Source organism: Oncorhynchus mykiss, chromosome 9 (assembly GCF_013265735.2).
Source record: "Oncorhynchus mykiss isolate Arlee chromosome 9, USDA_OmykA_1.1, whole genome shotgun sequence".
Classification (NCBI taxonomy): domain Eukaryota; kingdom Metazoa; phylum Chordata; class Actinopteri; order Salmoniformes; family Salmonidae; genus Oncorhynchus; species Oncorhynchus mykiss.
In genome coordinates, this window is record NC_048573.1 from 37,082,095 (window position 1) to 37,226,273 (window position 144,179).

At 41.7% G+C, this 144,179-nt stretch overlaps 2 protein-coding genes across 3 annotated transcripts in view; both read left to right on the forward strand.

Moving 5' to 3' along the window:
* The first annotated feature begins 20,544 nt into the window (after positions 1–20,544).
* nup210 (nucleoporin 210) lies at positions 20,545–83,911 on the forward strand. Its single transcript, XM_021615545.2, has 39 exons — positions 20,545–21,207; positions 22,205–22,344; positions 27,642–27,773; positions 28,664–28,760; positions 29,100–29,250; positions 29,876–30,008; positions 30,187–30,345; positions 33,535–33,603; positions 33,701–33,807; positions 34,148–34,288; positions 34,435–34,572; positions 41,385–41,540; positions 41,636–41,846; positions 45,038–45,183; positions 47,018–47,236; positions 47,398–47,571; positions 48,801–48,993; positions 49,145–49,251; positions 51,519–51,623; positions 52,407–52,508; positions 52,814–52,942; positions 53,158–53,285; positions 55,130–55,265; positions 55,362–55,424; positions 55,901–56,080; positions 56,169–56,249; positions 56,382–56,513; positions 56,831–56,989; positions 61,348–61,439; positions 63,251–63,425; positions 63,761–63,936; positions 75,976–76,196; positions 76,763–76,899; positions 78,293–78,554; positions 79,345–79,595; positions 79,782–79,986; positions 80,413–80,532; positions 80,736–80,810; positions 81,128–83,911. The coding sequence occupies exons 1-39, from the start codon at positions 21,041–21,043 to the stop codon at positions 81,232–81,234; spliced, it is 5,676 nt and encodes a 1,891-aa protein (XP_021471220.2). The 5' UTR covers positions 20,545–21,040; the 3' UTR covers positions 81,235–83,911.
* Positions 83,912–97,795: 13,884 nt separating this feature from the next.
* iqsec1a (IQ motif and Sec7 domain ArfGEF 1a) overlaps positions 97,796–144,179 on the forward strand; it is a 180,127-nt gene continuing 133,743 nt past the window's right edge. For both annotated transcript variants that reach the window (XM_021615546.2, XM_021615553.2), the window contains exon 1: positions 97,796–98,854. In XM_021615546.2, the coding sequence (XP_021471221.2) occupies positions 98,595–98,854 (260 nt within the window). In that variant the 5' untranslated portion in view covers positions 97,796–98,594. The remainder of the gene's footprint in view (positions 98,855–144,179) is intronic.

A 144,179-nucleotide genomic window follows, 5' to 3' on the forward strand; every position in this document is an offset into this window, starting at 1 on the left:
GAAAAGGACAAAGGCTAAAAAGCCTACACACAATAATCAAACTCTCCTGCAAATCTTCTCACTCAAGAAGAAAATATCACATGATCTCTGCGGCTCTTTGTCACGTTCGTTATAACGATGAGACCAAGGCGCAGCGTGATGTGAATACATCTTCTTTAATAACAACGAAGAAACACTAAACAAACTTACAAAACGAACGTGACGCTATAAATATAACAAGTGCAGACACAGGCAACTACACATAGACAATAACCCACAAATTACCCAAGGAATATGGCTGCCTAAATATGGTTCCAAATCAGAGACAACAATAACCAGCTGCCTTGAGAACCAATCTAGGCAACCATAGACATAAAAACACAACCCCATAAACATACAAAAACCCTAGACAGGTCAAAACACATATCACCCTCGTCACACCCTGACCTAACCAAAATAATAAAGAAAACAAAGAACACTAAGGTCAGGGTGTGACAGTACCCCCCCCCAAAGGTGCGGACTCCCGGCCGCAAACCTAAAGCTATATGGGAGGGTCTGGGTGGGCATCTAACCTTTGTGGCGTCTTAGGTTCTGGACGCCGCCCCACTTCTTTATACTGAGGGCTGGGGATGCTCGATGGACACCCCGGTCCGGGGACCGTCACTGGAGACCCCGGGCCCGTCGCTGGGGTCCGTCGCTGGAGACCCCGGGCTGGGGACCGTCGCTGGAAGGTTCCGGACTGTGGCCCGTCGTGGTAGGTTCCGGACTGTGGCCCGTCGTGGTAGGTTCCGGACTGTGGCCCGTCGTGGTAGGTTCCGGACTGTGGCCCGTCGTGGTAGGTTCCGGACTGTGGCCCGTCGTGGTAGGTTCCGGACTGTGGCCCGTCTTGGTAGGTTCCAGACTGTGGCCCGTCGTGGTAGGTTCAGGACTGTGGCCCGTCGTGGGAGGTTCCGGTCTGTGGCCCGTCGTGGTAGGTTCCGGTCTGTGGCCCGTTGTGGTAGGTTCCGGTCTGTGGCCCGTCGTTAGAGGTTCCGGTCTGTAAACTGTCGCCGGACGCTCTGGACTGGACACTGTCGCCGATCACTGCTGTGCTGTCTGCTAACTTGATGATTGATTTGGAGATGTGCGTGGCCACGCAGTCATGGGTGAACAGGGAGTACATGAGGGGACTGAGCATGCACCCATGTGGGGTTGTGGATCAGCATAGTGGAAATGTTGTTGCCTACCTTCCCCACCTAGGGGCGGCCTGTCAGAAAGTCTAGGACCCAGTTGCACAGGGCGAGGTACAAACCCAGTGCCCCTTGCTTAACACGCTTAAATGTCTTACTTACTTCGGCCAAAGAGAACGAGAGCTCACAGTCCTGGGAAGCGACGGTGGCCCGCATTGGCGGCGCTGTGTTTTCCTCGAAGCGGGCGAAGAAAGTGTTTAGGCTGTCCGCGAAGTAGCTAGTTTTCCCTTCATAATCTGTGATTGTCTGGAGTCCCTGCCATAAACATTTTGTGTCTGAGTTGTTGAATTGCGACTCCACTTTGTCTCTGTACTGACATTTTGCCTGCTTGATTGCCTTAGAGGGAATAACTGGACTGTTTGTATTCAACCATATTCCCAGTCACCTTGTCGTGGTTAAATGACAGACAAGGGGATATGGTGCCATTCGTGGCTTTGTTTTAGGGACACTCCCACGACAAATCGATGACATGGATGGCTCCAGCATTTGTTTTTGTGTGCACATTGTTGAAAACTTCCTCTATACTATTGATCTGTTGTAGTATGCAAAATCTCTGCATAATTTATTGCAGCAAATTGGCAAAGGATTTGCCACAACTTTTGCCAGAAGCCTGTTTTTTCTGTAAGGTTATAGAGACGAAATTAATATGGCAAGATTTTTCATTTTCAGAAATCCCCTTAGTCAGGCTTCACTGGATTAAGAAACTGTGTTATAGACACATCTGTACAAATCTATACAAGTGTTGTATGTGTTGTTCAGTGCTATTTTGTAACTGGATAAAACATTTGCCCCCACTGTCCACTTGCCAGCATCCATGGATATTGTCCAGTGCAGGTCAAGTCTATCCACCCACAGTTTGTTCATGTGTATCGTGACTGACTACATACTATAATAGTGACCGCATCGGAGACAAGCACATAGATTTTTCTCTTGTCTAGAGCAGGACTGTGATCTCAGCCTGGGCTGTGCTGTGCCTGGCAGACAGGCCGTCTCTGGTTCTTTAATAACCTGAGCCCATGAGCTAACTGGCTGTGAAGGTCCATTCAGTTCACTAATGCCCAGAGGAACCTGCATGGTGTACCTCTGCTCCTTGCTCCAGACTGCCTCTCAAATACCTTGCATTTCCCAATATAGTCCATTAATTTTGACCAGGGCCCTAAATTAAGTTCTGGTCAAAATCAGTACACTACTGTATGGAGAATAGAGTCAGATGTGACTTGAGACACAAAGGGAGTGACTTGAGAAGTAGGAGCTGTTTTAAAGTGGCAGTGCAGTTTCACCTCATTTAACACGTGATTGACTTAACAAAAGGCACATGACATAGTATAAGTGGGGGAGGGGGGGGCGGGGCTTTCCTCTCTTGTTCTTTATTGCTCATCTATTGTTCCTCAATTAAGGGGAAGGCCGATGACATCACAGATTCCCATCAGACCAACTCCTTGAATGCCCTACTCCATGAAGTTTGCAGTTGGGCTTAAAACACATTTTCTTACCATTTAGTGTGTGGACTATACTGTATTTACACATTGAATATCGCTTTACAAAAGTTAAAGTAAAAAAAATAGCTGGAGGATGTCTTTAAGGCCAGGCACCAAAGGCTGATATGACATTTCTGCATCTACCTGTCAATTTGAATATTTGTTGGTATTTTGGTCCATTAATATTAATATTTTCAAAAAGTTAACATAAACTTTTAGGAAAAAAAAGTAAGTTACTTGAGGTAATATGTACATGTAGGTAGAGGTAAAGTGACTATGCATGGATAATAAACAGAGAGTAGCAGCAGCAAACAGTCTGGGTAGCCAGTTGATTAACTGTTCAAGAGTCTTATGACTTGGGGGTAGAAGCTGTGAAGAAGCCTTTTTGACCTCGACTTGGTACTCCGGTACCGCTTGGCGTAGCAGAGAGGACAGTCTATGACTAGGGTGGCTGGTGTCCTTGGCCATTTGTTGTGACTTCCTCTGACACCACCTGGTATAGAGGTCCGGGATGGCAGGAAGCTTGGCCACAGTGATATACTGGGCCGTACGCACTACCCTCTGTAGTGCCTTGCGGTCGGAGGCCGAGTAGTTGCCATACCAGACGGTGATGCTCCCGATGGTGCAGCTGTAGAAGGATCTGAGGACCCATGCCAAATCTTTTCAGTATCCTGAGGGGGAATAAGTGTTGTTGTGTCCTCTTCACGACTGTCTTGGTGTATTTGGACCATGATAGTTTTTTGGTGATGTGGACACCAAGGAACTTGAAGCTCTCAACCTGCTCCACTACAGACCTGTTGATGAGAATTGGGGCATGCTCAGTACTTATTTTTCTGTAGTCCACAATCATCTCCTTGTCTTTAACACATTGAAGGAGAGGTTGTTATCCTGGCATCACACTACCAGGTCTTTGACCTCCTCCCTATAGGCTATCTCATCGTGGTCAGTGATTAGGCCTACCACTATTGTGTCGTCTGCAAACTTGATGATGGAGGAGTCATGCTTGGCCATGCAGTCATGGGTGAACAGGGAGTACAGGAGGGAACTGAGCACGAACGAGTCGGCTCTAAGAGCCGGCTCTTGTAGGTGAACGTTGGGAGCCGGCTCGCATATCAGAAAATCCTAATTCAATTTATTTTTAAAATTAAGATATTAATAGAATTAACTAATTTTAAAGAATAAAAAAATAAAAATAATATAGGCCTAAATGCTCAAGCACACACATTCGTTCTGACTTTCTGCTCAGACTAACAGCCTCACCTGTTGTTCCTGTCAATCAGACACGCAGTGTCAACCAATGAACCAAAGATGCGTGAGGGAGGGCCGAGCCAACTCACTCACAGTCACACACTTAGCAGCAGAGGAGAGAGAGGAAGGACAGCTATGAAAACAGCTGGAAAATGAGTCGGAAACAAAGTAGCATTTGGATGCATTTTAATAATGTAGACAATGTTAGAGTACAGTGTAGAATTTGCCAAAACAATATCTCATATAAAGCCAGTTCTACGCACAACCTACACCGGCATATGGGAACTGTGCACCCAACTGTGAAGCTAGCTGTAGTGGAGCTTTGAGAAACTAGCAGGCCTGCTAGTGATAACGTGGAGATGTATCCATTCAGTCAAGTAGGCGTACTCCGCAACCCACAGCAACACAGTCTTCTATGGAACAGTTTATGCCGAAGTCTATGTCTGTAGCAAAACAAGGCCAAATTGATATTGCATTGGCTAAAATTGCCACAGATTTCCAGACATTTTCGATCATGGAGGACAGAGGTTTTAGAAATTATAGCAATAGCCCATGTTAATCAATGGACAGAAAGTTCCACAGAATGGAATATAATCACATGCTATCAGAAACCGCTGCACTTGACCCCAGGTTTAAGAAGTTAGCCTTCAGTGATGCCAGAGCGATTGATGAGGCTCTTCAAAGAATAACCTCAGCAGCAGGGAAGGACAGCCCCAGCAGTCAGCTGGCTCAGGCACCAGGAAGAAGTGATCAGATGGAGCAGAAGCACCAGCAGTAGTGCCACAAATGTCTGGGGTTTGGATGCTGTTTGACAAGAGAGCAACTGGGGATGCAGCACGAAGGAATCTCTCAGCAGATGCCATAATGGAGGTCCATCTTATTTGGAGGAGCCCTTCCAAATACAGATCTGCAGATCCTCTGAACTGGTGGAAGAACAAGGCCTCTGTCTACCCACGGCTTACTAAAGTCATGACGGGGAGACTCTGCATAGTGGCAGGTATTCTCAAAAGCAGAACAAATAATTGAGAGAAGAATCCACATCAGCCCCTAAAAAGGTGAGGCAGCTTGCATTTCTGAATGCAAAGCTCAAAAGCAAAATATGGTCAGCATTGCTATGTGCTGCTGCTTATAACATGGCAATAAAGAGAAAAGAGGGACCAGTTTAATGTTAAGTGGGATGCTGCATTTTTCTTTGATATTGTCACGTTAGTCATATTGATGAGACCAAGGCGCAGCGTGGTAAGCATACATTCTTTTAATGAAGGAAAAACACTAAACAAACGAACAAAGAAACAAAACTAACGTGAAGCTGACATGCAACTCCACATAGACAATAACACAAAACCAAATTGAAAAATGGCAACCTAAATAGGATCCCCAATCAGAGACAACGATAAACAGCTGCTTCTGATTGGAAACCAATGCAGGCCACCATAGACCTACATTACCTAGACATACAAAACCCCCATAGGTATACGAAAACCCTCGACAGCACAAAAACACACATACCCACCCTCGTCACACCCTGACCTGGCCAAAATAAGACATAAAACATAGATAACTAAGGTCAGGGCGTGACAGTACCACCCCCTCCAAAGGTGCGGACTCTCGACCGCAAACCTGAACTTGTAGGGGAGGGTCTGGGTGGGCATCTAACCTCGGTGGCGGCTCTGGATGCCCCCCCCCCCCCCCCCCCCCCAAGGCGCAGCGTGATATGAATACATTCTTCTTTTAATAAAGAAAGACCAATAAATAAACAAACTAACAAACAAAAAACAACCGTGCCGCTATATCGACCGAGTGCTGACATGCAACTACACATAAACAATAACCCACAAAACCAAAATGGAAAATGGCAACCCTAAATAGGATCCCCAATCAGAGACAACGATAAACAGCTGCCTCTGATTGGGAACCAATTCAGGCCACCATAGACCTACATTACCTAGACATACAAAAACCCCATAGATATACAAAAACTCTTGACAGTGATAAACACACATACCCTCCCTCGTCACACCCTGACCTGACCAAAATAATACATAAAACTAAGGTCAGGGTGTGACAGATATGGTGCAAAATTCTATTATGCTCTTCAGACTGTATTTGTTTTGAATGGTTAGATTTATATGCACTTTGTTTATATACATTAAAAGGTTACTTTACTTTAAATGCAAATGTTTAATAGCATCCTTTTTCATAACAAACCAATGCATTTTTAAATACATTGTGGTTAAGGTAGAGTATGATTTCATTTAATAATTTAATTTGAATTGCTTTAACACCAATCATATTTTACTATAGTTTGACTATCGCAAACATATTTTTTTTAAAGAATCGTTTGGCAGCCAAAAGAGCCAGAATGCCCTACACTAGCACGCACCCCTGAGGGGCCCCTGTGTTGAGGATCAGCGTGGCGGATGTGTTCTTACCTACCCTTACCACCTGGGGGCGGCCCATCAGGAAGTCCAGGATCCAGTTGCAGAGGGAACTGTTTAGTCCCAGGGTCCTTAGCTTAGTGATGAGCTTTGAGGACACTATGGTGTTGAACGCTGAGTTGTAGTCAATGAATAACATTCTCACATAGGTGTTCCTTTTGTCCAGGTGGGAAAGGGCAGTGTGGAGTGCAATAGAGATAATCTGTGGATCTGTTGGTGCGGTATGCAAATTGGAGTGGGTCTAGGGTTTCTGGGATAATGGTGTTGATGTGAGCCATGACCCGCCTTTCAAAGCACTTCATGGCTACAGACGTTCTTGGGCACAGGGACTATGGTGGTCTGCTTGAAACATGTTGGTATTACAGACTCAGTCACTGACAGGTTGAAAATGTCAGTGAAGACACTTGCCAGTTTTACTCACATCGGCTACAGAGAGCGTGGTCACACAGTTGTCCGGAACAGCTAATGCTCTCATGTATGCTTCAGTGTTGCTTGCCTCGAAGCGAGTATGGAAGTTATTTAGCTCTTCTGGTAGGCTGTGTCACTGGGCAGCTCTCGGCTGTGCTTCCCTTTGTGGTCCGTAATAGTTTGCAAGCCCTGCCACATCCGACGAGGTGTAGTGCAATTCAATCTTAGTTCTGTACTGACGCTTTGCTTGTTTGATGGTTCGCCGGAGGGCTTAGCGCGATTTCTTAAGCGTCCAGGTTAGAGTCCCACTCTTTGAAAGCGGAAACTCTGCCCTTTAGCTCAGTGCGGATGTTGCCTGTAATCCATGGCTTCTGGTTGGGTACGTATGTACGGTCACTGTGGGGATGATGTCATCGATGCACTTATTGATGAAGCCAGTGACTGATGTGGTGTACTCCTCAATGCCATCGGAAGAATCCCAGAACATATTCCAATCTGTGCTAGCAAAACAGTTCTGTAGTTTAGCATCTGAGTCCTCTGAGCACTTCCTTATTGAGCGAGTCACTGTTACTTCTGCTTTAGTTTTTGCTTGTAAGCAGGAATCAGGAGGATAGAGTTATGGTCAGATTTGCCAAATGGACGGCGAGGGAGAGCTGTGTACGCATCTCTGTGTGTGGAGTAGAGTCTAGTGTTTATTTTCTTCTGGTTGCACATTTAACATGCTGGTAGAAATTAGGCAAAACGTATTTAAGTTTCCCTGCATGAAAGTCCCCGGCCACTAGGAACGGCTCCTCTGGATGAGCATTTTCCTATTTGCTTATGGCCCTATACAGCTCGTTGAGCTCTGTCTTAGTGCCTACATGACTTGTGAAAGACGTCATCATGTAACAGGCAGTGGCCAGAGAGGCCGGCTGCTCCACATTAGTTGGCCTGTGAGTGCTTGTCTGAGGCTCCTAGTGGGTGACCTGACTGTGGTAATGCCTCTCAGCGCAGGGTAACCTGATATGACTCAGAGCTGATCCGGGAAAGGTAATTGCACCCCACTCTGTTGTTATTTCCCAGTCATGCATGTCTGAATGGTGACTTCTGCCAATACTAATTCACCCACCCTACCGCCCGCAGTCCTGCCTCTTAATAATCCACCTAATGGGGCCCACTTACTGAGGGGTCCCTCCAGAAACTCTCCAGCACTTTCCACCATTACACATTTCTCAAAGAACTTTGTGAGTGGTTTATTACCAGTTTATAACATCTCTTTCTTCTGACCAGAGTTGGTTCATTCTCACCGCGTACAGGGCAGAGCCGGGTTGTAGATAACTGTACATCCACATTCTTCTCATTGAAGTAGACATCATTGTCTAGTACTACTAGGGACCCCTTGAGTGCAGCAGGTGTTTATTCATGTTATCTTCCTGTTGCGTGACACAGTGTGCTGACCGCCCATCTGTTTGAACAGGTGGGGAGGGATTCCCAAGCTGCAAGTCTACAATAGTCACATAGTGTAGGGTTGTAAGATGTCGTCGATTGCCTCATCCTTAGTGTTGTCCATTATTACCTCATTGTGTGTCTATTGCCACTACCACCAGGGCCTGAACCGACATCTTTTGTACTTCTTTTTATTTTGACCGGTAGTCTTTTCTTTTTCTTTTTTTTGGTCGGGACCGGCCTTGATTTCAACATCCACAGACGTAGATTATTGGTCCGATTTTTGATCCAGTTTGGACCAGCCTTGATTTGGCCCGAACATAGGCGTCTATGATTGGTTCATATTTGGTCCGGTCCGGAAAATGAAAGCATAGTTCAGTACAGTAAAGTACAGTACAGCACAGTACAGGTATTCTACTCTACTGTACTCTACTAAAGTAAACTCTACTGTACTCTACTGAATAAAACTCTACTCTCCTGTACTGTGCCATACTGAACTGCACTCTGCTGTGCTCAACTGTGCACTACTGTACTGAACTGTGCTGTACTGTATTGTGCTGTTGAAACTTGTGAAACATAGCCTAGACGTCTATGATTCATTCAGATTTGGTCTGGTCCGGACTGACCAAATTTGTACTTGTTTGGGGGCGAAGCTCATTAGAATAATACCAGTAAGCCTTGCAAGTGTTTGTTTTACATTTACATTTTGGTCATTCAGCAGACGTTCTAGTCCAGAGCAATTTTACAGTCAGTGCATTCAACTAAAGTAGATAAACAACAACATATCACAGTCATAGCAAGATTGTTATTTCTGTAACCGTTACTGAGAATGTTGTTGTAGTTTTAACTGTTCTGTTGGTTTACTCTGTACGTTAGACTACTTTTAACATCATTGCTGACAGTTTTAAAGCTTTTTAAAAAGCTAACATAAGTGCATGTGACAGACGGGAACAATAACTAATATTCCGTTGCAATCGTCCGTTGGCTCCTCTTTCCTATATTAAATGGATTAAATAATAATAACATTGACCAAAAATACACATTTTCTTTGAGTTATGTCTTTTCAACTTTAATTCAGAACAGAAAATGAACCTCATTTCAATGTCAGGAAAATACATATTCTCAAAGTCTGGAAAATACGTATTTTCAACGTCCGGAAAATATGTATTTTCACCTCCCATTCAGTACCTAAAATGAACCTAACTTCGTCTTTTCAATGTCATTTGCTTACTGGGTAGGCACTATTGAGTGTGCAGAGATGCATAGAAACTGTTTACACTGTACTATTTTGGAAAAGCATCCATGAAACATTACAAATCATGAACATTAACAGAAGTAAATGATATAGAAGCATAAATCATAATACTAATGGGCAACTTACACCGAGTGTACGAAACATTAAGAGCACCCGCTCTTTCCATAGCATAGTCTGACCAGGTGAATCCAGGTGAAAGCTATGATCCCTTATTGATGTCACTTGTTAAAGCCACTTCAAATCAGTGTAGATGAAGGGGAGGAGACAAGTTAAAGGATTTGTAAGCCTTGAGACATGGATTGTGTGTGTGTGCCATTCAGAGGGTGACTGGGCAAGACAAAAGATCATTTTGAACGGGGTATGGTAGTAGGTGCCAAGCACACCGGTTTGTGTCAAGAACTGCAACACTGCTGGGTGTTTCCCGCGCAACAGTTTCACGTGTGTATCAAGAATGGTCCACCACCCAAAGGGCATCCTGCTAACTTACCACAACTGGGAAGCATTGGAGTCAACATGAGCCAGCATACCCAGTTCATGCTCTGACGAATTGAGGCTGTTCTGAGGGCAACTCAATATTAGGAGGTGTTCCTAATATTTGGTGTGTATAATCCCATTCAAGGTCCAACTGAAACATCACTTCCACTTTTATCCCAACCCACCTGAATCAGAGAGGTACAGAGGGCTATCATCTTGGGCACCCGGGGAGTTGTTGCTTAAGGGCAGAACAACAGATTTTTCACCTTATCAGCTCAGGGATTCAAACTGGCAACCTTTCAGTTAATGGCCTGATGTTCTAACCGCTAGGCCACCTGCCACAACACGTGGCTTTAGCTGTAGGCTATTGGTCAATAAAAAGTTTGAGTCCCTCTGTTCTAAAAGCCAGCCCTCCTCCCTAGCTGCAGCCCAATGTGTTTCCTATCAGAGAGAGGTCAATGATGAAGTGAGGGAAGGAAGTCTTTAATACAGCCCAGTAAAGACAGAGCATTGTGGCACTGCAGGGGTGTACACAATGGGAATTAAGGGTGAATATAATGAAAGTGAGAGCACACCTGCGTCTTGTAAAGAGTTTCCAGGCCCTACGGGGTGTTATAGTTTTAACCAGTGGTGAAAAATGTACCCAATTGTCATACTTGAGTAATAGAAAGTTACTCAAGTAAAAGTGAGTCACCCAGTAAAATACTAGTTGAGTAAAAGTCAAGAATCAAAAGTAAATGTATTTGCTGAAATTTAAGTATTAAAAGTAAAAGTATAAATCATTTCAAAATCCATATATTAAGCAAAGCAGACGGCACCATTGTCTTGTTTTAAAAGGTATGGATAGCCAGGCGTACACTCCAACACTCCAACACTCAGACATACAAACAATATATTTTGTGAGTCTGCTAGATCAGAAGCAGTAGGGATGACCACGTGTTCTCTTGATAAGTGCATGAATTGGACCATTTTCATATCCTGCAAAAGGACATTTATCATGTAAAGAGTACTTTTGGGTGTCAGGGAAAATGTATGGAGTAGAAAGTACATTATTTTCTTTAGGAATGTAGTGAAGTAAAAGTAAAAGTTGTCAAAAATATAAATAGTAAAGTAAAATACAGATACCCCAAAAAACTACTTAAGTAGTACTTTAAAGTATTTTTACCTAAGTACGTTACACCACTGGTTTTACCAAAGTTAAAATCTTTGAACTTAGTCCTTATTAGTCAGTCTATTTCTTTCGAAAGTGAAGGAAATATAAAGTGTGGTATTTCATCCAGTCATAAAAGTAACAATGAATATATTTGACTGTATGTCATGAACAGAATGAAAACATATAGGGTTGTCACGCCCGGACCTTAGTTATCTTTGTTTTCTTTATTATTTTGGTTAGGTCGGGGTGTAACGAGGGTGGTATGTGTTTTTTTGTCTTGTCTAGGTTTTTTTTGTATGTCTCTGGGGTTTTGGTATTGTCTAGGTAAATGTAGGTCTATCGTGGTTCCCAATCAGAGACAGCTGTTTAACATTGTCTCTGATTGGGGATCCTATTTGGTTGCCATTTTCCATTTTGGTTTTTGTGGGTTATTGTTGATGTGTAGTTGCATGTCAGCACTAGTTGGTGATAGTTTGTTTACGTGGTCTTCATTTATTAAAAGAAGAATGTATTCCAGTCACGTGGCGCCTTGGTCTCCTCGTTATGACGAACGTGACAAGGGTAAAATACATAGAGACATGCAAATGTAGGTCTGTATTCTACATTGAATATAATATGAATCGCAATACTTTTTCAGTCAAGTGTTTACATCTGATGCCCATATGTGAACTACTTATTGATGAAGAAATGCATCTCCTGGGTTTTAAATATGTTAAATGAACAAAAGTCATGCATTAGACTGGGAACACATGGAAATGTTTTAGTGAGATTATCTGCTATTGTCCATGATTAGGAGTGCATGGAGCTGCAAAACACAAAGCTTTTCAGCTCTTTCCACTTAATGCCTGGAAATAGCGAGGGGAATTTAAAGCATGGAACTAAGTACATGTAAAGGGTTTTAACACCTTGCATGCAGCTCTCTAAATCTATTTAACACCCTGAATCCAGGTCTCCAAAGCCTAGTTAACACCTTGAATGCAGGTCTCTAAAGCCACCTTTCTGCAAAGTGCCTCTTCAACCTCAGGAGGCTGAAGAAATGTCTTTGTCACCTAAAACCCTCAAACTTTTACAGCTGCACAATTGAGAGCATCCTGTCGGGCTGTATTACTGCCTGGTACGGCACCTGCAAGGCTCTCCAGAGGGTGGTGAGGTCTGCACAACACATCACCGGGGGCAATCTACCTGCCCTCCAGGACACCTACAGCACCCAATGTCACAGGAAGGCCAAAAAGATAATCAAGGACAACAACCACCCGAGCCACTAACTGTTCACCCTGCTACTATCTAGAAGGCGAGGTCAGTACAGGTACATCAAAGCTGGGACCGAGAGACTGAAAAACAGCTTCTATCTGAAGGCCATCAGACTGTTAAACAGCCATCACGAACACCGAGCGGCTGCTGCCTACATACAGAATTTTAAAATGGGCACTTTAATAAATGGATTACTTGTCACTTTAATAATGCCACTTCAATAATGTTTACATATCTTGCATTACTCATCTCATATGTATATACTGTATTTATACCATCTATTGCATCTTGCCTATGCCGCTCAGTCATTGCTCATCCATATATGTATATATTCCTTTACTTAGATTTGTGTGTATTTGCTAGTTGTTGTGGAATTGTTAGATTACTTGTTAGATATTGCTGCACTGTCAGAACTAGATGCACAAGCATTTCACTACACTCGCAATGACATCTGCTAACCATGTGTCTGTGACTAAAACGATTTGATTTGATTTGACCCAGAGACTCCAGCTCCACATAACAGCATGTTCAGGGGTTTTGAGCCAATCAAGATGTAAACAGAGAAATATATGGTTCTGCATTTTTGTTACTACCAGCGGTTTGAAGGATGTGATGAAAAAAAATACTGACCAAACTTCTGGCATATTTTAGAACTCTTCCGTTGGTTGGTGATAACCCCTGCTACTGTAGTCACCCCTTTCGCCTCTTTAGTTTTTCCTGGAACACACAGAATGCCTCTGAGGCAAGGCCTGCTTTCAAAGGACACCTTTTATGATGTCTACCTACAGCACACTCTTCACTGCGTCTCACAGCTAGAGGACACTCCAAAACAATTTGGTTTTGCGACCCATCTAAAGCCTTTACCATTTTCCTTTAACCCACTAAGGAATGTCCCTCGGCCCTCCAGTTGAATCCTAAACTATCATTGTGTAAGTGTCAGTTTTTCCTCTCTTATAACCTCCTGTCTTGGGAATGCCTTCTCAAAGTAAACAAAGCAAGACACGCAATGACATTTCCCTGTTAACACCAGGAAGTGGCCAGTTAGGCATTCCAGAGGGGAGAGACTATAAGGACAATGCTGACCTGCAAAATTACTAATCTGAAACTGGCCTTACCTTAACCCTAACCTAAACCTAATTTGAATCAATTTGGCTAATTAAACATCGGTTTGCAAGTCAGGAGTATCCTCATAGCCTTTTCCATTCCTGAGGATGAAATGACACAGAAGTACAGTGCAGCTGTTGTGATAGTGGGATATGGGAAACAATTGGATTTGATTAAGACTCTCCACAGTGCCCTGTTGGTGTTTTCTCTCATGGACTGCCAAAGTCCTATAGGCCCTCCAGCTACAAATGCCAGAAAGAGCAAAATAATCTATGTACTTACAGTATCAATATGTCTAATATCAGGGTGGGTGGCCCTGAGGCTGTATTTGAGAATTTCTGCGGTGCATGTTATTTAAAATCAAATATAAAATATATAATCACAGTGCTCCCAACCCACTCTCCTTTGCCTCTGTGAGAGACAACCTCTCAGAGTGTACAAGACCAGCCTACATACATTTCACAGAAACTAGGAACCATGCCATTTGTAGAAGTTAGACCACAAAACACAGGGAACTCAGTGCTAAAAAGGTTTTAGTGTTTTTTTCTTGACATTTGAGACCTCCCCCCTTATAGAAGGCGGCTTATGGTAGAAAAAAACAACATTAAATTCTCTGGCAACAGCTCTGTTGGACTTTCCTGCAGTCAGCATTTCAATTGTACTCTCCCTCAAAACTGCGGCATTGTGTTGTGAAAAAACTGCACATTTTAGAGTGTTGCACCTGTGTAATGATCATGCTGTTTAATCAGCTTCTTGATATACCACACCTGTCCAGGTGGATGGATTATCTTGGCAAAGGATACATGCTCACTAACAGGGATGCAAACAAATTTGTGCAGAACATTTGAGATAAATAGACTTTTTGTGTGTATGGAACATTTCTGGGATATTTTATTTCAGCTCATGAAAAAATGGGACCAACACTTTACATTTTGCATTTATATTTTTGTTCAATATAGTTCATGGCAGTTTAGTTGTGACCACTGCCAACCAGACTGGGACTGAGGAGATCATAGGCCGATCTCTCCAAGGCAAAGAACCAGCCCCACATTACAGGCCTTCTTTGCATGAGGTCATTCTGGTACTCAGCCCTTTTGTTGTCTGGGTGTGAGAGGCAGTCCCTTGCTTACAGACATACTGCATGTATTGTTTCCCATCCTCTTGCTACGCCATTACATCAGCTGCACTGTACCAGACTTCTGTACCTACACTGCCGACACATACCCCAAAAGAGTGCAAACAAAGAAATATGTTTTACCACTCTCAGGTGTCATCATACCTCTATCAACTCTTGCTATACTGTCTGGAGACCATTCCAAGCCATACCAAGACCAGTATTTTTTTCTTCAGTTGAACAAAGATTTAGAACTCAAGTCTGGTCAAGTTCCAGAGGGTACCGTACCCCAGCTGTGCTTGATCGGTACAGTTCTCCCCTTATAGACTTAACACTTAAGCATGTTTTGAACTTAAAGATTACCATCTCACCAACCATTCTGAATGCAGATCTCACTGGTAATGCTCTCTGACTAATATGGCAAGACATGATCTAAAACACATTAAAAACAAATGTTTCTGTGAATCACGCTGTGCATCTCCCAGTGTCCAGGAAACCAGCAACACAATCTGGGCTGAACGTGGTGGTAACAGGATCAAAGGGAAAGGGGATACACTTTGGAATCAGAGGAGACATAGAGAGGTGAATTCAGACTGTGGGAATTACAATTGGAAATCAGTCCATGAGTGTTAACTCATGAACCTGCATGAGCTCATAAGCTGCAATGCCAACAAATAATTTCACATACACAAAAAGCTGAAGGATAAATCACTTGTCGATCTATCTGGTTATTGTTTATTCCCTAATTCAAGACATTTCCTAACATGTCATTTTACTAAACCAGCTCTGTCCTGTTTTCATCTTCTCTGCCATGCTTGAGGGTTGATTTGTGTATGTAGGCAGCAGCCTCTGTGTTCGTGATGGCTGTTTAACAGTCTGATGGCCTTGAGATAGAAGCTGATTTCACCCCATGCTTCCTGAAGCACATCCCACAAGTTGGATTGGCTCGATGAGCACTTCTTACGTACCATACGGTCAAGCTGCTCCCACAACAGCTCAATAGGGTTGAGATTAGAGGTCGACCGATTAATTGGAATGGCCGATTAATTAGGGACGATTTCAAGTCTTCATAACAATCGGTAATCAGCATTTTTGGACACCGATCATGGCCGATTACATTGCACTCCACGAGGAGACTGCGTGGCAGGCTGACTACCTGCTATGTGAGTGTAGCAAGGAGCCAAGGTAAGGTGCTAGCTAGCATTAAACGTATCTATTAAAAACAATCAATCTTAACATAATCACTAGTTAACTACACATGGTTGATGATATTACTAGTTTATCTAGCATGTCCTGCGTTGCATATAATCGATGCGGTGCACTTCAAAATAATCAGATACTGTCCCCTCATTTGAACTGTACCACCATCTCCTCCAATGTCTTATATTCGACTGATAGTCCATGGAGAAAGCAGGTGCTGTGCATACATGATAGACCTTTCTTGTAAAATAACTCTGACTTGATTATAGCTATCACTGCTTGACTGCAAATTATTGTCTCTCTCTTTTGCACAGGTGACAATTAAGAGACTGTGATCATGTCTCTGTTTTTGACTCTATAGCATTTCATTTTGAAGCACTCCCATGGCCACTGTCTATCATGATACAGTTGAAGTCGGAAGTTTATTTAAGTGACAAGTGAGCCATTTATTAAGGTGGCCATTTTTAATATAATGTGGATATATTAAAGCAACATCTCAAGACATCAGTCACATCAGTCAGGAAGTTAAAACTTGGTCGCAAATGGGTCTTCCAAACGGACAACGACCCCAAGCATACTTCCAAAGTTGTGGCAAAATGGTTTAAGGTCAACAAAAAAAGTCAAGGTATTGTAGTGGCCATCACAAAGCCCTGACCTCAATCCTATAGAACATTTGTGGGCAGAACCGAAAAAGCGTGTGCGAGCAAGGAGGCCTACAAACCTGACTCAGTTACAACAGCTCTGTCAGGAGGAATGGGCCAAAATTCACCCAACTAATTGTGGGAAGCTTGTGGAAGGCTACCCAAAATGTTTGACCCAAGTTTAAATATTTAAAGGCAATGCTACCAAATACTAATTTAGTGTATGTGAACTTCTGACCTACTGGGAATGTGATGAAATAAATAAAAGCTGAAATAAATAATTCCCTCTAATATTATTCTGACATTTCACATTCTTAAAATAAAGTGGTGATCCTAATTGACCTAAAACAGGGAATTTTTACTAGGATTAAATGTCAGGAATTGTGAAAAACTGAGTTTAAATATATTTGGCTAAGGTGTATGTAAACTTCCGACTTCAACTGTATGAGCTTGATTTTTGCATTCCCATGATTTAGCTACTGTCTATTTAAAGACATAAATCGCAAACATTTCTGCATTTTACTTTATGCACATTCTCTGTCTGATGTCTGTATTAATCTTGTTTTTATCCCTAGCATTGCTAATCTCCTGCCTCTCCAGCGTATAGCCCTTGGCCAGATTTGCATAAACAATTTGATCTCTTAATTATGACCCCCAAGTAAAATAGAAATAAGTTAGCAAATCCATAATTATTGTTACCATACAGATGAATGTTGCCCGTGATTAGTAAATCTGTTTTTTTTTCCTGAACATTTTGTATTTTCTCTCTTAGGGGGGTGCAAATGAACTGTCTCTATTAGAGATATACACTGATATAGACATTAAGAACACTTGTTCTTTCCATGACATAGACTGACCAGGTGAATCCAGGTGAAAGCTATGATCCCTTATTGATGTCACTTGTTAAATCCACTCCAATCCGTGTAGATAAAAGGGAAGAGACAGGTTAAATAACTTTTTTAAAAGTCTTGAGACAACTGAGACGTGGACTGTGTACAGTATGTGTGCCATTCAGAGGGTGAATGGGCAAGACAAAATATGAGAGTGCCTTTGAACAGGGTATGTAGGTGCCAGGCACACCGGTTTGTATCAAGACCTGGAACGCGGCAGGGTTTTTTCATGCTCAACAGTTTCAAGTGTGTGCCAAGAATGGTCAACCACCCAAAGGACATCCAGCCAATTTAACACAACTGGGGGAAGCATTGGAGTCAACATGAGCCAGCATCCCTGCGAAATGCAGTCCATGCCCTGACGAATTGAGGCTGTTCTTAGGGCAAAAGGGGGCGAGGGGTACAGCTCAATATTAGGAAGGTGTTCCTAATGTTTGGTATACTCAGTGTAGAAAATATTAAGAACACCTTCCCCCACCACCTGCTTTTGCCCTCAGAACAGCCTCAACTCGTCAGGGCATGGACTCTGTCGAAGGCGTTCCACAGGGAATTGAATTTACAAGCGCTCAACACCTGTTGAATATGGCTGTTGCCAGCAGCACAGTTACAGTCACCACTCTGGCTAGAGCGCAAGTGCCAAGACCAGAGCAAGGCACATTTGATATTTAATGCAGCAGTTTTTGTGTCAAAATAATCGGTAGAGTAGAAAATGCGATGGGAACACATTGAACATTAGATTTGTATTGGTACATGAAAATGTAAGCGAAACAGTACATTGTGTGTGCATACCTCATCACGCAATGAATTTGATCTGCAAGTGGTGTTTGGCGGAAACACCACTGGTGGGGAAATGCGCATATTTTCGTTATGCGGATTTTAGAATATTCGTGTGAAAATCTGTCACCAATTGGATGGAAATCTAGCTAGTGACACCCAGGGGTGGAAAGGGGTGCACTGCATGCAGTTAGATGAATCACCTGGTAAAAATATAGATGGCAAAGTTAGTGATAATATCATACACAAGGTACTTACTTATGACTTGAATCATTTGCTTGACCTTTCCCCAGTAATGAACAGAAAATAATTAGACTTTTTGTTATACCGTTATCATAGGCTGCATCACATTCGGCTGTGATTGGGAGTCCCACAGGGCGGTGCACAATTGGCCCAGCATCATCCGGGTTTGGCCAGGGTAGGACATCATTGTAAGTAAGAATTTGTTCTTAATTAACTGACTTTCCTAGTTAAATAAATATAACAATTACTATGCAGAGGCAAAAGCTGATTAAGATAGCTCAGTGATTGTACAAAGTGACAAGACCCTAGCAAACATGACCCAATTGGCCCCATGTGGGTATTCGGTGGGCACATGCCTACACCAAGCACATAAAAGCCCAACAAAGGCTAGCTTACACCAGCCCAATATGGGCTAGCCCACACCAGCCCAACACAGGCTAGCCCACACCAGCCCAACTTGGGCTAGCCTACACCAAGCCCCACCAGCCCAACATAGGCTAGCCTTAGGGTAGGACTACCACATTTGGGACCCCGACAATTTGTGTTGAAAAACATAGTCGTTTTTTATTGCTATTCTACACATTTTGTAATGAGGCTATGAGAATATGTTGCAGTTTTAAAGTGAATTTCCTGCAATTAATCACCCCCAACCATTGTGTGCCCATTCAGTATTCCGGCCCTCGCTAGCCTACAACAGCCCAATGCAGATAAGCCACAGCCAGCCCAATACAATGAAAGTGCATGTGACATATAAGACACTCAACAGTTTATCTTGTGTATGATAGTAACAACTTGGTTGTATTTCTGATACAATGTATCACATTCCCTAAATACCTTTAAGGGCTTGAAAAAAAATGCATTTTATGTGTTGAATAAAAATTGGCATAAATAAATACATTCCTATTCCTATTAAATAGCAACGGCACATCGACCCAATGTATTTTAGCCCACATTGGGCCAATGTATGCATATTTGTTGGGAAAAGACGGGCATTTTTCAAGTGAGGGCTGCCTTCAACAGATATGGACTGCCCACACTGGCCACATTCTTTCAGTTGAGGAAAGAAGATCTACTTTTACAGTGCTCAGTGCACCTTAAAAATACTATGCCATACATCTGACAGAGCAGCGGCTTGCTTTAAACCCGGGAGCACTAAAAGCTCTGTGTTTGATCCTGAAGTGCATGCTCCCAGCTGATTTACTCAACTCCTCTACTTGTAAATGGTTGGGGCCAAACATCAAAAAAATTTAAATCTAATTGTATTTGTCACATGCTTCGTAAACAACAGCTGTGGACTAACAGTGAAATGCTTAAGTTTGGGACCCTTCCAAACAATGCAGAGAGAAAGAAAATACAGAAATAATAGAAAAGTAAAACACATAATAATAAAAGTAATAATTGATACATAATGTGTAACTGTTATTACTGCTCTTGTAATATTGTATTGTCATTGCCTTTCATTTCCTTCTACACTACCATTCCACTACGTTTGTCACTTTTCATCCCGATGTACATCCCATATTCATCTTCCTCAGTGTGTTTAATTAAAGTTCCCGGTGTGTGTGTTAACTCCTGAGCTGATTTATTCCCCTCTCACCGGGGGCAGTGTCAGTGGGTCATATAGTCTCTTTCAGACAGAGCGGCTGGAAGTTAAAGGAAGAATTGGTGTTGCTGAGAGTTGTTTAGACCTGCTGACCTCCTGAACAACAATCACATTGAGGAATGGTGCAGTACTCACTAACTAATGCTATACAGTGATCCTCATCAGTCTAGGGTCAAAGCAAAGACCAAGGCAGCGTTTCCTCTCCCCAGAGAAACACAGACATTACAATCAGTGTTTTGAAACCACACTATAATTGCTTTTATCAGTAGGACTCTATGTATCAGACTACCAGGAGTTTCATATCTTGAGATAGGCTATACAAGGGATATAGTAACCTGTCCCGATCACACCTGGACATATTTGTCCCTGTTATAAGGAGCATGCATAATTCACCTCATGATCAAATGCACTGACTGAGTTGTCTTTCACAATAGGTGACTGAATAGTAGGTTGTTAGTATGTGAGTGGTATGTAAGTGGTGCTAAGACATAGGCTGCCTACTGTATGTTGCTGGAATGCTGGTGAGATAACGCAAAGGTCCTCATGTACATGAAAATATTTAGGCATAAATGGCTCCGGCAAAAAGCGGAACTCTGCATCTTTAAGACAAAGCGTCATCATAGACTCACATTTCGACTTTGTAAATGACGTCAACTGACTCCCAGCATGCACGCTGCAGCTCCAATTATTTGTAATGGCGGGTATTTCTGCATGTCATGTGAATTATATTTTTTGTGTGAATTAATTGAATCGTTCATTTAGACGTTAGGGGAAAGTCTACTGTGTATTTTATCTAAGAGCTTTGTAGGTAACTTGAATTGAACGTGTACATTTAGGGGAAGAAGCGAAATTATCATAGTCATGCTGTCGCGGCGCACGGTTAGTGTAAGGAATTGAAACTAAGTAGCCTATCAATGGTTCGAATATTTGCTGAAATACATGGTTACAGTAGCAATGTTAGTTTAATCTAACGCTTACCTCTTGGTGATCACTCACTGTCGGAAATGTTAATTGAGGATCAAAGAATGATACAGTTATTGAACTGTATTAGGCTATAACCTCTAACAATTTGAATGGTATTTTTTTTAATCTTTTTTTTATTATAGTATATTCTATCTATCTGGCTGTCAGAAATGGCGGTTTTTGTGTTGAGCTCACTGTCAGTGTTTTTGTTATTGATATTAAGTTCAATTCACAACACGTGTGCCTCAAAGTTGAATATCCCCAAAGTTTTATTACCACTTGCCCGAAGCACTAGAATAAACTTCACACTGGAGGCAACTGAAGGCTGTTACAGATGGTAAGTGAATATCTTTCAAAAGATGGGTACCTTTCCTAGAATATTACCCGCCATGGAAACGTGTTGCATGGTCCACGCATGTATCATCTTACAAACTAGGTCATTACTATGCACTGTGGCATATAACTAGATATGACATCAGAATAATGCTTTTAGTTGATAGAAAGTTAATGTCTTTATGGAATAAATAGTTTTGGCTTGGGTATTATCTAACAGGCATGACCCTGTCTGGAAAGTACCGGTGGTCATGCACATGGATATGAGCCCAGGCCCTGCCAAATTCCCCCCATAAACTGTCCAGTGTATGATAAAAAGAGTAGCAGCAGCATAATACATGTAGATTGTGTGTGTAGAGTCAGTATACATGTGTGTGCACGTTAAGTGTGTTGGAGTGTGAGTGTGCATAGAGACAGTGCAAAATGAAATAAACTTTGTGCTTTTCATTTTAGGACCATCAATCAGAGACATTTCCTGTCAAAACCTTTAATTTGATAGATAACAGCTCCCAACATGTCCTTGGGCAAAATATAATCTCTGGTAGACAGACTACGTAAACAAATGGTACCATAGATCTGTCCTCATACATTGGGAAATGTGAGATAAGGAGTAGCATTATTTCCGGTGCTTTGGACAAATCATGATTTGGCATTAGCATCTTTTGAATTCAGTAACAGAATGTGACATTTGGCACAGATTTGCCTGTAACTTCAGAGATCTGGTGGAGCTCTTCGTTTCGGATCCTTGCTCAATCAATCTCTATTCCTAACACTTATGGACCCAAAACTTAATCGAGCGTCTGACCAATTACGCAAGACTTCAGTTCTGTGTTAACCGAGATTAGGCAAAATGTGAGTTATGAGACCGATTTTATATTCATCAGGTTATGCTGAATAGCACCCTGATGAAAGCAAAACACTTCTGTTTTTAATAAATAAGAGATTATTTATCTATCTTCAATTGTCCCCAGAGAGTGTCTGAATACCTTTCGTACCGACAGGTCTTCCACCAGACCGGAGGTGGCCAGCATCGAGGCTGTGGAAGTTGACGTCAGCAGACTGTGTTCCCAGAGAGCCGTCCTCCAGGCCCGCTCCACCCAGCCTTCCAGACTCACCAGCATCATACTGGCTGAGGATGTCGGTGAGTACAGTACCTGTTGGATGAAGAGAGAGAGGTGTCTTTATTGTGGCTAAGCTTTTGGTCAAACAGCCATGGAGGGCCTTTTCATCCAGCATAAAACGTGAACAGGTGAAATGGGCCTACCTGCTAATCCGGAAGTTCATGAGAGTAGTATTGAAATAGCATATTCTCACATAGGCTATTCTTGAGTCTCTCCCATAGATGTGTTTCCATCCAATTGGTGACAGATTTTCATGTGAATATTCTCTGACTTGTTGCAGATAAGTCTGTGCTTGATGACATAGTGCACATAAAAACGAGTTTGCGGTTAAATTCCCAAATACCAAATATTTTTTTTACTAGTTAACCTTTTCACATGTAGCAACGATGGGTGTGATCATTCTACGCAGAATACGCTCAAACTGGTGTGATTAGAACTAGAGGTCAACAGATTAATCGGCATGGCCGATTAATTAGGGCCGATTTCAAGTTTTCATACCAATTAGTAATTTGCCTTTTTGGATGCCGATTATAGCCGATTACATTGCAATCCACAAGGAAACTGCGTGGCAGGCTTGACCACCTGTTACGCGAGTGCAGCATCAAAATAACCTTGTGGCTGCAAGGAGCCAAGGTAAGTTGCTAGCTAGCATTAAACTTATCTTATAAAAAAAACAATCTTCACAATCAGTAGTTAAATACACATGGTTGATGATATTACTAGGTTAACTAGCTTGTCCTGCGTTGCATATAATCAATATATTTATCATCGAATCACAGCCTACTGTTAATTTATCATCGAATCACAGCCTACTTCAACTTCGCCAAACGGGTGATGATTTAACAAAAGCACATTCGCGAAAAAAGCAGATAAGCGAATAAAGCACAAACGTTTCACAAATGTACCTGACAATTAACGTCAATGCCGTTCTTAAAATTATGATTTGATATTTGATAGAGCAGTCTGACTGAGCGGTGGTAGGCAGCAGCAGGCTCGTAAGCATTCATTCAAACAGCAGTTTACTGCGTTATGCCAGCAGCTCTTAGCAATGCTTGAAGCACAGCGCTGTTTGACTTCAAACCTATCAACTCCCAAGATTAGCCTGGCAATACTAAAGTGCCTATAAGAACATCCAATAGTCAAAGGTATATGAAATACAAATAGTATAGAGAGAAATAGTTGACGTGTCATAATTCCTATAAGAACTACAACCTAAAACTTTTTAACTGGGAATATTGAAGAACTGGGGATATTGAACCATCAGCTTTATATGTTCTCATGTTCTGAGCAAGGAACTTAAACGTTATCTTTTTTTACATGGCACATATTGCACTTTTACTTCCTTCTCCAACACTGTTTTTGCATTATTTAAACCATATTGAACATGTTTCATTATTTATTTGAGACTAAATAGATTTTATTTATGTATTATATTAAGTTAATAAGTGTTCATTCAGTATTGTTGTAATTGTCATTATTACAAATACGAACAATCGGACGATTTAATAGGTATCGGCTTTTTTTCGTCCTCCAACAATCTGTATCGGCGTTGAGAAATCATAATCGGTCAACATCTAATTAGAACGCTTATTTAGAACATCCAGGTTCGATTGACTCAACAATCCACATTTGAGCATTGGATGCAATGTTCAAACATTCACAGAAGTAGCTACAGCATAACACAATCATCCAAACTGGAAAATGTAGGCTACATTTGTTCTAGAGCTAACTGAGGAAAGATTGATGTAACACAAGCGGTCATATTTTTATAACTCTGTTGACAGAAACTACAATATGAATTAGCTAATATCAATTACTCTTTATAATTAATCACATCACGAGTGAGCTCACCATTGATCAAAATAATTGAGTTACACACTTTCTAGAAATCGAAAGTAATCCGAGGAGGTGTAGTTTATGCATGCCGGCATGTTTTTTTTCCCGCATCAAGACGCAAGACTGCTCAAATATCTGCATACTTGATCTGCGCAAACATTAGTGAAGAGAGAAGTTTGTCAGGCCCAGTAAAGCCTCAAACACAAATTGCCCGTAACGCTAAAATGGGCTACTTCTATGTGAATTAATGAGGAGGTGGAACACACCTCAATTCAAACTGTTAGAAAATACAACTTAATTACAATAATTATAAATTGACAAGTTCAAATATAGCCTATAGATAATTAGCAGACAGCTCGTGTTAACTGTTCTGTTGCGTAATAATCACATTTTGGAGCAGTGAGTGCATTCTGACATTGTGTGCATAAAACAACTCACGCTGGGGCGACCGTTAGAGATATTTGGAACTTGGCCTACCGTGTGGCGCAGTGGTCTAAGGCACTGCATCACAGTGCTAGCTGTGCCACTAGAGATTTTGGGTGAGAGTCCAGGCTCTGTTGCAGCCGGCTACGACCACGGGACCCATGGAGCGGCGCACAATTGGCTCAGCATCGTCCGGGTTAGCGGAAAGCTTGGTCGGCAGGAATGTCCTTGTCCCATTGCTCACTAGCGACTCCTGTGGCGGGCCGGGCGCAGTGCACACTGTCACGGTCACCAGGTGTAGGGTGTTTCAAGAAAGGGCATTGTGTCAAGAAGCATTGCGGCTTGGTTAGGTTGTGTTTCAGAGGACGCACGGCTCTCGACCTTCGCCTCTCCCGAGTCCGTACGGGAGTTACAGCGATGAGACAAGACTGTAACTACCAATTGGATACCACAAAATTTGGGAGAAAAAAATAGAATAGAGATATCTGGAACTCGTGTATGAAAAGGTTAAATGGGTTTTCATCCCATTTTCAACTCGACTGACGGTTTGCGTTATATAGCGAATGTGCCCTTTCTGGTATTGGCATGTGCGCTCAAGCCAACTGCTCACAGATACAGTGCGGGTATAGCCTACATGATGAAATAATTATGGACAAAAGAGCGAGATTATAAAACTGTGTCAAATGGCAGCCAAGCATCGATCATCATGTCACCAGAATAACACCCTCGATATTTATTGGAAAGAAGCATCAAGCTCATCACCTTGAACTTTCACCACCTTGTGAAGTACATCATTATTTATTTTATCTGTAATCTAATAAACTGCATCAATTCCCTTGTCATAGGGGGAAGAGCACACGTGTCATCATGTGACTCAGTTTACTTCGATATAATGGTTATTATATCAATATTTTAGCACGAAAGCATTTCAACTGCCATTTCTTGCATAATTCATTTTACACAGATGAAAAGATCCCACCATGTCTAGCGTATTTTTTTTGTCAACATTTGGAAAGTTTACCGACAAATTTGCTGTTTCCATTAGGTCTGTCATAACATTTTGTATCCGACATGTGCTTTACTTGCATGAAAAGGTTGTATGGAAACTTGGTTCAAGGTAAGGACTTGTTATACTTCGGTCCATGGATGTTGAGGTGATTTAGCCTATAGGCTATCGCCAGATAATCTACTCAGTGTATTGCTTCGGCCCTATGAACTACAGTACCAGTCAAAAGTTTGGACACACCTACTCATTCAAGGGTTTTTCTTTATTTGGACTATTTTGTACATTGTAGAATAATAGTGAAGACTTTAAAACTATGAAATAACACATGGAATCATGTAGTAACCAAAATAAGTGATAAACAAATCTAAATACATGTTAGATTCTTCAAATAGCAACCCTTGCCTTGATGACAGCTTTGTGCACTCTTGGCATTATCTCAACTAGCTTCATGAGGAATGCTTTTCCAACAGTCTTGAAGGAGTTCCCACATATGCTGAGCACTTGTTGGCTGCTCTCTCTTCACTCTGCTGTCCAACTCATCCCAAACCATCTCAATTGGGTTGAGGTCAAGTGATTGTGAACGCCAGGTCATCTGATGCAGGACCCCATCGCTCTCCTTGGTCAAATAGCCCTTACACAGCGTGGAGGTGAGGTTTGGGTTATTGTCCTGTTGAAAAACAAATGATAGTCCCACTCAGCGTAAACCAGATGGGATGGCATATCGCTGCAGAAAGTTGTGGTAGCCATGCTGGTTAAGTGTTCCTTGAATTCTAAATAAATCACAGACACTGTCACCAGCAAAGTAAATCACACCACCTCCTCCATGCTACACGGTGGGAACCACACATACGGAGATCATCCGTTCACCTACTCGGCGTCTCACAAAGACAAGGCGGTTAGAACCAAAAATCTCAAATTTGTAATCATCAGACCAAAGGACAGATTTCCATCGGTCTAATGTCCATTACTCGTGTTTCTTGGCCCAAGCAAGTCTCTTCTTATTGGTGTCCTTTAGTAGTGGTTTCTTTGCAGCAATTCAACCATGAACGCCTGATTTATGCAGTCTCTGAACAGTTGATATTGAGATGTCTGTTACTTGAGCTCTGTGAAGAATTTATTTGGGCTGCAATCTGAGGTGCATTTAACTCTAATGAACAGTTTCATCTTAGCGCTTGATGGTTTTTGCGACTGCACTTAAAGAAACATTCTGTTCTTTAAATTTTCTGCATTAAAGCAATGATGGATTGTTGTTTCTCTTTGCTTACTTGTCACAACACAACTGATTGGCTCAAAGGAGAAGGAAGAAGGAAAGAAATTCCATAAATTAACTTTTAACATTCCAGGTGACTACCTCATGACTGGTTGAGAGACTGCCAATAGTGTGCAAGTCTGTCATCAAGGCAAAGGGTGGCTACTTTGAAGAGTAAAATATATTTGGATTTGTTTAACACTTTTGTTTTGGTTACAACATGATTCCACATGTGTTATTTCATAGTTTCGATGTCTTCACTATTATTCTACAATGTAGAAAATAGTAAAAATAAAGATAAAACCCTTCAATGAGTAGGTGTGTCCAAACTTTTGACTGGTATTGTATATGTTGAAACATTTCCCTTTTATTAGCTTAATCCGGTTTGTAAGTGCTTGGCTAGATGTAAAAAGTGCATCCCTGTGGGGCTCAGTAAAAGGAATGAAAACTGCTGCTTTACCACATTGTGCAATAGTACTGCAAGCCAGATGTTTACTCCAGCGCTATTGGCTTGTCATGGGGCAGTCATTCGTGATACAGACTAATTAGAGGTGCCTAACTCATAGGCCCTTTCAGATGCCTTTCTTATAAACTTCCTTAACAACAATCATGTTGAAACTGTACAGAACGGTGCCGTAATACCGAATGTAGCCCATCGCTAATCACAGCAGGACCTCTGAGATGTTTCCTTTCTTGAGTTGATTACACCTCGTACCGTATCACTCATTGTTAAGGCTTGGTGCGTTTGATGATAACTGGCTGCATTACCTGTGTGTGTGGCTGTCCCCTTCTCCTGTACTCAGTAACGGGACAGGTACTGCGCTGCGATGCCATCGTGGACATCATCAGTGAGATCCAGATAGTGTCCACCACCAGAGAGCTGCACCTGGAGGACTCACCACTGGAACTGAAGATCCACGCACTGGACTCTGAGGGTGAGGAGTGTTCAAGGATACACTGTTATGCGTTATTGGACAGCTTGTAGCATTGGTTCTCTTTTGCTCAGAGAGATTTACGTCACGGTATGCTGTCATCACAACACTTGACATTAAGTTGCTCTATACCTACCTCTGTATTAACGGTGTACTTACAATGTTACTAGAGTATCACCATTGTTGCAACAAAGTCCTGATATTCCAATTGTGTAAACTTTTTACAATGTAATTGCTCTGCAACATGTTAATGCAATGTTCTTAGTAGAGTAATTAGAGCTTTACTACAGATATAAGAACAACTTAAAAGTGCTATCCGCTTCAGTTTAATGCATCGAGAGATCCACAGTATTGTTGTGTGGACTAGCCAGTATAATGACTTTTCCAGTAGTGATGATTGTGATCCCCCATGGCAGGCCTTCCCTGTCCTCAGGCAGTGGTTAAATGTCTCTTTGTTCTGTCTCACTGGTTCCATTTGGGCCAGGCACAGACAAACTCTGTTAAATGAGCTGGAGCCACAACCTGATTCCGTTTGATGACGGCCCCTAAGGCGCGCTGCATTTTGTTGTTTGTTTTAGCCTTTATGTGTATTACTCTCAGATCTATCAAATGGAATAGCTGAAATACCGTGTTGAAAGAGGATTATTGGTGTTTGGGCTTATAGGACTGCAACCTTTAGGGACTAGTCAAAGTGATGTGCTGTATTTGCCGTCTTGTCCACAGGGATTTAAGTCCTTTCAACACAAATTCACAGGACAATGTTTTGCCTGTAGCAGTGTAAAATATATTTGAAAGTTGAAACTTAAATTGCACAATGTACGTTAAATCTAATCCCAAGCAATGGGTGCATGTACTTGGCCACGTCTCTCACCCCCAAATTGTTGATTGTGCAGGAAACACCTTCAGCACTCTAGCAAGCCTGGTGTTTGACTGGACCATTGTGAAAGATGCAGACATGGATGGATTCCTTGACTCCTACAACTCATTAAGGTGCGTTTCCATGCACTCAATCATGGAGAAAACAACCTGCCTGTGAGCGTGAATGTAAAGTAGATGGTCAACAACATCATTATAACAACTGGTTTAAGGATGGCAATTCAATGCAAATTCAATCTTACCTGTGGCTTATCAAGTTATTTAAATACATTTGGTTATGATTTGCCTTGTGCCAGAATTGACCTCAACCTGAGGCCTATCCTATACTGAAGTAATCTTATCACAAGTCTAAAATATTATCCTCTGTATGTAGAGGTTAATTGTAAGATGTCCATTTGTCACTGTCGATAATAGGCATGTAATGTGTTTTCCAATCCCTTTCCCTCCCTCAAGGGTTCTTAAATTCTCTGAGTCTACGTACACCCCCCCTGGTTACATCTCTGAGATGGAGAGAGTGGGGAAACAGGGAGATATCATCTTGGTGTCAGGACTGAAAACGGGCCACGCTAAGCTCAAGGCCAAAATCCAAGAATCTCTCTATAAGGTTTAAAAATGTCCTGAATTTCTTACCTTGTTTTTTTGAAGTAGACTGTATCATACTGTATAGTTAATAATTAAATACTGGCTCAAGGACCTCAAATCAGAAGTATTTTTTTTTTGTAGAAGCGAGGGAAGGGAACATCAGAGGGGTATAAAAACTTCTTAGTTGAAGTAGTTTCCTACTATCGTCTCGGCTCGTGGCATGCAGCAGCCCTCCGGGGGCATTGACGGCTATAAATAACAATCTGACTTGCGTAAAAGTGATGTCTCCTCTCCAGTCTTATCTGTGATGTCACAGCTAGTAGAGCCTGTCTAACCCGTCTGAAATGAGACTCCACAGTCATAGGGTAGGCGTAATATTTGATTACACAGAGCGATAACAGTACCACTGAGGGGTGTATTTACAACAGTCAATTATATACCAAAAATGTAAAGTAGTTTATGTGATGATATGAAATATGATTATAAAGTTGATACAATTAGATGAATGACATGCCTTGGAGTGTTGGGAGCTATTGCTAGCGTGTGAATCATACTGTAACTGATTTGGTCTGGATTTGGTTTCTCGGCATGTCAAACGGCATGTGTAGTTTGCTGTGCCGTAACTACGGTATCTACCCTTCACACAGGATGTGGGTGCAGCAGAGGTGAAACTGCTGATTCTGGAGAACATCCTACTGAGCCCTGCACATGATGTCTACCTGCTGGTGGGCACATCCATCCAATACAAGGTCCAGAAGATTAGACAGGGAAAGATCACAGGTAGGTCTGAATTTGAATCAAGTAAATTAACAATACATTTCGTATTGAATCACGTGTGCCAAGAATGGTTAGATGGTATTCATATCACAGCTCAGGGTGGCATGTTACACGTTTATGAAGTAAATATTGGCGATGTTATGATAAAGAACTAACCCAGGTTAGTTCTGTTGATTTCCAGAGTTATCCATGCCCTGTGACCAGTATGAGCTGCACCTCCAGAACAGTGTGGCTGGGCCTGATGGAAACCAAGAGCTGGCCGTGGCTAGTCTGGACCAGAGCACCTCCACGGTCAATGGCCTGCATCTGGGACATATCAACGTGGTGCTGGACCATAAGAGTATCCTTTAAGACGTATCACACTTTACATTATCTTGATTAGTTCTGGACTCCTCTACTGTGCTATGACATTATTTGGGAACTATGCAGCAACATTTAGGCCTGTGGCAGTCATGAAATTTTGTCAGCCGGTGATTGTCAAAGAAATAACTGCCTGTCTCATGATAATCGACCATTAACACAAACACGTTTAGCGTCTCCGGCTTCCACGCATAGCCTACAAGCCATTGATGTGAACCTTTGGAACATGTACATTTAAAAAAAAAAAATCGAATAAATCCATTTAATATAGACTACACCATCACAATAAATCCATTATTTATTTTAGGCAGGTCTAAAGAAACATGATATGAAGAAAATGTAGCCTATTTCAGAAGAACAGAATTGCATATTCTGAGTCATCCTTATGTTACGTCCTGATCTGGCTATGTCATATGGCTGTGGGCTACACTAGTTAATTTAGCAGACAATATTTGCTTAATTCCAGTGGTGTTATTTTATTTTATAGTAGGAACAATACAATTGAACATAGCTGAATAAAATAGAAAGGATATTTTCCCCTAATGATTTCTGAGGGAGTGTGCACATGCGGCTATTCTGTGTTGAGCTGTTAAACAAAGAAACAGGTACTCCTATATGCTTCATTTAATTATTTATGCAACTTTAGTTGAGATACAAACTTCAGGCTATATGTTTTGATTTTTAATACATTCGAAGGCTGCGTGATGCGACTGATGCTGATTTGAAAAAAGTTCCATGAAAGATGAGCACTTAATTTTTTTATATGCCAGGTAAGCTACACTGGTTGTAAAGCGGATGAATGTACTTCATTTGAAGAATTGAGCAATAAATATAGCCGCATGAGAAAGCTGGGATCCTGTTTTAAATAGTGGCCAGTCAAAACTCTGTTTTCATACATGATTGCGCAATGACGGGCTTATAAGAGCACGTTTCACTAGGCTTTGTAGGCTTATGGGCTCTCAAACCGTGTTCCAGGGGTCTTGGGCCTATAGGCATTGTGATTACAAACCTTTTCAAAACATGTAGGCCTATGGGCTCGGCTACATGGTGCATGGGACTGATTTGGAAAAAGTGACAAAAGTATCTTAGACTGCACACACTGGCCATCGTTTACCAGTGATATTGTCATCCATCAGACAATTCTCAAATGTAATCTCGTCTTTAAATTGACCAAATAATAAGTGTGATATTAGTTTAGATTTAGAATGTTCTATTATCATGCATGCACCTGTCATATACACTAGCATTTGCATTGATGTCAGAGTGATTAGAGGGACAATAAAAGGCAGAGTACTGACCATTAGCAAGTTAGGCTACTAATGACAATTAGCAAGTTAGGCTACTAATGACCATCAGTGGCATCAGAGCACAGTTTTGGAGAAGCCTAGTTACTGTGACTCAACGGTCATGTGGAATTTGACTGCGGTCATGATTTGCGACTGCCGGTGTGTCGTTAATACGGTCACCGTAACAGCCCTAATCATGTCACAACATTTGTCACATCAACAGGGTTGCGTAATGGTTATTGTAATGACATGCAATGGTGTGTAACATGAATGGTGCACTGTGTAGGAAGGGAGTAATGGTGAAGTTTAGTGTTCCATTCTATCTTATAATCTGTATGGTTTGAGCCCTGAATACTGATTGGCTGACAGCTGTGGTATATCAGACCGTATACCACAGGTATGATTAAACATGTATTTTTACTGTTCTAATTACTTTGGTAACCAGTTTATAATAGCAATAAGGCACCTCATGGGTTTGTGGTATATGGCCAATATACCACAGCTAAGGGCTGTATCCAGGCACTCTGCATCGCGTCTTGCCTATGAACAGCCCATAGCCGTGATGTATTGGCCATATACCACACCCCCTTGGGCCTAAATATATCCTCCTCAGTGGATTGCAGTGCTTTATCTGTATATATAGAGGAGGTGAGTGTGCCTAGTGGAGTAGAGACGGGCAGTAATATAACAGGACTTGACAGACTGACAAGCTAAACCTCTACTTAACTTCATATGGCTGCAGGGGCAGTATTGAGTAGCTTGGATGAAAAGGTGCCCATTGTAAACGGCCAGCTCCTCAGTCTCAGTTGCTAATATATGCATATTATTATTAGTATTGGATAGAAAACACTAAAGTTTCCAAAACTGTCAAAATATTGTCTATGAGTATAACAGAACTGATATTGCAGGCGAAACCCTGAGGAAAATCAAAACAGGAAGTGGCTTCTATTTTGAGAACTGCATATTCCATAGCCTCCCTTTGCTGGATTTAAAGGGATATGAACCAGATTCCTTTTCCTATCGCTTCCTCAAGGTGTCAACAGTCTTCAGACATAGTTTCAGGCTTTTATTTTGAAAAATGAGCCAGAACGATAACATCGCGTCAAGTGGTCACATGAGTTTTGCTCGCGCAACAGAGTTTGGATAGGTATTACTTTTCCCTCCTACTGTGAAAGACATTTGCGGTTGATATATTATCGATTATATATTTTAAAAACAACCTGAGGATTGATTCTAAAAAATGTTTGACATGTTTCTGTGGACATTATGGAAACTATTTGGAATTTTCATCTGCGTTGTCGTGACCGCTCTTTCCTCTGGATTTCTGAACATAACGCGACAAACAAACGGAGGTATTTTGGATATAAAAATAATCTTTATGGAACAAAAGGAACATTTGTTGTGTAACTGGGAGTCTCGTGAGTGAAGATCATTAAAGGTGAACGATTAATTTGATTGCTTTTCTGATTTTTGTGACCGAGCTGCCTGATGCTAAGTGTACTTAATGTTTTGTTGTGCGATCGATAACTTACACAAACGCTTGGATTGCTTTCGCTGTAAAGCATCATTTCAAAATCTGACACGACAGGTGGATTAACAAAAGGCTAAACTGTGTTTTCCTGTATTGCACTTGTGATTTCATGAATATAAATATTTGTAGTAATATTTATTGAATGTATCGCTATGCTATTCAGCGGTTGTTGATGACACTTATCCCGTTAGTGGGATTGCAGCCATAATAAGTTAAGACCCTACCCCAGCGAGTTGTATTGTGCACTTGACAAACACGAGACATGAACCGTGTTGTCAGTATAACTAAAAACGGTCCCAGAATGCCACTCTTTGTGTACCTAACGTTATTGTCCTTAATAACAATTGCTCAGGCCTTCGCATGCAAGGGGTGTCTCGTCTGCCCAACGGGACTCTGTATGTGGTGGAACCAGGATACTTGGGTATGTTTGCATGCTTTCATCCTTGTGTATTAGCGATTTAATTTTAAAGTAAACCATTCCAGTTCAAATTTAAACTCGTATTGTCTTTTTCTCCCAGGATTTAAGATTAATCCTGGAGAGAGCTGGGTCCTGGAAACAGGACGAGTGTATAATATCCTCATTGAAGTGTTTGACAAGTCAAGCAATAGGATTTACCTATCTGATGTAAGTAAGCTCTGCCTAAGTTGTCTTAATTCTATACCGTCATTGATGGATCTGTTTGTTAAATCTGTAACACTGTCACTCTTCTCACTCTTATAAAATGGAAAAGCTAATTTATTGTCAGTATAATTCTGCATCTTCCTCTTGATGTTTAATCAACTGCAGACTGAAATACAGCTGGGAGACATAAAAATACTGGAAAGGAAGATTTAGGACATTTTTGGCCTACATCATTTGTCCTATTTGATGGTTGTTTTTTTTTCCACACATTAAAACAGTTCTTCTCTGTCTTATTTCCTTCTGTATTTTTAAGTGCTACTCTCTTGATTGTTTCTGTCTGCAGAACATTCGGATCGAAGCTGCCTTCCCAGAGGAGTACTTTGAGATTCTGGAATCCTCCCTGAATGGGTCCTACCACCGTGTCAAGGCTTTGAAAAACGGGCTAACACTAATTGAAGCTGTGCTCAAATCTGTGGTGGATCAAGTGAGTTTTGGCATAACCTTGAATTAGTTTCTTCGCAGATATTTTGAGTGTGTTATCTTATATCCAACTGTGGGAGATCATTATCATTAGTTAGAAATAGCTTGGTTATGTCTTAAGTTAACAAGGTTGTTGTTTTTCTGTTCTAGAATGGAGGAGTCCATGAGCTGGCCAACACAGTCCATAATGAACAGGATGTAGAAATGTACAATCCCATAGTCCTCAGTCCCAGTATCCTCACGTTTCCATGGCAGCCTAAGGTTGGAGCCTACCAGTACACAATACAGGTAGTTGTCAATTTTTAATACAAGCCAGTCTAGAATCATTCAGTATATGTTCACTGATATCCTTCTTTTGGAACCCATGTTGCTGAAGAATCTCTCAAGTCAGCCACTAGACTTGCATCAAGTTGTGTGTTTATGAATATATTTAGTAGGGTTGACCCCATGTAGTCGACTGGTCTATTGTTTGGTCGATAGGCTGTTGGTCAACAGAGATTTCTTTAGTCAAGCAGTAGCAAAAAATTATAATAATTGAATGGTGTACCTGTCTGATTCGCAGCAGTCTGAGTGGACTAATCCATTGTGGAGGCCGTGGGGATGACACAGTCCATCACTGACATGTGCTACTAAAATTGTATATGGTTATATTACGTAAGAACAATGGTACAACACCAATACAAATTATGTTCGTTTTTTTTAACCAATGCGCTTCAGTTTTGGATAGCGGTTGCTATCTGCGGCTCTGAAACATCAGTGCTCTATTGAATTGGCTTCTTTTGTTAGACCATGTTGCTCTGTGCATAATAGCACATTTAACCAGCATATTGATGTTGAGAACAATGTGGCCGAGGCAGCAGCGGCATTAGGAGATGAGAAAACAGCACTAAGAAAAGTGAGGAGAGAGGAAACATCAATCAATCATTCAACATCCTAACTGGCTTTATAGATCATCCATATATGTATGCAGAAGTAAGACAGATCCTGCTTCTGTTTGAGTATTTAAGACCTACTGATTCCGTGAGTACCAAACCTAACGCAACCACATGTCGGATAAACAAATTCGGCTGTTTTTAATATTTGCTATACTGTAATAAAGGCTTTATCAATTTTTTCTTAGAACAGCCTCTCTGGTATTTATTTATTTAGTGTTTACGTTGTTCCAAATTGTCAGGAAAAAATGTATTTCTAATAATAACCCTCCTTTTTCTTGATCTCGTTGATGTTAATAATAATAAGTAATGTTGTTATCATTAGTAAGCTTTGCATAACCACTCTAGAGTTGTATGCCAAAGAGGGCATCCTGTTTAGTCTTAATACCGTAACTTAGTTAATAAGCCTATATTTCAATACTTATAAACAGTACCAGTCAAAAGTTTGGACACCTACTCATTATTATTATTATTTTTTTTAAACTATTTTCTACATTGTAGAATATTAGTGAAGACATCACAACTATGAAATAACACATATGGAATCATGTAGTAACCAATAAAGTGTTAAACATATCAAAATATTTGAGATTCTTAAAAGTAGCCACCCTTTGCCTTGATGACAGCTTTGCATACTCTTGGCATTCTCTTAACCAGCTTCATGAGGTAGTCACCTGGAATGCATTTCAGTTAACGTCTTATGGCTGCAGGGGCAGCATTGAGTAGCTTGGATGAAAAGGTGCCCATTGTAAACGGCCAGCTCCTCAGTCTCAGTTGCTAATATATGCATATTATTAGTAGTATTGGATAGAAAACACTCTAAAGTTTCCAAAACTGTCAATATTGTCTGTGAGTATAACAGAACTGATATTGCAGGCGAAACCCTGAGGAATATCAAACCAGGAAGTGGCTTCTATTTTGGGAACTCTATGTTCCATAGCCTCTCTTTGCTCCATTTAAAGGGATATCAACCAGATTCCTTTTCCTATCGCTTCCTCAAGATGTCAGTCTTCAGACAGTTTCAGGCTTTTATTTTGAAAAACGAGCCAGAAAGATGACATCGCGCCAAGTGGTCGCATGAGTTTTGCTCGCGCAACATAGTTTGGACAGCCATTGCTTTCCCCTCTCCTACTGATAGACATTTGCGGTTGATATACACTGCTCAAAAAAATCAAGGGAACACTTAAACAACACAATGTAACTCCAAGTCAATCACACTTCTGTGAAATCAAACTGTCCACTTAGGAAGCAACACTGATTGACAATACATTTCACATGCTGTTGTGCAAATGGAATAGACAACAGGTGGAAATTATAGGCATTTAGCAAGACACCCCCAATAAAAGAGTTGTTCTGCAGGTGGGGACCACAGACCACTTATCAGTTCCTATGCTTCCTGGATGATGTTTTGGTCACTTTTGAATGCTGGCGGTGTTTTCACTCTAGTGGTAGCATGAGACGGAGTCTACAACCCACACAAGTGGCTCAGGTAGTGCAGCTCATCCAGGATGGCACATCAATGCGAGCTGTGGCAAGAAGGTTTGCTGTGTCTGTCAGCGTAGTGTCCAGAGCGTGGAGGCGCTACCAGGAGACAGGCCAGTACATCAGGAGACGTGGAGGAGGCCGTAGGAGGGCAACAACCCAGCAGCAGGACCGCTACCTCCGCCTTTGTGCAAGGAGGAACAGGAGGAGCACTGCCAGAGCCCTGCAAAAGGACCTCCGGCAGGCCACAAATGTGCATGTGTCTGCTCAAACGGTCAGAAACAGAATCCATGAGGGTGGTATGAAGGCCTGACATCCACAGGTGGGGGTTGTGCTTACAGCCCAACACCGTGCAGGACGTTTGGCATTTGCCAGAGAACACCAAGATTGGCAAATTCGCCACTGGCGCCCTGTGCTCTTCACAGATGTGCTCAGTGTGAACCTGCTTTCATGTGACAGACGTGACAGTCTGGAGAACGTTCTGCTGCCTGCAACATCCTCCAGCATGACCGGTTTGGCGATGGGTCAGTCATGGTGTGGGGTGGCATTTATTTGGGGGGCCGCACAGCCCTCCATGTGCTCGCCAGAGGTAGCCTGACTGCCATTAGGTACCGAGATACGATCCTCAGACCCCTTGTGAGACCATATGCTGGTGCGGTTGGCCCTGGGTTCCTCCTAATGCAAGACAATGCTAGACCTCATGTGGCTGGAGTGTGTCAGCAGTTCCTGCAAGAGGAAGGCATTGATGCTATGGACTGGCCCGCCTGTTCCCCAGACCTGAATCCAATTGAGCACATCTGGGGACATCATGTCTCGCTCCATCCACCAACGCCACGTTGCACCACAGACTGTCCAGGAGTTGGCGGATGCTTTAGTCCAGGTCTGGGAGGAGATCCCTCAGAAGACCGTCCGCCACCTCATCATGGGCATGCCCAGGCATTGTAGGGAGGTCATACAGGCACGTGGAGGCCACACAAACCACTGAGCCTCATTTTGACTTGTTTTAAGGACATTACATCAAAGTTGGATCAGCCTGTAGTGTGGTTTTCCACTTTAATTTTGAGTGTGACTCCAAATCCAGACCTCCATGGGTTGATAAATTTGATTTCCATTGATCATTTTTGTGTGATTTTGTTGTCAGCACATTCAACTATGTAAAGAAAAGTATTTAATAACAATATTTCATTCATTCAGATCTAGGATGTGTTATTTTAGTGTTCCCTTTATTTTTTTGAGCAGTGTATTATCGATTATATATTTTAAAAACAACCTGAGGATTGATTATAAAAAAAAATTGACATGTTTCTGTGGACATTACGGAAACTATTCGGAATTTGTCTGCGTTGTCGTGACAGCTCTTTCCTGTGGATTTCTGAACATAACGCACCAAACAAACAGAGGTATTTTGGATATAAAAATAATCTTTATCGAACAAAAGGAACATTTGTTGTGTAACTGGGAGTCTCGTGAGTGAAGATCATCAAAGGTAAACTATTAATTTGATTGCTTTTCTGATTTTCGTGACCAAGCTACTTGATGCTAAGTGTACTTATTGTTTTGTCATGCGATCGATACATTTACACAAATGCTTGGATTGCTTTCGCTGTAAAGCATAATTTCAAAATCTGACACGACTGGTGGATTAACAAAAGGCTAAACTGTGTTTTCCTATATTGCACTTGTGATTTCATGAATATAAATATTTGTAGTAATATTCATTGAATGTAGCGCAATTCAATTCAGCGGTTGTTGATGACAATTATCCCGTTAACTTGTTATGGCTGCAATCCCGTTAACAGGTGTGCCTTACATTTAATTTATAGAATTTCTTTCCTTCTTGCATTTGAGCCAATCGGTTGTCTTGTGAGAAGGTAGGGGATGGTATACAGGAGATGGCCCCATTTGGTAAAAGACCAAGTCCATATTATGGCAAGAAGAGCTCAAATAAGCAAAGAGAAATGACACTCCATTACTTTAAGACATGAAGGTCAGTCAATCTGGAACATTTCAACTTTGAAAGTTTCTTCAAGTGCGGTCAGAGAAATCATATTGTAATCTGACAGCACACACAATATGTATGCAGCGCATGTTCCTTACCTTCTTTTTCTTCATCTCCAGTTTTATCCACAACTAGTCAAATGTTTTCCAAGCATCTGACTTCTCCTTTACCTCGAGCAACCAGTGAAGTTCTCCTATTGGTCAAGTGCATGTGATGCATACATGCGTCACATAAAGGGTTGAGGGAATAGGGAATGTTTTTCCAAAATGAATGAGGGATTTCAGTAACAGAACTTTTCCGTCAGAAATGGCTATAATTGCAGTGCTTTCGGGAAAGTATTCAGAGCCTTTGACTTTTTCCAGATTTTTTTTACGGTACAGCCTTATTCTAAAATGTATTGTTTTTTCCCCCTCATCTACACACAATACCCCATAATGACAAAGCAAAAACTTAGAGATAAAAAAACGGAAATGTCACATTTACATAAGTATTCAGACCCTTTACTCAGTACTTTGTTGAAGGACCTTTGGCAGCAATTACAGTCTCGAGTCCTCTTGGGTATGACGCTACAAACTTGGCACACCTGTATTTAGGGAGTTTCTCCCATCCTCTCAAGCTCTGTCAGGTTAGATGGGGAGTGTCGCTGCACATCTATTTTCAAGTTTCTCCAGAGATGTTCAAGTCTGGGCCATTAGATCATTCGGAGACTTGTCCCGAAGCAAGTCCTGCATTGTCTTGGCTGTGTGTTTAGGGTCGTTGTCCTGTTGGAAGGTGAACCTTTTCCCCAGTCTGAAGCCCTGAGCGCTCTGTAGCAGGTTTTCATCAAGGATCTCTCTGCTTTGCTCCGTTCATCTTTCCCTCAATCCTGATTAGTCTCCCATTCCTTGCCGCTGTAAAACAACCCCACAGCATGATGCTGCCACTACCCCGTTTCATCGTAGGGATGGTGGCAGGTTTCCTTCAGACATGACGCTTGGCATTCAGGCCAAAGAGTTCAATCTTGGTTTCATCAGACCAGAGAATCTTTAGGTGCCTTTTGGCAAACTTTTACTGAGGAGTGTCTACCGTCTGCACACACTACCATAAAGGCCTGATTGGTGGAGTGCTGCAGAGATGGTTGTCCTTCTGGAAGGTTCTCCCATCTCGACAGAGGAACTCTGGAACTCTGTCAGAGTGACCATCGGGTTCTTGGTCACCTTCCCGACCAAGGTCCTTCTCCCCCGATTGCTCAGTTTGGCCTGGCGGCTAGATCTAGAAAGAGTATTAGTGATTCCAAACTACTTGCATTTAAGAATGATGGAGGCCACTGTGTTCTTGGGGATCTTCAATGCTGCATAAATGTTTTGGTACCTTTCCCCAGATCTGTGCCTCAGCACAATCCTATATTGGAGCTCTACGGACAATTCCTTCGACCTTATGGCTTGGTTTTCCCCCTGACATGCACTGTCAACTTTGGGACCAAAATAGACAGGTGTGTGCCTTTCCAAATCTTGTCCAATCAATTGAATTTACCACAGGTGGACTTACAGATAAAGATACAGTTACAGATAAACATTTCAGGGATGATCATTGGAAGCAACCTTAGCTCAATTTCGAGTCTCATAGCAAAGGGTCTGAATATTTTCTTTATTTTTGTAAAAACCTGTTTTGTCATTATGAGGTATTATTGTATGTAGATTTTAGAATAAGCCAGTAACATAACAAAATGTGGAGAAAGAGTCTGAATACTTTCCGAATGCACTATATGCTAATTAGCCAGTTTTACTAGTTGACAAGTATGTACTGTATAGATGTAGTGGAGAAAGAGGCCACAAAGAGTGCGAGGAGTGTCCATTATGCATCAACAGATTACTTATGTTGCTTGTGTAGCTCTGAAACGTGGTCTTGATGGCTCAGTTGGTTGAAATAAAATACTGGGAACACCAAACTGCTGTGTGACTGTCTACATGAATTAATTTGAAATGCAACCATAATAGAATGATCATAGGAGACACAAAGCTATGTGAATCTGAGTATGATCCTCTTAAAAAAAATAAACTCTTCCCTTCAATTTCTAGCACGACCTCCTAAGAACAATGTGATACAAAGCCACACTGAGCAGCACAGCAGGCCAATTTGATAAATCCCCAACTAATAAAAATTTCTAAAATCCTGTTTTTGCTTTGTCATTATGGAGTATTGTGTGTAGATTGAGGGCATTTATTTTATTTAATCCTTTAGAATAAGTCTAACGTTATAAAAGGGAAGGAGTGTAAATACTTTCTGATTGCACTGTATGTTGCAGTTTCAGCAACATGGATGATAAACTGTGCCGCAAGTCTGAGCACAGTCAAATCAATTACGGTCAGACTCCCTCTAATAATTTGTGTCTTAATTATTTCATCAAAACGTGCGCTTTATGATGACAAAGAGCATTGTGTTGAACACTGCGATTTTTACAGTCAGAATCGCAGAATGGTGAACTTACTAAATGACGAGTTGACTGTGATATTAGGTTGCTTCTTGTGTAAATATTTTCAGTCTGGATTTTAATGATTTGTATTTGGTCTACCTATATTTTTTATTTTGGGTTGGGGACAGCGCTAATATTTAGACATTTATTTTCTGGCCAGACACTGGCTCAAAATGACAAAAGTTGAAGTGTCTCTTGATGTTGGTGTATTTACCCATGTTGCATTGTGTACCAGGCAGCAGGAGGCAGTGGGAATTTCAGCTGGTCCTCCTCTAACCTAGCCGTTGCCACAGTGACAGTCAAAGGAGTGATGACGACCGTCAGTGACATCGGCGTCAGTGTGGTGTACGCCCATGATGTACGCAACCCAATGCACTATGGCGCGATGAAGGTGAGACCGTGTGTGTGTATATATCGATAGCCCCCCACTCTTCATTTTACAGAATAACCTCTTTACATGTCTTTACATGTCTTACATGTCCCCAGGTGTATGTGGTAGAGCCGGTGGGGATGGACTTCTCTCCCTGCCCGGTGGAGGCCCGTGTGGGGCTGGTCCTGGAGCTGCCCCTCCGGATCTTTGGCTTGCTAGGGGAGGGGGGAAAGTGGGGAGTGGAGCAGCGGGTGATGCTGAGTGACTGCAGTCACTTTGACCTGCAGGTGGAGGAGGAGACCCAGGGAGTGTTCCAGCTGCTGGAGGGTGAGGCATTCCCCCATACTCTGCTCATAAAAACCTGCAGTTTAAAACCCTGACAATACTTTACCTAGCTTGGGGGCAGAGCCTTCAAAAAGACCCTCTGTAGTGTTCAACTTTTATGTCCTTCTCAGATTGGCAATACGGTTTTAATTTCCCTTGATCCACAGAGGAGCATAAGATCTACCACTTAGATTTGATTACTAGCCTTGGATTTGAAGCATCTTATTGTTGTGTGTCTGTGTTGAGTAAGATGTGTATGAAAACAGGTAGACTTTGTTGTCCTCTAGGGCCAGGATTGCAGCCGTATGTCTCTGTCTGTCTCTCTCCCTTCCTACAGGTGTTAGACTTCAGTGCAGCTTTTGACATTATTGATTATGGTCTACTGCTGGAAAAACGTATGTGTTATGGCGTTACACCCCTTGCTATAATGTGGATAAAGAGTTAATGGAAGCCTATCAAATATAATTCAGTTAGAATCAGGAATTCCCCAGGGTAGATGTTTTGGCCCCTTGCTTTTACTTATTTTTTATTAATGACATGCCACTGACTTTGAGTAAAGCCAGAGTTTCTATGCATACGGATGACTCAACACTATACACGTCAGCTAATATAGCGACTGAAATGACTGCAACACTCAACAAAGAGCTGCAGTTAGTTTCGGAGTGGATGGCAAGGAGTAAGTTTTCCCTAAATATTTCTAAAACTAAAAGTATTGTTTGAGGAACAAAACACTCACTAAACCCTAAACCTCAACTAAATCTTGTAATAAATAATACATAACTGTCATGGTCAAAACATATTGATGCAGTAGTAGCTAAAATGGGAAGAATAAATAAATAAAACAATGCTCTGCCTTAACAAAACTATCAACAAGACAGGTCCTGCAGGCCCTAGTTTTGTCGCACCTTGACTACTGTTCAGTCATGTGGTCAGGTGCCACAATAAAGGACTCATTACAATAAAGGAATATTGCAATTGACTCAGAACAGGGCAGCACGGCTGGCTCTTGAATGTACATGGAGAGCTAACATTAATATTATGTATGTCAATCTTCTGGCTGAAAGTGGAGGAGAGATTGACATCACTACTTTTATTCAATGCACCGAGCTGTCTGTCTAAACTACTGGCACACAGCTCGGACACCCATGCATACCCCATAATACATGCCACAAGAGGTCTCTTCACAGTCCCCAAGTCCAGAACAGACTATGGGAGGCACACAGTACTACATTGAACTCTATTCCACATCAAGTAGCTGACGCAAACAGTCAAATTAGATTTAAAAATCAGATAAAAAAATACCTTATGGGACAGCAGGGACTGTGCAGCAACACAAACATTGGCACAGACACATGCATGCATACGCACACACTTACGCAATAACATACACACTATACATACACATGGATTTAGTCATGTACAGTGCCTTGCGAAAGTATTCGCCCCCCTTGAACTTTGCGACCTTTTGCCACATTTCAGGCTTCAAACATAAAGATATAAAACTGTATTTTTTTGTGAAGAATCAACAACAAGTGGGACACAATCATGAAGTGGAACGACATTTATTGGATATTTCAAACTTTTTTAACAAATCAAAAACTGAAAAATTGGGCGTGCAAAATTATTCAGCCCCTTTACTTTCAGTGCAGCAAACTCTCTCCAGAAGTTCAGTGAGGATCTCTGAATGATCCAATGTTGACCTAAATGACTAATGATGATAAATACAATCCACCTGTGTGTAATCAAGTCTCCGTATAAATGCACCTGCACTGTGATAGTCTCAGAGGTCCGTTAAAAGCGCAGAGAGCATCATGAAGAACAAGGAACACACCAGGCAGGTCCGAGATACTGTTGTGAAGAAGTTTAAAGCCGGATTTTGATACAAAAAGATTTCCCAAGCTTTAAACATCCCAAGGAGCACTGTGCACGCGATAATATTGAAATGGAAGGAGTATCAGACCACTGCAAATCTACCAAGACCTGGCCGTCCCTCTAAACTTTCAGCTCATACAAGGAGAAGACTGATCAGAGATGCAGCCAAGAGGCCCATGATCACTCTGGATGAACTGCAGAGATCTACAGCTGAGGTGGGAGACTCTGTCCATAGGACAACAATCAGTCGTATATTGCACAAATCTGGCCTTTATGGAAGAGTGGCAAGAAGAAAGCCATTTCTTAAAGATATCCATAAAAAGTGTTGTTCAAAGTTTGCCACAAGCTATTGGGAGACACACCAAACATGTGGAAGAAGGTGCTCTGGTCAGATGAAACCAAAATTGAACTTTTTGGCAACAATGCAAAACGTTATGTTTGGCGTAAAAGCAACACAGCTCATCACCTTCAACACACCATCCCCACTGTCAAACATGGTGGTGGCAGCATCATGGTTTGGGCCTGCTTTTCTTCAGCAGGGACAGGGAAGATGGTTAAAATTAATGGGAAGATGGATGGAGCCAAATACAGGACCATTCTGGAAGAACCTGATGGAGTCTGCAAAAGACCTGAGACTGGGATGGAGATTTGTCTTCCAACAAGACAATGATCCAAAACATAAAGCAACATCTACAATGGAATGGTTCAAAAATAAACAATACCAGGTGTTAGAATGGTCAAGTCAAAGTCCAGACCTGAATCCAATCGAGAATCTGTGGAAAGAACTGAAAACTGCTGTTCACAAATGCTCCCCATCCAACCTCACTGAGCTCGAGCTGTTTTGCAAGGAGGAATGGGAAAAATTTTCTGTCTCTCGATGTGCAAAACTGATAGAGACATACCCCAAGCGACTTACAGCTGTAATCTGTAAGTAAAAGTATTAAAAGTATTAACTTAAGGGGGAATGAATAATTTTGCTCGCCCAATTTTTCAGTTTTTTGATTTGTTAAAAAAGTTTGAAATATCCAATAAATGTCGTTCCACTTCATGATTGTGTCCCACTAGTTGTTGATTCTTCACAAAAAATACAGTTTTATATCTTTATGTTTGAAGCCTGAAATGTGGCAAAAGGTCGCAAAGTTCAAGGGGGCCGAATACTTTCGCAAGGCACTGTAGGGGCCTGAGGGCACACTGTGCTGTGAATGTATTGTAATGTTTTAAAATGGTATAAATTGCCTTAATTTTGCTGGACCCCAGGAAGAGTAGCTGCTGCCTCTGCAGCAGCTAATGAGGATCTGTAATAAATACAAATCCAAATACAGGTAGGCTGGCTCCAGGGCAGGACCACTGCAGTGGGGTACGGGCCCAGGCTCTTGCCCCAGGATACACAACCCTGACGGTCAGCTACACCCACGGCAACGTCCACCTCAGCACCAAGATCACCATTGCTGCCTACCCACCACTCAGAGTGAGTCCATGCCCCCCCCTACCTGTACCTTAAGGCATGACCTATTCACACACGTTCATTTCATATTGGTTTACTTCAACCTCTTCCCTGGGTAAAGCACAAAAAGAGACTTGAGATTGAAGTTGTTTTGTATCTTTGTGTTGTTTTGTAAAGCTTGTTTTTAACCCCTGAACCTACCCCTGTACCTACACACACTGATGAGTTGTCCTTTACCTGTGCTCTTTGTTGTGATGATCTCAAATCTGCTCAGTGATCTTCAGTCACTACTCTCCCAGCCAACTCTCACCAGAGCAGAAAAGCCAACCTCTTAATTAGCAGAAGATTGGGACACGCACACACTTGCGCTAAAGCCTGTCGCATGCTTCCCAGTCGGAACAGTTTGCCGAAATGTTGTGATTTTTTGGGGTTCATTTTGGTGTTAGGCAGGATTGTTTTTTTTAGCTGTTTGCACACCCAACATTTTCTTAAGGGAAGTCTAAGTTCAGTAGCAGCGTATGTGATGAGTCAAAACGTTTGTGCAAAAAGGGTCAATTGCAGATAGTCCGGGTAGCTATTTGGTTAACTATTTAACTAACTATTTAGCAGTCATGGGTTGGGGGTTGGGGCTGTTCAGAGTCCTGTTGGTTCCAAACTTGGCGTATCGGTACCGTTTGCCATGTAGAGAGAGCAGTCTATGGCTGGAGTCTGACAATTTTTAGTGTCTTCCTCTCGGCCCCAGTGATGTAAGCCCCTTCGTCGGTGATTGGTCAACGGTACTACTCATAGTAGGAGTGGGAACTATGGATGGGATTCTTCAATGAAGTGTTTGTCATTCACTTACTGCACCAAACATCTTAGTAAGATGTAAAATTATGAGACTATGACCTCCTCTGCAAAAACACTACAGATTTTGTTTATTTATCTTAGATGAATTCTGACTAATTTGAGGAAGTGTATGTTGTTGCTATGGCGTCTCAAGATGGACAAACAGTAATATTACCGTAATATCTCATTTTTCAAGCGAATGTCTTTTAAGGGATTATGCGAGGCACAGACGTACGCTTAGCTGCTTGGAGCAAACCGAACCAGTATGCAGGCGCCTTTCAACACCCAGACACACACACACACTTTTTTCTCTGCGATCAGGGCAGAAGTGCAAGGATCAGCTAGTGTTCAATTACCTCCTGGGTTTCGTCAGTGTTTTGTGCATTTTAATTATGCCCTCATGCACTCAATACACTGATTTGTTTTCTCTCTTGCTGCTTTGGCTCAAGTACTTCACTGTAATGGAATTGATGTCAACTCGGCCCATAGAATGGACAATTTATGTAAAGCAGAGAGGCATCTCCATTCCCATGCATGGATCATTTTGTCATGCATCCTCTCTTCCATGACCATGGGTTTTCATCCCATTAACCCAAGTGCATGGTAAGACGGTGCTCTTTGGTACATTACCAGGACATTTTTATTTTAGGAGGTTAAGATAAGCTTCTAATGAGTGAGCCAGATTTGTCGTTTCTCTTACTCTGAGAAGGAATCTGGGAGTTTACGCTCCCTTCAAATAGCTACTGTAGCATTTACCTTACCAACCTATTACCACGTTGTCTGTCTGTCTTCCTGCTTGACCTAGTTTGGCTGTCTGACTTGAACTCAGTCATGTGTTATTTACTCATTGAAAAACCTCCTGAAGTTGAACCATTTAGGATTAGCAGTCAAACCTGAGAGCTTTATCCAGAAAACATCTAACAAAAAATAAGCAGTAAATGTTCATCAAATATAATTTTACTCTACAAAATATAGTATGCCACTTCTCCATTCACTAACCTGTACATGCTCTACATGTTGTCATGTGCAGGCTGTGGACCCTGCCTCTGTTGCCTTGGTGACCCTGGGCTCCTCTAAGGACATGCTTTTTGAGGGCGGACCCAAGCCCTGGGTCCTAGAACCCTCCAAGTTCTTCCGGAACCTAAAGGCTGAGGATGAGAACAGTGTTAGCCTGGCTCTGACCGGGCCCACCTCCCGCAGCTACCTCCGACACTGGGTCAGAGCAACCTGTAGAGCCCTGGGAGAACAGGTGAGGAAATTGGCTTTTCCTTGTTTGGCACTTACTGAATATGGCCCTAGGCTTTGAAAAACGTTCTAGCTCCTTAAGATACACTGTAGATGAAATGCTTTGTTACAAACGGTAATACGTCTTATGAACAGGTAATAAGCGTGTTATAACTACCTCTCCAGGTATTGGCACTTACTGTGGGGAACCAGCCTAGTTTGACCAATCCCTATCCTGCGGTGGAGCCAGCAGTGGTGATGTTCGTGTGTGCCCCTCCCTCTCGCCTCACCTTGGTCCCTGTGTACACAAGTCCCCAACTGGACCTTACCTGCCCTCTGCTGCAGCAGAACAAACAACTGGTGAGAAAAATAAAAGGGCAGTGTTTACACAGCACACATTCAAACACACTTGGCACAGGAGCTGGCTACACAAAAAAAGGCGGCTGGCAACAGTAAACATGTCGTCGTCCCTCACGAATGATGCATTAAGTGATCTATGGCAAGACGCATCATTCACCCAAGTGGAGTAAAAATTGGGCCAGTGGTTGCTCAGATATCGTGTGGGTTAGCCGGACTCATATCCCTGAGTCAAATGGATCAAGTGATCTAAACATGTGCCTGTTAGAGCACCACATGAGGCCGATATGAATATTCTTGCATATGTTGAGTCTTGACAGTGTTTGCAACATGTGTACCAAAAGTGGTTACAATACAAATATTCTTGACAGATTTTTATATGCATTTTTGTTCCAGACCACGTAAATGTTTTATTGGTCAATAGTGGACATGTTGTTTTAGGTACTAGTCTGGAAAATGTTGACCTTTGTCCATAGATGCCACACATCAAATGTAGTGCAGATCGGTCATTCGGTGTCAGAAGAGTAGCGTGTTTTTCACAAAATTCTAAATGGTGGAAAATCCATCATGGCAACCTTATGGGTCCCTGAGGCAAATTTTGTTCCTTGTAAGGAGAGACTTGCGTACCAAATTACTTGACTTAGGTCATGGGCGGCAGGTAGCCTCGTGGTTAGAGCGTTGGACTAGTAACCGGAAGGTTGCAAGATCAAATCCCCAAGCTGACAACATCTGTCGTTCTGCCTCTGAACAAGGCAGTTAACCCACTGTTCCTAGGTCGTCATTGAAAATAAGAATTCGTTCTTAACTGACTTGCCTAGTTAAATAAAGGTAAAATAAATTAAAATTAAGACTGGGTGAGGGGCGTGACCTCTCAAAGTTTGCTTTTTCAGCGCCACCATCTGGCCAATCAGTGTCCTTTTGTAAATTCCTGATCACCATGGCAAGACGCATCATTCACGATGTTTCTTCAAAATCGGGCTAGTGCTGTTTTGAGCGATCGCGTGTGAGAACAAACATACTAACGGATGGAGACAGATCCACATTCCCCTCCCCAATTTCATTGTGGGGGACAACTAAAGAAATATGATCATGTCAAGTTTGCCATTCTGCCTTTCTTAATTGCACCTGGGGGGATAAATAAAGTTGTATTGAATTAAATGTCTTTATCCCTGTCAGTTTAATTTAGAAAGAAATAGTGCGTTGGAAGAACTGTGTAACATTATTTGTTGCAGGTGCCTGTCTCAAACTACCGCAACCCTGTGCTGGACCTGGCTGCCTTTGACCAGCAAGGCAGGAAGTTTGACAACTTCAGCTCTCTGAGTATCGTCTGGGAGTCGACCAAGGTGTCCCTGGCCAGTATCGAACCCACCATGCCTATGGAGCTGGAATTACTGCAGGACAGCAACAAACAGAAGAAACTTCATGGTATAATTTTGATATTCCTCATGATGGTATCCTTGCTTGATTTTATATGTATTCTTTGGTCTAATACCAGGTGAAACCAGGTATAATACCAGTTGTTTTTGAAGGCAATTTAAACAGTTTTGTCCAACAGAAATGTCCTCTTGTGTGTCAGGTCGTCAGACGGTCCTTGTCCACCACCAGTCTGGGACTGCTGCTGTCACAGTAACAGCTCTGAGTTACCAGGTCCCCCACCTCAAGGCTGCTAAGGTTCTCAGTCCGGTAAGACAGAAACACAACCTTTAGCAGAGAAACATCACACTTATCTTACGTAAGTAGACAAGCCACCATTTTGAGAGCCATTGTGAACATATGTGGGTTTTTCACTTCCTGTGACTGGCAGGCAGGATGCTGTTGGCTGAATGTGTGGTGGCCTGTGACCACAGAAAATAAACATTTCATCAGCTTAGAGGTTGCTATAGCAACACAAGGCATGAGAGCCAAAAGTCAGATATTCAAGAACTGTATAGATGTGACCCACCACCTGGATTCGGTCCTATGTAGTAAAATTTGACATTGGATGAGAGTAGAGAGACTGAGCTAGAAGACTGTATATCATACACTGCAGTTGAGGAACAATGGGGAAATAATTCTGCCTGGGAAGTTGATACACTTGTAACCCCACTTTTGAGAAAATGGCCCCTGAATGTTTTGCTACACATACCAGAGAGCTCTAATTTGTCTACACATATTTAGCAATGTTCACACCCTCTTAAGCCTTAGCCCCACCCATCTATTTTAAGGATTCACAGTGTGAAAGTAGTAGCAAAAAGTAGTAGTAAAAATGCATTTGATCTCGTCCTTGGCCTATATCCTAATCGCACTTTGATGCATGTCATGTTCTTCACATTACCGTCTCTGGTAAATACACACTATATCAAATAAAATCTAGGTTTATTTGTTACATGCACAGGATACAGAAGGTGTAAACGGTACAGGGAAATTGTTACTTGCATAGTGGAGTCTTTTGTTTAGACATCTAGCTAGCTAAACAATGAACTATAATCTGAAATCTAATGCCGTGTTCAAAAGTACTGGGAAATCGGAAATATCTGACTTCCGACTTCAGTGCGTTCAACTGGGAACTCGGGGAAAAAAATAGCTCCAACTGGGAAAACATTTATTTGAATGGTCACTCAACTGGAAATTCCAACTCGAGCCTCTTTCTAGAGCTCCGACTTTCCGGCCTGAAAATCACTGAAGTGATGATTTGACCTTGTATTTTTCGGATTTCCCAGGTATTTTGAACATGGCAATACTACCATGCATGGCTCTGCAGGTAGTAAAAGCTAACCAACTAGGTTCAATGTTAGCTAGCTAGCTAACATTAGGCTTTAACTAGAAATGCAAATGGTTTCAGAGATACAAATACTATTACTACACAGATCGTACACGTAACATTAGCTAGCGAGCCAGCTAGCTAACAGTACGCATTAACTTGCAATGAAAACGACTTTCTGACAGAATTAGAAACTTATAATATCTGAAAATGTAGCTAGACTTACCCGGATACATGGATGAACACTTCTCCCTCTCTGTAATGGATGTGAGGATTGCCCTTAGTTTGAAGATGTAATCCGGAAGCCAGTGTTTTATACAACAGTCTTCTTTCTGTGTTCTCTTTTTGAACTCTCTCCGCATTTGGCAGTCATCTCTCTGCTTCCACCGGGCCTTACACTGATTTCAAAACTCATTCAACTTCTTCTGTGACAACGACACCGTTTCTTCCCAACCATTGTCATCAGAAGACTCTACCATGTCTGGTTCAATTCAAATGTTTTTACCTAAATCAGGGATTTCCTCATTGTCTGATTCATTTTCAGAGTCAGCATGGCACAATCATCCTCTAGAAAGTAGTCCAATCGTAACTTTTTCCCACTTTGTAGAGGGCACTATTACCTTCAGGGCAGCAATGTTGAGAGAAGTAGAAAAAACATTTTCAGTTCTTCATGATATCTTTCAAAAAACGCTGCAGGTAGAAAGGATTATCCTCACATACTGAGCAGCTCATGTTACAGACAGAAGCATGCTACTTGTCCAGCCCATCCATTATCTCAACCAATCATGGCTAGCGGGAAAGTTCCTGTATTTTTCCATGGCTAAACCAACCCTCAATGTAACCATTTCATTAATATTTACAGATACAAGTTTGTTATTAAGGCACATGAAAGTTTACGTGTTCCCGAAGGCATTTCTGCAACAACAACAAAAAAACATTTTATGGAGAAAAAAAAACATGTTCAAATGCCTCTCCTGTGAAGTAGTGACGTGCGACATAGGCCTAGTTTCTTGAAACGGGTCACAAATACTAAAGTACAGCATTTAGTTTTGCCATTGATACTAAGACTTCCCCTATGATTTCACTTGACCTTAACCACAGAACTCAACTGTTTAAGAACACCGCCATGTAGGGTAATCTCATCTTGGTGTCACTCTGACACCTGTAACCATGGCACCCATCCTGTTTTATCTCACCCTCTTTCTGGCAGTTTGACCCTCTGACCCCTGTCTCAGCCACTCTGGAACTCCTATTGGTGGAAGATGTAACCGTCAGTCCTGAAGCTGTCACCATATACAACCACCCTGACGTGCGGGTAAGAACTGGAGCCTGTGTGAAATGTTAAGTAGTGTTGCAGATAAAAAATGTATGGCATAGAGCTGACAGAATACAATGCGACCCATCCTTCAATGTCGCTGTCAAAGGTAATATCTGCTTCATGTATCCCATTTCTATGGTCCTCCAGTCTTCCCTCACTGGGCACCACTAGCTGCCATGTTAACCCCCTCATTCAGTCTCCCTCTGTATCACTGACTGCTCCCAGATCCCAACTAGCTGATAGCACTGGATTATGATGCCTTGAAATTAGAGCTGGGATTATAAACCGAAAAAAATGATAGACTCCGACCACTTATTGTGGACATTTTGCTGATATCGTTCATTATAATAAATAACCTATAAGGCCCTACTAGAGAAATGTGAAGTTTGAAATGAAATAAGTTTGCTAATATGGTTGATTGTTGGTTGGACAATTGATAGCTACAACATTGAAAGTAGTAGTAGGAGTTATTTCTTTTTTTAAAAACTTTGCTGCACATTAATGTTCTAAACTTATCGTTCAATTTATTGTGATATGGATTTTTTTCTATATTGCCCATCTCTACTTGAAATATTACACACAGGTGGCCCACTCAGCATGGCTAATAAGTTCTGCTGCATGGATTCTCATTATAATTACAAATTATTACTCGTGGCCCATGATGTGAAAAACATGTACCTTTCAGCTGATATTGTGATGGGCCTTGACTGCTTCTTTGTCATCATGTCCATTGTGGTGTCATGCTTTCATCCATGGCTTCTCCTGTTGTGTATCCTGCAGGCTGACCTAGCCCTGAGGGAGGGCTCTGGGTATTTCTTTGTCAACACCAGTGTTGGAGGGATAGCAGATGTGGTATACCAGGAGGCCCAGGGATCTGCTGAGGTGAGGAGAATCACAGAACACTCAGAATGACAATGCTGCTGAGCCTACCACTCTCTTTTGAGTGTACTTTTTATAGGGTTAGCACACCATGGTTAAATATATGTATGATGATGTGTTCTATACCTGTCTTAGTTCCAACACCTCCCTTGGCCCATTATCATCCTACTTTCTAACAATATTGTAACTGACGTGATGCTCTGAATGCCGAATTGATGAAACATCCGTGTGCCTTGGGAAAGGTTGTAACATAAAATGAAAACGTCATATAAACCCTTTCATCACTGTGGCCTCTCCATGTGCTCTAGGTGGTTCCAGTCCAGCCGGGGACAGTGCAGGTGATGGTTCATGACCTCTGCCTGGCCTTCCCAGCCCCTGCTACAGCTACGGTCCACATCTCAGACATACTGGAGGTTTATGTCCGAGTGGTTGACAAGGTCAGTGGCCAGCCTCAATACTTTATCCTGCAGGGCAGAGACCCAAAGGCTGTGTATCACTGGTTTTCTGAATGTTGGTCGATCCTCTCATGGCAATAAAGTCAATTTGAATTTGAGTGTAGCTGCTTGTATACTTAGTAAAAAAATATATATATATATGCAATGCCCAAAATAGTGCTCGTCATATTAAAAAAACATTAACTGGTTTCTTGCAGGTGGAGATTGGTAAATCTGTGAAAGCCCATGTCAGGGTTTTGGATGACAACAAGAAGCCCTTTTTGGCCAAATATTTCCGCTTTTTGAATCTGAAACTCAGTGCAGCATCCGGTATCATCTCTCTGCAGTAAGTTACTGTTACATTAATGAATCATAGAAGTATAAAGTTTTGTTCTTAGAGCAGATATGATTACATGCAGACAATCACATTGCCATTGTCTGTGTCACTGGGAATGGAGAAACGGATAGGAATTACTCCTGCATGCACGTCGGCATGTACAGTGCCTTGCGAAAGTATTCGGCCCCCTTGAACTTTGCGACCTTTTGCCACAGTTCAGGCTTCAAACATAAAGATATAAAACTGTATTTTTTTGTGAATAATCAACAACAAGTGGGACACAATCATGAAGTGGAACGACATTTATTGGATATTTCAAACTTTTTTAACAAATCAAAAACTGAAAAATTGGGCGTGCAAAATTATTCAGCCCCCTTAAGTTAATACTTTGTAGCGCCACCTTTTGCTGCGATTACAGCTGTAAGTCGCTTGGGGTATGTCTCTATCAGTTTTGCACATCGAGAGACTGAATTTTTTTCCCATTCCTCCCTGCAAAACAGCTCGAGCTCAGTGAGGTTGGATGGAGAGCATTTGTGAACAGCAGTTTTCAGTTCTTTCCACAGATTCTCGATTGGATTCAGGTCTGGACTTTGACTTGGCCATTCTAACACCTGGATATGTTTATTTTTGAACCATTCCATTGTAGATTTTGCTTTATGTTTTGGATCATTGTCTTGTTGGAAGACAAATCTCCGTCCCAGTCTCAGGTCTTTTGCAGACTCCATCAGGTTTTCTTCCAGAATGGTCCTGTATTTGGCTCCATCCATCTTCCCATCAATTTTAACCATCTTCCCTGTCCCTGCTGAAGAAAAGCAGGCCCAAACCATGATGCTGCCACCACCATGTTTGACAGTGGGGATGGTGTGTTCAGGGTGATGAGCTGTGTTGCTTTTACGCCAAACATAATGTTTTGCATTGTTGCCAAAAAGTTCAATTTTGGTTTCATCTGACCAGAGCACCTTCTTCCACATGTTTGGTGTGTCTCCCAGGTGGCTTGTGGCAAACTTTAAACAACACTTTTTATGGATATCTTTAAGAAATGGCTTTCTTCTTGCCACTCTTCCATAAAGGCCAGATTTGTGCAATATTTGACTGATTGTTGTCCTATGGACAGAGTCTCCCACCTCAGCTGTAGATCTCTGCAGTTCATCCAGAGTGATCATGGGCCTCTTGGCTGCATCTCTGATCAGTCTTCTCCTTGTATGAGTTGAAAGTTTAGAGGGACGGCCAGGTCTTGGTAGATTTGCAGTGGTCTGATACTCCTTCCATTTCAATATTATCGCTTGCACAGTGCTCCTTGGATGTTTAAAGCTTGGGAAATCTTTTTGTATCCAAATCCGGCTTTAAACTTCTTCACAACAGTATCTCGGACCTGCCTGGTGTGTTCCTTGTTCTTCATGATGCTCTCTGCGCTTTTAACGGACCTCTGAGACTATCACAGCGCAGGTGCATTTATACAGAGACTTGATTACACACAGGTGGATTGTATTTATCATCATTAGTCATTTAGGTCAACATTGGATCCTTCAGAGATCCTCACTGAACTTCTGGAGAGAGTTTGCTGCACTGAAAGTAAAGGGGCTGAATAATTTTGCACGCCCAATTTTTCAGTTTTTGATTTGTTAAAAAAGTTTGAAATATCCAATAAATGTCGTTCCACTTCATGATTGTGTCCCACTTGTTGTTGATTATTCACAAACAAATACAGTTTTATATCTTTGTTTAAAGCCTGAAATGTGGCAAAAGGTCGCAAAGTTCAAGGGGGCCGAATACTTTCGCAAGGCACTGTATATTTTGCCTACGTTTCAGTAAAGTAGACATTGAGTTCACAATTCATGTTGTGTTTTCCCCAGAGCACTTTCAGATCCCTCAGAGAAGGACACGGCAATCTTTCTGGTCAAAGGCTTAGCAATTGGACAGACCAGCGTGTCTGCTATGCTAGTAGACAAAACTGGAAGGAAGATTGCATCTGCTCCTCAGCAAATAGAGGTAGGAGGGTTTTCATGAGACTCACTGAAACATGTTGTCCAATGATGTTATATTATGTGTGTTGAAAGACACTCATTTTTGTTTTGGTCTTTCTAGGTGTTCCCACCATTCAAACTGATCCCCAGGAAAATGACTCTGATAATCGGAGCCATGATGCAGGTACATTGGATTGAGACATTTTCCGATTATTGTGGGAAGACTCTGGTCTCTGCCCCTGCTGTCCCCCACACTGATAAGACAGGATGTCCTGTTTAGAGAATCTCATTTTGTGAAAATAATTTGAATCACCATACGCTTTAAAATAGGCCTTTCCAGCTTACCCGTTGTGCAACTGTTCATTTGTGTTCTTTGCATTTGTGAAGCTCTCTACATGCTATTTAATATCTGAATATTAAGTAATTGTAAATACACACACCCTGTGAGTAACCTGTTGATTTAATCTCCAAATCTCTAGTGTTGATTATTCTAACAGACTGTGCATGATTTGATTGCCTTGACAAATGTAAAGACCCCACATTGACAAGAGTTGAACATGCTGTCAGTATCCTCACTGCTAGTCACGTGAAACTGCTAGTCTACCATATTTATTTATGACACACACAGACACCACCCTTTACCTCGTCTCCATGTTGTAGATCACATCCGAGGGCGGCCCACAGCCCCAGTCCAACATCCTCTTCTCAATGGCCAATGAGGAGATGGCATCTGTTAACGACATAGGTCATGTCAGGGGCATTGCCATTGGCAACGTCACGGTTACAGGACTGGTTCAAGCTGTCGATGCCGAGACTGGGAAGCTTGTTGTTGTCTCTCAGGTAAAATACCTGTACATCATCAGGTACATCATCTCTTTTTCACCAACTGAAAGTGATGTACTTCTATTCTAATGTTTCCTATGAACAGGATCAAGTTGAGGTTGAAGTTGTGCAATTGAGGGCCATTCGCATCCGGGCCCCTATCACCAGAATGAAGACTGGGACACAGGTAACACGTGATAAATTAACTGTAATCTCAAATGGTCTCTGACAGTGTCCATAGGACATAATTCACTCTAATTGAGATGCTTTATATTGTGAATATCAGGACTTACAGACGTGATCCTGTCCCTTCTCCTAGATGCCTGTGTATGTGATAGGGCTCACCAGCAGTCAGACCCCCTTCTCCTTTGGCAACACCCTGCCTGGCCTCACCTTCCATTGGTTCACCACCAAGAGAGACATCCTGGAACTCCAATCACGACATGCCGAGGTGGGAACCAGTTTTTGATCTCAAGGTTTTCTTCTTGATGAGTGACAAAGGTTCCATTCAAGACCATAGGCACTTTAGTTATCAACTGATTCTATAATAAGCCATAAATAGTGTATTAGAAAAACTAGTTTGATTAATTTATAGATGAGTCGGATATTTTGTTTTGAGCTCCTATGATTCTTTGTATCAGAGTGACTGAATTAGGACAAAATTATGCTCCACCTACACCAGAGAAACAACATCTGATATTTCTACTGTCTCATTTTTAACTATATTTCTGCTTTCATTCACTGATTAAAATGCCTATCTCTTTGTAGGCCTCTTTCCAGCTCCAGTCAGAGCATAATTTTGCTATGAGCGTAACAGGGAAGACTAAAGGAAGGACAGGGCTGAAGGTGGTGCTCAAAGTCACTGACCCAAAGGCGGGACAACTGGAGAGGAAGCTACTAGAGCTCAGTGATGAACTCCAGATCCAGGTACTATACTTATGCAGGCACCTACAGTGCCAGTCAAAAGTTTGGACACACCTACTCATTCAAGGGTTTTTCTTTATTTTTTAAAATGTTCTACATTGTAGAATAATAGTGAAGACATCAAAACTATGGAATCATATAGTAACCAAAAGGTGTTAAACAATACAAAACTCTTCAAAGTTGCAACCCTTGATGACAGCTTTGCACACCCTTGGCATTCTCTCAACCAGCTTCACCTGGAATGACTTTCCAACAGTCTTGAAGGAGTTCCCACATATGCTGAGCACTTGTTGGCTGCTTTTCCTTCACTCTGTGGTCCAACTCATCCCAAACCATCTCAATTGGGTTGAGATTGGGTGATTGTGGAGTTCAGGTCATCTGATGCAGCACTCCATCACTCTCCTCCTTGGTCAAATAGCCCGTACACAGCCTGAAGGTGTGTTGGGTCATTGTCCTGTTGAAAAATAAATGATGATCCCACTAAGTGCAAACCAGATGGGATGGTGAATTGCTGCAGAATGCTATGGTAGCCATGCTGGTTAAGTGTGACTTGAATTCTAAATAAATCACATATCGTATCACCAGCAAAGCACCATCACACCTTCCGCCATGCTTCATGGTGGGAGCCACACATGCAGAGATCATCCGTTCACCTACTCTGCGTCTCACAAAGACACTGCGGTTGGAACCAAAAATCTCACATTTGGACTCCAGACCAAAGGACAGATTTCCACAAGGTTAATGTCCATTGCTCGTGTTTCTGGGCCCAAGCTAGTCTCTTCTTATTGGTGTCCTTCAGTAGTGATTTCTTTGCAGAAATTCCACCATGAAGGCCTGATTTCATGCCGTCTCTTCTGAACAGTTGATGTTGAGATGTGTCTGTTACTTTAACTCTGTGAAGCATTTATTTTGGCTGCAATTTCTGAGGCTGGTAACGCTAATAAACTTATCCTCTGCAGCAGAGGTAACTCTGGGTCTTCCTTTCATGTGGCGGTCCTCATAAGAGCCAGTTTCATCATAGCACTTGATGGTTTTTGCGACTGCACTTGAAGAGACTTTCAAAGTTGACATTTTCTACATTGACTGACAATTGACACTGTCATTTGTCTTAGCTTATTTGACCTGTTCTTGCCATAATATGGGCTTGATCTTTTACCAAATATGGCTATCTTATGTATACCACCCCTACCTTGTCACAACACAACTGATTGGCTCAAACGCATTAAGAAGGAAAGAAATTCCACAAATTAACTTTTAACAAGGCACACCCGTCAGGAAGTCCAGGTCCCAGTTGCACAGGGTGGGGTCGAGACCCAGGCTTGATGACGAGTTTGGAGGATGCTATAGTGTTAAATTCTGAGATGTAGTCGATGAACAGCAATCTTACATAGGTATTCCTCTTGTCCAGGTGGGTTAGGGCAGTGTGGTTGCGATTGTGTCGTCTGTGGACCTATTGGGGCGGTAAGCAAATTGGAGTGGTTCTAGGGTGTCAGGTAGGGTGCAGGTGAATATGATCCTTGAATAGTCTCTCAAAGCACTTCATGATGACGGAGGTGAGTGCTACGGGGCGATAGTCATTTAGCTCATTTTGCCTTAGCTTTCTTGGGAACTGGAACAATGGTGGCCCTCTTGAAGCATTTGGGAACAGCAGACTGGGATAAGGATTGATTGAACATGTTCGTAAACACACCAGCCAGCTGGTCTGCGCATGCTCTGAGGACACGGCTAGGGATGCCGTCTGGGCCGGCAGCCTTGCGAGGGTTAACACGTTTAAATGCTTTACTCACATTGGCTGCGGTAAAGGAGAGCCCGCAGGTTTTGGTAGCGGTCCGTGTCGTTGCAACTGTATTGTCTTCAAAGCGAGCAAAGAAGTTCTTTAGTTTGTCTGGGAGCAAGACATTGTGGTCCGCGACGGGGCTGGTTTTCTTATTGTAGTCCATGATTGACTGTAGACCCTGCCACATACCTCTCGTGTCTGAGCCGTTGTGACTGATTGCCTTGTGGAGGGAATAGCTACACTGTTTGTATTCGGTCATGCTTCCGGTTGCCTTGCCCTGATTTTAAAAGCAGTGGTTCGCACTTTCAGTTTTGCACGAATGCTGCCATCAATCCATGGTTTCTGGTTGGGGAAGGTTTTAAATAGTTGCTGTGGGTACAACATCACCGATGCACTTGCTAATAAACTCGCTCACCAAATCAGCGTATTCATCAGTGTTATTGTCCGACGCTATGCGGAACATATCCCAGTCCACGTGATCGAAGCAGTCTTGAAGCTTGGAATCAGATTGGTCGGACGTGCGTTGAACAGACCTGAGCACGGGCGTTTCCTGTTTTAGTTTTGGTCTATAGGCTTGGAGCAACAAAATGGAGTTGTGGTCAGATTTTCCGAAAGGAGGGCGGGGCAGGGCTTTGTGTGCGTCGTGGAAGTTAGAGTAATATTGGTCCAGGATGTTTTTCTGCTCAGGTAGCGCATTCGATATGCTGCTAAAATGTTGAGTTTTTTTTGTGTCCAGATTAGCCTTGTTAAAATCCCCATGCTACAATGAATGCAGCCTCAGGATATGTGGTTTCCAGTTTACATAGAGTCCAATGAAGTTCATTCAGGGCCATCGATGTGTCTGCTTGGGGGGGGGATGTATACGGCTGTGATTATAATCGATAAGAATTATCTTGGTAGATAATGCGGTCGACATTTGATTGTAAGGAATTCTAGGTCAGGTGAGCAAAAGGACTTGAGTTCCTGTATGTTGTTATGATCATACCACGTCCCGTTAATCATAAGGCATACCCCCCCGCCCTTCTTCTTACCATGCATTCCAGGTGACTACCTCATGAAGCTCATTGAGAGAATGCCAATGGTTTGCAAAGCTGTCATCAAGGCAAAGGGCTATTTTGAAGAATCTCAAATATAAAATATTATTATTTTTTTGGTTACTACATGATTCCATATGTGTTATTTCATAGTTTTGATGTCGTCACTATTATTCTACAATGTAGAAAATAGTGAAAATAAAGAAAAACCTTATTAATGAGTAGGTGTTTCCAAACTTTTGACTGGTATTGTATATGCCAGGGCAACTCATATCCCAGGTTTGCTGTTTTTCTTTTCTCCCTTGTAGTTATTTGACTGATGGGTCAGAGATCTCAATCTCCCGGTGTCCTAGGTCTGGATCAGTCCCTTATTAAAGGTTAACAATGAAAATCAGTAGTACTACTGGCCTAAGGGTCTGGATTTGAGAAATTGGTATACTACTACTACTACTACCATAGCACAGTACCTCTCTCGGTGTTCATGCCCAGACACAGCACTGCGCTTGGTTTTTCTGTGTGGCTGGATCACACTGTCTCAAATATATGACATGACTACTCAGTTTATAGTGCTTATTTATGGACCTCTGCTTGTTTTCCTGTTCCCTTCCACCTAAAAACAAACTGAAAGTGAAAAAACACTGCAAGAAAACATGCTGAGAAGTCAGAATGTAAATCAATGATGTTTTGATTGTGGTTGAATACTTAAAGCAGAAGTTTGCTTTTAAACAACCATATCTTTTATGTAAATAGAATGTTAAAGTATTTGGACCCTTTTATTTGCTATTTCACTAGTTATCTTTTTTACTGAACCCAACCAGCGATTCACTTCCTCCATTCTCGTTGTGCAGTACGGGGTCCCCGAAAACGCCCAAATACGTTATTTTAGAAATGGATCTCAGTATCGTGATGCAGGTCTTTAGATGTTGTACACATGAAATTGCGTAATTCCACATTTAATCCGTAATGTTACTCCATTTTGTGCAATTCGAGCTGTTTCCCCTAACCAGACTACAGCTCTCTGTGAAGCCTGCTGCTAGAATGGACGGAGAGGTATCGCTCGGTTCTCAAACAAACTGGAATATAACGCTGCAGTTCGTAATGACACCATTTCATGTGAACGACCTCTAAATACCTTCATCACTATACTGCGAGCGTTTCAGTTTGTACCAGGATGAATTTGGGTGTTTTTGGAGCCTTTGTTTGTTTTTGTTTCTAATCCCCCATACTGTACAACAAGGAGGTGGAAGTGAATCGCTGGTTGGGGTACGTTTCTCAAAAACAAGTGAAATTGCTATAATAAAAAAAAGTTTCTGGGCCCTTCTATAATGTGCCATTTACATCAATAATAGAGATTTGGTTGTAAAAAAAGCTAACTTCTCCTTTTTAAAGTGTAACTTTGTAAAGTGATAAGAAGGCAGATTGGCCTGCGACGTGTCGTGTGCATCCACTTCAAACTGCATTAGACTATGTCGTGTCAGGAAGACCCAAACATCAAAGGATGGGTAAAAACCTCCAGTTAATTAGGCCGTCAACTCTTCCCTTTGATCAAGGTTTATGACAAGCTGCACATGCTTAATCCAGCTGTGGAGGCTGAGGAGATACTGATGGCTCCCAACTCTGGGCTCATACTCCAGACTAACCGGTAAGGGAATAGGGACCTACAGTTGAAGTAGGAAATTTACATACCGTAGCCAAATAAATTTAAACTCAGTTTTTCACAATTCCTGACATTTTATCATAGCTAAAATTCCCTGTCTTATGTCAGTTAGGATCACCACTTTATTTTAAGAATGTGACATGTCAGTATAATAGTAGAGAGTGACTTATTTCAGCTTTTATTTCTTCACATTCCCAGTGGGTCAGAAGTTTACATACTAATTGAGTGTATTTGGTAGCATTGCATTTAAATTGTTTAACTTGGGTCAAACGTTTTGGGTAGCTTCCCACAATAAGTTGGGTGAATTTTGTCCCATTCCTCCTTACAGAGCTGGTGTAACTGAGTCAGGTTTGTCGACCTCCTTGCTCGCACACGCTTTTTCAGTTCTGCCCACAAATTTTCTATAGGATTGAGGTCAGGGCTTTGTGATGGCCACTCCAGTAGCTTGACTTTGTTGTCCTTAAGCGTTTTAGCCAACTTTGGAAGTATGCTTGGGGTCATTGTCCATTTGGAAGACCTATTTGCGACCAAGCTTTAACTTCCTGACTGATGTCTTGAGATGTTGCTTCAATATATCCACACAATTTTCCGTCCTCATGATGCCATCTATTTTGTGAAGTGCACCAGGCCCTCCTGCAGCAAAGCACCTCCACAACATGATGCTGCAACCCCTGTGTTTCACGGTTGGGATGGTGTTCTTCAGCTAACAAGCCTCCCCCTTTTTCCTTCAAACATAACGATGGTCATTATGGCCAAACAGTTATATTTTTGTTTCAACAGACCAGAGGACATTTCTCCACAAAGTATGATCTTTGTCCCCATGTGCAGTTGCAAACCGTAGTCTGGATTTTTTATGGTGGTTTTGGAGCAGTGGCTTCTTCCTTGCTGAGTGGCCTTTCAGGTTATATCAATATAGGTCTATACTAATTTTACTGTGGATGTAGATACTTTTGTACTCGTTTCTTACAGCATCTTCACAAGGTCCTTTGCTGCTGTTCTGGGATTGATTTGCACTTTTCGCACCAAAATACGTTAATTTCTAGGAGACAGAACACGTCTCCTTGCTGAGCAGTATGATGGCTGCGTGGGTCCCGTGGTGTTTATACTTGCTTACTATTGTTTGTACAGATGAATGTGGTACCTTCAGGCATTTGGAAATTGGTCCCAAGGATGAACCAGACCAGACCAGGTCTACAATTTTTTTTTCTGGTGTCTTGGCTGATTTCTTTTGATTTTCTCATGATGTCAAGCAAAGAGCCACTGAGTTTGAAGGTAGGCCTCGAAATACATCCACAGGTACACCTCAAATTGACTCAAATTATGTCATTTAGAAGCTTCTGATTGACTTTTTTTTGTTGAATTTTCCAAGCTGTTTAAAAGGCAGTCAACTTGGTGTATGTAAACTTCTGACCCACTGGAGGTGTGATACAGTGAATTATCAGTGAAATAATCTGTCTGTAAGCAATTGTTGGAAAAATTACTAGATGTCCTAAGACTTGCCAAAACTATAGTTTGTTAACAAGAAATTAGTGGAGTGGTTGTAAAATGAGTTGTAATGACTCCACCCGAAGTGTATGTAAACTTCCGACTTCAACTGTACCTATCTAGCTTCACACCTGAGACACTTTGAAAACTCTATTTTACTTTGAGCACTCAGCATTGCACATTACCTCTTCAGTTCCATTTCAAATTACACCATATCCTCTCTATAGTGCCCTGCTCTTGATATTAAAACAACCGCTTGAGTCGTCTCCAGAAAATGGAAAGCTACTAACTCTGGTGGTGTGTGTGAACAGGGACGGTGTGGTTGCTCTGTCCTACCGAGTGCTGGACTGTCCCGACCAGGCTACCATTGTCCAGGTGGATGAGAAGGGCCTCTTGTCCTCTGGCTCGCTCACTGGCTCCTCCTCCCTGCTGGTGACCTCACAGGAAACATTCGGTGTCAATCAAACCCTTGTCCTCGCAGTGAAGGTGAAACCCTCTGCTCCTTAATTAAATTATATTAATCTTTATTGTCCCTATGGGAATAAATAAAATGTTAAAACAGTACAATGAATGAGAATATGAAGTCATTTTGTTCAATTAATAAATTCTATACAAGTTTACCGCATCTCATGCAAATGTTGCCAATAACCAAAACTTCATTACCCATACTTATGTCTATCATCTTAATTCATGCCATTATAAAGTCATGACAAATGGCAACATGTTTTAAGACTGTTAGTGAGAGATGGATTGCTTGCAGTTGACTTCGGTCTAAGTAGATTTCCTTACATTGTAGTCTATCCCTCTCTGTGGTTTCCCAGGTGGCCCCTGTGTCGTACCTGCGTTTCAGCACCAGTCCAGTTATCCACAACCCTTCCAGGGACAGCCTGTCTGCTATTCCTCTGGGCATGGTGCTTACTTTCACTGTTCACCTCCATGCTAACACTGGAGAGGTCCTTCACAGCCACAACTCCCTGCTCACATTCACCACCAGCAGGTAAGTTCACAATGTTTTTTTTTCTGTTTAATTGTGGGGTTTGCGCAGCAAGAGCCCTATCTTAGTTAGTTGATCTTCTTCTTCTTGTTCTAGAAACTCCGTTCAATGTTCAAAACGTCCAGAATGGTCTCACTCGAGTTGTTTGTATACCACTTTTTGATATGTTATACTTTTACGTTATTAAACTTATAGTCCATTTTTTTTGTTGGCCTAAATCCTCTTTTCATCAAGATTATAATGATCCCAATTTTGACATCATCACTTCCAACTGCCATTCTCTTAGTAAAATCCTATAACTTTTGACACAAATCAGCTAATTATTCCACTTTGCAACAACTTAGACAAAGTTAAAGTGTTCCCATCTTCGTCTACTTCTGTGCTACTCAAATCTGGCGTTCGGGCAAAAAATAATATTCGGACAAAAAAATTACAACAGTTTAAGTGACTGCATCAACCACATTTTCTGTAACGTTTTTGCAAACAACTGCCGTTTTGACCACTACCCCAACAAGTTCGACAGAGTCAGAGTCGACGGGATATTTGTCTGCTCTGATTTTCATATCTGTTTGCAGAATGAAAATATTCACTACGGAACTTACGGTACAGCTGTTTTAGGTGCATATGTTCCAACTTTTCCCAAACTTCCTCCGTTTTGAACACTAACGCAACGAGTTAGACATTTTTTCTAAAGTATGACATTTCCCCTATTTCTCTGCTGGTCAAATCCGCAATCGTATTGTGCGGACCAATCTGTAACGAGCGATTTTAGTAAATGGCTCTAGTCTCTTTCTAGCTGCTGTAAATCATGTCAGAAGCAAGCAGATTCATTATTTTCCAAACAACTACCGTTTTCACCACTAACCCAACAAGTTAGACAAAAATATGAAATATTCCCCTACTTCTCTGCTTTTCAATTTGGGAAGCGGATTTGGAATCGTGTGTAACAATCTCTAGATGGAGCAGTTTTAGTAACCTGCGCCTGCTCTTTTCTAACAACAGCTCTGTGTAATTATTGAGATTCCAAAACGGAACTTTTGCTAGGATACTCACTGGCACCGAGGGCCAAAATTAAGAGGAGAGAGACGTGACCACAATTACTGACCACAACACACATATTGACCACACAACAACTGAGACATAAAGTTAAAGCATTTACATATTCGTCTACTTTTCTGCTGGCGTTTGAACAAAAATATATTTTGATAAAGTGACAGCAATTAAGTACTGTAACCGCATCAACAACATTTTGACCGTTTTGAACCCCACCCCAACAAGTTAGACAAAGTTAGAGCGTAAGGAATATTTTTTACTTCACTGTTATTCATACAGTGGGGCAAAAAAGTATTTAGTCAGCCACCAATTGTGCAAGTTCTCCCACTTAAAAACATGAGGCCTGTAATTTTCATCATAGGTACACTTCAACTATTATAGACAAAATGAGAGAAAAAAAATCCAGAAAATCACATTGTAGGATTTTTAATGAATTTATTTGCAAATTATGGTGGAAAATAAGTATTTGGTCAATTACAAAAGTTTATCTCAATACTTTGTTATATACCCTTTGTTGGCAATGGCAGAGGTCAAAGGTCTTCAAGGTTTTCACACACTGTTGCTGGTATTTTGGCCCATTCCTCCATGCAGATCTCCTATAGAGCAGTGATGTTTTGGGGCTGTTGCTGGGCAACACGGACTTTCAACTCCCTCCAAAGATTTTCTATGGGGTTGAGATCTGGAGACTGGCTAGGCCACTCCAGGTCCTTGAAATGCTTCTTACGAAGCCACTCCTTCGTTGCCCGGCGGTGTGTTTGGGATCATTGTCATGCTGAAAGACCCAGCCACGTTTCATCTTCAATGCCCTTGCTAATGGATGGAGGTTATCACTCAAAATATGGTGTTCTTTGGATGCAACTCAGCATTCTTTGTCCTCCAAACACGACGAGTTGAGTTTTTACCAAAAAGTTATATTTTGGTGTCATATGGTCAGATGAAATTCTCCCAATCTTCTTCTGGATCATCCAAATGCTCTCTAGCAAACTTCAGACGGGCCTGGACATGTACTGGCTTAAGCAGGGAGACACGTCTGGCACTGCAGGATTTGAGTCCCTGGCGGCGTAGTGTGTTACTGACAGAGGAGCCTCTTGAAGAAGTTGTTACAGGTCTGTGAGAGCCAGAAATCTTGCTTGTTTGTAGGTGACCAAATACTTATTTTCCACCATAATTTGCAAATAAATGCATAAAAAATCATACAATGTGATTTTCTGGATTTGTTTCTCATTTTGTCTGTCATAGTTGAAGTGTACCTATGATGAAAATTACAGGCCTCTCATCTTTGTAAGTGGGAGAACTTGCACAATTGGTGGCTGACTAAATACTTTTTTGCCCCACTATATATGTTCACGGAATCAAAATATTCACTATGGAACTTACGGTATAGTTGTTTTAGTAACTGCATTACCACATCACTTTTCTGATTTATACAGATAGCAGGCAGAACACACACGGATCCCCTACCAAATCAAACCCACCCCAAAACCAGACTGAAACAGGCATGATATAGATTGAGTAATATAATCAAATCATTAAAAAATATATATACAAAGATATTATAGAACAAAGTAAAACAACATTTTTTTTTTAAAAGTGAAAATAATTATACATTCTAATTTGGGTTGGTTTATGGAGTTGTGAAATTAGCTGGGTCCATGTTTTCTGCAAAGGAAAGGTTTCCAGATATTATAACATGTAATTGCAGATCCCCCTAACGGAGTAGGGTATTTTCTTTAGCTTGAGATATTGCATAACTTAATTTATCCAATGGTTAAAAAGAGGAAACCGATCCTTCCACTTAAATAGTATAAGACGTCTAGCTAGAAGAGTAGTACATGTCAGAATGATGCCCAAGACCCTCCTGTGCCGTTACTCCAAATAATGCAATGAAGGCAGAAGGTTCTATAGGTCTCTCCAGTATCTTATAAAACGGCAAAAAAAAATGATATCCAGAAATATGTCAGTTTTGGTCATGTCCAATAAAGTATCAGGAGCCTGCTTACATCGGTCACAAGTGGGATCTAGATCTGGTCTAATCTTGGATAATTTTGCCTTTGACCAATGCACCCAATTAACCATTTTAAATTGAATTACAGCATGTCTTAGACATATAGATGAAGAATGGATTCTCTGAAGCATACTGCACTCTTCACCTAAATCCTCTTCCCATTTGGTCCTTAAGAGTTCAGGGAATCAAGACTGTGCAAGTTTAATAACGTACAGATCAAACTTATGCCCACTTTGATATAAGGGTTCACTTTAAAAATATAATCTAGAAGGGAGATAGGTGGGCGTGATGAAGTGACTAGGGTATGAAAATGCAAAACTAAGCAATTGCAGGTATCTAAAGAAATGAGATCTAGGAATATTGACCTTTTGCACTAGCTGTTCAAAAGATGCAAAATCCAAATCAATGTACAAGTGGTTCAGTGAGGAGATCCCTTTTCCAGACCAGATATGAAACGCCCGGTCTAATAATGATGGAGAGAATGTATTGTTCTTTAATAATGGGGCTAAAAGTTGAACATTTACTGATCAAACAATCGCCTGAACTGTTTCCAGATTTTCAGCCAATGTTTCGCAATAAGGTTTTTAGTGTATTTGGAAACAGGCTCTGCTAATGCAAGTTTTGAGCAGAGTAATAAGGCTGCTAAGGAGTTAGGGCCACAGGATGAGATCTCCAAGGTCAATCCTTTCGGGCCTGTAACAGCAGGGATTTCTGTCATCCAATACAGAATTATTCTTATATTAGCTGCCCATTTAATAATATTGAAAGTTTGGAAGTGCTAGACCAAGATCTCTGCAATGTATCCGAGGGTTTTTCTTGTTGCAGATATCAGTTTATCTAAGGAGATAAAAAAAGATGGTCAGATAAGAATACATTGAAATAAGTACAACTTATGTAATACGTTCATTTTAACTGTGTTAATTATTCCGCCTAAAGAAAAAGAAAGTAAATCGCAGTGTTCAAGATCCTGTTTTGGGGATCAAAGGAGGGAAATTGGCTTTATAGAGATCTTTGAAATTGTGTGTGACCCCAAATTCCCAAATATTTCTGTGTATGTACTCTGAAGGGCACGTGACTAAAATAAGTTTGCATGACAGAAGGGTTAATAGGCATCAATCCACTTTTTTTGTAGATTAACTTTATACTATTTTACCAAATGTCTTTAGTAGAACCTGGATCTCTGGAAGACCAGTTAACGGTTCAGGCAAATATAATAGCATGTCACACGCATAGAGTCAGACGTTATGCTCTAAGCACCCTCTTTGAATACCTTTTGATAGTGGTGTTATTACATATTGCTATGGCTAAAGGCTACGATGACAAACAGCTGAGGGGATAGAGGACAACGCTATCTTGTCCCACGTTAAAAATAGGATGAAAGGTTATTATTTGTGCGCACTGCAGGCATAGGGGAGGAGTAAAGGACTTTGATCCAGGACATAACATTTGCACCGAATCCAAATTGTTTGAGAGTATAAAATAAACAATCCCAACCCACCCGATCAAATGTTTTCTCAGCGTCAAGTGATAACAATATCTCTGGAGTGTCAGATGAATAGGGATTGTAGTATATTATAAAGACTTCTGATGTTGAAAAAAGAGTGACCATTTTTTATGAAACCAATTTGATCTGTAGAGATGAGGACTCAAAACGGCAGGCAATCATCTTAAACTCAGCAACAAAAAAAACGTCCTCTCACTGGCAACTGCGTTTTATTTTCAGCAAACTTAACATGTGTAAATATTTGTATGAACATAACAAGATTCAACAGCAGACATAAACTGAACAAGTTCCGCAGACATGTGACTAATAGAAATTGAATAATGTGTCCCTGAACAAGGGGGGGGGGGGTCAAAATCAAAAGTACAGTGAGGGGGGGGAAGTATTTGATCCCCTGTTGATTTTGTACGTTTGCCCACTGACAAAGAAATGATCCGTCTATAATTTTAATGGTAGGTTTATTTGAACAGTGAGAGACAGAATAACAACAACAAAACCCTTGTTGGCAATCAGAGGTCAGACGTTTCTTGTAGTTGGCCACCAGGTTTGCACACATCTCAGGAGGAATTTTGTCCCACTCCTCTCTGCAGATCTTCTCCAAGTCATTAAGGTTTCGAGGCTGACGTTTGGCAACTCAGATTGAATCTTGAGATTTTATTAAAGAATTCGCTCGGAAATTCGTCGGTCCAGGGGATTTCACACACTGCATATATTTAATTGCCAACACAGTCTCAGGTTCATCTGTAGGAATATATACGTTCTCAAAGAAGGTGTCGAGGAAGGTAGCATTACCAGCGGAATCGGAAATGTATTATTGTGAGTAAAAGTAATGAAAGCTTGAATTTCCCTCTAAATGATCAATACATTTGTAACCCAGCTTGTCAGTTATCTCAGGTATGGTTTTATTTGTGGTTCTCTGACACAGCTGGTGTGCTAGCATTTTCCCCGATTTCTCTCCATGTTCATAATTTTATGTCAAAATGTACTAATTCAATTTTAAGCTTGTCGAGTTGAAAGAAGATCGAACTCTGACACTTCAGACAAACGTTGTTTTAGTACATTTACGGCTGAAGAGTGTGAATATGCCAAATCCAAGATTGTATTTATAAGTTCCCCTAGCCGTTGAATATTACACTTCCTTAATCTATGCACCGTACAAAATAATTTGGCCCCTTAGATGAGCCTTCATTGATTACCATACTGTTGTAGGAGACATTCCAGGGGTTTGATTGAGCTGGAGATGGAAATTTGAGATATAAAAGCGACAAAGGTTTCTTCTGATAGCAGTGGTGAGTTTAGCCGCCAAGGACGATAATTACTCTGTGTTTTTGGTATAAGTAGTATCATAGTAAGAGGAGAATGACCCGAAATGACTAGTTTGGTAATCACAATCTGTGAAAAATGGCAAAAATCTATTGTCTAGGAAAAATGTGTCTATACATGAGAAGGCCTTATGAACTGGCGAGAAAGAATACTCCCTAGCTGTGGGATTGCATCGGATATGCCATATGTCTTAAGAAATAGCTGAATTGTTGATATTCTCTTTGATGATACCTCAGGAGAGCTACGATCCAGATTGGGTGACAGTAGACAATTCGATCACCACCTAGTATTAGGTTGTGTGTGTCCATTTTTGGTAATCGAGAAAATACATTTTGTGAAGAATGAACTGTTATCCCAATTTGGTGAATAAATGTTAGCCGATATAACCAGTGTAGTATACAGTATTCCTACTACAGTAATGAAACGGCCTGCTGAATCTGCCTCTACACTTTACATTGCGAACGGTATGTTTTTACTAATTGAAATGGCTGCTCTTTTAGTTTTATCATGAAAATTTGAATGTATGATGGTCCTGTGCTTTATCTACCCTGGATACGGATGTACCATCAAGGAATATAAATGAGCAGCTTCATGGTAATAAAATGTTAATAGAAGGAGAATTGACTCAACAGAACTAAGGCATGAATGTTACCTAACAATATCAACTGATACCACTGGCAACACTATACAGTATCTACAGAAGAGAGACCGAGTCTACAGTGGTAGACACATTCGTCCATTACCCTAATCGCTAAATAGGTGATTCAGCATTCAGCCATTCAAACATTCAGCCATTTGCTTCGTCTGACCTCGGTAGAATGTTCGCCTTTACAAAGGCCATCGCCTTATGGGCTCTTGGAACTCTTTCTCGGTGCCGTTATATGGAGCCGGGCAAGAAAAGCCACACTATACCAAAAGTCGGACCGTCCGAGGAGGAGATTCCTGACATCATTGAAAGCGGCATGGTCACGAGCAGCGCTGGGGGTATACTCTGGGAAGCTGGAGATGGGTGCTCCATTGCATCGAAGTGGGCCAAATTCTCTGGCACGCCGAAGAACATCAATACAATCCTGATAATAGTGTAGTTTAGCCACAACGATGCAAGGTTTTCCACCAGGCTTTCTTGCTTGAGATCCCCAACGTGAGTGCTCGGTCCTCAGCTACAGAGCAAGAATCTTGGCCTTCAAATCCTCAGGGTTAATTTTTTTTGCCGTGCCGAGAGGTGGAGCAGCTCAGCTCCCACTTGTTGAAGAACTCACTGACAAAATAACTTTCTCTTGTCAGTGACTCCACTCAACAGGTTAAATTCCATTTACGCATTAAATCTAAAATATAATTTGAACAAGGTAAAGCACGTAATTTAAAGGCTGTGTTTCCTAGTTATTTTTGAGTCAAAGCGCAAAGAAAGTATTAAATAAATGCAATTTCAGCAGGAGCTCGGAAAACGTGACATACTCCATGGCTTTCTCACTAGTGCCCCTAAACTGCCATTTTGACAAGTTAGAGAAAGATATTAAAATGTATGAACTCTTACTAATCTGTAACTAGGGCCGTTTTGAGTAACCCATCGCCTGCTATATTCTAGCCACAGCTCTGTCCTTGAGATTCCAAAACGGAACCTTTGCTAGGATACTCACTGACACAGAGGGCCAAAATTACAAGGAGATTAAAGAGTGACCACAATTGTGACTCGTTTCTTGAAAACTAGGTGTATGTTGCGCGTCACTACTTCACAGAATTAGTTTTTGGTCAGAAATGCCTTAATAACGTGCCTTAATAACAAACTTGTATGACATCTATAATTATGAATACAATTCTTAAAATACGAGCCTAGTTGGTTTAACAACAGAAAGTCAGCAACCTTCCCCGCTAGTCATGATTGGTTGAGATAATGAGTGGGCTGGGCATGCCGAGAGATTAGTTCGGATTGGTCTGCCTCACAGCACGCTTCTGTCTATTTGAGCTGGTCAGTATGTGTAGGTAATTCTGTCTAACTGCTTTTAAATATATATATATATATTGTGTTGTATACCTGCATAAGTGTTGCACTTTTTCTGGTGGACCGTGTTTTGAAATCAGTGGATTTAGTGTGATGGCTAAGGAGATTGAGAAAATACCTGTCTCCGGATTACATCTTCAAACCAAGTGAGGCCAACCATGGCATCCGTGACAGGGAGAAGCTAGCTCCATTTTCAGATATTACATGTTTCAAATGAAAACGACTGTCAAAATTAGAAGTTAAAGTTTACTGTTAGCTATCTAGCTAACGTTATCTGGCTGGCTCGCTAGCTAACGTTGTGTATGATCTGTGTAGTAATATTGTTCGTATCTTAGAGCCATTTGCTTCGCTAGTTATAGCGAACATTGAACCGCAGATTCATGCAGGGTAAGTAATGTCATGAATTTAGATTATGGTTAATTGTTTACCTAGCTAGCAACATGTCTTTAAAAAAAATCCACTATGCAAGTAACCATTTCAATAGAATGTCTCTGCGACAACTGTTGATAGCCATGGAGAATTTACCAGCTACGTCGATCTATTCTGATTTCAGAGCACTTTCGTTTGTGTGCCAGAGTGCAGAATAACTGATGAATTTACGAACGCTCAACACCCGTTGAATATGGCCGGTGTCAGTAAACGTTGGGGAAAAAGCGTACATTTTTGCCAGCAGCACAGTTGCTGTCACCAATGCTCTGGATCAAATAAAAACAGCCTAGCCAGCTCTGCTCGGGCAAGTACAATGGTTAGTGAGCTCTTCTCTCATTTGTGTCTGGAAGTAGCTAGCCAACGTTAGCCAGTTAGCTTGGGTGCTTGACTGCTGTTAGGACAGAACGTTCGGCTCATCCCTTAAAGAGATGGGTGGGTGTGAACGATGCTGAATGGGTATAGACAAAGAAGAGCTCTCCAGTAAGTACTACAAACTTCAAAGGCCATTTTCTCAAAAGTGAGGATATAACCACACAACTGCTTTCCACATCTAGTGACCACAACCACAAAATTACATTCCACAACTTCAGACCACACATCTAATTACTGCCCATATCCACACAACTACTCAACCACATAACTACTGACCACTACTGCTGACCACAATTACTGACCAAATCTACTGACTATCAATGTAAATTTAAAATTATTTCAATATTTTAATAATATAATCAAAGTACTTATTTTTAAATGTATTTTTTAATGTCACTACCACCAAGCCGCACAACTTTACTTGTAAAGTTACCATCTAGTGATGGTTGCTTTCTGTGAATGTCCTTAAAGGTTTTAATTTTCAAGTTGCAAAGAACCCCACAATTATACTATTTCGGTGCAGACTTGAAAGTCAAATGAAGGGCAACTTGTACGTGAGATACTGTATGAAGCAGTGTTGGCTGCTGAGAGGAGGACGGCTCTTGATAATGGCTGGAATTTAGTGTAATGGAGTTAATAGAATGGTATCAAACATTACTCAACCCTAGCCATTATTTTAAGCCATTTTACTCCCCCCAGCAGCCTCCACTGGTATGAAGGTGTACACATTGGGGAAGAAAATATTCATAGGGAAGGTAAAAGCAGCCAGGTAGACGATTGAGATGGGGTGGTAGGGTTTAAGAGATGTCTGTGGCTGTTAGCTGTGTGGACCAAGACAGCTGGAAATATTGTGCCATGTCTTCTCTCTGAGTGCTCTTTTAGTTTGAGGAAGCCTGGAAGAGCTTGCACTAATGTCCGACACTCCAATTTCTTAGGAAAAAATTGCTTAAAGAGAGTTAGACATGAGATGACAGCACTCCAAATGGTTCTGCCTTTACCAGTGGAACAGAAAATTGAATATGGCACTTAAATCTCTCAGAATGCATTTATTCAATCAGGTCTTGTAGCCTTCGCAGCAAAGTAAACATTGTATATAACATAGCGACAGCATCCCTGGTATTCATTTTCTGAATTACATTTAAATGTTTTTATTTTTTTATTTAATTTTTATTTAACTAGGCACGTCAGTTAAGAACAAATTCTTATTTGCAATGACGGCCTAGGAACAGTGGGTCAACTGCCTTGTTCAAGGGCAGGACGACAGATTTTTACCTTGTCAACTTAGGAAAGTATTCAGACCCCTTGACTGTTTTCACATTTTGTTACGTTACAGCCTTATTCTAAAATGGATTAAATTAAGAAAATAAAATCCTCAGCAAACTACACAGAATAACCCCTAATGACAAAACAAAAACAGGTTTTTAGACATTTTGCAAATGTATTTATATTCAGACCCTTTGCGATGAGGCTCAAAATTGAGCTCATGTGCATCCTGTTTCCATTGATCATTCTTGATGTTTCTAAAACTTGATTGGAGTCCACCTGTGGTAAATTCAATTGATTGGACATTATTTAGAAAGTCACACACCTGTCTATGTAAGGTCCCACAGTTGACAGTGCATGTCAGAGAAAAAACCAAGCCATGACGTCAAAGGAATTGTCCGTAGAGCTCAGAGACAGGATTGTGTCGAGGCACAGATTTGGGGAAGGGTACCAAAACATGTATGCATCATTGAAGGTCCCCATGAACACGGTGGCCTCCATCACTCTTAAGTGGAAAAAGTTTGGAACCACCAAGACTCTTCTTAGAGCTGCCCCCCCCCAGCCAAACAGAGCAATCGGTGGAGTAGGGCCTTGGACCAAGAACCCAATGGTCAGAGCTCTATAGTTCCTTTGTGGAGATGGGAGAACCTTCCAGAAGCACAACCAATCTCTGCAGTGCTCCACCAATCAGGCCTTTCTGGTAGAGTGGCCAGACGAAAGCCAGTCCTCAGTAAAAGGCACATGACAGCCCGCTTTGAGTTTGCCAAAAGGCACATAAAGACTCAGACCATGAGAATCAAGATTCTCTGGTCTGATGAAACCAAGATTGAACTCTGGCCTGAATGCCAACTGTCATGTCTGGAGGAAACCTGGCACCATCCCTAGGATGAAGGATGGTGGTGGCAGCATCATGCTTTGGGGATGTTTTTCAGCGGCAGGGACTGGAAGACTAGTCAGGATCAATGGAAAGATGAACGGAGCAAAGTACAGTGATCCTTGATGATATCCTGCTCCAAAGCGCTCATGACCTCCTACTGAAGCGAAGGTTAACGGGACAAAGACCCTAAGCACACAGCCAAGACAACGCAGGAGTGGCTTCGGGACAAGTCTCTGAATGTCCTGGAGTGGCCAGCCAGAGCCCGGACTTGAACCCGATCAAACATCTCTGGAGAGACCTGAAAATATCTGTGCAACAACACTCCCCTATCCAACCTGACAGAGCTTGAGAGTATCTGCAGAGAAGAATGGGAGAAACTCCCCAAATACAGGTGTGCCAAGCTTGTAGCATCATACCCAAGGCAACTCTACGCTATAATCGCTGCCAAAGATGCTTCAACAAAGTTCTGAGTAAAGAGTCTGAATATTCAGTTTATTGTTAACAAATTAGCAAACATTTCAGAACCTGTTTTTGCTTTGACATTATGGGGTACTGTGTGTAGATTGAGGGGGTGGGGGGTTGCGTAAGGATCTGAGTACTTTCCGAAGGCACTTTATATTGGCACGTACAAGATAGACTTGACATTGAAATATGTAGAAGTGAAAGCACTGGTTTTCTGCTGTGTTTTGCTGTTAGAGTGCCACATAAAGTGTGCGTATGTGTGAAAGTTGCACAGCCCAAGTCTGTTTATCCGGATGCTACAGCAGTACAACTACAGTTAATGAGTGCACCATGGCAGGGTATTAAGCCAGCAGGTCTCTCCCAAGGTACCCAACATTAATTTAGACTGCTTTTCGTTCCTCCCCATTCAGAGTGAGTAGTTTCCACCTGAGTGAGCTAAATTAATGGGAGTGTGTGAAGAAGGGAGACTGCACTGCTCAGCCTGGCTAGGGATTCCCTCATTGGCCTGCACAATAAATTGATTCCATTACTTTATCAAGGTGCTGCCAGACTACTTTAGGAGAGACCTGTCCAAATAAGAGTAAGGAAGGGGCTCATGGTGGGGTACTAAGGGGTTCTGAATGTGATTGGGCCACAGGCGAGTCACTTAGTCTTGTGCCCAGGCAGAGGTAGTTGATTACTGATTATGCAAGGACAGCCATTGGTTACTCATACCAACCTACTACATGTTGACCATTTCCTTTCCTGTCTGTCTGTAGGGATGACCTGGTGCAGATGGGCCGGGGCCCGGGTAACAACACCCTGACGGTGCGGACGGTCAACGTGGGCCTCACCCTGCTGGCCGTGTGGGACGAGGAGCAGGCAGGCATGGCTGACTACCTGGCGCTGCCCGTTCAGCACGCCATCCACCCCGAGGACGCCACAAGGCTGGTGGTGGGAGATGTGGTCTGCCTCAGCGCCCAACTCCTCAGCCCCCAAGGTGAGAGGTCAAAGAGGGGTTCATGTGGTGTTGTAAAATAACAGGTACGATGTCACTGGTTGTACTACCGAGGTGCATGAAATTGAGACGAGGCTTATCTGCAAAGATGTTCAGATGTTCCGAATTTTTTGGAGCAAAATGGATCTTTCGTTGGATTGATGCAGTTTCACATGGTTCTCTGGGATGTTGCATCTTTAATATGTGATATCAATGGAGGCTGGTGGGAGGAGCTATACGAGGATGGGCTCATTGGAATGGAATTGATGGAACGGTATCAAACACATGGAAACCACATTTCCTTTCTAGCCATTACAATGAGCCCATCCTCCTAAGGCTCCTCCCACCAGCCTCCACTGTGTGATATTGATATATTTTGCAATATCCTTGTTTGTTTTCATCTACTTCGGAATGGAGTAATTTTTCTGCAGATGATTTAAACATTACCATTGTCAGCCCTGCGGGAAGGAGTGTGAAGGAAAAGACAGTCTTACAGTAAATGATGTGTGAATATTCAAGATGAGTGTTGAACCAAGGGGAGTTTTTCAGCTCTACTCTTTTCTCTACAGGTGTCCCGGGTACCTGGAGCTCCTCATCCACTGGCGTGCTGCAGATAGACTCTAAAATGGGCGTGGCTGTGGCAAGAGATGCAGGCACCACCACTGTCTACTATGAGATCCCTGGGCTGCTGAAGACTTACAGAGAGGTACTGTAACGACAACCTTGCTACCAAAGAACATTTGTGTGTGAGAGATGGGATGAAAGTATGTTGTGCAACAACAAATGGTTTAATCATGATTATCCAAACAGTATATACCACTCCGGTTTGTAGAGAGGTGTACAACACTACCCACTGGGCACACACTTGTTGAATCAACGTTGTTTCCCTGTAATTTCACTGAAATGACGTTGAACCAACGTGGAATAGATGTTGAATTGACGTCTGAGGGGGTGCAGCAGTCTAAGGCAGTGCTAGAGGCGTCACTAGAGATCCGGTTTCGATCCCGAGCTGTGTCGCGGCCAGCCTCGACCGGGAGATCCATGAGGAGGCGCACAATTGGCCCAGCGTCGTCCGGGTTAGGTGAGGGTTTGGTGTTTCCGCCGACATATTGGTGCGTCTGACTTCCGGGTTAAGTGAGCAGTGTGTCAAGATGCAGTGCGGCTTGGCAGGATCGTGTTTTGGAGGACTCACGGCTCTCGACCTTCGCCTCTCCCGAGTCCATACGGGAGTTAACTGCAATGGGACAAGACTGTAACTACCAATGTGAACCCTAGAACAGACCTGAAGCCTTAAGGGAGAGTTCTACACAGTAAATATCTGACACTATAAAGATGCTTATAAGACCATCATCATGATCAGTACTAGATGATCATGGCTGTCTCAGTGTAATGTGTGTGACGGCCCTCCCCTCCCACCCCCTGCTGTGGGTCTGATGTCTCCACAAAGAGACACGCAGGCAGCATGGAGAAGATTCATTAGCCCAGCCTTCCTCTTTGAGATGGAGCTCTCTCTCTCTCTCTCTCTCTCTCTCTCTCTCTCTCTCTCTCTCTCTCTCTCTCTCTCTCTCTCTCACTCTCACTCTCACTCACTCTCTCTCTCTCTCAAAGAACATCTCTCACCGCCTCTTATGTCTGTCTCTTCCAGGCAGCTCCCTCTTTCCGGCTGCTACAGGCTTCTATGTGTTCCTGTGTTTACATATGAATCTTTCCCAATTAGCTGGGAGTGAGTGACTGAGGAGGATGAGTGTGGAGTGGATTAGATAGATGCTATCTGGATCAGTAGCTAACACTCCGACAGGAACAACACATCTTAAAGGAGAAGGCTCTGAATGGAGATGTTAACTGGTACCGTGTTGCTGTACTGAATACGGAAGTGAATAGGCCCAGCTGTTCACTTCAATTTGCACATACATAGGATTTAAATCACAGGACAGGTGAATGCAATGTGGAGGCTAGCTGGAATTCTTTTTACCAGTCCTCGTAACTTTTATATCAGTGCAGAGGAAGGAAAGTAGACAATGAGCTGAGACTACTTTACAGACTTGAGATTCACCCCAAGTAATACCAGTGTTATGGCTCACTGTGTTGGTTTGTGCCAGGTGGTGGTGGAGGGGGCCACCAGGACAGCGGTGATGGCTCACCCTGCAGCGGTGAGGGGGGACAGGGACACCAGGATACTGCTCACCACCAGAGAGACGGGAACCAACCTCATAGGCTCCTGCTCCTCTGCCCAGACCGCTTCCATCGCCCTGCTGCACCCAGAGACCTCCATCAGCTGCCATCTGAGCTTCACCAGCGACGCCGTCGAGTTCTCCGCCCATGACGTCTACCTCACACACATCAGCTTCGACCCCAGCACCGGTAAGACCTGTTCTCGGGCTCAGGGAAGATGAGGTGGTGAATGTTGGGCAGTATGTTTACTGAATGGTCTTTTCTCCAACCTTCAGTTTACTTGTGCATAATGGATTTGACCTTCACATCATGAATCACCCATTAGAAATGCTTGCAGCAGGAAGGATTTATTAAACCCACAGTGGGTCAGCTGGTGTGTGTGCGGTGCAGTGCACCAGGGGCTGCTCTGGCAAAGAGGGCAAGGAAGTTCTGTTTACAAGGGAATAATTTACTGAAGGCCATAAACGGTGTTGGGGTGATATATTCAGCAGAATGGGTCTAATTGTTTTGGGGAGTTTGGGGCTCCTCTCCTGCCCCAGCCCAGTGCAGACTTATGGTGGGGGGGGGGGGGGGGGGGGGGGGGGGGGGTGACTAATGGGCCTGTATGAATGTGAGATGACTCTGGAGTAGGGTTGGAGGGGAAGGTAAACCGACTAAACACCAGCACAGGTGGGGAAAGATTCTCCCTCCACTATTGCTACATAAGGGATGAGAATTTAGTGGGTTCTAATCATGTTTTAAATGGAATTCTCATGGCTATTGCGTTTGTGCCTTTTTAAATCATGTTCTAATGAAGAGGCTTTTAATGGGGAAATCATGTTTTAAGCATCTGGGACCATGTGGTTGTGGAAGACAAGCATAGTCTAAGAAGCATCCATAAACGTGAACAACTTGAAATAAGACCAATTTTGATGTCACCTTTCTTTTTAGAAACACCGACACCTAATGTTACCTCTCTACCTCCCGCTTTCCCTCCCAGGCTTCTACTCCTGCTCTCTGACCCTGCAGTCTCTGAGTGACCAGCAGACACGGGTGCTGAGCCTGTCCATGACCAGCCTGTTGGTGAGGGCTGGGGTGGAGGGCAGTGCCTTCTCTGGGGAGCAGGTCAGTGCCAGGCTGCCCGTGGAGACAGGCCTGTATTCTGACCAGACAGAGCTGCTGCTCAGCAACCTGCAGCCCGACGCAGAGCTCACTGTCTATGGCCCTACCGCAGCACTCGGCAGCCTGGAGGTATGTCTGTCTGTCAATCAATCAACTTTATTTGAAAGTGCCTTTTGACGTGGGTCTCATACTTTCCAGAAGCCGTTAAAAAGGGAAATGAATGATGAGGACAATGAGTGAAGTATAGCATTTGGCACTGGATGTCACTTCTCCATAAACCCCAGTGTTTCACCCACCATCACTCCTGTCCGTTAGGTGTCGTCCAGCTCTCCGTCCATCTCGGTCCAGGAGAGAGAAGTGTTCCACGGCTTCCCCAGTTACTCTAAGTACACGGTCAGTGTGGTGGACCCCCAGGCTGCAGCCTCAGCCTCCGTGTCCATAACCAGCTCATCCACTGGCCAGCTCCTCGTCATCCCAGTCACCCTCATCCACGTGACTGATCCCAGCACCACAATGCAAGGTCAGCCAGCCATCTCTGAGTGGGACAGGGTTGACGATATGGTAGATGTGATGATTCTGTGATGGTGCAGGATACAAGATATACTGTAAAAGGGGGATACTTTCAACACCCTTTTAATATTATTTGAGATAATTATAGCAGTGTTGGGACACTTTCCTTGAAAATATTCAGGTCAGTCGTTTTATCTGACCCTACATCCATAAAGCCATTTGTTGCTCAAGGGCTTGAGAAATGGAGCACGTTAGGATTTCACGGAAGTGTCAACTAGCACCACCCTATTGTCGTTGCAGTATCAAAACATTAAACTGTGATTTTTTTAATGTTAATTTTTCAACATTTGTACAAGGTAACGCGCTCATCACTGTTAGAAAGAAGCACTGAGCAGTGTCATGTCCTAGTCTCACCTGTCGCTTTTGTCTTCTCCAGCTGCTGCTTCCGTGGTTGCCATGGAGGGAACCCATTTCCTGCAGGCCTTCATAGACTCTTACCAGATGATGTTCTTCACCATCTTCGCGCTACTGGCTGGCACCGCCATCATCATCATCGGTGAGTAGCCACATCCCCAACTAAGATTTGTGTTTTTGCTGGAAAACTTCACCTTGTTAGCAGGTCCGTGTATGTGACTCAATATCATTTAAAGAACATGTGGGTTGGATAGTGAATGTTTGGATGATACTGCAAAGCTTCAGGGACCATGAAGACATTTTGACCATTCTAACAGGTAACATTAATGTTCTCTTCCTACCCAGTGTGCCATGCACTGTTCTCTCAGAGGGACTTAGCACCTCACCCAGCCTTCATTCAGAGGACACCGTCCCCTTCAGGTAGTTTACATTATTTCCACTTTTCACAAACTGAAATCAACAATAGTGTTGATTTCAGTTTGCCCCTTTCTAATAGTCTTTATACCTCTGCAACACAATTGAATTGAAGGAGGTAACTGCAGTACATTTATCTTATTTCAGCTGTGTTTGGAAAAATGTTTTTCTCATTTGCTTAGTAGACATTTGTTGAATAGCTGTTTGGAGACATTGATTAGAGCTGTTTATTGCTCATATACTCTGCACCATTGAGGGTGCTTGAGTTTCAGTACTGTTCCATTTGTTTAGCCTGCTGTGCCTCACTCCCACCTCTGATCCAGGTTTTGCCTCACCCGTCTCAAACTCCTTCACCAACAACATGACCTCCCCGGACACAAGGAGCAGCCACAAACTACGACTCTTCTCCCCAGACTACAACTCCCGGTAGGGATCCCTACAGTACCTACCCGAGCTTCTGACAACACCCCAGGCCTGAACTCTACATGGGATTGGGCAGTGGTGCCTTTGTCACTCAGAGGAGAATGGCAGAGAATCTTACTGCTTAATTCGGTCATATGTACAGTATTCAAAAGTATGTGAAGTTTGTTTTAAAAAGGGGCAAACTCTTACAAAGTTGCATTTTCATTTAGTCATGCATTGATGTCAATGGGAGACTAAGTGAATGTTTGACTTACATGGAAGTTATGATTTGCCCCAAAATGTGCCCTTCAATTAGGACTGAAAACAGACTTTAAGCAATATGAAGTCAACAGGGCTATCTTTGTGTGTGTGTGTGCGCGTGTTCTCAATTGGGTAAAAGTCGTCCTCTCCTCGACGACTCCTCTCCAACATGACTCGGGAAACCGATAAGTGGTCGCCATATGTAGGAGAGTGTAAATTTGTGAACTGAGAAGTTTGCTTGTCTCCTTGATACGCCACCTATCTGTTATCTATAACATGTCTGGCACAACCAGCAACATTTATTTTTACCACATGACACAACATATTTTGGTATTCCTCCTCTGCACATGTAATTTGCCTTTTGATGCGGAAGTGGAGAAGTCTCATTTCATACAAGCACATTTGTTTGCATGTTTCCTGGAGTACCTTTACCTTTGACCATTTTCAAAAAAAGAGGAGAGGATGGAGGAAAGGATGCTAGGAGTCAAGCAACACCAATTGAGAATCTCCCTGTGTGTATGTGAAGCACAGCCCAAACCATCCCTGCAACAAGATTTGTCGGTCACGGATTGGCCTGATCAGCCATCTCCGGACTCATGACCAGTCAGACCATGATGTGTGAATCATGGTGTGTGTTTTTGTGTGTGAAGCATGGTACATTAAACTAGTTTGCTTTTTTGTTTTTGTACTCTGTTTTCAGTATTTGTAGTTATACCGTGTTATGTTTGATTTCATACCAGTACTTAACTGTTGCAGCCTCTTAAAATGAACTAATTTATACTCCCATTTTGCTTTTCACATTTAATAGTTTTGCTTTTCAAAAATGTACTTCTAAGCTTGAAGATATGTGTTGTTGATCAAGAATTGTTGCTTTGAAACTCAGGAATTTGACAAACTACTCTCCTGGGTAGCCTAGTTGTCAGCAGCAAATGATAACATGAAGATACTGATTTCAGGTTATGTTTAAATGTTATTTGGGGGAAATGTAGCATATTGATTTTGTGAAGTATAACCACTGAATCCGTCCATTTTGTTAGTGTGCATATTAAGGACACATCACCTATGTTCAAAAGCAGGATATGGTCAGTCAGTGTGTTCACTTTGATGACATTCTTGTTTTGAAACTTGGTTGTATTTAACCATTTTTAAATGCTTTGGTCAGTACAGTGCTTATTGAGCCTAAAGACAGGCAGCTCTTCTGTCAATCACCAATGTGAAATAGTTTGGAAATGTGAACCATCTTTCAGTTTTTCATTATATACCGAACAAAAATATAAACGCAACATGCAACAATTTCAAAGATTCTACTGAGTTACAGTTCACGTCAGGAGAGCAGTCAATTGAAATAAATTCATTAGGCCCTTATCTATGGATTTCACATGACTGGGAATACAGACATGCATCTGTCGGTCAAAGATGCCTTACAAAAAATGGGCCTCACAAATGGGCCTCAGGATCTCGTCCCGGTATTTCTGTGCGCTCAAATTGCTATTGATAAAAGGCAGGTTATGCCTGCCCATACCGTAACCCCACCGCCACCATAGGCACTCTGTCCACAACGTTCACATCAGCAAACCGCTTGCCCACAAGAAGCCATACACGTGGTCTGTGGTTGTGAGGCCGGTCTTCTTTAAAATGATGTTGGAAGCAGTTTATGGTAGAGAAATTAACATTCAATTCTCTGGCAACAGCTCTGGTGGACATTCCTGCAGTCCGCATGCCAATTGCATGCTCCCTCAACTTGAGATATCTGTGGCATTGTGTTGCGTGACAACTGCACATTTTGAAGTGGCCTTTTATTGTCCCCAGCACACGGTGCACCTGTGTAACGATCATGCTGTTTAATCAGCGTCTTGATATGCCACACCTGTCAGGTGGATGGATTATCTTGGCAAAGGATACATGCTCACTAACAGGGATGTAAAACAAATTTGTGCACATTTTGAGAGAAAAGCTTTTTGTACATATGGAACATTTCTGGGATCTTTTATTTCAGCTCATGAAACATGGGACCAACCACTTTACATGTTGCGTTTATATATTTGTTCAGTGTACAATCCCTTCAGGATCTTAGAAACCGTTGTAAATTACCTATGTATTACGAGGCATATGTTCATGTACTGTATGTATGCGCCGAAGGCCTTGAAACGAGCTCTGATTAGTTATTATTGAGGCCTATTGAGACTGCACTGCAATTTTTGGAAGAATAATCACTATTTTGGTATTTGGAGAAAGAAAGCTGTGAAACTTTCAAGGTGATTTATGTTGAATGCTTTCAGTTTTAATGTGCAGACAGTCTATTCCCCTGCTTTCCTTGTGTTTTAAGCGTCTTGCCTTACTCATCTCTCAGCAGTGCTATGCAGCAAAATGGAAAAACTAGAATTACCGTCCGGCTTGAGTGTTTGTGAGATCATTGCTGAATAATAAACATTTAACTTTTCAAATGTCGTTGCCTCTATGAATAACTTGTGGTTATGGCTTCTTGTTTCTTGATTGGAACTTATTACACCCTGCAGGGAGAACGGAACACACATTCACATTGGAGTGAAAGGGGCGTGTCCTTGGCTAGAACAATCACATTGATTGGAACAGAGGCTACTGTATATTTAAGGCATCCAACAATTGCAGCACACCATTTTCTAAGCCTCTGTGGTAGAGTGCCGGGGAAAAATTAATAGCACATCCCTTCTTCCATGTGATACACAAGTTTGTCCCCCTTCATTTCCCTCCCGTGTTTGAGCTGTAGGAGCAGCGAACTGATTTCCCATCTGTCCCTAAGCCCAGTGATGGTGTCACACACCACGCTCCCCCCCCTCTGCCCTGCCACAGACAGAGGGGATGAAGGGAGTGTCATCATCCCAGGGTCTCTGGAGATGTGTTAAAGGTCTGAAATCGCTGATCAAACACCTCGTCCTCCTGCTTGCGTCAGTGGGTCTGGCCTAGTGGGACTCAGTCGGTTGCACACAGCTCATCTGTATGCCTGCTCTGGCACAGCGGATGCCAATAACTGCTCGGCAGCCTTAAGTGGGTGTGGAGAAGTGCATCATGGGAAGCAGGATGAGGTGAGCCAAATTGGCCAGCTGTGGCGCCCATGAATGAGTTCTTAAATCTGTGAGATGCTAATGTGTTATTTTAGTTGATAGCGTTACATTTACGTTGAGCGCTTGAATGTCACAGTCTGTACAGTACGCAGATTAATTAAGGTGCAGGTATACCAATTAAAATGGGAGTGGGACTGGAGGAAGAATCGATATGTAAACATACATGCATATACCTGCTCCAATGATTGGGATGTGCATTACCGGTCCTTGGTATTTGGCAAAATATTTAACTCGCTTGTAAACGGATGCTCTAAAGAAAGAGCCTCTGCCCTTGCTTGAATGTTGTGTGGCTGTTTGAAAAGAGAGCCAGTTGCTTGGCTCAGGCCATGGCAAAACACCGTGTGGTTCATGGGCGCATGTTAGAGCAAGACCTGCTTATACGGTAAATAGAGGAGAAAATAAAATACTAACACAAGGAATAAAATCCACAAGAATTAAGCTACATACAGGGCTAAGCAGTACCAGATCAATGTGCAGAGGTAGATATGTACATGAAGGCAGGGTAAAGCAACTAGGCATAAGGATAGATAATTAGAGTAAGAATAAATAACAGAGTAGCAGCAGCATATGATGAGTGTGAAAGTGTGGGTTTTGTGTGAGAGTGTCAGCGTAGTGTGTGTGTGTGTGAACACACGCACAATTGTTTTTAGTTGTATTGTTTGTATATCGTTGTATATAAAAATGTGTGTTACTGTCCTTGTCCATCAGTGTTTTGTTACTTTTTGTGGAACCCAAGAAGATGACGTTAGCTGCTGCTTCGGCAAAAGCTAACGGGGATCCAAATAAAAAACAGACAAAACAACAGCATAGAGTCCGTGCAGACAGTCTGTAACCATTTAATTAACCATTTAGCAGTCTTACGGATTGGGGATAGAAGCTGTGAGCCGATGCTCCGTTACCGTTTGCCTGACGGTAGCAGAGTGAACAGTCTATGGCTTGGATCGCTGAAGTCTTTGGCAATATTTCGGGCCTTCCTTTGTCACCGGCTGACATAGAGGTCCTAGATAGCAGGGAGCTAAGCCCCAGAGATGTACTGGGCCATCCGCACCACCCTCTGTAGCGCTTTGCGGTCAAGGATGGTGCATTTGCCATACCAAGCAGTGATGCAGCCAGTCGAGATGTTCTCGATGGTGCAGCTGTAGAACTTTTTGAGCATCCGTGGACCCATGACAAATCTTCCTGAGGAGGAAGAGGCACTGTCATGTGTGTGGACCATGTTTAAGTCCTTAGTGATGTGGACGCCAAGGAATTTGAAGCTCTCGACCCGCTCCACTACAGCCCCGTTGCTGTGGATAGGGGCGTACTCTCCCCTCTTTGTCATGTAGTCATTGATCAGCTCCTTGGTCTTACTGATGTTGAGGGAGAGGTTGTTGTTCTGGCATCACACTGCCAAGTCTCTGACCTCCTCCCTGTAGGCTGTCTCATCGCCGTCGGTGATCAGGCCTACCTCCGCCATGTCGTCAGCAAACTTGATTTTGTACAAGGGTAAATTAAAGTGAGGTGATTGTAATCAAGACTGTTTTTTTAAATGACAGACTTGTCATTGTTTGCAGAATAGCACATGCACTGTCGAAACTGACATCACACAAGCAGGACTGAGGTCAATCATGCACGCTAAACTAAAGTAGACAGTCAATTTATTTTCCCCAATTAGTGTGTGAGAGTTGTGAAAAAACCTACCTGCCAACCTGTCTACCTAAAAGCTGTCTTGGTCACCACATGTGTTCCAGATGGGTTAATGTACTGACAGGGGAGGAAATCAATGAGACACTGGGTTGTGAAGGAGACCTGAGAGGAATATCAAAGCTGGCTATCCCCTTTCCCTGAACGATCCGGACCAGAGCAAAGATTTCCTATCGACCACCGTCTGGAAGCCACAGTGGTTATAGATGATGAGAAAGATTATGAGCCAAATGGAAGCTGTTAAGATGTGACATCATCCACAGAGCTCAGTTAGTTTGTGAAATACAATAGCTACGGTACGGTATATTACACCTGAGATTTTGTTGTTTTGTGAAGCCTTGAACGATGAATGGGCTCCAAGATGAATAGGTTGAAAGTTATGTGCAATCTCAATCTCCTGTTCCTCTTAAATTCCGACAGCTTTGATTTATATTGATTTGTGATGAAATACCTGACATACATAATGCCTTTCATTACATAGGACTTTTCTGAAATGTAGCCCTATAGCCCACCAGAGTTCTGTGCATGCAATATTTTCTTCAGTGGTGTGCCCACTGCCCAGTCACATCCATCACACAAGTGCTGCATGGATTCATATATCTTCATGAAGAATTGGGCTTTGTAGAGCTGAGCACAGGGTTCTAGGCTGGTGGCGTTCTTGGCATTCTCTGTCAAAACTCTTTCCACACTGCTTGCTTAATGATAGGGCCTCCTTTTCCATCACAGAGCGGGCCAATGCTTTGTGAAGCTGAACTCAGAGAGACCCTCAAAATGGCTTTGCCTCAGCGGAATATATGAGTGGTTTCACACTGAAAATCTACAGGGGGGGGGGGCACACGTTCACTGGCACCAAGCACAGAACTGACTGGTCATCCAGAGGAAGGAAGAAGAGTGCAGAGAGGACCATAACAATGATAATGTCTTTCAGAGTGCTTTATATCTTGTGGGTGGTGACTTCCCTCATCCACAACTAATGTGTTGTACCCTGGAAGGTGATGCACATTTTTTCACTCCTGGTTAGACTATCAAAACTAGCGTCCTGTCCAAAGGGTTTTACTGGTTCATGAAGTTGCCTCACGCTACAGAAACAGGAGATGAGCTGTTCCAGCTCGCTCAAGCCAAGGCTACTTAGTTATTTATTACTCCTGGTGCCGGAGAGGTGAGAGGTTGATTACTGGCAACTTGAAGCAGCAGGATAGACTGGGAAGCAGCAGGTAGCTGTGTACACAACTGAAGGGGATACTTGACGTTGGTGAAGGTTGAAGGCTGCATGTCAGACTGGGTGGTATGTAATTTGACACTGGGGACAAATGCTGGACCTGAAATGGAAACCACTGGGTTAAGGCATCTATCTGGTAACACACTTCTGGTAGCATCTGCAAGGGCACATAGCTCCGATACCATCACCTGATACCAGCTACTGGTGAATGCTGCACTGCATGCCCATCTGGATACCATGTGTCCGAGCATGGGTTAACTCAGGCATCAGCAGGCCAGGCCCGCTCACTGCCATGGGGATTAGGGAACTGCAGCAAAAACCCTTATACACTACATCTGCACTGGCCTGCCACTCACTCTTGGCTTTCTGCTGCATAGCCCTACTGTCTACTTTTATAAGTGAATAACTAACTTCAAGTACTGTAGTTAGTGTACAATCCTTCCTGGCTCCTTCCGGACTTACAGTGGAAGTGAAGCAATCCCCTCAGGTTTATGAACATAATGTTCGTCCAAATGCAGTGTAACAGCATCCAAGATTACAGCACCTCGCTTGTTCGTTGAAATATTGATCAAAGGGAAAAGTGTGTGGGGAAAAAAAGACTGAAAAGAGCGATTGGGAAGGGAAATGTGTCGGAACATGGTTGTGTGTTTCTGTAGACTAGCAGGAGCTGTGTGCATCTCTCTCTTTATCACCTCCCCATTGGCTTTGATAACAAAGCCACTAACAGGGAGAAGATGATCACAGCCAGTAGAGTGAATAATGCACTACTCTGGTGCCATTCCTCAGTCTCATTTAATGCATAATGTACTTCCAAACCTCTCAAGGATGAAAGTGATATTATGAGATCTCATGGAGATGGCTTCTTAAGGCAGGCGGCAGGGCGGTGTCATGGTGAAAGAGCAGAGCTGTCTGTCTGGGGGTTGCTTTCATCTGATGGATTTGTTGTTGCTGTTTTGAGAAATGTTACCTCAAAAACAAGTTTTCCTCTCATGATGTAGTAGTAATGGTATACACACAGTATGATTCCAAACGGGTTTCTAATGTTTACTGCCAACACTGCCAATCCTCATTTCAGTGTAAATATATGTGATACCCTGTTGGTCAATGAATCTGAATAGATCAACACACCTGTGCAAACACACAGTCACACACACACGCACATCTATTTAAGTCGGAGAATGATAAGCTGTCTCATAACCTCTTTTGAGGCCAGTCACGACACCCATGGACAGCCCTCTCTTTCCTAGTGTCATTTAGCATAGGGGGCTGCTCCAAGCCCGTAGGGACTGGCTCTGTGGAAAGATGCTACCTGCAGCCACGCATACCAATGTGCTGAATCATTACAGATAAGTCCTTCCTGACACAACCACTGTCACATGCAATTCCCACCACACCCCCACATCAGCACAGAGGCCAGTGACACAGTTGCTGTTTTTGTGGAATGCATTTTGGGGATATTCACCATCAGAATTGATCCGTTGTAAATAGATTGACACTGATGTAAAGGGCCTCATGCTCCTTGCTTAGCGAGCACCATTTCCTTCTGATTCGGCTCACACCGAGGCTCGAACACAGGACCATTGCCTTATTAGCCCACGTGACCGCCCTACTGAAGCATCTTACCAGTCAGCGGCGCAAGTGGAGACACTTCAGGCTGTGGAGTACATTTCACACATGTGCTACACTGGCAATTATGGCCAGTAAAAGGCTTTTTTAGATGGATTTACTATTGAACAACAAGGTTCCATCACAGAGGCTTAAGAACAACTGACATTAGGGGGGGGGGTTGGGGACGTTTTGTTACGCGGGTCTGGGGCATGTCCGTAATCCAAAAAATATTTTAAATGCTAATTTAAAAAGGATACCGACAAATATTAACTTACAAATTAGCAAATTTACAAGGTTAAATTGACATGCAGAAGTCATGTATTAGGGCCTGTTAATGTGGATATATTCAATTAAACAACCATTTTGTACTCTTTCTCTGCTATTGTATGATTTCTTTACTAGTAATTTTCTCACTTAAGATAATGTTTTTTATTATCACATACACCAGATAGGTGCAGTGAAATGTGTTGTTTTACAGGGTCAGCCATAGTAGTACACTAAATTAGGGTTAAGGGCCTTGCTCAAGGACACAACGACGGATATTTAATCTTGACGTCTCAGGTATTCAAACCAGCACACTTTCAGTTACTGGCCCAACACTGTATGGTTTGAAACTTAACGTAATATTTTCAACTTATAATACAGTTATTATGCTGTAATAACCAGTAACATACACAGTTAAAAACGGTTTTAATTTCAAAAAGGGTAGTCATAGAAGGTCAAATGAATCACTTCACTCTACAAAATTATTATTATTATTTTTAAAATATCATCATGGCTGCCTCTCTCCTACACAAAGTTAACGCATGCAATTTATCCTCTAGACGAGGGATGAGCAAATTGAGAGCAGAATAATAATTTTTTTGTGGCCCACTTGACAACAGAGAGAAAATGTTTTAGACCTGCCATCATTTTTTTTGAGGCATTACTGAATTATTCAATGTATCAAATCAAACATTAAACCTCGTAAACGATACGGTAATTCATGGTAACCTTGTAAACAATTCATTTAGACCTGGCGTCTATTTGAAACAGGCGTGCATTTGCTGAAATGTGTGCCGTTGCCCAGCTATTTAAAAGGGACAGGCAGCTATTTGAGACTTGCCTGCATTTACCTGCTTCTAACATTGGGGGTCCCCCCTGTCCACCACCGCTCCGTCATATGTCTCTAATGCCCTATTAGCACAGGACCAGTGTTTACTGAACGTTGGTTATGTAATTATAGCCCCAGAATGTCTGTTATTCCAATGGACAATTCAAGATTATTTTTTTTCCAAGCTGTATTTCTTATATTTCTTTTCAATAAATTGACAGTTATGATGGAAGCCTAGACTGTTTTTTTTCTAGGCGCGAAGATATAAGTCCAGGTGATAACAGGCTACACTGATAACTCGAGCTTGGTTCCCAAGTTTCTAAACCATACCAAACCATCGTTGGTATATTGTCGCCATAATATTTGAATTGAGGAAGTGTGATCATAATCAGTGGTGACCCATCATTTTTGCAACAATGTAAAAAAAATCAAATAAAAATTGAGTGAATAAAGCCTCCATACAAACATGGTCTCTTTTCCTATCTTGAGTAAGGCAGTTGCAAAATACAGGTTGTTCAGCCTAGCTCAGTGCTTTCTGTGGTGGTGGGACAGCCAGCGGAAAATACGGAGTGTAGGGGTTGGTAATGTTCTCTAGTTGCGCCGTGATTGGCTCAGTGTTCTGTCACTCATGGGGACACGACGTCACTGCCAAATCTAAGGGTAGAGCCCGAAAGTTCAAGCCTTGGGTGCTGCCACAGAGTTACATTAGATGTGCTCATCCAAGAAGTGACGTCAAATCACTTTATATCTCCAGTAGCTTTAATTGGACTGAATATCCAATATCCACAGAAGACGGCAAGCATGCTAGCTAGCTACGACGAGAACCAGAGAAGCATGGATACCCAAGATGCTGCGAGCTCAAGCAAGAGAAAGAACAAGATGGACCAGGACGAGATCCTTGCAACATCTTTACCTCAGACCCCAATTAAAAATCCACCAGAGAAAAAAAGTGAAAGAGGACATTTTCATGTCTGAACTTTTCAATGTAATCCAGACCCTGACTACGAAACAAAACACCACATTCTTCAAAGGGTCCATCATAGAGAGGGCTACTGAAGAAACAAAGAAAATGTATAATTTGTCAGAGACTGTCCGTCAGCTTCACACAGTTGTGAGCGAGACCACGAAAAATATAATGTTCCTAGAGAACAAGCTGAAGATACTGCAATCCCAAAATAATGAGCTGTGTGAGAATGTAGCTGAACTTCAACAGTACTCTCGCAGGTGGAATCTGAAAATCCAAGGTGTAAGAGAGGTAGAGGGAGAGGACATTGGAGAAGTAGTCATCAATATCCTGGGAAAGGTTGTTCCGTGCATCAAAGACAAGATCGACGTGGTACATCGACTTGGGAAACGAAGATCTGATGGACCCCCTTGCAATGTCATCCTGCGCTTCACTATTCACCACTACAGGGACATATCTGGAAAATGACCACGGGGAAGAAGTTTCTGGATGGGAAGAAGCTTTGCATCAAAGAAGATCTGATACCACAGGATCAGACTGCCAGGGAGAAACTGTGGCCGCTTATACAGAAGGCACAACAAGAGGGAAAGAACGCTGGGTTCAAGGGCCAATACATGTTCATCAAAGGAAGAAAGATTACTGGTTAACTCTGATGACATGAACCACACTTGAACTGTGAACTGTGTGTACTGAAACGAGTACATTTACCATTCAAACTACAATTTATGAACACTTTCCAAACAAAAAAGGGAAAAAAGGGATTTGTTATACTGTTAACCACCACTACCTCAACTGAGCGTGGTTTTCCGTCGGAGTAACCCTCTCAAGCTTTACCGTTTGTTTTATTGTTCACATTACTACATCTGTTGTCTAGTTTGCATCTCTTTCTTTTTTAATGCAGGAGTTTGTTTTCAACTCACTTTATATCGTTAGCCTGAATGCTAGGGGTTTTCCTTACAAAAAGCCTTATTTTATATTGTAAACGCAGTAAAGAAGATTTTGTACTTCTTCAGGAAACTCTCATGTGAAAGTGACTTCTATGAATGGTGGGTGGAGGAGTCAAGCGCAGAGAGCAGGTAGTTCCGTACGTGGATCTTTTATTCCAATGACAGCGGAAAAACGGACATGCAAAACACAAGGGTGCATGAAACAACCCTTCCAAATAAACAAGACCAAAACTGTCCGGAAAAATAGAGATCACAATAATCAACCAACACCATAAAACAGAGAACAAGCCCGCACAATAACCAGCGGGCCTAGTGCCCTTAAATAGCCTACCAACAAAACTAAACTCAAAACAGGTGTAACCAATTAGACCCAACTAACAGAAACAAAAGGAAAGGGAATCGATGGCAGCTAGTAGGCCGGCGACGACGACCGCAGAGCGCCGCCAGAACAGGAAGAGGCACCATCTTCGGCGGGATTCGTGACAGTGACTTGAAACAATGGGGAGACATGGCCTATTTCTGTCATGGATCAAACCATTCTGCTGGTGTTTTGACACTTATCCACAATTTTAAAGGTGACATTCTAGAATCCACATCTTCACAGGATGGGAGATGGGTCATAGTGTTAAACTTGACAATGCTATTTTCATCATCTGTAATGTGTATGGACATAACTCACATGCTCCAAATAAGACCCTTTTTGCTCAATTTACCAGGAAATTACAGGATTTACACAACAAATACTTTTTATTTTCCAGTTCTCTTAGGGGATTTTAACGAAACACCTGATGACTGTGTTGATAATTTTCCTCCTAGAATGAGTCAAAGCCCTCAAAATAGCAATATCATCACAACATTATGCAAGGATCTCTCTGTTGATGATGCCTGGCGTTATTTCAATCCGGATGCAAAGGAACAACAAAACTATGTCACAAAAATCTAGAATATATTTATTCCTTATTTCCCCCTTTTTGTTACAATTTGTTAGAGATGTACACTACCGGGCAAAAGTTTTAGAACACCTACTCATTCAAGGGTTTTTCTTTATTTTTGACTATTTTCTACACTGTAGAAAAATAGTGAAGACATCACAACTATGAAATAACACATATGGAATCATGTAGTAATCAAAAAAGTGTTATACAAATTAAAATACATTTGATATTTGAGATTCTTAAAATAGCCACCCTTTGCCTTGATGACAGCTTTGCACACTCTTGGCATTCTCTCAACCAGCTTCATGAGGTGGAATACCTGGAAAGTATTTCAATTAACAGGTGTGGCTTGTTAAAAGTTGTGGAATTTATTTCCTTCATAATGCGTTTGAGCCAATCAGTTGTGTTGTGACAAGGTAGGGAGGTATACAGAAGATAGCCCTATTTGGTAAAAGACCAATTCCATATTATGGCAAGAACAGCTCAAATAAGCAAAGAGAAGAGATTTTTGGTTCCAACCGCTGTGTCTTTGTGAGACGCGGTGTTGGTGAATGGATGATCTCCGCATGTGTATTTCCCACCGTAAAGCATGAATGAGGAGGTGTTATAGTGTGGGGGTGCTTTTCTGGTGACACCGTCTGCAATTGATTTAGAAATCAAGGCACACTTAACCAGCATGGCTACCATATCATTCTACAGTGAAACGCCATCCCGTCTGGTTTGCACTTAGTGGGACTCATTTGTTTTTCAACACGACAATGACACAACACAAATCCAGGCTGTGTAAGGGCTATTTTATACAGAAGGAGAGTGATGGAGTGCTGCATCAGATGACCTGGCCTCCACAATCCCCCAACCTCAACCAAATTGAGATGTTTTGGGATGAGTTGGACAGCAGAGTGAAGGAAAAGTAACCAACCAGTGCTCAGCTTATGTGGAAATTCCTTCAAGACTGTTGGAAAAGCATTCCAGATGAAGCTACCTGAGAGAATTCTAAGAGTGTACAAAGCTGTCAGCTAGGCAAATGGTGGCTACTTGAAGAATCTCAAATATAAAATGTTTATTTTTTAATTTTAATTTTACCCCTTTTCTCCCCAATTTCGTGGTATCCAGTTGTTTAGTAGCTACTATCTTGTCTCATCTCCCTTACGGGCTCGGGATAGACGAAGGTTGAAAGTCATGCGTCCTCCGATACACAACCCAACCAAGCCGCACAGCTTCTTAACACAGCGCACATCCAACCCAGAAGCCAGCCGCACCAATGTGTCGGAGGAAACACCGTGCACCTGGAAACCTTGGTTAGCGTGCACTGCCCCCGGCCCGCCACAGGAGTCGCTGGTGCAGTACAGCGCCCAAATATAAAATATATTTGATTTATTTAACACTTTTGGGTTACAACATAGTTCCATATGTGTTATAAAAAATGGTGAAAATCTGACCAAAATTACTAATCATCTTGTTAAGGAATTATCCATAGTGACTAGCAAAAAAATAAATACTAGAATTGTCATATTTTTTGTAATATAGTTTTTTTATACATTTCTTTCTGTTTATATATATATATATATATATATATATATATTGTCTGTATTTAATATGTTCTTGTTTATACCTGTGTTTTGTTAGACATGTTTGATGTAAGTTGTTGAAGAATTTTGTATAATGAATATAAAAATATATCGAATCAGGAATCAAATAAAATAAAATGTTATTTGTCACATACACATGGTTAGCAGATGTTAATGCGAGTGTAGCGAAATGATTGTGCTTCTAGTTCCGACAATGCAGTAATAACCAACGAGTAATCTAACCCAACAATTCCACAACAACTACCTTATACACACAAGTGTAAAGGGATAAAGAATATGTACATAAAGATATATGAATGAGTGATGGTACAGAACGGCATAGGCAAGATGCAATAGATGGTATCGAGTACAGTATATACATATGAGATGAGTAATGTCGGGTATGTAAACATATTAAGTGGCATAGTTTAAAGTGGCTAGTGATACATGTATTACATAAAGATGGCAAGATGCAGTAGATGATATAGAGTACATTATATACATATGTGATGAGTAATGTAGGGTATGTAAACATTATATTAAGTGACATTGTTTAAAGTGGCTAGTGATACATTTTTTTACATCAATTTCCATTATTAAAGTGGCAGGAGATGAGTCAGTATGTTGGCAGCAGCCACTCAATGTTAGTGGTGGCTGTTTAACAGTCTGATGGCCTTTATGGAAGCTGTTTTTCAGTCTCTCGGTCCCTGCTTTGATGCACCTGTACTGACCTCGCCTTTTGGATGATAGCGGGGTGAACAGGCAGTGGCTCGGGTGGTTGTTGTCCTTGATGATCTTTATGGCCTTCCTGTGACATCAGGTGGTGTAAGTGTCCTGGAGGGCAGGTATTTTGCCCCCGGTGATGCGTTGTGCAGACTTCACTACCCTCTGGAGAGCCTTACGGTTGTGGGCGGAGCAGTTGCCGTACCAGGCGGTGAGACAGCCCGACAGGACGCTCTCGATTGTGCATCTGTAGAAGTTTGTGAGTGCTTTTGGTGACAAGCCAAATTTCTTCAACCTCCTGAGGAGGAGCTGTTGTGCTGTGGTGCCTTTTTCACCACACAGTTTGTGTGGGTGGACCATTTCAGTTTGTCTGTGATGTGTACGCCGAGGAACTTAAAATGTATTACCCCTTCCACTACTGTCCCGTCGATGTGGATAGGGGGGTGCTCCCTCTGCTGTTTCCTGAAGTCCACAATCATCTCCTTTGTTTTGTTGACGTTGAGTGTGAGGTTATTTTCCTGACACCACACTCCGAGGGCCCTCACCTCCTCCCTGTACGTTGTCTCGTCGTTGTTGGTAATCAAGCCTACCACTGTAGTGTCGTCTGCAAACTTGATGATTGAGTTGGAGGCGTGCATGGCCACGCAGTCATGGGTGAACAGGGAGTACAGGAGAGGACTCAGAATGCACCCTTGTGGGGGGGCCCAGTGTTGAGGATCAGCGGGGTGGAGATGTTGTTACCTACCCTCACCACCTGGGGCGGCCCGTCAGGAAGTCCAGTACCCAGTTGCACAGGGCGGGGTAGAGACCCAGGCTCTCGAGCTTGATGACGAGTTTGGAGGGTACTATGGTGTTAAATGCTGGGCTGTAGTCAATGAACAGCATTTTCACATAGGTATTCCTCTTGTCCAGATGGGTTAGGGCAGTGTGGTTTCAATTGCGTCGTCTGTGGACCTATTGGGGCAGTAAGCAAATTGGAGTGGGTCTAGAGTGTCAGGTAGGGTGGAGGTGATATGGTCCTTGACTAGTCTCTCAAAGCACTTCATGATGACGGAAGTGAGTGCTAGTCGTTTAGCTCAGTTACCTTAGCTTTTTTGGGAACAGGAACAATGGTGGCCCTCTTGAAGCATGTGGGAACAGCAGACTGGGATAAGGATTGATTGAATATGTCTGTAAACATACCAGCCAGCTGGTCTGCGCATGCTCTGAGGACGCGGCTGGGGATGCCGTCTGGGCCTGCAGCCTTGCTAGGGTTAACACATTTAAATGTTTTACTCACTTCTGCTGCAGTGAAGGAGAGCCCACAGGTTTTGGTAGCAGGGCCATGCCAGTGGCACTGTATTGTCTTCAAAGCAAGCAAAAAAGTGATTTAGTCTGTCTGGGAGCAAGACATCCTGGTCTGCGACAGGGCTGGTTTTCATCCTGCTGGAAAATCCCTTTTAATTCTTATCATATGAAGAGAAATAATTAAGAGAAATTATAGATAAAAACGTATCGGTGCTCATCGGGCATTGGACATAAACATTACACAAGAAGTTTGAAATCGCAAATTCAACAATGAGTGGTTTGGAAGGAATCAGTGGCTAACTGCACCCATTGCAAAGCTATCACTAGCCTGTTATGAAGTTCAATTCATTCGCACCAAACGTAGGTATAAACATAAGCATTCACTGTGGAAGTTAATAGACTACATAAACCCTTCATATATAGGCTATGCGCAGCACTTCGTTCAATTTATCGAATCAGTTATTGTTTCATACGCAAACCGGAAGCAACACCTGTCAAACGCAGACATTTATCTCAAAACACAGGGATGTCGATTCGCACGGAACCAGTATTAGAGGACTTTGGAGTTTGCCAAAAAACAGTAGGCTATTCTGTCTGGAATTGTTACTCTCCTGCCATGTCAAAATTACTGACATGGCAGATTCAGTCTGGACTAAAATGACAGATCCTCCCCCAGTAAAACTAATCCCGTCCCAGATTAATCCGGGATTAGTTTTGCTGGGGAGGTCGGGTAATGTTATTATGTGCGCGGGAACAAAACACAATATCTGTAAATTTAGTCCAATACGAATCTGCCATTATTTTGACATGGCACGAGAGTTACAATATCAGACATAATAACCTACTCTTTGCAAACTCCACAATCCTCTGATAATACTCGTCTCGTGAGAATCGACATCCCTTGTGTTTTGAGATAAATGTCTGAGTTTGACAGGTGTTATTCGCGGTTTGAGCAAGAAACAATAACTGATTCGATATATTTAAAAAAGTGCTGCTCGTAGCCTTTTAAATGAAGGGCCTACATATATCAACTTTCACAGTGAATGCTTTTGTTTACGTTTTGTGCGAATGAATTGAAGATCCATAATGCATCGTAAAAAAAAATGTTTTTTTTGGGGGGGGGGGGGGGGGGGGTCATTTAGGACGTCTTCTACTGCGGATCGCTCAAATATCCTAATGATTATGATCACACTTCCTCAATTCAAATATTATGGCGACACTATACCAAAGATAGTTTGTTATGGTTTAGAAATTTGGGAAGCAAGCTCGAGTTATCAGTGTACCCTGCTATTGCCCGGACTTGTTGAAATATTTTCACGCCAAGAAAAAAAAACTCCAGGCTTCTGTTATAACTGTCAATTTATAAAAAACATTTTTTTTTTTTTTTAAGCAAGAAATACAGGGGGCAGTTTGGAAAAAACGAATCCCGTCCGAATCGTCCTCTGGGATAACGGACATTATGGGGTCATACCTACATAACCAACGTTCTCTAGTAATATTAGTACGGTGCGAATAGGGCTTTATTAAACCGCAATTTTGCACCAAACAGATTCTTAAAACTTGAAAACCCCGCCTACTTGACAACCACCATCTGTTTACGAAAAGTCACGGGTACAACGTGGACCGGAGGATGATAACGAGACATTTTACGGGGGTTTGGAACGGTAGCCTACAAGGGATTAATTTCAGATAGTATCGTATATGTTTCGGATAAATTGGCAAACTAAAGGGATATGAGACAATTGGTTCGACGTCCTTTTAAGGGTTAAATGTGTTTTCTTCCCTAACTGAAGTGGTTTTCGGAGATTAGTTGTTGCCGTTGGAACGCGCTTTGCACTGGGCACATTTCATTCTCGCTCTTTCAAACAGTACATGGAAACAATGGCGAGGCGCAAAAAGGCACATCGGGTTGGAATTTAACTGCGCGTAGCCATAACGCAGGTTGAAAACGGGCTTCGATAAAACAGAGTTTGGGGGGGTCAACCAGAGTCGGAGCGAGATGGAAAGCCCGACCGAGAACCCAACCAGGGCTGCGGAGTATCTGAAGGAGCTTAATAACATTATCGAGACCCAACAGGAGTTACTGGAGATGCACAAGACTAGGATAGAGGAGCTCGAGCTGCAAGTGTCCGAATTGTGTTCGGAAAACGCCTGCTTGAAAGACCAGTACCAGCGGCACCTGGCTACATGTAGGCTGCTGCAACAGGGCAACAGCCACGCAACGTTAGGTGCTATAAAGGAAAACATCACCCAAGAAAAGTAAGAATTTATTGCACTCACTGCACTATTGAAAAACATTTGATGTCGCAATTAATGTCCCATATTTTACTAAATCCTTGGCAGGAATCTGCTCTTTAAACCCCAGATAAACGCACACCAACTAACGTACACGTTTGTATAATGTTATATATTAAAAAAGTCTCTATAGACTTATAGCTAATAACATAGACTAAAGTAAAAGATTGCATCGAAAGTTATTTTCTAAGAGATCAAATTGGACACGCATTCTATTTCAGCCAAGCCAGTAGGTTTGAAACGCCACAATATAACGGAACGATAATAGGCCCTACATAGGTAAGTGGCAATGCCCCCAACATGTTGATACCTCTACCCAAGGTATAACAAAATACAACCATGTTTCTCCATATCTCTCAAGTTCTCCCATATGTGAAATGGATGGTTGTGTAAAAATATTTTACTGCAAAAGTTGTTAAATTGATAGCTATTGAGACACCCACTTAACTAAAACAGTGCAGAATAATACCTGGCTGGAGGGGAGGGGGCAACAACCTAATGAAACCCATTTAAAACGTTTTTATTTAACCTTTATTTAACCAGGTAGGCTAGTTGAGAACAAGTTCTCATTTACAACTGCGACCTGGCCAAGATTAAGCACAGCAGATTGACGCATACAACAACACAGAGTTACACATGGAATAAACAAACATACAGCAGAAAAAAGTATTTATGCAAATGAGGTAAGATAAGGGAGGTAAGCAGTAAATAGGCCATGGTGGCAAAGTAATTACAATATAGCAATCAAACGTGTGCTACAGGTGGGTGCTGCTATGGTGACCAGTGAGCTGAGATAAGGTGGGGCTTTACCTAGCGGAGACTTGTAGATGACCTGGAGCCAGTGTGTTTGGTGACGGGTATGAAGCGAGGGCCAGCCAACGAGATGTCGCAGTGGTGGGTAGTATATGGGGCTTTGGTGACAAAACGGATGACACTGATAGACTGCATACAATTTGTTGAGTATTATGTTGGAGGCTATTTTATAAATTACATTCGAGGATCGGTAGGATGGTCAGTTTTACGAGGGTATGTTTGGCAGCATGAGTGAAGGATGCTTTGTTGCGAAATAGGAAGCCGATTCTAGATTTAATTTTGGATTGGAGTTGCTTAATGTGAGTCTGGAAGGAGAGTTTACAGTCTAACCAGACACCTAGGTATTTGTAGTTGTCCTCATATTCTATTGACTCCAATGCTTCCCACAGTTGTGTAAGTTGGCTGGTTGTCCTTTAGGTGGTGGACCATTCTTGATAAACACGGGAAACTCTAGAGAGTGAACAACCCAGCATCGTTGCAGTTCTTGACACAAACCGGTGAGCCTGGCACCTATTACCATACCCCGTTCAAAGGCACTCACGGCTCGGACGTACTAGGTGGGCTGAGTAGTTGAAGCACAGGGACATGCCTAACAAGTATGGGGGCAGTGAAGCAAACCTCGCTATATGAGTCACATTTCAATTCCCAGCAAGCGGATTAACCCTATAGCCACTATGTGTAGATTTGTTTGTCTTTCACACCAGCAACCCGAGTTGTATTCCCTGACCCACCGTTTGCTACAATACCAAAAGGCTAAAATATCTTGGTGAGGTTGCTACATGTTGTAAAAAGGTTGTTTTAGTATTATTACAAGCAGTGCAACTTGTATTTTGAAGCAGTGACAATGTCATTTGAATAATGGTGTAAAAACCCTGTTATTTGAATGTTTCATTCCATTTGGATCAGTTGTAGGTCTACTCTTGACCGATGTATAAGGTCTTGAAAGGCACAGGACAGTCTGGCTGTATTTTTACTTCTGATGCTCTGTTTGTTGCCAATCATCCTTTTCCCAAGTCATCCTATATAGTCTAGCCACATAGGCCTATGCTCCCGGCAGGCCCAGTTATTTAGGAAAGCTTAACACGCGTTTTGCCTCCTATTCCGATCCGAGTCACTATTTATGACCTAGAACCTAATGCTTCAATATAGCCTAAATATTTGTCAATTAACTTTTAATATGTATTACCTTTTTATGTGTGGCATGAACATAACCAGTCACAAATAATCTGATTAGGCTACCTCAAAAGTCTCTCTTGTAGGCTACCTGCGCACATTCATCCATTCCACTCAAATATTATTCCAGCATCCAAACTGTGCCCCGGCCATTTGATGAATGGAAAGAGACATCCGTTACAAAACCACCAAAAAGTTGAATGACATTCGTAGATTGTCAAGCCAGGCATTTGATACTGAGTAGGGAGGGATGTATTTTCTGTTTGTCGAGATGGAATATGTCAATTGTATTGTGGTGTTGAAAACGCAAGCTATGATGAAAAGTGCTCGATGTCAGTAATTGGTATGCAGTTATGCGTTGCTTATTGGTTGCATGGTGCTTTGGCACAGAAACCTGTTGGTGGAAAATTGTTGCATATATTTTATATAATTATAAATATACCGTCAAAAGGTTTAAAATCTGATTTCCCCCTAGCTGTTCATTGTCTGCAGCCGGCTCTGATCAAGTCAAAAAAAAATTGGTCACGTACAGACTGTGCCACAAAACCATGCTGAAGTGGTCAAGTTGATATCCATGTTTATAACCACAGGATTACTACAGTTATTGTTATATGTGGTGGTAATTGTTCTTTTTTAGTTCATTTTATGAGAGGGGAGGGTGTGCACTTTTTTTTTTACAGTACAAGGGGATGGTCATGTGAAACTGTCCATAATAGAACTGTCCATCAATAGGCTACCTACCGCGTTCTCCCTGTGGGCCTGAGCTGTTGGGCACATTAAATGGAAGCTTTATGCACAGTTTGATCTCATAGAAGTGTTGCCATACAGAGCTTGGAATATGACCTTATTTGGAAACGTTTGAGGCACTGCATTTCATTCAAGCACCTGGAAGTTATTGTGTGGAGCAATCTGTTTTTAATGGGGTTTCAAACATTTCATATGAAGGAAATGCCCTTGAAATCATTCTTGGCAAATGTTTTATTTATTCCTTTGTTCCTGATTTGATGGGCTTTGTTTTCATGACATCTGGTTTGTGGTAACCATGTTTACAAAGTAGTGGGCTATTATGTAATCTAATTGTGTAAATCAAGTTTTATCTTGCATCCGGTTGGCCTGGCATTAGACTCAAAAATAGATTTGCAGTATGACTGTCTGAGGGTCATATTATTTGTTTTGTCATCAATACAAAAAACTGCCATGGCTTTCCCATGGTTTCATCATTATCTCAGCCTCTCTCTGTCCTGGTCACTCATCCCAGAGACCAGACTGAGACTCCAGGCTGTCAGGTTCACTAGTGTCATGGAGTCTGTTTGCTCCCTGTTTGGTAACCTCAGTTGGCTGAGGACTCTCCCATGCCAGGCTAGCTTAGCCTCGGTGTGCTAGTCTTTTAAGTGGATTTCGTGTGTTGGGCAGGGACATAAATCCAGGATATTTATGGGATGCGGTACAAGCTCTGGGATAGATCAATTATGCAATTACTTCCATACGTTTCATTTTTATATAGGAGGGCAGTCTGGGTGGCTCTTGTCTGGGAGTGATAGGAGGTTTAGCCACCGAGGGTGGGACAGGTTAGGGTAATGGAGCATATATCACAGACCGAGTGATACACACGCTGTCAGGATTACCCTCCTCAACTTAAAAGTCTATAAAAAAAAAAATGTCACATGCGCAGTATGTAACAGGTGTAGAACTTACAGTGAAATGCTTACTTAAAAGCCCTTAACCAACAATGCCGTTTAGAAAATATTTACTAAATTAACTAAAGTAGAAAAATAAGAGTAACAACAGTGAGGCTAAATACAGGGGGTACCGAGTCAGTGTGTGAGTACAGGTTAGTCAATGTAATTGAGGTAATATGTACACTACCAGTCAAAAGTTTGGACACACCTACTCATTCAAGGGTTTTCTTTATTTGTACTATTTTCTACATTGTAGAATAATAGCTAAGACATCAACACTATGAAATTACACTTGTGGAATCATGTAGTAACCATCACCAAATTCACTGAGAACACATTATATAGGATGAAGAAATAATACTCTGAGTCGCAGTTCCATACTACTTGTCAGACATAGAGAACTGGTACTGTGTACTTGTTGGGTTGGGATTGGTTTGGGGTGTTGGGGCTCTGTGGGTGCCTTTTACCGTTTTGTTGGATGCTTCATGTCTGACTCATTGTTAGAAAAATGTTTTGTCCAAATTGGATGTTGGATACTATATTTATTGAATATTGTATGACTCCTATGAATTAAAATGTCCTATTCTGGTCCAATCAATTAACTTAATTTCTCTGAGATTAAATTATAAAAAATAATGTTGCAGGAATGCTTATCTGTTTCTAACTACCAAAACGATTTCAGAACAATCTGAGATGGTGGGTGTCATGGCTTTCTGAAATAACATGGGACACAGCTATCAATTGACCTATCAACAATCACCCATATTAGCAAACTTATTTCATTTCAAACTTCACATTTCTATAGTTGGGCCCTATAGGTTATTTATCATAATGAACGACATTTGCAAAATGTCCACAATAAGTGGTCGGTGTCAACAAGGTTTGGTTTATCGTGCCGGCTCTAGTTTATATAAACTGAGTGTACAAAACATTAAGAACACCTTCCTAATATTGAGTTTTGTCCATGTCTCAAGGCTTACAACTCCTTTAACTTGTCTCCTCCCCTTCATCTACACTGATTTGAAGTGGATTTAATAAATTACATCAATAAGGGAACATAGCTTTTACCTTGTCAGTCCATGTCATGGAAAGAGCAGGTGTTCATAATATTTTGTACACTGTGTACATCATTGGTTGGGTGATAGCCAATGATGTATATAAACCCTGGATGACTGACGTCTTGAATCATCGCACAGCCATTTTGCTGCTACTCCTCATTTGAATATAATATGTATTCATTATTTATTAATGTCTATCGTTTATTTTTTTTTTACATTTACCTCTCTTCCTCCCCAATTTTGTGATATCCAATTGGTAGTTACAGTCGATTGCTGCAACTCCCATACGGACTCGGGAGAGGCGAAGGTCGAGAGCCATGCGTCCTTCAAAACACGACCCTGCCAAGCCACACTGCTTCTTGACACACTGCTCACTGTCGGAGGAAACACCGTACAGCTGGCGAGCGAAGTCAGTTTGCAGGAGCCCGGCAAGCCACAAGGAGTCGCTAGCGCGTGGTGGGACAAGGACATCCCAGCTGGCCAAACCCTCCCCTAACCTGGACGACGCTGGGCAAATTGTGCTCATGGGTCTCCCGGACACGGTCGGCTGTGACACAGCCTGGGATCAAACCCGGGGCTGTAGTGATGCCTCAAGCACTGCGATGTGCCTTAGACTGTGCCTTAGACCGCTGCGCCACTGTTTTTGACAAGTAAATTCTATTACAGACACCTTAATAATACTTGTAAATTATATTATGTGAACTGAACATAATTTAAATAAAACCTTTTCCTTAAAGTATATATTTTTTAGAAAGTATTAGTGATACTGTCCCCACTTCAACAAAGAAATGCACATCATTTTGTCCTGTAGAATTCCATTAATTCCTGTGGAGGACTGCTGCTTCTGGGAGGTACCAATATGGCATCTGGTAGCTTTTAAAGCCTTTAATTGGACAATACATTGCATCAGCCTTCCAGGGTTTACATTATTGGTGTTAGCACTGAGAGATAGTACTGGAGGCCTAGGCTATGTGATGCTGGTTACTAAGCAGTCTGTGCTCTTCCTCTATGATCCTGATTAAATATGACAGAGATTATGAATGTAAAGTGGGTTTTATACAGGTTCCAGAGTGGTGTGGTGAATTATTTTTTTTTTATCTGGGCACGTAGTTTTTCCTGACCTGGTAACCTAAACAGGTAAAACTCTGGGTTTTATACCGTATGACTTGATTTATCTGTTGTAAAGAGGTTTAATATGGGCTAGGATGAGACCAGAGTTCTAGTCAGGTCACATGGCTTTAAAAAACTTCCCCTTGGGGAAGATGAAAATCCTGTCAAAATGCAGCAACCTTGTACCTGCTAATATTAATTATATTTTAAAAGACTCTGTGGGTTTCTTGTACACAGACCCAGAGAAAGCAACATGACTGGACAATAAAACTCACATGGCTGAGCTTGCTTTATGCAGGTTTCCATCGTTTAGTCCTGCCACTGTAGGCCAAATAAAAAATGTACTCAGTCTGTCAGCTATTGTGTTTTAATGAATAATTCAAGTTAATAATTTTGTATTGAAAAAGTTTAGGTTGCCTAGTCAGCCCAGGTTTGAACATAAAACAAATGTTATCCCATTAACATTTTGGGCTATAAATGCACAGCATTACCACTTTGTTTACCCTGGCTAGAGGGACAGGGCATATAGTACGCTAGACTTGAAACAGAATCCAAAGGAGATTTCCTATGTTCAACGTAAGGCCAGATTTTGGTTCAGGCTAGTAACCCTACAAATGCTCAGACTGAAAGAATACTCTTGTGTCGATTATATTTTATTAAACTAAATCAAAAGTGGTGTAGTGCTGCCACACCTGATTGAAAAGTTCTGTGGCAAATGCCGCCTTGCCACACGTTTTCCGCCGTTCCTGGTTGTCTTGCTGGTTACTGAATCCTATATGGCATGTGGAGGGCAATTTGAAATTGTGCTGTCTCCTTATAAATAGCAGGACTGCCTGAGATCTGTAAAGGTCATTTCAGCTGAAGAAAATGTAATTAAAATGGTGTGTGTACATGACACTTAAACTGATCATTATCTAAATCATTATCTAGAGATTGGCAGAAAAATCGAATCAAATTTTATTTGTCACATACACATGGTTAGCAGATGTTAATGCAAGTGTAGCGAAATGCTTGTGCTTCTAGTTCCGACAATGCAGTAATAACCAACGAGTAATCTAACCTAACAATTCCACAACAACTACCTTATACACACAAGTGTAAAGGGATAAAGAATATGTACATAAAGCTATATGAATGAGTGATGGTACAGAACGGCATAGGCAAGATGCAGTAGATGGTATCGAGTACAGTATATACATATGAGATGAGTAATGTAGGGTATGTAAACATATTAAGTGGCATTGTTTAAAGTGGCTAGTGATACATGTATTACATCAATTTCCATTATTAAAGTGGCAGGAGATGAGTCAGTATGTTGGCAGCAGCCACTCAATGTTAGTGGTGGCTGTTTAACAGTCGGATGGTCTTGAGATAGAAGCTGTTTTTCAGTCTCTCGGTCCTTGCTTTGATGCACCTGTACTGACCTCGCCTTCTGGATGATAGCGGGGTGAACAGGCAGTGGCTCGGGTGGTTGTTGTCCTTGATGATCTTTATGGCCTTCCTGTGACATCGGGTGGTGTAGGTGTCCTGGAGGGCAGGTAGTTTGCCCCCGGTGTTGTGCAGACCTACCCTCTGGAGAGCCTTACGATTGTGGGCGGAACAGTTGCCATACCAGGCGGTGATACAGCCCGACAGGATGCTCTCGGTTGTGCATCTGTAGAAGTTTGTGAGTGCTTTTGGTGACAAGCCGAATGTCTTCAGCCTCCTTCACAACGCAGCAGCGCCTCCTTCACAACGCTGTCTGTGTGGGTGGACCAATTCAGTTTGTGTGATGTGTACGCCGAGGAACTTAAAACTTACTACCCTCTCCACTACTGTCCCGTCGATGTGGATAGGGGGGTACTCCCTCTGCTTTTTCCTGAAGTCCACGATCAACTCCTTTTGTTTTGTTGACGTTGAGTGTGAGGTTAACTTGATGACGAGTTTGGAGGGGACTATGGTGTTAAATGCTGAGCTGTAGTCGATGAACAGCATTCTCACATAGGTATTCCTCTTGTCCAGATGGGTTAGGGCAGTGTGGTTGCGATTGCGTCGTCTGTGGACCTATTGGGGCGGTAAGCAAATTGGAGTGGGTCTAGGGTGTCAGGTAGGGTGGAGGTGATATGGTTCTTGACTAGTCTCTCAAAGCACTTCATGATGACGGAATTGAGTGCTACGGGGAGGTTGTCGTTTAGCTCAGTTACCTTAGCTTTCTTGGGAACAGGAACAATGGTGGCCCTCTTGAAGCAAGAATGCTGCCATCAATCCACGGTTTCTGGTTTGGGACCATATTCTGTAATTCAGGTCTTCTCACGTGCTGCTCTTTGTCCTTATTTTTATAATGCCTATTGAATATCTTACTGCATGCTGTTAAAGCAGTGTGGAAAGGATAGGCCTTCCGTCATATCATCAGACACTAGATAATCATCAGCCTTTCGTGTCATTGAGGCAGCATAGTCTTGAATGTCAAACAGAAACCTCTCTTATCTTGAGTTTCGGTATTCTCAAGGACGTAGAACTTGAAAGTTCGCCTATTTCTAGCCTACTATTTTGTCTCAAACAGCCTTAATGATTTTATTTTAGTCTTGGTGTTATTTTTATCCCCTCGGGTCTATTTATACCATGGGCAGAAAAAAGAACAGTCTTTCAGCTGCGGGATGAGACGTCACTTGTTAAACTGCCACTTATCTTGGGTTCTGCGCATGATTAGCTCTCTCTTTCCCCCACGTCTCCTTTTCAAATCACAGACCAGTGGGGAGAGTCATAGGGACACCTGACAATAGGCCTTGTGTTGCCAAGTAAACACACGTCTCCCTGGATGGTTCTGCACAGTGAGGCGAGCCCCTGGGAAGCGCTGCATGTCAGGTTCTGAGAGAGGGGGAGAGGGCCACTGCACATGTATTTGAGATACTATATATCCTAAACCCCAGGTTAGGGTGATTAGGTAGGGGTTGATTTGATTTCACCGCCTAATATAGGCTTGAATTCCCAAGCTGGTTCCAGCTGGAGTAGAGCTGGATCAGGTTGAGTAAAAAGCCAATTTATGCTTGATCCCAAATGTGGTCAGAGGCTTCATATGGAGGACACCTCCAGAGACATGCAGAGACCAAATCGAGCTCCGTACCGCATCACCGTGTGCCTCCCAAATTTTATAACAATGCGGAGGGCTCTGTATAACTTCGATTTGACGTGATTGGTTGATGGTGGGGGGGTGAGGTCCTGTATAAACACACTCATTTCATTGACAACTTCCTTTGCAACAGCTCTGCTCTGCTACACAAAGCGTAAGAAGTATGAATGCCCTGACTTCTGCATAGGCCGTATCACAGTAAATGCTGTATGGCCACTGTAGATAACGGATTGACCATGAAGAGCCTTTAAAGCCTGTTAAATTTCACTACAGCCTGCTATCCAGTTCTTTGTTTTACCCTACCACACACACACACACACACATTCATACCACACACACTCAGTTCTTGGAAATAAGGGAAGATGAGGGAGCAGTTGGTTTCAGAGTCAGCCGGGAGAGGAGACAGGCGGGGAGAGTGGCTCATGCTCTTCTTAATGTTTCCTAAACAGTCTGCCTTGTCAGCTCTCTGTTGTCTAAGTATTTATGCTGACCATATGCAGCTTCTATAATCAGCTCTTGTAAAGAACAGACATCCACAGTTGCGTCTTTCCAAGACCATTTAAGAGTCTCTGAATGACAGACGGACAAATGTACAGTCCATTATTCAATTGTTATGTAATTGTACTTCAGGCCAGGAGGTGCAATAAGTAAATAGGAAATAAGGTTACGCGTCATCCTCATTGTTAAACAGTATAGCATGGCATAGTTTAATCCTGTCAGCTGAATGTCAAAATACAGACTGGCACAAACAGTCACTTGTACTTACTTACTTACTTACAACGCTAGCTGGCCACAAACTTCACAAATCTCCAGTTGTACTAAGTAAAACATAACCTGAGCAACAAAAAAAAAGTTATGTTCTGTCATTGAGCAGAATATGTATATGTAGCATGGTATTTACTCTGGCCTGGTCCAGTCTTATTGCGTGATGCATTAGAAAACTGCAGAAGGTTTAATAAGAGTGGCTCCTCTCTGATCCCAACAGGTCCTCTGGGGCCTGGGAATGAATGGGGTTTGCAAGCACTTTCATTTCTTATCTCGCCAGATATATCTGCAAACTCTCATTCAGCATTCTAGCTCATTTCCCAGCCCTGAATGGCCAACATGCTGTAAACAATATTTCGGATGCTGACCCAATCTTTGCAGAGATAGTTTCTCGAACCGCAAGATGTCAAAGAAGTGATCTAACCAAAAAAAATAATAATTATAAGTAAAAAAATCCAGGAAATATAAACAATTTATTCAAACCAGGTCCTTGGTTTAAAGATGTTTTTAAAGAAACCAACTGAGGCATCTGCAACAAAGCACTTGGATAATTAAGTAATGTTATGCATAAAACAGTTCGATCCCTCAGTGGGCTTTTGACTAAGTGGAACATAGCCATGGGCCTCTCTCTGGCGAAAAGCCCACTTGGGTCTGCTTCAATACTTAGTGCTATGCTTCTGTTTATTTATGTCACTACTTTTGACCAAGAATGCACTATATAGGGAAGAGTGTGTATTTGACCTATGGGTTCCCCAACTGGGTGATTTAAAATAAAAAAATAAAAAATCCTGTGGCTTAATACAGTTGATGATCCCTGGTCTATGCGTTTGAGGCTGGGGTGGTATTAAATGGAGTGTACAGTCTTGGCCAAAAGTTGAGAATGACATCCATATTAATTTTCACAAAGTCTGCTGCATCAGTTTGTATGATGGCAATTTGCATATACTCCAGAATGTTATGAAGAGTGATCAGATGAATTGCAATTAATTGCAAAGTCCTTATTTGCCATGCAAATGAACTGAATCCCTGCCACAAAAGGACCAGCTGACACCATGTCAGTGATTCTCATGTTAACACTGGTGTGTTTTGTTGAGGACAAGGCTGGAGATCACTCTGTCATATTGGTTGAGTTCAAATCAGACTGGAAGCTTCAAAGGGGGGGTGGTGCTTGGAATCATTGTTCTTCTTCTGTCAACCATGGTTACCTTCAAGGGCTTCACAGGTAAGGATATTGCTGCCAGTAAGACTGCACCTAAATCAACCATTTATCGGATCACCAAGAACTTCAAGGAGAACGGTTCAATTGTTGTGAAGAAGGCTTCAGGGAGCCCAAGAAAGTCCAGCAACATAGGACTGTCTCCTAAAGTTGATTCAGCTGCGGGATCGGGGGAACCACCAGTACAGAGCTTGCTCAGGAATGGCAGCACGCACAGTGAGGCGAAGACTTTTGGTGGATGGCCTGGTGTCAAGAAGGGCAGCAAGGAAGCCACTTCTCTCCAGGAAAAACATCAGGGACAGACTGCTATTCTGCAATAGGTACAGGGATTGGACTGCTGAGGACTGGGGTAAAATTATTTTCTCTGATGAATCCCCATTCCGATTGTTTGGGGCATCTGGAAAAAAGCTTGTCCGGAGAAGACAAGGTGAGCACTACCATCAGTCCTGTGTCATGCCAACAGTAAAGCATCTTGAGACCATTCATGTGTGGGGTTGCTTCTCAGCCAAGGGAGTGGGCTCACTCACAATTTTGCCTAAGAACACAGCCATGAATAAAGAATGGTACCAACACATCCTCCGAGAGCAACTTCTCCCAACCATCCAGGAACAGTTTGGAGACGAACAATGCCTTTTCCAGCATGATGGAGCACCTTGTCATAAGGCAAAAGTAATAACTAAGTGGCTCGGGGAACTTGATATTGATATTTTGGGTCCATGGCCAGGAAACTCCCCAGACCTTAATCCCATTGAGAACGTGTGGTCAATCCTCAAGAGGCGGGTGGACAAACAAAAACCCACAAATTCTGACAAACTCCAAGCATTGATTATGCAAGAATGGGCTGCCATTAGTCAGGATGTGGCCCAGAAGTTAATTAACAGCATGCCAGGGCGGATTGAAAAAGAAGGGTGAACACTGCAAATATTGACTCTTTGCATCAACTTCATGTAATTGTCAATAAAAGCCCATAAAATGATTGTAATTATGCTTCAGTATTCCATAGTAAAATCTGACAAAAATATCTAAAGACACTGAAGCAGCAAACTTTGTGGAAATTAATATTTATGTCATTCTCAAAGCCACGACTGTCCGTGCATTCGGAAAGTATTCAGATCCCTTGACTTTTTCCACATTTTGTTACGTTACAGCCTTATTCTAAAATTGATTAAATTGTGTTTTGTGTTTTCCTTCAACAATCTACACACAATACCCCATAATGACGAAGCAAAAACAGGTTTGTAGATAAAAAATTTTGCAACAAAAAAATAATACATGAAAAAGGTACATCAGAGCTATCTTTTTTTGAAGGTGCATGGTAACTGTTGAATAAGATGAGGAAAAAAATTGACATTTCTACATTTTTTTAAAAGATTTTGTGGCATAAAGAAAGTTAACACATCAGACAGGTGAGGCGATATAAATATTACTCTGAGCAAAAGATTCTGTTTTTGGATTTTCAGACATTATTTCTTGAAGTTCTTAATGATGAAATGCCTATGTATGTTATGTTGTAAATGTGAACAATAATTAATGCCACCATTTCAGATGACTTTGATGTTTTTCTTGCGTTGTACCCAATGATTTATGAACACTTGCTTGATGGGTTGATATCCTCATTCTGGTTTTACAGACGTGTTTAATATGTTTTATGTACACACTTTATTAGAATATTTATGAAATGCACATTGTTATATTTGGTAACACTTATTTTCCCTCGACTCCAACCCCATTCGATGCATTGAACGGATGTAGGTGGAGCTATGTCTACATAAGGGTGCTAATTAAAAATAAATCACCAAAGCTCTGACGAAGGCCTTGAGTCCAATATGTAAAGCTTATTTTAGAGCAGTAATACTAGCAAGAGCAGTGTGCGGGTTTCTTTTTTTGTAAAAAAATGTATATGCAGTATGACATTTACAAAGGTATTCAGACACTTTACTCAGTACTTTGATGCACCTTTGGTAGCGATTTCCAGCCGCGAGACTTCTTGAGTAGGATGCTGAAAGTTTGGCACACCTGTATTTGGGGAGTTTCTCCCATTTTTCTCTGCAGATCATCTCAAGCTCTGTCAGGTTGGATGGGGAGCGTCGCTGCTACAGTTATTTTCGGGTCTCTCCAGAGATGTTCAAGTCCAGGCTCTGGCTGGGCCACTCAAGAACATTCAGACACTTATCCCGAAGCCACTCCTGAGTTGTCTTGACTGTGTGCTTAGGGTCATTGTCTTGTTGGAAGGTGAACCTTCACCCCCGGTCTGAAATCCTGAGCGCTCAGGAGCCGGTTTTCATCAAGGATCTTTCTGTGCTCTGCTCTGATCTTTTCATCGATCCTCGATCCTAACTAGTTTCCCAGTTCCTGCCGCTGAAAAGCATCCCCACAGCATGCTGCCACCACCATGCTTCACCGTAGGGATGGGCCCAGGTTTCCTCCCGAAGTGACGATTGGTATTCAGGCCAAAAGAGTTCCATCTTGGTTTCATCAGACCAGAGAATCTTGTTTCTCATTGTCTGAGTGTCCTTTAGGTGCCTTTTGGCAAACTCCAAGTGGGCTGTCATATGCCTTTAACTGAGGAGTGGCTTCTGTCTGGTCACTCTACCATAAAGGCCTGATTGGTGAAGTGCTGCAGACATGGTTGTCCTTCTGGAAAGTTCTCCCATCTCCACAGAGGAACTCTGACAGCTCTGGAGCTCTGTCAGAGTGACCATCGGGTGCCTTTGCCTTTCCAAATCATGTCCAATCAATTTAATATACCACAGGTGGACTCCAATCAAGTTGTGGAAACCTCTCATGGATGATGGAATGGAAACCGGGTGCACTTGAGCTCAATTTTGAGGCTCATAGCAAAGATTTAAATACTTTAAATAAGGCATTTGGAAAAATGTCTAAAAACCTGTTTTCGGTAGAATAAGGTTCTAACTTAACAAAATGTGGAAAAAGTGAAGGGGTCTGAATACTTTCCAAATGCACCGTACATGCGTCACCAACAGTATTGCTCCAGCAGGACCTTGGGGTGGCCATGTCAGGCTGCCACTTGAATGCAGCATGAAACGTAGCCAAGAGTAAACAAACATGAAAAGCATTCTTGCCTGATGAAATATTGATGGACAGTGTGACAAATCATGCCCAGCTCTAAAGCGCCTCTCATTTCAGTGGGGCAATGGAGCTCATGTGAACATCAGTCAGAGCTGATCGAAGGGCTGAGAGAGAATCGGGCCTTTCTGTTGTTGGTAGTGTACAGTAAGAACAGGCATGTTCTACCACTTTGACTTGGTTGTAATGAATTTGATATCTGTACAATTGGGACATTCAAAAAATGTTTTCTAGTTTCCACTGAAATTAAATATGTCCTCTACGGGGTAGATTGATAGGGTCTATTGCACGGTTAATAATCATGTTTTATATATATAATTAATATTGCTTAATTACCCAATAAATCTGAAGGTTATGTGTTCAGATGTTGGCGTTTTGAAAAGATTTGTAAATGTTGGTTAATCATTTCAATGTATGTTCAACTTCAATTGGAACATTAATATGTTATGGAAACAATGTTCAATGTTTTTTAAACATTTTATAAATTGCCCCTTACTAACTTGGCTTTGAACTAATGTGTTGATGATGGTCTTATGTAATCTTATTCTGGGACACACACTGTGTGTACAATGAGGATGTATTAAGGGATCCACTAAGCAGGGTGTCTGCAGACTAAGCAATCTTTAGATCATCTGAACGGGCCAGCCAAGTAAACAACCCACTTAAGTGTTTATCCAGGTGAAAAACGGTTCAGGAGAATTTGCACAGTGCATTGACATTTTGAAATGTCCTTCTTTAGGCTGTTCATTTTGGCCAAAAGCTTTTCCAGATAGAACTCTAAACAGTCAGTTTTCATATAGCACTTTATATCCCCATCTTTACTGTAATTAGTTACCAAACTATCTGAGTCGCAGCCCTCTCTGAGGGAACTACTGCAGGCTGCAGATTGTCCTAACAGTGTTAGCATGTGTTTTGGGACCCCTCTGTAGGAAATTAAAGCATGATATAGCAAGCTGCTTCCTGTGGCTGCTGGTGTATAGTCATTCACCCGGCAATTCTGCTGAACAATCAGTGTGCCAGGCCAAATTTACGAGCGCCTGAACTCCCTTTCTCTGGCGAAAACCCTTAATGAAATCCCCCTTCTAGATTAATGTCTACGCAGGGATGATTTGCATTCAGACCCACTTATAAATCTCTGGCAATGGCCAGACAATTTGCTTCTGGGGCTCACACACACACACAGATTCCCCCAGAGCAGCCTTCATCCTTTAATGAAGTGCAGTTCTCCAAACACTCTGAGAATCACGCCCCAACATCTCTCAGTGGCCCGAGTCGTGCTGCTGGAGGGAAGCCAGGCTGTGCTGACCTCTGCTCGCTCCAATCAGGGCTATTAATATGGACTTAAGGTTTGGTTTGTGTCCTGTGATGTAGCCAGGGCCCGCCCCCATGAGGATGGCTAATGATGGCTTTAATGAGAGCTCTTAGCTGTATCTGGTGGTTCTGGTAAAGGCCACTTCAAGGGGAGTGGGACGGTGGTGGGAGGGAGCACACACACTATCGTGGGGCCTGAGTCTAGTCTAGCCAAGAGCTTCCCTTTTAATTTGATTTCCAACAGAGAGGGGTGCTGGAAATGGCCTCTTCTTCATTCCTTGTGTCATTTGATAACGCTCTTTTTAAATACGTTGCAGGCTTAGATGTGCGGTGTATCATCAGACTTCATTTCAGGCATCTATTTCAAAGATCATTGATCTTATGATTTGAATCTCTCGTAGATAGACTTGTCTGGTGGTCACAATGGAAACAGGTCTGAGGAGCAGGCCTTTAGACCTCCTCCTTCCTCATATGTATTCTGGCTGCGTCCTGTGTGGAGATTAAATGCTTCTCCTGCCTCCCTCCATTCTCTTCCCACTGGGCACAGACATCAGTTCAACTTGTAGTTTTGGTTTATACTGAACAAAAAATACAAATACAACATGTAAAGTGTTGGTTTCATGAGCTGAAATAAAAGATTGCAGAAATGTTCCATAGCAACAAAAAGCTAATTTATCTCAAATGTTGTGCACACATTTTGTTTTCGCCCCTGTTAGTCAGCAGTTTCTCCTTTGCCTGGATAATCCATCAACCTGACAGGTATGGCATATCAAGAAGCTGACTAAACAGCATGATCATTACACAGGTGCACCTTGTGCTGGGGACAATAAAAGCCCACTCTAAAATGTGTAGTTTTGTCACACAACACAATGCTACAGATGTCTCAAGTTTTGAGCAATCTTGCAATTGGCATGCTGACTGCAGGAATGTCCACCAAAGATGTTGCCAGATAATTTAATGTTAATGTCTCTACCATAAGCTGCCTCCAACATTGTTTTAGAGAAATTGGCAGTACGTCCAACTGCCGGTAACCGCAGGGCATGTGTAACCACGCCAGACCAGGACCTCCACATCTGGCTTCTTCACCTGCGGGATCGTCTGAGACAAGTCACGCAGACAGCTAATGAAACTGGGGATTATTTCTCTGTGTTAAACGTCTCTGCCCAGTCATGTGAAATCTATAGAATAGGACCTAATAAATTTATTTCAATTGACTTATTTCCTTATATGAACTGTAAAGTCAGTAAAATGTTTGACATTTTTGCATGTTGCTTTTATGCATTTGTTCAGTATACATTTGGTTGAGTTTTCAACTAGCGTGAATTCAACATGAACTCCAACCAAAAATGTCACCCTGTCATTGGATTTAGGTTAAATGTTGGGTGAAAAAAGTTGATTCAACGTGATTACATTACATGTTTTTGTCGAAATGACGTGGAAACAACATTGATTCAACCAGTTTTTGCCCAGTGGGCGCTGACTGACGGGTACCTTTTTTCATAATATGATGAGCTTGATTCTCATTATGGAGCGTTTAATAAGGCAGAATTTAATTTGACTCTGATGGGGATTTGTTCCCTCTCATATCTCTGCTCAAGTATTGGCAGAATGGTGATTCTCAAACTTCCACCATGAGAAAGCATTTTGCTCCATTACTCGGGGTCACGATAGAATGAGAATCACCCCATTACCAGATATATAGTTTTTATTACGTTCTGATTGAAAATGTGTTTCTTTCACAACAACTAGCTAACAATAAGAAAGACGGACGGACGGACGGGGGGGGACAAGGAAGCTCATATGTCCTCACTCTACCACTCAGAGGTCCCTTGGCATAGCGTACGACAGAGTTCTACTATCAACTTCTCCACCAGTCCAAGGTTGTCGACAAATATACAAATGCTCCTGAAACTTTACCAGTAGCCATCTGCATCATGATACAACATGGTTACTTTTTGGAGCACTTGCACTACGTTAGTTTTGTGCATTATGCAGAATAGTTCAACTAACTGCATCCACTTGGTTTGAAATTCTGCAGTTGACAAATAGGTTTCCATAAAATGTTGTGATCCCGTGTCTGGCAGAGATTATGCATCATCCGAATGTTATTTTTAGCTCCTTTTGTCTTTCCTTTCCTCCCAATCTATCACATTGAGCCTCTCCCAACTGATGCAACTGATTACTACTTTTGATGTAATACTTGTAGAAGGTTGGCTGTTAACTTTTGCCACTCTTGTTGTTGCCAAGTGTGAATGTGATGTGTGTGGGTCTTGGCTGTCGGTGAAGCCTCGGTGAGGTCTTGGCTGTCGGTGAGTCAACAGCTAAATATAGCCCCAGGAACCAGCCGCTATACAGCCTTGGTCATCAGAAGATGTCAGAGGAGGTCTCAAAGAACACTAGAAGGTGTCTGGGATCCTGACAAGCGCTGGCACAATTACCGTGTAACCGACGGTTATGGACTGTCGTACAAAAAGAACCTTCATAACCGTTAAAAACAAAATACAAATAATACGGACGGCCGGGGAATTTGAGGTTCATTCCGTTTCTGCCCTATTATGGACTCTACAACGTGAGGAAACGTTGTTGCATAGGCAACGCCCCCCCTCCCTGCAGAAGCAGCCCATGCAGTCAGGAGCAGAGGAGAGTAGAAAATGTGCAGCCGCAAAATAGTAATATAAAGAAGCTCTTCGAATGGCAGTTATTACAGTGGCCACGTCGTTTGACTGACCAATAAACGTAAACCGAGAATTCCGTGTCCGCCACAGCCCTAATCCTGACTAGTCAATATGTGAACCCAGATCTCTATCAATAATGTTTTTACTTTGATTTCATACTGTAAACCAAAATTATTTGCAGTTGTAGTACAAACTTAGTTTTTTTTTGTCTTCAGTTTCAGGTGCAGTTTGTTGGAAACTGAAAAAAAACATCACAATGAGATCTGTGCTTCCTCCTTGTTTGTTTTCTGTGTTTTCATGCTCCCTTTGTAGAAAGGCATTTCCATGTAAAGAGCCCCATGAGCACTAACGTGAAGTTCATAGGAGCACATCAAATGTGGTGTCAAATGAAAGCGAAGACCATTTTTTTTTATTAAGATGTGCGTATATTGTTGGTCAATTTCTTCTACAGACGATCAGGTCTATATAATTAACAAACATACATTAGTAATGGAAAGGAAACACACTCTTTTAAATATTATAATTCTCCACTAGTAATACAATTGTAGACAGAAGTTGGTACAGAGTGATGATAGCTCTTCCCAGGTTCTGCAAAATGTCTAAGACATCCTGTAACTCATATAGCCTCCCAGTCCTCCTTGTGTGAGTTTCCCTGGCAACAACATTTTAATAAATCTAACCTTCCCCTGACAGCAGCAACCATCTTGTCAGCAATTAAAAGCTCAGAAGTGGGTTTGACCGAAACTTGACCTTTCATCACAAGTACAGGGTCATAACAAGGTGAACGAGTCCAAGCATCTTCTGACAGGTGGCTGTTTTCATCAGTCCTGCAGCAGCCTTGTGTTCTCAGAAAACCAGTCTTATTCTCATAACCTCAGATAGCCAGGTGGGGCCCAGATAGGAGGAGTATGAGCTTAGGCGGTTTCTGCCTATTGATAGTGTCTGACGGGCACAACACTCAAAACAGGTGTTAATACACACACAGAGGTCTCCTAGAAGAGGAGACCTTACATTTTATCATAACACAATTTATTAACCCTTTAAAAGGCATGAGGCCTTGGTTTAACCCCTTCAACATATAAACCATTTCCCAAATAGGAATAAACAAAGGCTTTGACTTCTGTTCAAACCGGTGTAAAGTGGGTCTTAGATGTTTTCTATCAGAAAAAGTATTTAAAAGCTATTGTTTATTTTTCTAATATGTGAACAGTCCTGGAGTGTTTTTTTCTTCTTCCCCAAATGAAAGCCCCCCCCCCCCCCCCCAAAAAAAATATACCGACCCCATCCAGTGTCAAGAAAAGTGGATTGGCAGTATAGTCTCTCATTTGCATATTTTCGTGTCTACATTCAAATGGTAAAGGTACATTTTATTTCTATATCAACTTAAATATAAATACAATGTTAGGTTGTGGTGCCTGGCCCTAAATGACGGTCTTTTAAAAATTATAGTTTTTGCTTTGACAGAATACTTTTTTTTCTATTTTCAGTCTACCCAAAAAGCTTGTCCATTTCCTGTATCATCCATAACGCATCTTATTTGCTTTATTTCAGCATCATGCCAATATTTAGAAGTCCGCTTTCATTGTAATGAAACAGGTAGGAAGGGCGGCTCGAACCCTCAACCCAGCGTGCCTTCACAAGAGCCGATAGCCGCGCTTATAAACCCAGGGTCGCTACACAACCCCTACTTTCAAAGAGCGTGTTCTTGTGCTAGCCCATGGCACAACATCTTACAGGAACACACTCACCAGCCAAGCACACGCACTGTTATGGACCCGAGGTCCAATCACTTCTCCCCACAAGGGGTACTATAGACACACATCAAAAGTTTAATTTATATTTTGTTTCTCCGTTATGTGATATTAAAGGTGTGATTTTTTTTTGCATGTGATTGTAACGTCTATATCGCTGGAATCGCCCCAATGTCTACCCTTTAGCCAGCAGTCTGTAAATGCCTGGTAGTGTGATAGATTGAAAGATTTCAGTTCACTATCTGCCAGTGCATGCTATGCCTTCTGCTTCGCCTTGGCCTTTACTAAAGATTACTAAGGCTGTTCAAAATCCAAGCAATATATTCTGGAATGCAGTTAGAATTAAATGGGAAAATGAGTTTCTGTGTATTCAGCCATCTTTTGTTGGATAGGTGCTAGTCTTCAGTTTCTGTTGGGAGATGAGAAATCTGCTCTCTGTACAGACAGTCTACACATGCCAACCTATAAAATCACTGATGCCAACAGTCTAGGATTTGATTTTGGGAGAGAAATAGAGAACTTTATTTGACTATCTTTAGTTTTAACATTTGTTTGAAAAATGCAGAAAGGTGATTATTATGTATTCATTCTGAGTCTCAATTGTAGCTGGTAGACTCCAGGCCATATTTCTACTTAGCTTGTACTGTAGCAGCTAAGTGGAGTTGAGAGGCTGATGAAACATCTTGCAGCAAGTCTGTCAATAAAGGCATGGCAGCTCGCTTGACAACTATACTGGTGACTGACAGCGCGTATCATTCCTTAAAGGTCCGCTCCACTCCACTCATGCCGTCCACCGATTGCTTAAATAACTTATTGACCGCTGTTGTGCAATCACTGGAAATAGATGGAGAGAAATGGAATGTGGATGATTGAGGCACATCTCATCTGTGTGTGTTTTTTGGGGGGTGTGTGCATGTTTGTGATGTCTGCATGTGACTTGTGTTTGTGCAAGTGTTACGTGTGCACTTTTGACAGTTTACACAAGCGTGTGTGTGCACATGTCTACTCAGAGCTGAACTACCAGGAGAAGGACTGGAAAGGGGTATCCAATCAGCTGCTGTGGACAGAGATGGATAATTGGCTAGCTTCATGAGAACATAACACACCAGGGGATCAGACAGACTCATAACTGCTTAGCCAGACACTTCTCTCTGTAATTAGTAGTTGACAGAAAATGTGGATTTCAGTAATGGGGTAACTAGACACCCATAACTGTGTGGTGCACTGGGTCTCCTTTGTGATGAATGGTCTTCATTTACTCTAAAGATTGAGGAAAAGCTCTGCACGGAGCAGGAGCACATGAAGAGTTTCATTCCAAAATGCTCTATATCCATTTTCAGAATGAGCTTTTATTGTTTAAAGACATGAGAGATTTGTGTTTTTTCACCATCTTATACAGTGACTTACAATTAGCTCATTCCATTCATCTTAAGATAGCTAATGAGACAGCCACATATCACAGGCAAATATACAGTATACGAACATTCCATTCCAGCTTAACAATGGATATGTAGCGTTTAGAGAAAAAAAAAACATTTCAATACACATCTCAAATCTATTAATAAAATCATCTGAGAACAGTGATATTTTACACAAACATGAAGGTACCCATAAGCAATCATTTCTGGGTGGAAAAAACATGTTTGGTACTTAGAAGTTCTAGAAAACTGGGTAAGGATAATGTTTGCTTTCAGGACACCCAATTTAAGTGAGCTGCCGTTGCCGAACAGGCGTTCATGCCATTGATCGTTTGGTGACATTGTTGTGATGTAACGCAACATCCACAAAATTTGAAAAGTTTTCTATAAAAAGTTCTGTAAATCCCACATTGTTTTTGACACGATTACATAATTTTTCATCAGAGCTTGCAGGAATTTGTTTCATACCTGTCTGTTTTTGCACCAAACAATTTGAAATGTTCAACCATTTTGATGAATCAAGATATTTGAGGGCTTACTTTTTGAACCACATCAATACTGTTTGCAAGTAGATCCATAAAAAGGCTGGTTTGATTCTCATAGTAGTGTGATGTTCATAGTGTATGGCACACATGCACATGCAGTACTTAAAATAACCATCTTCCTGGGAAATCAAATCACTTAAAAGCACCTTGGCTACTGCAATTAGTCATGCTTTCAGTATCCAGAGAGAAAGAGGAAATAGCCAAATGCATGCTTCCTCTTTCATCTCAGCTTTTCCCCTTTTTAGAATGTTGGCATTATCTAAAGGTTATCTAACAAAAAGCTGCAAGGCATGTTTGGCCTTTAGGCTTAACCTCAGTAAATAATTGACTGTGTGGAATAACAAATAATGCAAGCAATTACTGTAGGTCAGGTCATCCCTGTAACAAGTGAAGGAAGAAGGAATAGGTTTGGTGATCATTTCCTCTTAGCCAGATATTATTAGGGTAATTTCTATGTAAAAGGACCCATGAGCACCAACACCTGAAGTTCATAAGAGCAAATCTGGTGTCAAATGAAAGATAAGAGTCTGTATTTTTTTTAAAGGGTGAAGCATATAAGGTATTATTTGGTCCCGAGTCGCTCAGGTAGTAGAGCTTGGCGCTTGCAATGCCACGTTTGTGAGTTTGATTCCCACGGGGGACTAGTAAAGAAGAAAAAATGTATGCACTTTCTACCCTAAGTCACTCTGAATAAGAGCATCTGCTAAATTACTCAAATGTAAAATATACATTTTTCAACCATTTCCTTTCGTAAATATTAGGAATAAGCAAAAGCTTTGATTTCTGGTCAAACAGATGTAAAAGGGCTCTAAACATAAACTAGAACGTTTTATAAAAGGTATTAGAAATGCATCAAAACACAATAACGTTGAAGTAAAGACTCCTGCCATGTAATCGCCATGTACACTTATAATCTCCACCCGGCACAGCCAGAAGATGACTCGCCACCCCTCAGAGCCTGGTTTCTCTCTAGGTTTCTTCTTAGGTTCCAGCCTTTCTAGAGAGTTTATTCTAGCACTGTGCTTCTACATCTGCATTACTTGATCTCTGGGGTTTTATGGTCGGTTTCTGTATAAGCACTTTGTGACAACTGCTGATGTAAAAAGGGCTTTATAAATAAATGTGGACTGATGCCAACTAATATTAACACTTATATTTTGTTTTGGAGAAAATATTTTTGTGGTGTGTGACATAATATGGAGGTCCCGGAAAGCCAGCCTATTCCCTATAATGTAAACTCAAAATAACATAAAATTAAACCACATGGTTTGCCCTCATGACTACTGGTTTCAATTTCATTTTCAGCCAACATACAACCAAATACTAAATTCATTTCTTGTTACAAATCAGCTTGCAAGGTTGCAAGCCTGCTAAAGTTAGCCCTACTAGCCTGCTAACGTTAGCCCTACTAGCCTGCTAACGTTATGCGACTGAGTCACAGTTGCTATCAACACCTAGCTTACAGCTACATTAAAGTAAATCAACGTTTTGGAAATACCTTACACTATCAACCTAGTTATCAAATAATGTAATGGTATAACGTAAACTCTTACATCGCCTTGGTCCGTACAATTGCCCTTGTTTTAGCACCCTAAAAACGTAATACTTCCAGATCAACTGTAATGTCAATACCATTGTAAAGCACAATTTCTCCCCTTTCCAACATAATGAATTACATGACCTAAACTCTGCCCGTTTCTGCATAATTTAAGCAGGCAATGAGCCCCATCGGGTCTTTTTAAAAATGGCGGATTGGGAAGCGAAACCAATGCGTGATAGTGAGAAGGAGAGATGTTGTGTGGGAAAATTGCTTTTTTTCACTTGATCTGGCCAACTTATCACCTTATCGCCTCTAAAATGTAAATAAAACACTATAAAGAGTTTATATAATGTGTCATTACATTGTGTCGAATTTGAATGGGGTTTTTAGGGCGGTGCTAAAGTGATCTTAGAAGTAAACAGCAGCTTTGAGAATGATGATCGCATGCAATGATGACGAAAAATAATGACTATCCCCCCCTTACCCCCGTCACTGTCCATTTCTTGTTTTTAAAGAATGATAGAAGTGCTACACCTGGTGGAGAGAGATTGTAAGACAGAAATAGTTGCTTTATGCGTGCTGTACGTTACGACATCACACGTCAAGATGTAACGGAGGGTCAGTTTTTTTCAACTTTTCTCCAATACTATAGAGCCATTACCATGTTGATCAACGCTTGAATATAAACCTAGTTCACACCCCCGATTTTGACATCAACACAGTCGCTACAGTCCCATTAGTTTTCTTTGTAGCCTCGTTTGAATTTTGCGGTTGCGCACATTTGTACGGAATGGGGTGAGTTTACATTATGCAGTTATCTTGGCCAGCAAGCCAGCCAGCTAAAGTCAGTTATTTTAGCCTGCTAGCTAGCCTAGACAGCTAATCCAAAGGCGATATACTGAGAGAGTTTCTAAAGGTAATAAATAATCCAGAGGTGGCATTGGGCACAGGAGACGAGGGGAAGAGTCAATAATTAGAAGGTGATCGGAGGAAGGCTCCAGCAGATGGCTGTGCTGTTGTGATCATTTGCAAACTTTTAGCCCGCTAGTACTAAACCATGGTTGAAAAACAACGGTAGCCTACTTCATGGTCAAACAGTTGACCAAACAAATTGGAGGACAGAAAATAAACAATGAACAGACGAGGTACTGAACAATTATAGCAGGCGTGATTTTCCACTTTCCTTTTGAGCCAGAGGCAAGCCTGCTGGTGGTGCAGGAGAAGTCCGAGCTGCCTGGACTGGAACAGCCGAGCAGGATCATGTTGTTATCATCACACCTTGTAATTGGTGGATTGTAGCTCACTACTGCCAACATTTGGTCAGCATGGCTAGTAGCTGAACTGGCTAACACGGAGTAGATTCTCCATATGACATTGAAAAAGAGTGTATTATGGGTAGTTTTTAGAAGATATCTGGAAATAAGTTAATAAATACATGTAAAACTTAACTGAAACGCTGAGTCTCATAGCTGCCTGTCCCCTTTTTATAGCCAGCAACGTCACACATTTCAGAAAATGAACACCTGTTTCAAATAAACACTGGGTCTAAATGAATTGTTTGAGGTTACCATGAATTGTTTACGAGGTTTAATGTTTGACCAAAGAAAGTCCCAGTGCATTCAAAAACAGGATTTTCTTGTGGTTTATATTTTTTTACACTGAGATATTGTGAACACAATGATAATGCCCTTTTAGTGTAAGAGCTGTTTGAAAAGACCGTCAGATATGTTGGGGTCAGGAGACCCAATATGAGTGAGCTACCGTTGCTGAACAGGAGGTCATGCCATTGATTATTTGGTGACATTGTTGTGATGTAAAGCAACAACCACAAAATTGGAAAAGTGTCTCCCTGTTTTCTATAAAAAGTGCTGTAAATCCCACATTGTTTTTGACACGATTACATCATTTTTCATTAGAGCTTGCAGGAATTTGTTTTATCTGTCTGTTTCTGCACCAAACAATCTGAAAATTAAACCGGTATGATAAATCAAGATATTTGAGGGCTTACTTTTTGAACAACAACCTTAATGCTGTTTCCAAGTACAGTGGGAAGAAAAAGTATGTGTCTGATGTGAACCGCTCTCTTGAGGTCATGCCACAGCATCTTAATCGGGTTGAGGTCAGGACTGACTGGGCCACTCCAGAAGGCGTATCTTGTAATGTTCAAGCCATTCTATTGTTGATTTAGTTCTGTGTTTTGTGTTGCTGTCCTGTTGCATCACCTAACTTCTGTTTATCTTCAATTGGCGGACAGATAGCCTAACATTCTCCTGCAGAATGTCTTGATAAACTTGGGAATTCATTTTTCTTTTGTCGATGAAGGCAAGCTGTCCAGGCCCTGAGGCAGCAAAGCAGCCCCAAACCATTATGCTCCCTCCACCATACTTTACAGTTGGGATGAGGTTATGATGTTGGTGTGCTGTGCCTTTTTTTCTGTACACATAGTGTTGTGTGTTCCTTCCAAACAACACAACTTTAGTTTCATCTGTCCACAGAATATTTTGCTAGTAGCGCTGTGGAACAACCAGGTGCTCTTTTGCGAACTTCAGACATGCAGCAATGTTTTTTTTTTGGACAGCAGTGGCTTGTCCTGTGGTGTCCTCCCATGAACACCATTCTTGCTTAGTGTTTTACGTATTGTCGACTCGTCAACAGAGATGTTAGCATCTTCCAGAGATTTCTGTAAATCTTTAGCTGACAATCTAGGATTCTTATTAATCTCATTGAGCATGGACAGCCACTCCTAGGGAGAGTAGCAACAGTGCTGAAATTTCTCCATTTATAGACAATTTGTCTTACTGTGGATATACTTTTGTAACCCTTTCCAGCTTCATGCAAGGCAACAATTAGGTCTTCTGAGATCTCGTTTGTTCGAGGTATGGTTCACATCAGGCAATGCTTCTTGTGAATAGCAAACTCACATTTTGTGAGTTTTTTTGTTATGGGCCAGGGAAGCTCTAACCAACCTCGTCTCATTGATTCGACTCCAGGTTAGTTGACTCCTGACTCCAATTTGCTTTTGGAAAAGTCATTAGCCTAGGGGTTCACATACTTTTTCCAACCTACACTGTGAATGTTTTTAAATGATGTATTCAGTATAGACAAGAAAAATACAATTTGTAATTAGTTTAAGTACACTGTTTGTCTATTGTTGTACCTTAGATGAAGATCAGATCAAATTTCATGTCAAATTTATGCAGAAATCCAGGTAATTCCAAAGGGTTCACATACTTTTTCTTGCCACTGTAGATCTATAAAAAGGCGGGTTTGATGCTCATAGTGTATGGCACAGTCACACACACACATACAGTACTTAAAATAGCCATCTTCCTGGGAAAACAAATCACCTTAAAAGCACCTTGGCCAAACTGTAATTAGTCATGCTTTCCATACCCAGAGAGAAAGAGGAAATAGCCACACGTATACTTCCTCTTTCATCTCAGCTTTTCCCCTTTTATAATGTTGGCATTACCTAAAAGTTATCTAACGAAAAGCTACACGGTATGTTTGGTCTTTAGGCTTAACCTCAGTAAATAATTGTGTGGAAATAACAAATAATGCAAGCAATTACTTTAGGCCAGGTCATCCCTGATACAAGACAAGGAAGAAGAATTAGCTTTGGTGATCATTTCCTCTTAGCCAGTTATTATTAGGGTCGTTTCTATGTAAAAGAACCTATGAGCACCAACGTGAAGTTCATAGGAGTATGTCAAATGAAAGCGAGGAGTCTGTATTTTTGAGAAATGAAAGCGTTTAATGCATTGTTTGGTCGTGTGTGGCTTAGTTGTAGAGCATGGTGCTTGCAATGCCAAGGTTGTGGGTTTGATTCCCACAGGAGCCTAGTATGAAAAAAGTAAAATATGTATACATTTTTCCAACATTTTCTTTCGGAAATATTAGGAATAAGCAAAGGCTTTGATTTCTGGACAAACAGGTGTAAAAGGGGTCTAAACATATTCTAGAAAGTTTTTAAAAGGTATAGCCAGAAGATGACTGGCCACCCCTCAGAGTCTGGTTCCTCTCTAGGTTTCTTCTTAGGTTCCAGCCTTTCTAGATAGTTTATCCTAGCCACTGTGCTTCTACATCTGCATTGCTTGTTCTCTGGGTTTTTAGGCTCGGTTTCTGTATAAGCACTTTTGTGACAACTGCTGATGTAAAAGGGGCTTTATAAATAAATGTGCCTGATGCCAACTAATATTAACACTTATATTTTGTTTTGGAGAAATTATTTTTGTGGTGTGTGACAATAGGGAGGACCCTGCAAGCTAGTCTATTCCCTATAATGTAAACTCCAAACAAAATAACTTCAAATTAAACCAAATTGTTTGCACTCACGACTACTGGTTTCAATGTCATTTTCAGCCAATATACAAGCAAATACTTCCTGAATTTATTGTTACAAATCAGCTTGCAAGGTTGCTAGCCAAGGAGGATCATGTTGTTAACATCACAGCTCATAATTGGTGGATGGTAGCTCACATCTGCCATCACTCGGTCTGCCTGGCTAGTAGGTAACGTTACACAGTCAGAGGAGAATAATTATAAAGACATACTAGGACAAAATAAACGTGACACAGTGTGTAAATGATAACACATTAGTTCAGGAATTGAAGATATTCTGCAAGTGAATTCTGCAATTAAACAATTAACTATGCAAATAAGCAAGAAGATTTTATTTTAACATTTAAACTAACATTTAAACGTATTTAAACTAACACACTCCCAAATCTTCTGGCATAAGAACAGTCCCAAAATAAAAGGTTGAGTCTCTGGGTCACAACCACAAAATACACATTTGTTATCAATAGCTATTTTGAATCTGTGTGTAATAAAGGTCTTTATAGGGGTGCTTGACTGCTGTTGTTAGTATAGAACGCTTGAATCAACCCTTAAAGAGATGGGTGGTGCTGAAGCTTAAGAGGGTGTGAAAGATGCTGAATGGGTGTAGACAAAGAAGGGCTCTCCAGTAGTAGTACCAAAACAGTCAAAGGCCATTTTCTCAAAAGTGTGTTTACAAGTTTATCAAATGTCAAAGCTAAATTACTTACCCAATGTTCCTCAACTGTAGTGTATGATATACGATTTTGTAGCTCTGAGTCGCTACTTTTATCCAATATAAAAATCACAACTTCTGATGTTGCTACATAAGACTGATTTAAGCCAGTCGGTCACATATTCTCTTTTACAGCAACGACCTGGGGAAGAATTATAGGGGGGAGGAGAGGGGATGAATGAGCCAATTCGAAGCTGGAGATGATTAGGTGGCCGTGATGGTATGAGGGCCAGATTGGGAATTTAGCCAGGACACCAGGGTTAACACCCCTACTCTTGCGATAAGTGCCATGGGCTCTTTAGTGAACACAGAGAGTCAGGACCAGTTTAACACTCAGAGAGCCGGAATTCCATAACTACTAAAATGGCCATGATGGTCATTCTGACCTGTTGATATTTAAAATATATAAATATTCCATAATAAATGTCTAAATTAATGCATTTCTTATGTTAAAATAGGTAATAACAAACCTCAGGATGCAGATTGAAATCAGTATTGATTGATCCATAAGGGCGTATACTGTTAATACTGAAATGTATTTTCTGCCTGTAAGACAACTACACCTAAACTATATTGAAACTAATAATAACTAAATGTGGCCTAAAGCCAAGATTAAATTGACAATAGTCTGATGGGTGACAATATTATTAGTTGCCGACTAGAGAATGAAGAGACTGATGACCTGCGCAGCATGCATTGAAGCTTACCAAATTTCACTTCTTCCATGTAATCATACTATACTATATCCTATCAGAAAGAGCAGATTCCAATGTTTCTAAATAACCTATTTTTGCTAAACAACTGTACAAATTGCGCGGATGGTCTCTGTTTGAAAATATCACTTTTTCTTAGAATAACCACAGCTCCATGCATTACTTGAGTAGGCTACTGGTGACAATCAGCCATTTGGGATAATCCATTATATTCTTACTGTAAAATATGTGTGTTGACTATGGTCGGGCAGGGCCTGTGATGACTGCTAAAGGAACAAGTTGATTTCATTTGCATGGGGCAGCCATAGTCTTGGCTATTAAGCACAGATAAATAACACAAAGTGCTATTTCTCTTCTTTTCAAATAAATGGCCTTGAATCATGTTTTTTTTAATTTTTAAACGAACTTCCTCAATATTAAATGGATTAAATATTAATGGATTTATTTGTGATTGTGCATATTAACACTAGAAATGCAGCGATAATGTCTCAAATGAATTTCAATGTTTAATTACTCTGTTATTTTTAAAGTCATGTCCCCTTCATCCTTGACTTTTCCCAAATACGTCTATATAAACACACTGTTATTGTTAGAATCTTAATATCACAAACAGAACTGGATTTCTAACCAATATTAGGAAGGCCTACTCCGCTCCTTCGCCGATAGGTGAATGTGCCGTGCCCATTTGATAATCACCCCGATTAATTGCCTCAACTGAACCTAACCTATACCTAAAACTAATTTCTCACATTTAACAGATTAAATAAAATAAGAATAATATTATGGGTGAGTTGATGAGTGAAGGGAAGCGAACCATGCATAGTTATGTAACCACCAATTGAAAAATGAAGAACAGGGCGATCCATTCTATTGTATTGATCTATTCTAAATATAATCTCAAAACGGTGTACCCTATATATCAGTCCAGCAAATCCAAGCAGTTTTATTAGTCTACACTAGGCCTACTTGGAGTAGGCTACACACTGGGTTCGGGAGTAATGGATTACACTGTAATTCGTTCCGTTATCAGCAAAAATATTGTGGTCTGATTTACAGATACTTTTGAAAAACTAGATGATTAATTCAAGGATTACTTTTAAAATCATAACGGGTGTTTCGGAAAAATAATCTTTGACACTTCTCGGTTTTTCAATGACATTCAAATCATCATTGAAAAAAGGCGCACGTTTAAGTTTGTTCAATGCTGTCATTGTTTGTAAACAACAGGTGTAGATTAACGGTGAAATGCTTACTTACGGGCCGTTCCCAATAATGCAGAGAGAAATATTAGAAAAGTAAAAGACGTAATGATAAAAGTAATAATAGATACACAATGAGTAACGATAACTTGACTGTATACACGGGGTACAAGTACTGAATCGATGTGCAGGGGTATGGGGTAATTGAGGTAGATGTGTACATATAATATGTACAAAAAAGTTAGTGCAAAAGGGGTCAATGCAGATAACCAAATAGCTAACTGGCCTAACTATTTAACTACCTATTTAGCAGTCTTACAGCTTGGCGGTCATTTTGGTTCCATACTTGGTGCATCAGTACCGCTTGCCATGCGGTAGCAGAGAGAACTGTTTATGACTAGGGTGGCTGGCGTCTTTGACCATTTTTAGGGCCTTTCTCTGACACTACCAGGTATAGAGATCCTAGATGGTAGGGAGCTCAGCCCCAGTGATGTACTAGGCCCTAGGGCTGTTGTGATGACCGGATTACCGCCACACCGGTGGTCACGAGTCACGAAGGCAGTCAAATTCCATATGACCGTTTAGTCATGGAAATTGGGCTTCTCCAAGCTCTGATGCTGCTAGTCATTGCTAGCCTACCAAACTTGCTAACTGACTGGTACTCAGCACTCTATTGTCCCTCTAATCACTCTGACATCAATGCAAATGTATTCTAAATTCGAATCAAACTTATCATGAGAGCCCATGAGCTCATGTTGCGCAACATTTCAATAGGCTATGCAAATGCCAGAGAGAACCAAGTGACGTCCTCTACTGAAAAGAGGAGGATTAGCTTTCTATAGGCTAGGCCTACTATATTTATTTCTCAAATTTCCTAATATTAAGCGGACAGGCTATATTCCTGTTGTAAATATAAGCAATCTGGCTTGGTATGAAAATAAACCACGGGGTCAACCGTTCTCCATTCGCTATTTATGTGCCTAGATTACATGTTTTGATACAGTTGCATGATAATGGTCCATTCTAAATCAAAACAAATTTCACACATGCAGTACCAGTCAAAAGTTTGGACACACCTACTCATTAAAGGGTTTTTCTTTATTTTTTACTGTTTTCTACATTGTAGAATAATAGTGAAGACATCAAAACTATGAAATAACACATACGGAATCATGTAAAAACCCTTGAATGAGTAGCTGTGTCCAAACTTTTGACTGGTACTGTACATGATTTAGTATATGTGAAGACGAGATTAAATCAAGAATAGTCTGATGGGTGCACACCTCATGTAGCCTAGCCCATAGACCAAATGTTTTTAATAAGGTTTGTAATCACAACTAAATTGGCCAAATAAGCAGTGCGTGAGTTTCAAGTTCGGGAGCTTTATAATAAAAGTGTTACAATATGAACCTCGGAACTGGATAAGGACACGCGCAGTTGCATCCCCACTTCCGTCTTCACTTGCAGCCTGTGAGAAAGACCATCATTAGAGTTGCATCATGCAGCCTTTACATGCAGCCTTACAGTGTATTAAAAATCGAAAAATATAGCCCAACGTTTGTAGAACAACTAAAGGAACATTAACTCTAAATTAAGCCTATAGGAATACCTATTTCTTTGTCAACAGCTCAACACAGAATAGCTGCATGTGCACACTCCATCAGAAATCATTAGGGGAAAATATCCTTTCCATTTTATTCAGCTTTGTTCAATTGTATTCTTCATATTATAAATTAATGCCATGGAATTCTAAGCAAATCTTGTCTGCTAAATGAATTAGTGTATCCCACAGCCATTTGGCATAGCCAGATCAGGACGTAACATAAGGACGACTCAGAGTATGCTATTCTGTTCTTCTGAAATAGACTACATTTTCTTCATAGCATGCTTCTTTAGACCGGTCTAATGTAAATAAAAGGTCTGCATCAGTGGCTTGTAGGCTATGAGTGGACGCCAGGAGATGCTAAATAGGTTTATGTTAATTAACGGTCAATTACCGTGAGATTGACAGTTATTTGCTTGACAATCACTGGCTAACGAAATTTCGTGACCGCCACAGCCCTAGTCTGGTACGGTCGGTAATCTCAACGTCCACCGATGTACGGTCTAGACCAGTCTTGATTTGACATAAACATGAATGTTCAGATTTGGTCCAGTCCGGCGTCTAGTGTGGAGAGTATAGTACAGTAAAATAGAGTAGAGTACAGTTTACCTATTAAGGATACATCACTATGAATGACACACACATCCATATTTATGCATTTCTGTGTAGAACTGATCAGGGATCCATGATTAAATTCTGTTAATGCTATTCTGTTACCGGGTGTAAATCAACTTCACTTACTGTAGTTCAATAATCAAAAGGTGTCATGTCATAGCTGACGGACCAATCTTTCTGCAGACATCTTTGAATCTTAATTCAGAGTTTTTAGAAAACGTGGTCACTAAAAAACCGAAGGAGATTTTACTGAAACTTTGCATCTGCACAGTTCATCCAGTAAATGTTTATATTCTGTGTACATTTTTAAATATTGTCCTTGTGAATAGAGTTGTATGGTTTGTTAAACTTTTAAATCAATGTTTTTTGTTTGGGATACATTTCTAAGTTAAATATCTTAGTCTGAATGCAATTCCGTTACTGTGGAATTACTGTTTGTTTGTTTGAAGTCATTCAGTGCAAGTAAAATATGTCAGTCTACTTTTTAATGTAATTTTTAAAAATTGATTTCTCTCACAAATTATGATTTCGTTGTTGTATTGTGAGAGGTGGATCAGCGGTCTGTGGTGGATGTGCAGCACATAAACGGCAGCAGGTAGCCTAGCGTTGGGCCAGTAACCACAAGGCTGCAAGTTCGAATCCCCGAGCCGACTAGCTAAAATCTGCCAATCTGCCCTTGAGCAAGGCATTTAACTCTGGCTGTGGCCCCACACTCCACGCACTTGTACAGGTTACACACTTGTACATGTGTGATGCAGAACAAATATAAGCACCCCCTATTTGACCTTTTAAAGACAGCGTGCCAATATAAGTAAATTAAGCAAAGCAGGGAGCCATTATCAAAAGAGCCGTCCAGTGCACTTCTGCAATCGTGTCCAGTTGCGCTTACTGATGCAGAAAGGCAGATTAGATAAAGGTTGAGTCAGCAGTTTGAGCCCTGTGGTGGTGTGCTCCCTTCTGTCTTGTCCTGTACTGTTCTGTCCTCCCTTACCCTGACTCTCTAAGGAAGTAGAGAGTCTCCTGACCGGCTTGGACCTAGCCAGGGCAGAGGAGAGGAAGCTGAGAGAGTGCGGGCGCAAAGGTGTGCGGGCGCAAGGGTGTGCGCGAGCGAGAGTAAGACAGAGAAAAAGAGAGTGTGAGAGAGAGTAGTGATAGGGAGATGAGGTTTCAAGGAAGCAGCTGGATTGAAATCTTCCCCATGCCACAGGAGATTTGGACTCTTAATGAGAAGGGATAGGGCGGCCACCAATCAGGGAGCCTGTAAAGGTCGTCATGTAGAATGATAGCTCCAACGGGATCTGGCACTTCATCAATTATTGAATTGGGTGCTGGAATGCACCTCTGCAGCTGTTGTAAGGCCTAATGCAGAAGGAAAGAGTGTAAATCGCATTCTGTAGTAAAGTGCCAGCCCGATCACCATACTCCTAAAACCATGATAGATTCGGCTTCCGTTCCAAACCTTCCTGTGATGAATGTTGCCTGTTATAGAACAATGTTTACACTGCAAACATAAAGATTAATCCTCATGCTTTCTGTCCCCATTTCCAACTTTTGTGTATACATTAGAGATTTGTCTTTATTTGGCTGCATGTTATGGTGGCCATAGTTCAGGCACTATTGACATGGATAAAAGTTCACTCTTGTAAATATGCTTCATAATTATTTTGTGCTATGGATTACATTTATTGTCATAAATGCAGTGTTAAAAACGTAAATCTGTATCATCAGAGGTGCGTACATTTCACCACTGTCTCTGGAAGAGGTCTATTAACTGACAATTGTATTATTGGAGTTATTCCAAAGCACTTGCGTATTGTTTCTATAGTCTCGAGGCCTGTAAAATTGTCAGCTACCCCTTCACCCAGACAAGTATATAAAGCAATATAATTCAATTAGAATATAAATGGATGATGTTGTGACACACAATACAAAGTACTGCACTTTCCATCGCTCGTCCATTAAATGTGCCATTCTGGCAGACTTTCTTAAGTGTCCTTGTTATTGCCTAGGCCTTGTCTGCAGCCTTCCCTTTGAAATGGTTTTAGAGCATTACGTTAAGTGACCTGTCTCGGTGAGAAAGGAGCTATCCAGGGTTCTGACCACTCCAACAGCCCAGCCTCTGTCTGTCTGAAGAGAGACCGACTTAGTTTGTTCTCACCTCTGAGCCTGTCAGACACGATTGGGGTCTCTAGGAAATGGCATTTCTCATAGGGATGGGCATTTGAAATGATTTCAATATTCGAATAATATATTTTTTGGGATATCTAGGTGGTAGAAATACATGTTTTAAAGAAAATATACAGTACCAGTCAAAAGTTTAGACACAACTACTATTCAAGGGTTATTCTTTATTTGTCCAATTTTCTACATTGTAGAATATTAGTGAAGACATAACTAGGACATAACACTTATGTAGTAACCAAAAAGTGTTAAATCTAAATATATTTTTGATTCTTAAAAGTAGCCACCGTTTGCCTTGATGGCGGCTTTGCACACTCTTGGAATTATCTCAACCAGCTTCACCTGGAATGCTTTTCCATAGTCTTGAAGGAGTTCCCACATATGCTGAGCACTTGTTGGCTGCTTTTCCTTCACTCTGCTGTCCAACTCATCATAAACCATTTAAATTGGGTTGAGGTCGGGTGATTGTGGAGGCCAGGTCATTGATGCAGCACTCCATCACTCTCTTTCTTGGTAAATAGCCCTTACACAGTCTGGAGGTGTGTTGGGTCATTCTCCCGTTGAAAAAGAAATGATAGTCCCACTAAGCGCAAACCAGATGGGATGGCGTATCACTGCAGAATGCTGTGGTAGCCATGCTGGTTAAGTGTGTCCTGAATTCTAAATAAATCACTGACATTGTCACCAGCAAAGCACCATCACACATCCTCCTCCATGCTTTACAGTGGGAACCACACATGCGGCGATCCATTCACCTACTCTGCGTCTCACAAAGACACAGCGATTGGAACCAAAAATCGTAAAATTTGGACAGACATAAGGACAGATTTCCACCAGTCTAATGTCTATTGCTTGTGTTTCTTGGCCCAATCAAGTCTCTTCTTCTTATTGGTGTCCTTTACTAGTGGTTTCTTTGCAGCAATTTGACCATGAAGGCCTGATTTACGCAGTCTCCTCTGAACAGTTGATGTTGAGATGTGTTTGTTACTTGAACTCTGAGGCATATTTGGGCTGAAATTTCTGCGGCTGGTAATTCTAATGAACTTTTCCTCTGCAGCAGAGGTAACTATGGGTCTTCCTTTCCTGTGGTGGTCCTCATGAGAGCCAGTTTCATCATAGCGACTGCACTTGAAGAAACTTTCAAAGTTCTTAATTTTCCGAATTGACTGACCTTCATGTCTTAAAATAATGGACTGTAATTTCTCTTTGCTTATTTGAGCCCTCTTGCCATAATATGGACTTGAGCCCTTTTTGGTAAAAGATATCTTCTATATACCATCCCTACCTTGTCACAACACAACTGATTGGCTCAAACGCATTGAGAAGGAAATTCCACATGTTAATTTTTAACAAGACACACCTGTTAATTTAAATAGAGATTTGCATGGTGAGTGAGTGACTTGTTTCAGCAGATGGGTGGGGGAGGGGCAAGAGGAGCAGGGGACCGTGTGGCATGCAGGGGAGGAGAGAGAAAGTAGTCAATCCAACTTGCTCTAGTTAACCTATGGTGGCAACAAGTTTGTCTATCTATCATACCATCTGATTAAGAAGCTAGCTACAGTAGCCAGCTAGCTAGCTAAAGTAGCAAGGCTAATTGAAGCTACTGTATTTTACTGTGCTTCCCTCCAATTGCTACAACAACTCCATTCACATGAAACAACAGCCTATCTGTTGGTTGATCATTGTAGCCTACTGCTCATTTAGCCAATTTATTACATCATTTTAATTCCCTTTTGCATTGATTAATAATCTCCCACTTCTCCCCGGGTTTGGCCTTGGGGCTTTCCTTGGCCTATCGCGCTTTAGCGAATCCTTGTGGCGGGCCGGGCGCCTGCATGTTGACTTCAGTCGTCAGTTGAACGGTGTTTCCGCCAACACATTGGTGCGGTTGACTTCCGGGTTAAGCGAGCAGGTGTTAAGAAGCAGCACGGCTTGGCGGGTCATGTTTCGGAGGATGCATGACTCAATCTTTGCCTCTTCCGAGCCCGTTGGGGAGTTGCAGTGATGAGACAAGATCGTAACTATCACGAAATTGGGGAGAAAAGGTGGGTACATTCTGACTGTATAGCACCACTTTGATTGACCAAACGTCTTTTTAAAGGGGCACACTCGTAAAAAATGTCAGAACTGTTTAGAATATAAACGTGTATCCTTGTAGGCTATGTTGCAATGTCACTGATAATTGCATTTAATTTTAGAAAAAGCCTGAAAAAAACCTCCCAAGTATTCGAATAGTACTAACGTCCATAAGGATATTGAAATATGAGAATAACCGTGTCCATCCCTAATTTCTCATTCCACAAGGTATTTAGGGGTTCATAGTTCAATGGGACCTCTTGGTTATTCAGTGATGTCTGCATGCCTATCATGCTGTACAGGTTAAGTATGAACACAAATCACTATTACAATAAATGGCAATGCATGGGAGTTTTGCTATGTGTGTCAATGAATCTCAGCACATCATATTGACCCAATGTCACTGCTCTGCTCCGGTCGAACAGGTTCAATGGTGAATGTGATGGGGATTTGCCCTAATGCAGTGGTTCCCAAACTTTTTATAGTCCCGTACCCCTTCAAACATTCAACCTCCAGCAGCGTACCCCCTCTAGCACCAGGGTCAGCGCACTCTCAAATGTTGTTTTTTGTTGCCGTCATTGTAAGCCTGCCACACACGCTATACGATACATTTGATAAACATAAGAATGACTGAGTTTTTGTCACAGCCCGGATCGTGGGAAGTAATAATAATAAGCAATCATTTTGCTCTTTATTTAACCATCTTACATATAAAACCTTATTTGTTAATCGAAAATTGTGAATAACTCACCAAAGGTTATTGAGACGGGTGTGCTTGAAAGGATGCTCAAAACTCTGCAGTGTTGGGTTGTATTAGAGAGAATCTCTGTCTTAAATAATTTTCCACACACAGTCTGTGCCTATATTTAGTTTTCATGCTAGTGAGTGCCGAAAATCCACTCTCACATAGGTACGTGGTTGCAAAGGGCATCAGTGCCTTTTTTTGCCAAGGCAGGATACTCTGAGCGCAGCCCAATCCAGACATTTGGCAGTGGCTTCTGATTTAAATGACATTTTCACAGAACCGCTTGTTGAAGTTTCGATGAGGCTCTCTTGTTCAGATATTTGTAAGTGGACTGGAGACAGGGCATGAAAGGGATAACGAATCCAGTTGTTGTGTCGTCCGTTTGCGCACCCAGCTCACTCAGGTGCTTCGCTATATCACATTTGACATGGTCCGTAAGCTTCAGTTCATTTGCACACAGAAAATCATACAATGATGGAAAGACCTGTGTGTTGTCCTTGCAGACAGAGAAGAGCTCCAACTTCTTAATCATAGCCTCAATTTTATCCCTACATTGAATATAGTTGCGTAGAGTCCCTGTAATCCTAGATTCAGATCATTCAGGCGAGAAAAAACATCACCCAGATAGGCCGGTCGTGTGAGAAACTCATCATCGTGTAAGCGGTCAGACAAGTGAAAATGATGGTCAGTGAAGAAAACTTTAAGCTTGTCTCTCAATTTAAAAAACCGTGTCAATACTTTGCCCCTTGATAACCAGTGCACTTCTGTATGTTGTAAAAGCGTTACATGGTTGCTGCCCATACCATTGCGTAGTGCAGAAAATACACGAGTTCAGGGGCCTTGCTTAAACAAAGTTAAATGTCTTTCAAGCTGTCAGGCATTCCCTTGGTAGCAAGAGCCTCTCGGTGGATGCTGCAGTGTACCCAAGTGGTGTCAGGAGCAACTGCTTGAACGCGTGTTACCACTCCACTATGTCTCCCTGTCATGGCTTTTGCGTCATCAGTACAGATACCAACACATCTTAACCACCAAAGTCCATTTGATGTCACAAAGCTGTCCAGTACCTTCCAGTGGTTTGCAGAAGGGGATGTCTTCCTTAATTGACCCCCCTTAAACATAACGGACATATACCAGGAGCTGTGCCAGGCCCGCCATGTCTGTTGACTCATCCAGCTGTAACGCATAGAATTCACTGGCTTGTATGCAAAGCAGTGATTGTTTCAAAACATCTCCTGCCATGTCACTGATGTATCGTGAAACAGTGTTGTTTGATGAAGACATTGTCTGTTGTTTTTTAGGCCTTTTCCCACCAGCATTGTCCCAGCCATATCCGCGGCAGCAGGAAGACTTAAGTCCTCCACAATAGCATGGGGCTTGCCTGTCCTAGCCACTCGGTAGCTCATCATATAAGACACTTCTAGCCACTTCTTATTAATGGTATCTGTTGCTTTTATACATGTCTTATTACTCGAAAGTCGTCTTAATTCTCGCTCCAAAAACTCCCTTGGCTTATTTTTCAAATTGTCATGTTTTATTTCTAAATGTCTACGCAAGGTTTCATCGAGTTCTGAGATACTACTTTTGCACATATAACACACTGTGGCTGAGGAAAAGCACTACTCCCAATATAAGTGAACCCCAAATCAATGTAGTTCTCATCATATTTGCTCCTCTTCAATGGTCCAACATCACTGTCTGTTATTCGGTGCTTTCCCGGGTAAGGGGGTAGTAGCTCTTCGGCTTCATCAGATTCACAACTGTCCATGCTAGCTGGGCTAACAACAAATGTATAATTACTGATGCTAGCATTGGTTGTGCTCGTAGAAACAGAACAACTTGTGTCATCGACAGGTGCAGTTGTAGTACTGCTGGTAGTAGCAGTACTACCAGTAGAGCTGGTATGTGTCTCTATGGACGCGGGCCTTACTAAATGGAGTTTGACAATGTGAAGAAAAATACATATATATTTAAAATATATACATATCTATATATATATATTAAAAAATATATATATATGTCATACACACACACACACACATACATACATACATACATACATACATACATACATACATACATACATACATACATACATACATACAGTGCCTTACGAAAGTATTTGGCCCCCTTGAACTTTGCGACCTTTTGCCACATTTCAGGCTTCAAACATAAAGATATAAAACTGTATTTTTTTGTGAAGAATCAACAACAAGTGGGACACAATCATGAAGGGGAACGACATTTATTGGATATTTCAAACTTTTTTAACAAATCAAAAACTGAAAAATTGGGCGTGCAAAATTATTCAGCCCCCTTAAGTTAATACTTTGTAGCGCCACCTTTTGCTGCGATTACAGCTGTAAGTCGCTTGGGGTATGTCTCTATCAGTTTTGCACATCGAGAGACTGACATTTTTTCCCATTCCTCCTTGCAAAACAGCTCGAGCTCAGTGAGGTTGGATGGAGAGCATTTGTGAACAGCAGTTTTCAGTTCTTTCCACAGATTCTCGATTGGATTCAGGTCTGGACTTTGACTTGGCCATTCTAACACCTGGATATGTTTATTTTTGAACCATTCCATTGTAGATTTTGCTTTATGTTTTGGATCATTGTCTTGTTGGAAGACAAATCTCCGTCCCAGTCTCAGGTCTTTTGCAGACTCCATCAGGTTTTCTTCCAGAATGGTCCTGTATTTGGCTCCATCCATCTTCCCATCAATTTTAACCATCTTCCCTGTCCCTGCTGAAGAAAAGCAGGCCCAAACCATGATGCTGCCACCACCATGTTTGACAGTGGGGATGGTGTGTTCAGCTGTGTTGCTTTTACGCCAAACATAACGTTTTGCATTGTTGCCAAAAAGTTCAATTTTGGTTTCATCTGACCAGAGCACCTTCTTCCACATGTTTGGTGTGTCTCCCAGGTGGCTTGTGGCAAACTTTAAACAACACTTTTTATGGATATCTTTAAGAAATGGCTTTCTTCTTGCCACTCTTCCATAAAGGCCAGATTTGTGCAATATACGACTGATTGTTGTCCTATGGACAGTCTCCCACCTCAGCTGTAGATCTCTGCAGTTCATCCAGAGTGATCATGGGCCTCTTGGCTGCATCTCTGATCAGTCTTCTCCTTGTATGAGCTGAAAGTTTAGAGGGACGGCCAGGTCTTGGTAGATTTGCAGTGGTCTGATACTCCTTCCATTTCAATATTATCGCTTGCACAGTGCTCCTTGGGATGTTTAAAGCTTGGGAAATCTTTTTGTATCCAAATCCGACTTTAAACTTCTTCACAACAGTATCTCGGGCCTGCCTGGTGTGTTCCTTGTTCTTCATGATGCTCTCTGCGCTTTTAACGGACCTCTGAGACTATCACAGTGCAGGTGCATTTATATGGAGACTTGATTACACACAGGTGGATTGTATTTATCATCATTAGTCATTTAGGTCAACATTGGATCATTCAGAGATCCTCACTGAACTTCTGGAGAGAGTTTGCTGCACTGAAAGTAAAGGGGCTGAATAATTTTGCACGCCCAATTTTTCAGTTTTTGATTTGTTAAAAAAGTTTGAAATATCCAATAAATGTCGTTCCACTTCATGATTGTGTCCCACTTCTTGTTGATTCTTCACAAAAAAATACAGTTTTATATCTTTATGTTTGAAGCCTGAAATGTGGCAGAAGTTCGCAAAGTTCAAGGGGGACGAATACTTTCGCAAGGCACTGTATTGCTTCAATATTTGCACATAATTGTCCTACCTCATGATGCCATCTATTTTGTGAAGTGCACCAGTCCCTCCTGCAGCAAAACACCCCCACAACATGATGCTGCCACCCCTGTGCTTCACGGTGGCAACGGTGTTCTTTGGCTTGCAAGCCTCCACCTTTTTTCTCCAAACATAACGATGGTCATTATGGCCAAACAGTTCTATTTTTGTTTCATCAGACCAGAGGACATTTCTCCAAGAAGTGCGATCTTTGTCTCCATGTGCAGTTGCAAAACCGTAGTCTGGGTTTTTTATGGTGGTTTTGGAGCAGTGGCTTCTTCCTTGCTGAGCGGCCTTTCAGGTTATGTCGATATAGGACTTGTGGATATAGATACTTTTGTACCCGTTTCCTCCAGCATCTTCACAATGTCCTTTGCTGTTGTTCTGGGATTAAATTGCACTTTTCATACCAGAGTACGTTCATCTCTAGGAGACAGAACGCGTCTCCTTCCTGAGCGGTATGATGGCTGCGTGGTGTTTATACTTGCATACTATTGTTTGTACTGATGAACGTGGTACCTTCAGGCTTTTGGAAAATTGCTCCCAAGTATGAACCAGACTTGTGGCGATCCACAATTATTTTTTTCTGCGGTCTTGGCTAATTTATTTTGTTTTTCCCATGATGTCAAGCAAAGAGTTTGAAGGTAGGTATTGAAATACATACATCCACAGGTACACCTCCAATTGACTCAAATGATGTCAATTAGGCTAATTAGGCTATCAGAAGCTTCTAAAGCCATGAATTTTCCAAGCTGTTTAAAGGCACAGTCAACTTAGTGTATGTAATCTTCTGACCCACTGGATTTGTGAGACAATTAATTATATATGAAATAATCTGTCTGTAAACAATTGTTGAAAAATTACTTGCCAAAACTATAGTTTGTTAACAAGACATTTGTGGAGTGTTTGAAAAATGAGTTTGTGACACCAAGTGTATGTAAACTTCCGACTTCAACTGTGTATATATGTATGTGTATATATAATTTTAAATGTGAATCACATTTTTATTTGGCGTACCCCCGACGGCATTGCCCATAACCCTGTGGATGGGAATATCTGCCCTAATGAGTTCACTGGACCATTTTTGTTAGCTGAAGTTTGGTCTTAATCCGATTTTAAAGTGATTGGGTGAAGCCTGCTACTCAGGTGCTGACAACAACAGCGAGGGAAGGCACCAGCAGCACTATATGCCAGCAGTCATATCCCATTTTTGTCTGTGCTAGTTTCTCTAGTGTGCGATCTGACTGTTTGGCTGATGATAAAACAAATACACAAAGAGAGACCCATATAGAAGTTGAAGTACTTTTCTCTATCTCTTCCTTGATCTGATATCTATGGAACAGAGCAGATGCTAAGTTGAGAGAGTACTCTGCTGTTCCTCTGTTGCCTATGTACTCTGAGGAGAGGGAAATGGGAGAAAGAGAGAGTGAAAGGGAGGTGAGGTAGCCATGTGGGATGGTATAGCGTTGAGAGGTAGCCAGCAGCGAATCTTCAGCCCCAGAGAGAATCCAGATGGTACTGTTGAAAACAACAGTAAAGATCTAAATGTCCAAAGGACCATTATCCACTCTGTCAACAATTCAACTTGCTGCAGTCAGACACTTCAGATGGTGTTTTCTTTCTGCAGCTCAGCTCAACTTTCAAAAATGACTGTGGCGGGGGAGGGTTGACTAACTTTATTTTTGGAGCTTTGGGGAGAGTTGTGCATTTTTTTCCCCTGCTTTTCATTCCCTGTTTTGCAGGTATTACTATAATTTCTTCTGTTCTTGCCACATTTCCTCATCTGCTTGCATGCACCCCTATCAAGGTGTTTCAGTACTTCCCTTATGTGCTATGCTTTTCTGCACATTTACTATGCCACAGGTCAATATATATGTCTACCAGCCGGTCTATCATGCGTTCTATCCACCATTCATAGTGACCATAGTGGTAGGTGCATCGTTTGTCCAGATCTGCAATTGGCTAACTAGCAATTATACCACACATAAAATAATTCAAAGCTGCACCAATTTTCAATATAAATCCATAAGGACAAAGAGGAATAGCTGATAGGCTGTGCAGTGGAGAGTCCAGGTGCATCATTGTGCATGAAAGAACATTGAAGACCTTAGACACGCAGCTCAAAACATTCCCCTATTGATCTTGTTTAGGGACAATAAAATTATCCTACCTAAAGTAGTCTACAACATCACAATGCAATGAATAATTGCATTATTGTTTTCAAGTCAGTACAAAACTCTACTGCAGTGAAAATGTGAATAACTGCACAAAAGCACTGTGATTTTAACTTTTCCTTCCATTTGGATCCATTATAGGTCTACTCTACTCTTGACAGTTTATAAGGTCTAGAAAGGCACAGTAGCAAGCCAATCTGTATTTTTACTTCTGATACTGAGACACGCTGTCTGTTGCAGATCATAATTTTTCCAAGCTTAATGCGCGCTCTGCCTCCTCTCTGATCCGAGCGGCTATTCCTCCCGCACCTACAACCTAACTAGGGCTGTCCCTGACAAAGAAAAAATGGTCTCTTCTTTAGACCAATCGATTGGTTGAAATCTTTTAACTTTTATTTTTCCATATATAGACACTGTGTTTCAATCAAATCAGCTATATGCACTGAGCTTGTTTGATGCTTTAAGCGCACGGTTTATTTTAAATAATTAAGACACACAAATGAGAGGGAGTCCGACCGCAATTTATTTTATTGTGACGGGCAGGTCTCAGATTTGCTGCACTGTGTAAAAACAACATACAGCGAGCGACTGTGTGACTTGCACCCGTTGTCTCTTTCTCCTCCCTGCTGCAGCGACTACCTTAGGACATCAAGTGTTTATCACGCTGTCTGTGCTGCTGAAGCTGCAACATAATTACAGGCATTTCTGATTGAAAAATGTTGGTACCAAAATCCCTCATTTGTATAGTAAAAACATTCCCTATTCCCCCAACCCTTGCACTCTTTGGCGAATAGGGCCTGACCTAATAGTATATCATAATCACATCGATACATTTATTATAACAAATTCTGAACACCGTATCAGCAAAATGGATGCAGAGGACGTGACAAATAAACTCAAAACGGTTTAACGGTTTAATGTTTACTGGTTGCTCAGGAGGTAATGGGGAAGTCAGATGGGTGTAATACATTTGACTAGTTGTGGGAAATACTGGAGATAAAGAAAGTAAGGAGGATGCACTGCGTGCATATTAGGCTATTGCCAAACAGGTGCTGTTAGATTGCAATATCATTTTTCTGACTGTTTGGAACAACGTAAACAATACTAAATCAATTACAAGTGTGTACCAGACAGTCTGTTGTAAGCCTTTATTACGGCAAAGACTAAAAACAGTCGTATTCATTTGTGAATGCAATTTCTGAAATGGAACAGTTTTATTTATTGTTTATGTTAATTATTCAAGGGTTGCTTTGTTATTTAATACAACTAAAATGCTTGATTGCATTTCAAACCATGAATGGCTCGCATGCTGTGAGATGAAATTAAGTTACGGTATTAAGACTAAACAGGATGCGTTTTTAGGCCTACAGATCAATCAATGGTGGTTATACAAGGCTGCAATACTAAGCATACTAATGATGATGATATTAATTATTATTATAATGATGATGATCATAATAGTAATAATAACAAGAAGGAGATCAAGAAAAAGGAGGGTTTATTATTATTAATAATATTATTATTATTATTATTATTATTATTATTATTATTATTATAAATATAATTTTTATGACAATTTGGAACAGTGTAAACACAATCAATTATAAATAGCACCAGAGAGGCTTTTCTAATGACAAAAAAAAGTGTAAAGCCTTTATTACAGCATAGCAAAGATTAAAAACAGCCACATTTGTGAAATTGTTTATTTGACATGTGGTTGCATAAGGCTTGGTGCTCACGGAATCAGTAGGCTACTAAACAAATACTCAAACAGGCAACTTCAGCAGGATCCGTCTTATTCCTGTAGATACAGTATATGTGGATGATTTATAAAGCCAGGCAGATTTAACAGTTAGGCTGTTGATTATAGAGCTAATTAAGGGCTCCCGAGTGGTGCAGCAGTCTAAGACACTGCATCTC

What these genes read in the sequence shown, in the direction of transcription:
- nup210 (XM_021615545.2), top strand. Translation starts at nt 21,041, where the DNA reads ATGGCGGTTTTTGTGTTGAGCTCACTGTCAGTGTTTTTGTTATTGATA. An exon ending in GGTGGAACCAGGATACTTGG is followed by an intron (nt 33,604 to 33,700) that starts GTATGTTTGCAT and finishes TTTTTCTCCCAG; the next exon opens with GATTTAAGATTAATCCTGGA. An exon ending in TAATCGGAGCCATGATGCAG is followed by an intron (nt 55,425 to 55,900) that starts GTACATTGGATT and finishes TCCATGTTGTAG; the next exon opens with ATCACATCCGAGGGCGGCCC.